The sequence below is a fragment of the Camellia sinensis genome, chromosome 12, assembly GCF_055761805.1.
Source record: "Camellia sinensis isolate YWXY chromosome 12, ASM5576180v1, whole genome shotgun sequence".
Lineage (NCBI taxonomy): Eukaryota > Viridiplantae > Streptophyta > Magnoliopsida > Ericales > Theaceae > Camellia > Camellia sinensis.
The window spans coordinates 52202880-52347058 of NC_138972.1; the positions used below are offsets into that span (position 1 = coordinate 52202880).

At 38.4% G+C, this 144179-nt stretch overlaps 2 protein-coding genes, 1 long non-coding RNA gene and 1 pseudogene across 3 annotated transcripts; 3 read left to right on the top strand and 1 right to left on the bottom strand.

Moving 5' to 3' along the window:
• The first annotated feature begins 2581 nt into the window (after positions 1-2581).
• Positions 2582-16110, top strand: LOC114278744 (uncharacterized). Its single transcript, XR_003635053.2, has 3 exons — positions 2582-3293; positions 5536-6895; positions 15794-16110. It is a non-coding gene; the product is annotated as an uncharacterized LOC114278744 (long non-coding RNA).
• Positions 8119-13989, top strand: LOC145804338 (uncharacterized; annotated as a pseudogene).
• Positions 16111-36891: 20781 nt separating the features above from the next.
• On the bottom strand, positions 36892-88254 carry LOC114278743 (uncharacterized). Its single transcript, XM_082896872.1, has 6 exons — positions 87692-88254; positions 84916-85109; positions 66518-67676; positions 56474-58227; positions 56162-56394; positions 36892-37956 (listed from the first exon to the last, which is right to left on the bottom strand). Exons 1-5 carry the CDS (start codon positions 88252-88254, stop codon positions 56309-56311), a joined length of 3756 nt encoding a protein of 1251 aa, XP_082752998.1. The 3' UTR covers positions 36892-37956; positions 56162-56308.
• Positions 88255-93399: 5145 nt separating this feature from the next.
• On the top strand, positions 93400-94312 carry LOC114286383 (ribosome-inactivating protein PMRIPm-like). The gene is made up of 2 exons (XM_082896873.1): positions 93400-93560; positions 93919-94312. Exons 1-2 carry the CDS (start codon positions 93400-93402, stop codon positions 94310-94312), a joined length of 555 nt encoding a protein of 184 aa, XP_082752999.1.
• The last annotated feature ends 49867 nt before the right edge of the window (positions 94313-144179 follow it).

The window sequence follows — 144179 nt, forward strand, 5'->3', positions numbered from 1 at the left end:
GACAAATTTCAATCAACTTTCCCTCCAACTTTGTAGGTGTTGTTTAAATATAGATTTTTTTGTGATTTTTTTTTTTGTTTATTTTTTTTATCTTTTGTGACCTTTTTTCAACTGTTTGTTAAAAAAAAAAATTATATATTTATATTATACCCGACTAGACAAACAAGAAAAATGAAAAATTTTCAAAAAAAAATTTAAATATAATTCACCCCACCAAAAAACATACCACTAAAAAAATATATAAAAAAAATTATTAACTAAATTAAAAATCCTCAAAATTACATTGAAAAATAATTGACATAGCAAAATTAAAAAATACATTCTCCTGTAATTATTCATTAGGATGCAGGAGAAAATAGTAATTTGGGTTGCTAGCATGTGCGGACCACTTAGCGAAAATCTCATTTTTCTGCATTATGTAATACGCTTTCGTCTGAGGGTCCAAATAAGAAATGTCCACAGTCATTATCTGAAAATCCTAAGTGATTCGTGATTAGATCAAGATTAAAAATATTTCAAATCCCAAAAATCCAAAACACACAATCTAAATCAACAAGCACTTACGAAAGTGATTTAGATTGTTTGTTTTTCAGAATAATTAATAAATCGACACAAACGATTTTTACGTGGAAAAAACCACAATTGGACACCTCCAACTGTGATTAAAAAACCACGGGCGAAACGCCACTAACCAATCCACTACTGAAGTAAAAAGATTACAAAGATATCATACAAATTACCCAACTCAGTCAATCTGTCTTCGAATCTTCTGTAACTCTTTTTCCACGACTTCGTCTCGGAACTGATCAATCCTGAAGTTGATTCCACAACCTCACTTGTCGAATGAACGACCATGTATAAGATCAAACGCCTTTTGAAACTATACGCTTGAATCTTCGGAATCCACCGAAGAGAACTCTCTCTTGAATTTAAAGAAACCAACTCCTTGATGTATGTATTTTAGATCATGAGTGAAGAACTCTTCTCAAGACATCAAGGAAAACTCACAAAAAACTCTCCACAAGAAAACCTCAGAAAAACTCAAAGTAGATCTAAAAAAGTAATCCTAAAGTTTGGAGAAACCAACTACTTATAGAATTCCGGATTCTGAAGCTCGCTCGAGCGAGAAGCTTATCTCGCGTGACTTCCATAAGTACCTTCGCTCGAGCCATAAAGTCTTCGCTCGAGCGAGGAATAAACTCTTTCAGGTTTGTACGCAGATGCAGTTCTTCGCTCGAGCCTCCAATGCTTCGCTCGAGCGCACAATGTCCTCTTTCAGGTTTGCAGCCAGACGCAGTCCTTCGCTCGAGCGAGTCCTTCTTCGCTCGAGCGAGCAACACAAAACAGCACAGAAATTACAACTCGATTACACAAGTTTGTTCGTGGAATTGACAAGACTTAGGGACCTAACATTATCAAACGTTCTTCGTTTTTTATCTCAAGTTCTCTCATCTCCAACAAATGTTCTTCCTTTTAATCTCCAGTTCTTTCATCTCCTGTAATGCTTGAATCATTTTTTCTTCTCTTTCAACTTTTTTCATTTTCTTTTCAACAAGGTGTTAGTTAATGTCTCCAACAAATTATTATATTTGTGGGTTTCAGCTTGAACAACTCCACTTTTCTGAAGCAATTCTTTTGCAAATTTCCTACCCATGGCCTTGCAGAGACACTACCCTCACCGATTGGATTATTACCAACAGTTGGTTTGTTACCAACACTTGGATTGTTATCGTCTTCAAGAGAAATTATTCATAGGGGATTCGAGAGCTGAATTAGGGGGAAACAGTGTACGTGTCATTGACTTCATTGTGTTCATAGGAGCTATATCTCGCCACCTGATATTGTTTTGCAAGATTGACCAGCAATGTTCAAAAGTAAAATGTTTGTTTTCATCTTGATGGTATAAAAATTTTGCTTGAAGCATCTGCATCAATAAAATATTTAATTAATTAATTAATTTTTATATGAGACAAAATAATAAAAAAAAAAACTAACATAATAAATGAAAATGAAATCTTACTATATCAACTTGAGACATCTCACTTGGGTATAGATTTTCAACTTGCGCCAAACACCCACGAAATTTGTTGCAACATTTCATGATTACACACCATCTAGATGAGATAAACACTTGTGTTCTTGAGTGATCATTCTGCAGCGAGTAATAATTTTAAAAAATTCTTCCCCAAAAATGAGTATGAGATTGCAAATTCCCAATAATTGGGTCTTCAGTACTGTGACACCAAACTCTACAAATTGCCACATCTTCTTGAGTAGTAAATGATTTTCCTCTCTTTGTTTGTGATGAACCTTCCATACTGATTGTGTGAAAAAACATACCAAATATATATATATATATATATGTAGATTGAAGACAATGTGTATTCAAATGGAGATTGGTTGTTTAGTTTTATAGGGAGTAAAAATATGACCCTTTTTTTTATCCATTTAATTATAATCGTTAAAAATCAGTTGTTTCAAGCATTTCTCAATTGGAGGAAAAAAAAGAGTCGTTGCTCATTTTTTGTATATTCAATGACAAAAGAGCACCGTTGGATTAGACAATCCAACGGTCAAAATTGATCCTTATCTCTCTATATCTCTCATCTCTCTGTCACTCTATCTCTCATTCATTCTAGAATCACCATCCCCTACTTTGCTCTGTCTCTCTACCCATCTCTAATGCCTCTCCACAACCAGTCTGCATCTCTCTCCTTTGCCCTCACCCTCACCGATTAAAGCTTTCCTCACTCACTCTCTTCCTCTGTGTCTCATCTATCGTTGCTCATCACCATAACTACCACCTTCAACCACAACAACCACCAAACCCTTCCAATCTCCAACCCTCAAACCCTTCCGATCCTTCTCCGATCTCCAACCTTCTTCTCCATCACAACCCCTTATCTCTCTCATTTCTTTCCTATCTCTCAATCTCCATCTTTTTTTATCAAAACCCTCTCTCTCTCTCTCTCTCTCTCTCTCTCTCTCTCTTCATCCTTCTCCCTCGTCTCCTCCCCAGATCCACCATCACTAGCAGCAGATGGATGATACAGAAGAAACCGAAGATCGCAGATCATTATCTCTGTGTGTGTTTGTGTGTGTGTGTGTCACAAACCCTTCTTCGTATATCACAAAGAAGATGAAAACAAAGATGAGAACCAAGACCGCAGATCACAAAGATCACAGATCAGGAGCTTATTCGAGCCCTCTTTGCAGATCGCAGAATTCGAAGCAGAGCTGTCGCCAGAAATCAAAACCCACATCTCAAATCCATCAACCACCAGAAATTCCTGGTATTTATTGTTTAAAATTCATTTGAAGTTGCTTGTTTGCATTGAAATTGTTTGATTATTATTGTTATTGTTGTCTATGATTTCTTTTTTTTTGAAGGGTTTAGTTGTTGAAACAATTTATTTTTAAAAAAAATTATGTTTTAAATAATTTCTTTAAGAAAAAATTTGCTGAATTTGGTTTTGCAAAAAATAACTCTGTTTTTTGGGAAGGATGAAGGAGAGAAGGAAGAAAAAGGTTGATTTTGGGTGAGTTGGCACATTTGGCAACTGCTAAAGCTTGTGCCAAATTTGGCACATGTTTTGGCATTTGCCAAATTTGATAGTTGCTATATGGAACCATTGGAGAGCCCCTTTTCACCCAAAGCTGCTATATTATAATTTTGACAGCTCCAATGGCAAACCATTGGAGATGCTCTAACTTGTCATTTTAGTACATTGATTTTTTTATAAATGAGAAAAATTACAAAGCATACAATAAAAAAAAAATTTGACAAATTACAAATATATTCTTTAAGGTTTGCTGAAAATACCGATTTTCCTTAAAGTTTGAAAAATTGCAAATACCTCCCTTGTCAAAAATTTTTATTTAACAAAATTAACGGAAAAAATAAAAATCCAAACTGCTCTCCTATACAATGATAAAATTTTCTAAATTATTAATTGAAATAAATTTTTGATATGATTAAAATTATTAATTGACTTAATGATTTAGTAATAAAATTGACCATTTGTTATAAAAATTAAAAACTTCAGAGATAGGGAGGTAATTTTCAGAACCATTGAGGACAAATTGTATTTTAAGTAAATTTCAGGAGATATATTTATAATTTACTAAAAAAAATTTATCAGTCATATACTAAAAAAAAAAAGTTCTCCTAAATCAATAGATATGAAAAATATTTTCCATTGAAAAAATAGATTGACATGGCAAGTACATTGACAAATATGGATTGTCATGACAAGTAAATTGACATTATTTGGTAGTTATGGAACACAATTACGTAGTGCCCTAGAAATGTTGTGATTGGTGGAGGAGGATGGCTCATAATTTTGTATTAGGTGATTGGGAACAATAGAGGGCATGGTGTATTGTGATTGGTAAGGAACACAGCCATGTAGTGCCTCAAGAGCACCAAATAATTTTTTTTCCCTCCACACACTTTCAAACTTTTTAGAATTTATTCTTTAAAAGATTTTTTTTAAATCATTATTGTAATGCCCCAAATAATAACAACAACCTACATCATAATATTCCGTAAAATGAATCACTAGCATTATATTTAACATTTCATTGATACTCCTTGATCATACAAAGATGACTTATGTGTGTATATATTCATAAATCATAAATCCTAAATCTGTAGCATATGACATGTGCACATAATTTGAAATAAAAGGAGAATTCCAAGTCAATGCTTGAGTACAACAAAATGAGTTCAAGTCAATCCAATTAAATCCTATGGCTTGTACAAAAATAATTACACAAGAAACAAAAGAAGTTTTTGGCTCCAAGTCCTCTCAAGCTATGTCTTTGGTAAAGGTATATCATTAGCACTTGAAAATTGTTTTGCACATAGGGTAAGCTAAAGCCCAATAGAGATACTTTTAACACAATGTATAAAACTTAACGAAGTCATAAGGTGAATGCATATGCATGCCATTTATCAAACGTTTTACACTTTTATGTCAAAACAATGCAATGCAAGGATTATATATCAATTCATGAAAAATATCCTTTTATATTAGAAAATAGGGCAGTGGATACAAAACATTGAGAATCTCTAGGTACGTGTCTGCCAGTAGGCTATACAAGCACTACCAAAACCATTTTACCAGCACTAACTGGAAGGATCGGCACCTAATCGCGCGAGTTTCTAGACTTTCACCAAGGACACACAAAGCAACATAATAACCATAACTACACATTCTAATCAGATTTACCAAGATATACACATTTTTTCTCAAAACAATGCATTTTCAATGTTTAAGAATAAAACTATACTCAATGCAAGATGTATGAGTAATTAGTTTCAATTCACCTAATTCTCATGTAATTTCTACAATAATCAAAGCTATCATCTACCAATAACCTAAAACAGATATTTCTACTCAACAGATAATTTTTCAACCATAGATATTGATATAGGCCGCAAGATACCACATTGAGGTCGCTTAAGTTACATTTATAGTCTTTGAATTTTGTTTATTTGGCAAAGATGATGTGTTTTGTCCACTTGTACAGATTTGGCAGGCAACATGCAAATTCAGGTGACAAGTGGCACAAAAGCAGATTCTCCTAGCAAGTACTAAAAAATTCTCGACCTGCCCACTCACCGCACGTGCGGCCTACCACTGCTCGAGCAAAAATTGTGGGCGCTCGAGCGGCCTACCTAGGGACACGTGCCCAAAATTTTGAGCTCGTTCTGCTGAGAATAAAAAGAAGAAAAATAGGTTGCTCTAGGGTTCTGAAATTTTCCAAAGGATAGAAGGGGCTAGGGTTTGAATAGAAGGGTTTCAAGCTTCAAGAATATCTCTCATGGTGGTTTCCTCTTCCTCTACCTCTTTCCACTCCTCCATGAGTGGCTAGTTCTTCTATTCCTAGGGTTTTGATGAAACCTTAGCCAAGTAAGTAGGGTTTTCTTTTTGATTTTTGATTATGTAATGGTTTGAACAAGTTGTATGTTATTCAAGAAGTTTTTAAATATATTTTTCATTATTTCTTCAAGTATTCTTGTTTCTGTTATTATTGAATGCTTTCCATGCAATGGTTTTCTTCGTTTTCATATTCAAGGTATGAGACGAGCTGTACTATAAGGGACGAGTTGTTTTACTACCCTAGTTTAGAGTGAACGACTCATGCTACTTAAGATGGTTCGTGCCTATACGTTGAACATGATAATTCTCTTGATCAATGCATCGAACTTGTAGTTGCGGAGTATTATTTGGTTCGAACAGGACATAATCGATTTTCAAATTGAGACCTTATTTATGTAACTAATGGTGACTTCATTACCTTGGGTTTTTTTTCCCAAAAATCAGTAAACTCAATTTTATTTTTAATTGCTAGGTTAAATTCTTAGTTTATTTTAGTTATTATTAGTTTATGAATCATCATCTTTTTGATCAAAATTAAATTAGGAATTTAACAATTAAATTAATTTAATTTCACATTTATCCCTGTGGAACAACACCTGGACTTACCATTGTTCTAAGGAATTTGGTACAGTTTAGTGTTTATTTTTGATGTGTAAAACAACCCATCAAATTTTGGTGCCGTTGTCGGAGACTTCTAGCAAAATTAATTAATTTAAAGTTATATTCTAATTTTAATTTTTAGTTAGGATATTATGTTTTCGTGTTGCTAAGTGTGCAAGGTTTTTGAAAGTGGAGCTATCACCGAAGTGCAAACAGAGCACAATCAAGCTTTAAAAACAACCGCAACACTAAAGTACTTTAGAAAAAAAAAAGAAAAAAAAAAGAAGAAGCAAATACTCGCAAGCAAAGAACCAAGTGTTAAAAATAGAGAGTTCAAGTGGAGATTGGAAACAACGGTCTACACATCAAGCACTCGCAAATGAGTAAAGCGTTTTCATTAAATCATTGTGAGTATTTTCTCCTTTGGTATTTGGCTTTTATAACTTAGTGCACAAGAGTCAGAACTTAGTGTGTTTGTGTGTGTGAGTGATGTATGTATGGGCACTGTTCTTGCGCCCTGAATTGTAGAGTGTGGACATTGAACTAGAAAGGACTCCCAGGAACCTTAGAGTCTCTTCCCGTGTTCTTAGGCTTGATTATCCATATCCATACTCGGAGCCATTAGAGATGGTGACCCGAATTTCCCGAATTGGCCCAATCAAACCCTTAGAGATTACTTCACACCCACTGCATATACATCAACATCATGCATTCAATTACTCGATACCACCGCTGCTCATTGTGAGATTAAGTCTAGCACCATCCAAATGCTCCCATCATTCCATGGACTAGCTCATGATGATCCTTACAAACATCTGCATGAATTTCTGAAAATTTTATGTACAGTAAAGATCTAGAATTTCACCAATGAGGCCTTAATGTTGCGATTGTTTCCGTTTTCACTGAAGGATAAAGCCAAACACTGGTTAAACTCCTTACCTGTTAATTCTATGACAACATGGGACCAATTACAACAGAAGTTTTTGGAGAAGTACTTTCCCATTGGTAAGACCAACCAACTCTGGCGAGCCATCACCAATTTTGCTCAAATTGATGGCGAAGAATTTCATGAAACATGGGAAAGACTTTGTGACCTTCTCCAACAGTGTCCCCACCACCAAGTGCCTGATTGGCAACTTGTTCAAACCTTTTACTATGGCTTAACTGAGCCTCATTGCCAAATGGTGTATTCTTCTTGTGGTGGGACATTCATGTCAAAAAATGATGCCGATGCATGGCAATTATTTGAGAACCTAAGTGATAATTCCCTTCACCATGCCTTCACAGCCCAACAAATACAGTAACCTCTAGTTGGAGCCCCAAAAAAAGGGGGCATTTGTGAGGTAAGGCATAATGTAGTGTAAGCCCCATAAGTAGAGGCATTGTCTCGTAAAATGGACCAATTATTAGTTTCAGGACATGCCCCTACACTACAAGTTTAGACTCAATTTCACGAGGCATGTGTTATTTGTGCGAGCCCTACTCACGACTTGAGTGAGTGCCCTTCGGCATCACAATTTTTGGAGTTAGTCCAAGAGTATATGAATGCGGCTCAAGGTTTCTCCAAACTGGGTAACGACCCATATTCTAACACATATAACCCGGGATGGAGGAACCACTCTAATTTTTCATGGAGACTTCTTCACAAGGCACTTCTTACAACCCTCCACCACCAAGGCAGAAGTTTAATAATTTTTCCAACCAATCTTCTTATCGCCCACTACGACCTTACCAGCAACCACAACCCTTACCTATTCCTCATGGCAACTCAGCTTTTGAGACTCAGGTGTTAGAAGTTCTTTCAGAGCTTAAGGGGTTAGCACCAGTAGTTCACTACCACACTCAATCCATTGCCAAGCTAGAAGCCCAATTAGGGCAAATAGCTAATAACATGAACAAGAGAGAGGAGGGAAAATTATCGAGTCAAACTGTGACCAACCCTAAGGGTCAATATGAGGCAGAGGGGTCGAGTGGGAATGGAAAGCACCATGACCAGGTGTAAGAGGTGATTACTTTGAGAAGTGGAAGGGAGTTAGAGCCTCAGCCAGTTATGTCTGATGCAAATAAGGCTAAGAAGGGTGACCACGGTAGTAAACCCAATTAAAGCAAGTGAGGGAGAAATACATAAAGGGGATGACTTAGTCCCTAGTACTTCAAATGAGTCTAAGGCACCGTTTTCCCAATGCCTTGATACACAGTCCCCTTTTAATAAGAAGGCGGCATCCATGGAAGCGATCATGAAGGTCTTTAAACAGGTTAAAATCAACCTCCCCTTGTTAGAGGCGATTAAACAAGTACCTTCCTATGCAAAATTTTTAAAGGACCTATGTACGCAAAAGCATAAATCTAGGACACACGTGTCCCAAAAGGTCATACGCACGAAGCAAGTAAGCTCCATTTTATTGAGTGACACACATCCCCAAGCTTGAAGACCCCGGTGCCCAAACCATTGCATGCATTATAGAGGATCATTTCATTGATGGGGGCTTGTTAGATTTAGGGGGTAGTGTCAATTTGTTGTCGTACTCTATATATGAGGAATTCAGGCTTGGCGAGTTAAAGCCCACTATTGTCACACTCCAGTTGGCTGACTGGTCCCTCAAAGTGCCACGTGGCATGATTCAGGATGTGCTAGTAAAGGTCGATAGGTTTTATTTTCCTGTTGATTTTGTGGTTATAAATATGGAACTGGTAGCCAGCTGTAGGAAACAAATCCTGATGATCTTAGGTCGACCTTTCTTGGCTACGACTAATGCATGTATTAATTGTCGTACCGGAGTTATGGATGTTTCATTTGGGAATACGCAAGTGAAACTCAATGTTTTCCAAGCATCCCAATAACCCCATGAAAGAGAGAAGTGCTTATTTGTTGATATTGTGGGCTCGATAGTAGAGGAGGTTTTACCCTCCATTCTCATAGAGGACCTTTTAGAGGCTTGTTTAGCTCATTTTAGGTTTGACGATTTTGATATTGACAGGTCAATTGAGGAAGTGAATGCTTTACTTGATTCTTCTTCTACACCGGATTTTCCTCTATGGAAAGCATAGTTTGAGTCCCTTCCTCCTCTTTCTAGAGAGCCTGCCATATCATCCTTAGTCACACCACCTATACTTGAGTTGAAGCTACTCCCGGCCACACTCAAGTATGCCTTTTTAGGGTCTCAGGATACTTTACCAGTCATCATTGCATCTGACTTAACTGCAGGGCAGAAGAGTCAATTAATGAATGTTCTCATGGCACATCAGAGTGCTATAGGGTGGTCGGTGGCTGATTTAAGAGGGATAGATCACTCCATGTGCATGAATCATATACATTTAGAGGAGGATGCCAAACCTTCTCATGAAATGCAACGGAGGCTCAATCCTAACATGAAAGAGGTAGTAAAAAAAGAGGTTTTAAAGTTATTGGATACAGGTATTATATACCCCATCTCCGATGGTAAGTGGGTGAGCCCCACACAAGTGGTGCCCAAGAAATCGATCACCACTGTTGTTGATAATGAGCAAGGAGAGTTAGTCCCCACACGAACCACCACCAGGTGGCGAGTGTGCATTGATTATCATAGGCTCAATTCCATGACTAGGAAGGATCACTTTCCTTTATCTTTTATTGATCAAATCCTAGAGGGATTAGTAGGGCTGAGTTACTATTGTTTCCTTGATGGCTATTCTAGCTACAATTAAGTTCCTATGTATTCTGATGACCAGGAAAAGACCACCTTCACATGTCCTTTTAGCACTTTCGCTTATCGCCGAATGCCTTTTAGGCTTTGCAATGTACCGGCGACCTTTTAACAATGCGTGATGGCTATCTTCTTTGACATAGTGGAGAAATTCTTAGAGGTCTTCATGGATGACTTCTCCGTGTTTGGGTCGTCTTTTGAGGAATGTCTCCAAAACTTAAGTAAAGTCCTTACTCATTGTGTGGAGACAAACCTTGTTTTGAGTTGGGAAAAGAGCCATTTTATGGTTCAAGAGGGTATTGTGTTAGGACATATTCCTTGTGGTATAGAGGTCGATAAGGCCAAGGTCGACTTGATCTCTGGCCTGCCCCCACCTACTTTTGTGCGCCAAGTGTGCTCATTGTTATGGCACGCAGGTTTTTACCGTCGATTTATCAAAGACTTTAGTAAGATCTCACACCCCTTATGCACTCTATTGGCTAAGGATGCTCTGTTTGTCTTTGACAAAGCATGCTTGGTGGCATTCGAAACACTCCAAGTTGCACTTTCTACGGCCCCCATCATGCAATCTCTTGATTGGTCCCTTCCTTTCAAGATTATGTGTGATGCATCTAATCATGCCCTCGGCGTCGTTATAGGCCAAAGGGTGAATAAAGTGCTCCATGTTATAGACTATGCTAGTCGTACTCTTTCTAATGCTCAATTAAATTACACTACCACTGAGAAAAAGTTGCTAGCTGTTGTCTTTGCACTTGAAAAGTTCTGGTCCTACCTTCTAGGGTCTAAGGGTATTGTGTTCACTGATCATGCCACTTTGTGGTACCTATTGTCTAAAAAGGAGACCAAACCTACATTGATTAGGTGGATTCTACTCCTTCAGGAGTTTGACCTAGAAATTAGAGACAAGAAGGGATCTGAGAATGTCGTTGCGGATCATCTATCTTGAATCCTTTTTTAGCACACTAGTGATCCCTTAGCCTTGCACGACTTGTTTTCGGACGAGCAACTTTTTGCGGTGTCACAAGTGAACCCCCCCTCCCCGTGGCGTAGTTTGCTCACATAATGAATTACTTATCAGTTGGGCAAATTCTTAAAACTTGGTCTAAGCAAGATAAAGACCAATTTTTCTCACAAGTGAAGAACTATTTCTGGGAAGACCCAAAATTGTTCAAGTATTGTCCAGATCAAGTGATTCGGCGTTGCGTGCCTGAGAGTGAAACCCATAGCATTCTCACCTTTTGTTACTTTCATGCATGTGGCAGCCATTTCAGTGGGCAGAAAATGGCCGCCAAGGTTTTACAATGTGGGTTCTATTAGCCCTCTATCTTTAAAGATGCCCATAACTTTTGTAGAGCTTGTGTGCATTGTCAATGAATGGGCTCTATGTCACAACGATATATGATGTCGATGACCCCTATTTTGATTGTTTAGATTTTTAATGTTTGGGGCATCGACTTTATGGGTCCCTTTCCACCATCTTTTGGATTTGAATACATTTTGGTAGTCATGGACTATGTATCCAAGTGGGTTGAAGCAGTGGTCACCAGAACGAATGACCACAAAGTTGTGGTTAAATTCCTCCATAAAACCAGTTTCTATCATTTTGGGTTCCCACGTGCCATAATTAGTGACGGTGACAAACATTTTTGCAACCGATTCTCTGAGGCATTGGTGCGCAAATACATGATCACTCACAAAGTTGGCACTCCTTATCACCCCCAGAGTAGTGGTCAAGTAGAGGTTTCTAATAGGGATGTCAAACACATCCTCGAGAAAACTGTGAGGCCCGATAGGGAAGACTGGTCCACTAGGTTGGTGATGCACTTTGGGCCTATCGCACTGCATATAAGACACCCATTGGGATGTCTCCATATAGGATTATATTTGGGAAAGCGTGCCACCTCCCCGTTGAGTTAGAGCACCGAGCTTTGTGGGCTATTAAAAAGTTCAATTTTGATAAGGTAAAAGCCGGAGTTAGAGGAGCTTTACAATGATGCATATGAGAGCTCCAAAATTTACATGGCTACGACTAAGGCATTTCATGATAAACATATATCTCGTAAGTCCTTCGAGCCTCACCAAAAAGTGTGGTTGTTCAATGCCAAATTGCGGTTGTTTCTGGGTAAACTTTGGTCTCGATGGGAGGACCATATGAGGTTATCGAAGTATTTCCGCATAGGGTGGTTAGGTTGATTCAGTATCCAGAATCGAGGCGCCTAAAGCTAACTCGACCTATGGGGCTACCATACGGAGTTCAAGCTGAGGTAGTTTTGAAGCAATCTCTACACCTTTGGGTATTTAAACTAGACTTTAGTCTAAAAAATTCCAAACCTTTGCATTCTAGGCTTTTCCATTCGAACTCTAGTTTTCACTGTCTTAGTTGGTCTCATAGGAACTTACTACAAACACAGTTAGGTAGCTAGACCAAACCGTCAAATGTAGTTCTGGCATGGCGGACACCAAAGGACTTGCGCCTTTAAAGGATTTAAAGTCTCCTAGACTCAAAGTAATTACGATGGAAGATATATTGGGTCCGTCAAGTGGACAACCTCAATCATCCACCCTCTCTCAATATAATCCACAAAATGTTTCAATCTTTGGCCATTGACCTTGAAGGTTGTACCTACTTGTGGGTTTTTAAATCTTAATTTATTTTAGTTATTATTAATTTATGAATCATCATCTTTTTGATCAAAATTAAATTAGGAATTTAACAATTAAATTAGTTTAATTTCACATATGTCATTGTGGATCGATACCTAGACTTACTATTGTTCTAAGGAATTTGGTACAGTTTAGTATTTATTTTTGGTGTGTAAAATGATCCATCAGATTTAATCTCATCATTTTCAAAATGGGAGCGATACTACATATCCAATTCCCCTCTCATCATCAACAGATACATTCTTCTTATTTTTCCAAAACCCAACATCTTTTCCATTTTCTTTCATAAATCAAATATTAATGATTTTTTAACAAAACTTCCTTTACTTTCAAAATCACATTTAAGTAAGGAAATTCCAACATTTCGACACAACCCAACATTTTATACACTTCCACAACCTTTCTCAAGAATTTATTTGAAAAACCCCTATTTTATATTTCAAAATCAAACCTTAGGTTTAACTCAAAATTCTCAAATCACTAAACCTTTTCAAATAGCAAATAATTAAGCTAAGAATCATACCAAAGGTTGAAGAAATCTCTACCGCAACAGTATAAGAGGAAGAAAGCCTTTGACGGAACAAAAAACAAGATGCTCTCCGATTAGAATGAAGCTTTTGACGAGCTCTACCTTTTTATCCAAAGAGTTATGGTGGAGAAATCAATGGGTGAGGGTGTATTTGAGGTTTTAAGCAAGAACTAAAGAGAGAAGGTAAAGAATTAGGGTTTGGAATGTTTTAGAGAGGGAGAGTGAGTGAAAAAGTGATGAAATTTTCCTTTTCTCGATCTGATATACACATAGACCGCTCGAGTGACCTACCCACCACTCCAGCGTCAGATACAATAAGTGACACCGCTCGAGTGCACAATGACCCCCTCTAGAAGTTCAGACCTGTAAAAGACCATTCAAGCGACCAAAACACCGCTCGAGTGAAGAAGTAATGGACTGGACAACAACTCTTTCGAAAAACTAACTCCCAACCTATTTCAAACACAACAATAACTCCCAAATAACTAAACTCAACTAAACAATAACTCCCAAATAACTAAACCCAACTAAAAATAAGAGTAAGAGATTATAAACAACAATTAAAGATATGGAATTCCGGATCTAAAAACATGAAAAGGGTGGGGTCTAAACTAGAACCGTTATAATTATTGTTTGATTTTTACTTTTGAGATGAAATTAAGTTTTGAAAATTCAAATTAAAAAAAATTGTGTTTATTTTTGTCTAATTAATTTCTAATTTTTCAAAAAAAATTCAAAAACCAAAGTCTAAAATTGAACCAAATCAGACCTATTAGCCAAATCAAAATGAAGGGGCGAGCACGTCATTTACAAAAATATTTGGGGAAAATACAGTATAGTGGGATTTTGATAATTTTTTTTTAACAAATACATGGAAAAGTATAGAATTTTAATGATTTGGAACAGGTTGGTTACTAGTTGGTCAAATTGTTGTTGTTCAGAAATTTGCTTCTTCGCTCGAGCGAGGCTTCTTGCACTCGAGCGAGCTTTGTGAGCTCCCAGTATTTTTGCAGGCCTACAGAGATACTGGAAGGGTAGTGTTCTTCGCTCGAGCGAGGCTTCTTGCGCTCGAGCAATGGTATTTGTCTGTAAAACTTCTGGGAGTATGTATTTTGTGCTCGAGTGACGCATCTTATGCTCAAGCGAGGACACTTATTATGTCTGATCGCTCGAGTGACAACTCTTGCGCTCGAGCGAGCCTCGCGTATATCAGTTCGTAGCAACACTTCTTTTCATCACTTTTTGATATCTTTTCACTCACAAACCCTAGACTAGCTCTCTTGCTCTCTCTCTAAAATCTGACTTCTCTCCACAAATACACCTAGATCTAGGGATCTCTCAACCCTACTCTCTTTGATAAAAAGATAGAGCATTCCGCGGACTCCCATTTGATCTGAATAAAGTCGAGTTTGGACATATTTGGAGTTTCTCCACTTCTCTTTTGGGCTTCTACACTTGAGGTAGGGACTCTCTACACCTTACTATGGGTTTTAACTTGTTTATAGGTTATTGTGTGAAGATGATGAGATTTGGGGGCGTTTAGAGCAAACCTATGGTTTGGGTTCAAGCTTGAAAAGAGGGGTTTCTATGTGGCTTTTATATAAATGATTATGGGATTTGGATACGAGGTTATCTTGTGTTAAAATAGTTGATTTTGGCCTTTGGGTTAATATTTGGAAAACAGGAAGCTTTGCCCTAAAATGTCTTAAATAATTATTTTATATAAATAATGAAATTAGTATGGAAAATGTGAATTGGGAGAATGTATAGATGAATGGTGTGGTTGGATTTGTTTAATCACTCACCTATGAAAATTTGACGATTTATCTATTATAAAGATTGTATATTTGTTTAGAAATATTTGTTTTGGGCTATCTGTGGAGGATAGTCATGATTGTTGTAGACATTGCATGTGGATTAAGCGAATTGAAACTAATCCCTTAACCATTATCATTGAATATGATCATGAATGATACATATTGTATATGTATGATATTTGGGAGGAGAAAAGGGATGTACTCCATGTTTTGAGGAGAAGAAAGGGGATGGACTCCATTGAACTAAGTTGGCCTGTGTGTCCAGGGTGAAAGTCCCGAAAACCATTTATATACATGGGTGCCGATTCCCGCGGACAAAATTTTCGTAAAATAGCAAATAGAAGTGAATGTATTTGTATGATGATTTTATCTGTTAGAAACTTGTGAGGTGTAAACTCTATTGATAAGTTAAATACAGTGGATGTATCTATTGAACCAAAATGAATGAATTGAGATGCGAGTTCGGCATAACATGGCTTTGGAAAGAGCTATAAAGATTTCATCATAGGACAATGAACATGTGCATCATACTTATGTTTTGTTAATTCTCATATATTGTGTTAGTATGTTTCTACTGGGCTTTGGCTCACCCTACTTGGGAACCATTTTCAGGTGTTGGGGACATGCCTCCACCAAGGCAATAGCGTGGAGGGACTTTTGAGGAACAGAGCTTCTTTATTTTGTTTTATTCTTTTGTATAGCCACGGGCTTAAATTGTATTGAGCTAGGCTCATATTTGTGTAACCAAGCCACGACTTGGAAAGATGTAAGCCGATAGGGCATATGACTATATGTTTAGTTTCAAACCTCTCAACATTGTAATACATGCTATAGATTCAGGATGAACATTTGTGAATGTATATTACATGCGTTAACTTTTGTAAACGAACTCTAATGAATGAATGCACCTTATTTCTATTATTCTTCCACCTTTGAGTTGGATTTATTGTATTATTTTGGGGGCATTACAACTTTTCTCCAAGTACTTTTGATATTCATGCTTTTTCAGATGCTGACTAGGTTGGTGATCCTTGTGATAGGAAGTCTACTTCTAGTTTTTGCCTTTTTCTGGGTTCAAATTTGGTTTCTTGGACAGCCAAGAAGCAACTCACTGTGGCTCAGTCCTCCACTGAGGCTGAGTACAGGTCCATGGCTTAGGCCAGTGCAGACATTGCTTGGTTTCAGATGCTTCTTTTCGACTTGCACATTTCCTCTTCCTCTGTTCCAGTCTTATGGACTGATAACTTGTATGCATTATCTTTGGCCTCTAACCGTGTCTTCCATGCAAGAACCAAGCATATTGAAATAGATTATCACTTTGTTCGAGAGAAAGTTTCTGCCAAACATGTTTCTTCATACCAAGTGGCTGATGTCTTCACCAAGTCTTTACCAGTTTCTCGGTTTCTTTTTCTTCGATCCAAGCTTCTAGTTGGTCTACCACCTTTCAGCTTGAGGGGGTTTGATAAGGATACTGCTGCACCTGTTATATTTGCAAGGACAAATGCCTTGATTGATAAAAGTCAAGAAAGCAAATACAGAGCAGCTACACTCACAGTTGCAGATAGAGTAGTTGTAGCCAAGTCTACAACGCCAAAGTCATCTCAGGATGCTAAGGCTGTAAAAGCTGCAAGAATAGGCAATTGCAAGAAGATTATTAGAGTTGAGGGTTCATCACAAGTTTGTATGACAGCTGTATGCAATTAAGTCTCTTTGTAACAAATTCAGTTACATGAGTAGATATATTTAGTTTGGTTGTTAGGTACTTCATTCAGTATATATATATTTTAATACTTGTAAAGGAATTGATTGAGATTCATTTTTCTTTTTCAAGAATAATATCAGTAGAAATTCTCTCTCTCTAAAGTTCATCATAATTCTCTCTCTATCTCTCTATCTCTCTCTAAAGTTCATCGTGGTATCAGAGCTTTATAAGCTCTAACGAGCAACAATGGTGACTTAATCTGAAAAGTCTTCTTTATCTTCTAATGTGCTATTGCTAGTCTCAAATCTTAACTCTCTGACTACAGTGAAACTTGAAGCTACAAATTACTCGATCTGGAAAAATCTGATTTAGAATTTCTTTGAAGCTACAGAATTGTTTGGATTTCTTTGATGGTTCTACATCATGCCTGTCTCCAACAATTTCTAAGGAGAATGATCAGTTTGTGTCTAATCCAGAATTTCTGAAATGGAAACTAATTGATTCTTGTCTTTTCAATTGTATTATTGCAACTCTTACACCTTCAATCTTTGCTTCAGTTCTTCACATCAAACGTTGCAAAGACTTGTGGTCTGCATTGGAGAAAAGATCCACCTCTCTATCTCGATCTCATATACATCAACTCAAGAACAAGTTGAGCACAGTTTCAAAGAAAACAAAGTCTATGGAGGTCTATCATTAAGAAATTAGAGATTTGGTTGAACAACTTGCCTAGCCTCTTCACCAGTCTGTGATGAAGATTTAATTCTTTTTGTTCTCAATGGCCTACCTGATGAGTCCAATGCTTTTAAAACAACAATAAGAGCAAAAACAGAGCCTATTTCCATAGATGGCTTGTGTGCCTTGCTTTGTTCAGAAGCCATTCATGTTGAACAAATTCATAAACAAGGATCTTCTATTGAGCTTAATGTGGCTTTTTCTGCTGCTACTGGTTCACATTCTTCTTCTGGCAGATCTACTTTGTCTCCAAACTCTTCTAGCACTTCTTCTAATTGAGGATATTCTTTCAATAACAGAGGAGAAAGATCTCAAGGCTTCTAATCCAAAGGTGGAAGATATTATAATAATCGAGGTAGAATGGGAAGAAGACCTCAGAGTTATGGTTTGATATGTCAGATATGTGGTAAAAGCAATCATTCAGCTTTGGAATGTAGACATCGTATGAATGCTTCATTTTAACCTATTTTTCCATCTTATACCTTGAGCTCTTCTTCTGCAAATCCACAGGTTTTCCTTGCTTATACTTCCTTTCTTCTCTTATGTCTACCTATTCTATGCCTTAATTATCTACATTTGTTGTTGCACCTTGGTATGTGGATTCGGCTGCTACTTCTCATCTTACTCCTGATTTGACCAATTTGCAGTACTATCAGCCTTATCAAGGTCAATATCAGGTTATGATTGGAGATGGCAATACTCTTCCAATTCATAACATAAGCACTTGTATACTAGCTACTCCATCTTTTCGATTTAAGCTTAACAATGTATATCATGTTCCTCAAATTTCTTCTAAATTGTTGTCTATGCATCAACTTACTTCTAATAATGATTGTTTAATAACTTTTGATGATAAATCCTTTGTTATTCAGGACAAACATACTCACAAGGTTCTCTGTAGAGGTCATCATGTCAATGGTCTCTATCAATTTCCTTCCTCTTTTTCTACCATCCCTAAAGCTTTTTTTGGTACTAGTTCTTTTGCCACAATTTGGCACAGACGACTAGGGCATCCTTCTTCTACTAGCATGAATAAAATGATTTCACAATGTAATGTTTCTTTGTCTCACAAAGATTGTATTTCACTTTGTCATCAATGTTATGTATCCGAGAGCCATAAGCTCCCATTTGTACTATCTGCTAATAAATCAATTGCTTCTCTTTTTTAATTCATTCAGATATATGGGGTCTTTTTACTCAATCTGCTTCAGTTTATAAGTTTTATGTTATCTTTGTTGATGATTTTAGCAATTCCACCTGGTTGTATCCTTTGTCTTTCAAGAGTAAGGTCTACTCTAAGTTTTTAGAGTTTAAACCCTATGCTGAGCTTCAATTCTCTATCTCTCTTAAAAGTTTACGAACTAATGGTGGTGGAGAGTATACTAGTGGTCAATTTCAAATTTTTTAAACCACTTCAGATATTGTTCATCAGATGAGTTGTCCTCATACTCCATCTCAGAATGGGGTGGCTGAAAGAAAACATAAACACTTGATTGAGACAGCTATAGCACTTCTTGATTAGTCTTCTATGCCTCTCAAGTTTTGGTTTGAAGCTTTTGCTACTACTACCTATTTGATTAACAAAATGCCTAGTCCTAAGCTAGGTAATCTTAGTCCTTTTGAGCTCTTGTTTCATAAACCTTCAGACTATGCATTTCTTAGAGTATTTGGCTGTAAGTGTTATCCTTGGCTTCGACCTTATACCACCCATAAGTTACAGCCTAGGTCTCAAGAGTGTGTTTTCATTGGTTATCACTCCAGCTATAAAGGATACAAATGTCTAAATTTAGCTACTGGTGCTGTTCATATTTCAAGGCATGTTGTTTTTGATGAAACCTCTTTCTCTTTTACTATGTCTAGTTCTTCCTTACCTCCCATTGTTTCTGCTAAACAAGTTGTTAAATCTTTTTTTTTTTTTTTGGGAACTTCATCTGTGCATCTTTCTTCTCATACCAACAACCCTCCTTCTTTGTCATCTCCTCATCCTTTTTCCTGATATTGTAGCCCCTGCTTCAGTATCTCCACCAACTGATACTGCTGCACATGTTTCATCTTCACTAGCTACAACTGTAGCACCTGTTTTAGTTTCTTCACCTCCAGCTATAAGTCTTTCCATTCCTATCCTTCCTCCTTCTTTGTCTTAACTCTCATCCTATGATAGCTAGAGCTAAAGTTGCCCAGCTTGGTTTTTTTGCTTCCTTTCTCACTTCTGAACCAAAGTCTTACAAAGATGCTCTTCAAAGTTCTCATTGGTTTAAGTCCATGCTTAAGGAATTTCAAGCTCTTCAAGCTCAGCATACATAGTCTCTTGTTCCTTCTCCTCCTCATCAAAATCTTGTGGGTTGTAAATGGGTTTTTCGTATCAAAAAGACTTCCAATGGATCTATTGCCAGATACAAATCTTGACTTGTTGCAAAAGGCTATCTTCAAGAAGCAGGTGTGGATTTTCTTGACACTTTTAGTCCTGTTGCCAAGCAGCCAACCATACGAGTGTTTCTGTGTATTGCTCTTTATTACAATTGTAAAATTCAACAATTGGACATATCCAATGCCTTTTTGCATGGCAAACTTAACAAAGATGTTTATAGGTCTCAACCTCTTAGCTTTGAGAGTTCATAATTTCCTAATTATGTTTGCAAATTAAACAAAGCTCTCTATGGGTTGAAACAAGCTCCAAGAGCTTGGGTCTCTACTTTCTCTAATTTTTTGCTCAAGCTTCGTTTTGTCAATAGTCATTATGATAATGCTTTGTTTTTTCAAGACACTCCTTCCTCTCTTACCTATCTTTTGGTCTATGTAGATGATATTCTTGTGACTGAAAATTCCTCTTCTCATCTTTAAAGTCTGATTTCTCATATGCATTCAGTCTTTTCTCTTAAAGAGCTTGGAAATCTTTCCTATTTTTTAGGTATCTCAGTTTCTTCCACAGCCTCAGGATATTTTTTGTCTCAATCTTGTTATGCTTCCTCTTTTCTTCACAAAGCTGGGATGAGTGATTGCAAACCTGCTTCCTCTCCTATGTCAATTAAACTCTCTTCATTTTCTTCTTCTTTTGAGGCTTTCTCTAATCCTTCTCTTTATCGAAGTCTTGTTGGAGGTCTTCAGTATTTGACAATTACTAGACCAGATCTGGCCTTTGTTGTCAACCATGCTTGTCAACATATGCAGTGTCCATCTCAGAATGATTTTGCTTTGGTTAAGAGACTGTTTCAGTTTGTCAAAGGCACCTTGCATCATGACCTGTCCTTTTCTCCAAGTACTTTTGATATTCATGCTTTTTCAGATGCTGACTGGGTTGGTGATCCTTGTGATAAGAAGTCTACTTCTGGTTTTTGCCTTTTTTTGGGTTCTAATTTGGTTTCTTAGACAACCAAGAAACAACCCACTGTGGCTCAGTCCTCCACTGAGGCTAAGTACAGGTCCATGGCTCAGGCTAATGCAGAGGTTGCTTGGCTTCAGATGCTTCTTTCCAACTTGCATATTTCCTCTTCATCTGTTCCTGTCTTATGGACTGATAACTTGTCTGCATTATCTTTGGCCTCTAACCCTGTTTTCCATGCAAGAACCAAGCATATTGAAATAGATTATCACTTTGTTCGAGAGAAAGTTTTTGCCAAACAACTGCTCATTCGTCATGTTGCTTCTTCAGACCAAGTGGCTGATGTCTTCACCAAGTCTTTACTAGTTTCTTGGTTTCTTTTTCTTCAATCCAAGCTTCCAGTTGGTCTCCCACCTTTTAGCTTAAGGGGGGCTAATAAGGATACTGCTGCACCTGCTATATTTGCATGGAAAAATGCCTCGATTAATGAAAGTCAAGAAAGCAAAGACATAGCAGCTACACTCTCAGCTGCAGATAGAGCAGTTGTGGCCAAGTCTGCAAAGCCAAAGTCATCTTAGGATGCTAAGGCTATAAATGCTACAAAAATAGGCAATTGCAAGAAGAGTATTAGAGCTGAGGGTTCATCATAAGTTTGTATGACAGCTGTATGCAATTAAGTCTCTTTGTAACAAATTTAGTTACATGAGTAGATATAGTTAGTTAGGTTGTTAGGTACTTCATTCAGTATATATATATTTTTTAATACTTGTAAAGGAATTGATTGAGATTCATTTTTCTTTTTCAAGAATAATATCAGTAGAAATTCTCTCTCTCTCTCTCTCTCTAAAGTTCATCAAAATTAATCTCAAGATTATTTGTTAATGTGAGTTTTTTTTTTATTATTATTTTGTAACACAGAATGAGGAGATGAGAGTTGGATAAATCTCATTGGACATGTCAAAATATTTCATAGAAAACTTTCTAGAGTCTCAAAAAATGGGTCCGAGTCTAAAATTCACGGATAAAAAATGGCAACAAATTATCAATTATAGGGGAGTTAGGATTCTCTTAAGTTGACCATTCAATGGTCAACTTAAGAGAACAATTGAGCTTAGTAGGCCTCTTTCAAGGCGACATTAGTGATTTGAATTGTTCAAATTTTAAGACTTGTTAAGTAACATGTCAAAATATTTTGTAGAAAATTAAAATAATTAGACAAGCTATATGTTTGAGTCTTAAAAAAAATGGACAACAAATATAATTTCAAATATACCTTCTTGTTTTTTTTAATATAAATGTGATTCAACCGTAAAGCTACTGAGATCATCTTGATTTTTGCATGAATATTTTACCGAATGAATCTTAAGTGAATGATTCAAAATACCAAATTCAGCCCCAAAATGGGCTCACCAAATTTGAATTGTTCTATTAAGTTAGATAGCCAATTTTAAAGATCCAAACCTTATTAATTTGATACAAAATTGATACAAACACTGAAAAACGTTTTTTGCAAAAAATGTTAGGTGAAAAATGTTTTCTATATAAAACATTTTCTTCATAAAATATTTTCCATGAAAACAAACAAACACAATGCATGCAACCTATATAATTTGGTGAACACTACCAAGTCAAAGCTATTTAGGAGGAAATGGAGGGTGGGCTATTCTGAATTTAAACACTGCCAAGTCAAGCTATATAGCTTTCTTTTCTCCCTCGTTGCATCAAAAAGTAACAAGGCACCTTGTAGACACCCCATTTTTGACCGACCTTAAAACTTGGACGTCATCGGTTGTGCACTCGATGATTGTGATTGCATGTGTTCGTTTTGAGTGCCCAAAGTCCTCGACGGAACGCCCTGTCTTGTCGCCTTTAAACCTTGTCCTTTTCTGTGCCTTGTTTTGGACTAGAGCCTTGGTCTTTCAAGTCTGGAACTTTTGGTGACCTGTCGGCCACCACCATAGGCTGTTGGCCATGGCTCATAGTTGTCGGCCATTGGTGTGGCCGGTCAGCCACCAGTGTCTTTTTCCAGATATTTGTTGACAGCTGTGCCAGCTCTTAGCACATTAAGCTGCATCTCCCTACACGTGTATGGTGGGATGTTTCTAAGCTCAAGGCATGTTTATCTATATATATGGGGGTTCCTCCCCCCATTTTTGAGGGTTAAAATTTTTGGAGCAAAAATATCTCTCTCTCTTGCAATTTTGTTCACACTTGCCTAGTTTCTCAACACTTTTGCATACACATCCTAAACTAAATCTTCTCACCTTTGAGCTGAGGTTCCTTGGGGCCTTCTTGGAGCTCTTGAAGGTGGTTTTAGCTTGGATTTGTGACTAGAATTGGTTTTTGCTTCAAGAGGTATAACACTTGCATTTTAACTTGCTTTGGTATACTTGTTTTCTTGTCTTTTCCCTAATGTTTTTGAGTTGTTTTGGGGCTATAAAAACTCTGTCAAAGTGGGATGAAATTTGTGGTTTGAAGCCATTTTAAGGTAGGGGGTGGTTCACCCTTCTTTGTACCTTGTTTGTAAGGCTTCTTCACTTGTGTTTTCCACTTTCAAAACCAACTTTTTTGGGCCTTTTAACCACTAAATTTCAGAGGTTTTTCAGTGGCAAAAAATTCATTTTAAAGTCCAAATTTGGAGGGGTTAGCCTCCCCTCCTTGTGTCTTGTTTGCATACTCAGTTAGCTTCATATGTTAGCATGTCTTTCTAGCTTAACTTGGCTCATGTCCAGTATGTTTTAGCCTCTGAAATAGCATGCTTTAACTCTGTTTTTGGCTGGTTAAGTCATTTGAGTCTTGTTTTGCATAGTTGTAGTGTAAGTCTATTCACTAGCTTGGTGTTTTAAGGCTTTCAGCTCCATTGGTTTGAGTTAATTGCATGTTTTAGTGCTTTTTCTCACATAATTTCAGCACTATAAACTCTGCAACCTCCCTCTTTGTTCACTCTTTCATTTGCTTTTGAGAGTTGTTTCAAGCTTGGGATCCTTTAAGCTTGAGATTGAGGTCATGCTTAATAGTTTAATCCTCTTTGAGGGTTCATTATCAACAGCATGATCTCTCTCTTGCCTTACATTATCCCTTGGTTGACGCTTCTTTCACCTTAGAAGACACTCACCAATGGACAAATTGATTAAAGAATGATTTGGTAACTAAAATGTGTAAACAAAATTGGCAAGGAAAAGTGACATGATAAGCATTTCTTTGTGTTACATTTCATATGTTCAAATCGGACGTTAATTTGAACACAAGGAAAATGGGACATTTCATACTCAAAAGTGATGAAATGTGCCACTTTTCTAGGTCTCCATTGCCCGTGATCATGTACGATAGGGTGATGGTCATTTTGGTCTTGTTTTTGCATTTATTGAACTTGCACAATTGGTTTCACAAGCCATCATGCAATGAAATTGCTTGATTGATGGTTTATGAACCAAATTTTGTCCCTCCTTTGATTTTCCCATGAAAAGGAGAGGCAAAGTGTGCAAAAAACCCTTGAGAAATACACTATTTTGCTCTGTTTGCTCTCTGTTACAGCAAGGAAGTCCAAACCAGTAGTGGCCGACAGCCACCACCAGTAGCCGACAGGCCACCATTGGTAGCCGACCGGCCCCTTGTCAGCCATCAATGAAATTTGCACAATGTGTTGGTAAGGTGAAACAAAGGTGTTCTGGAAGTTGGCAGCATTTTTAGTGTTCAAATGTGCAAACAGAAGCATCCAGCAGCAAGGCAACGGCTTTTCAAGTGAAAAACCGAGCATGCATGGGCCTCCCTCCCTTCCCGGGATTAGCTAATTAGTTTAATTAGCAATAGATCAAATATGTGTTGTAATTAATTAGTTGTAGCTAATTAAGTGTTGTAATTAATTAGTTAGTTTAACTAGTTATTCAATTTCGTATTATGTTGTAATTGTAATTAGTTAACTAGAATAGTTAATTAATTCGGTTTGTAATAATTAGTTAGCTAGTATAGCTAGTTAATTAGTTTCAAGTTTTGTAATAGTTAGCTTAATTAGCGTAGCTAGTTGGTTAGCTTTATTCATTCGGACTCTCTTTCGTAAAAGCAAAATATAATAATGTGTATGTCTTCCAACCCCATGTCTTTCTCCCTTTTATTTAATCGCTTTTGATGGTTAGATTAGGAACATGTTTTAATTAGCATACCTTATGATTGCATCCATTCATCTTGTCTTGCATGCTCCAAGGCTCAGCGCATCATTCAAACTACATTTCCATTTCAATGCTTTCTTTGAATACGTGCTTAAAAGCGCATACTACTTCATTGATTCGTATGTCATATTAGTAGCTGAGCCTATTAATTGCATTATCGCATGTGTTGCATTAGTCATTTTGTATCGTTAGGAACCATGCATAGTTTTCTAACTCATTTCTTTCCTAGCTTGGAGTACTAGGTGAGTTTTAATGCTTTAGCATACTTGCATGAGTGTGAGTGACTGCCATATCTAGCATGCTTGCCATGAGGCTAACTACTTAAGTGCTAAACTATTTGAATGCCTGTGGATGAAGGCTTGTTGCTTGAATTGGAACGATTCAACAAATGTAAGTTTTAAGCCCACCTTATTGAGTGACAAATCAGTTTTAAGTCCACTATGTTTGGTGGGAAATTCGCAAACTTTAAGCCCACTTGAGGTGGCAAATTCAAACCCTTTTTCGCAAAAAAAACATGAGTTGAATTGTTTCAATTCTTGCAATTTTAGTCTATACTTGTATGTACGCATCATATAGTAATGCTAGTTTAATAACCGGAATAAGATCACATAATGTACATAAAAATCATATCATGATTAGTAGAGGCCGATCTTTGATCGAGCGAGTGGGGGTGCTCAATTCATGACCTTCCCCCTTCATACCTAAGTTCCCGAGCCGAGGCAACTTTGGTGATGACGGACACATGGCCTTTGGCACGAGTCATGGTTTCCTAAATTTTCCTAAAACAAAAATATTTAGATGGCTACTCTGTATCTGGCAAAATAGTCCAATTTTGACATTATTTGATTTAAAATCAATTTTTCAAAAAGATTTGTCGGATTTGGATTCTTTGGTGTTTATCAATTTCACATTGCACTTGTGAGATTAGATTCAGAATCGCGGGAGTCCAAACTATAGGGCTTCTTTTGAGCTTCCGAAAGAGGGAACGAGAAAGTCGAGCGACACACTTATACAAAAGGTTGATCTCCTTGGATATCCATTTTATAACTTACAGCCACAAATAATTGAAATTTGCTATTAATTCAAACGGAAGAACAAAAAAATAAGTAAAATACAATCTACTACAAGATTGCAAGTAATCCACATACTTGGCGATTTTACAACCTTTTCTCTTTTCGGCGATGCTCTTTTATGATCTTCATCTTGAGGTAGGTTTTGGTAGAATTGATAGCAGCCCGGGGCCTTGCTTTCTCCCACAAACCAGTACAGTTATGATGACAAACTTCTAAACCTCATACCAGGCCTCAGTCTTCTTGCTTACACCTACAAACCAGCCACAAAAACATGCCAACACCACAAACCAACAAAATTTTTCTGAACTAGAACTTTTTAGCAAGATATCTCAAGGATAAAGAGCACCCATGGACCTTAAAATTACCTTACCTTATGCAGATTTTGGTATTATATGTGTCACGACCCCAAACCACCCCTAACAAGAATAGGGTAAATACCAGCCAGTAGTCAGGCTACCAAAGGCCTAACCAAACAAAAAATATGATGCTCCTTTTAATTAGGATATAACATGTATGATAGCGGAAGTATACTGATATTTACCCACATACATCCATTCAGAGAGCAAGTGCATAAGTCGATGAAATGATATTTTGATACATTATATTACAAGGCCAACCATGACTCATTTACAAAAAGAGTACAACATAAAAATTAAAGTACAACCAACTTTCAAACTGAATATATACAATGATTCAAAAGCATGTCAAAGCTCTTCCTTCACAATGACTAGAGCACACAAGTCTTCACCATTTATACATATACACCAAGTTTGAACAACATGACCTTCATACCTCACCATCACCTACATACACAGGGAAGAGGGTTAAGCCACAAGCCCAACAAAGCCTACTAAAAGTATAGATATCTAATTTAATATGTCATAGCTAAACAGAAAGCTTACAAGCTTAACATGTATTTGAAACATATTGAATAATAGATCACCCGAATGACACTAAACAAACGAATAACTGGGTTGACTACCGGTTAAACAAACCCACAATCATGTGGCAAAGGAGATATCAAATCATGTAATACTGGCATGCTTATTGTCCCCTAGAAATTGGGACTAGCCTTGGATGGCATCCATATGGTTTGAGGCGTAAACAAATATAGGATATCCATGAATTATGTAACATCTCATAAGAAACAATAAATATCGATACACTACTCAAACATAGCAAAACAAATAGGGCAATTCACTTTGTTAATGAACCCTACCCCCAAAACTAAGTCATCTAGAATAAGTCATAGTCTCAAAATCTTCTTTCAAGTCGTTTTTTAAGTATTAGTTATGTTTTTGGAGTTAAAAATGGGTCTGTGAGGCTAAAACAATGAAACTAGCTAGTCTACAGAGGTCTACCTGAGCGTCCTCTTGGCATATTTCCTTCCGAACTAGGCAAAATTTGTATCTAAATTGAAGCTCTGAAAGTCTATTTTCTAATGGTGGTAGTCTCATATCAAAATTCAAAGTATAACAAGGATATATATGACCAAAATAGTGATAGACTGCTCACCTTTTCCTACTCATTTTAAGCAAAATTCCCATTTCAAGTGTTTTTCTAAAGTCTCCACCCACTAAAAACTTGAATCAAAAGTCCAAGGGTCTACAAACATTCAAATTATGTTTCAAAAGTCACCAAAAGGTGTAGAGAACCTCTAATCTTGCAAAATTAGGGTTTTTCCCAACCAAAAAGGTCCAATTTGAATCAAAAGTGAGGTTTAACCCTAGTTCTTCCCTGGAATCATCTTGAATTCATTTTGTCATGTTAATCACATATTAAAGAGGCATAGTTAGGTGCAGGATAGTGATTATTACCTTCATTTCAACTTAGATGCAAGTCTTTAGCAAATTTCTCTCTCTCTCTCTCTCTCTCTCTCTCTCTATATATATATATATATGAAAGATATCCCTTCAAGTATGAGGCGTCAAGACATAGGGTGAGGTGTGTGCTTCACCCAACTTACTAATCAAAGTATTAGATCTAATTAATCAAGATTAGTGTTAGTTAACCAAGGTTCAATCACTAATCATATTGTCCTAGTCCATTTCAAATCAAAGAAACATATAAGGAATTCAAAACAATATGCATAACATACTAAGTCATGTTTCTCAAAATGAATAGCATGGCATATTCTTAAACATTCCCATGATAGGAAATGGAGTATAACTCTTAAATGCTCAAACAAAAGTATAGTAGATATACACATGTCATGCAAATAGTGACACTTTGGGTGTTACAGTATGATTGGCAATCATAGAAAACCATTTACGAAGCTCCCCAAGAGTTGACCATTCATTTGCAAACATGCAATTTGTCAGGCACATGAGTGGAGTCAAATATAAATATGTGGAGGGGGACCCAAAATGTTCTGGCATCTATCATTCAACATTGTATGTTTGTGCAAGTCTGGGAACACAATGCTTTCCTCACAAAACGATTTCTTATACAAAAATCAAGTTAAATATTATGTTAGAACAACATTGAAGGGAATTGTAATTGAATGTTCTTCCTTTGCTGGAATTGCCATCTTCGTTGCTCTCAGCTTTTGAATTTGTACCTTCCAATAGCCCCTAGTCTAGAAGCCTTAATGTTGTAATGCACGTGACTGCATTCCTAATTCTATCTCTGGTTCCTTCACTGCTTCCCAAAATGACCTGCTTGGGCATCCGATGCGGCGATTAGGCATCCAATGCTTATTTGACTGGGACTAAAAGGAATGCTGACGTGCTACTTTATGGGAACTTTAACTAGGACTTTCACGAGAAGGAGGCATGCACCTACGTTGAGAACTATGAAGTACCGACACTCCAAAATAAGTGTCGTATCTTTGTCGGACACACAGATATGGTGGGGATGCGTATGGGACAGCCACATGGCATGTCCCCTTTATTTAATTAATTTATTTTCAGGGAACATGCCGGAGACACTTCGGAGACACAGTAGGAACATGCAAAGTTATCTTTTTTTCCATTTTCGTTAGTGCTTTTGATGAATGTTGAATTTTTTATTTTTTATTTTACTTTAAATACTTAATAGATCATCCATAAAAAAATATATATAAACTGTAAATGTTAATTTAAAAGTGTTTTGTTTTTAAATATATATTCAATTAGAGCTAATTTTTGTTAATATTGATCGTTTGTGAATGTAATATTAATCTCGAAAGCAAATAAAAATATATGAAAACATATTTTATTGTCGTGTCACAGCCATGTCCGTGTCTCTATTTTTGTGAAATCACGGTGTCCCTATCTACGTCCATATCCGTGTCCATGCTTCTTAGGTTGAGAAGCACATGGATCAACAAGGGAAATTTGATCCTTCTCAGCTCATTACTTCCCCAGGAGCTAGATTACATTCCGTGAATCGAAATGGAAAGCCCACTCATCCGGAAAAATGGCTTTTATATAGAAGCGGGCAGTCCCCGACCCAGTTCTTGTTCTTTTTTGATACACTTGCTTTAAAGATCGAAAAAGCAACTTCTCATTCGAAGCATGAAAGTGGTCAGATCACTTAAACCCGGAAGGGATATTCAAAGTATGAATAATTTTGATGTTAAATGTTGCTACCAACAAAAAAATGATAGATAACGGCAATGTCATAACCTTTAACTTAGAAAAAAAGCAAATGTAGCATGTATATCATATATAAATACTATAAAATTGCATATTGTAGGAAGTACTTGTCTGGGCATCAGAGGGTCACTAGGGAGTGAAAGTACACGTCACGGATAGTGAGGACAAAAGGGATGTTCGGGTTAGTGACAAAACAGGCCAGTAGAGAGAGAGAAAAAAAACATTAGAGCACCATAATACCAAGGACACAATACCAAGCTTAGGACTGATCTCTGCTAGCTTTGGTGCCATAAAGTTCTTGTGATGTAAGGGTACTATCTCCTATTTATAGAAGAGGGATCACATGACCCATAACAAATTCTTGGATATTCTAAAATTTCATTAGGATTTGAGCGTACCAATCTGTTAGAATTTACCTCAATCCACAAACATTAGTATAAGAGGCTAATGGTGCAGCCTTTCTTCCAGTAAGGCTAGCTAAAGGCAATAACGCCTGCGGGAGTGCCATGCCGAGCGACACCCTTGTCTCTAGCCACCAAGCCACAAGATCCCAGAGTCCCATGGCGCTTTTGCTAAAGACCTTAGCATATCATAGTCCTGTCTCCTTGACTCATATATGGAAAGAATGACACAATTTGTCTACCACAGAGGTGAAAGTCACTCAGAATAACCACCAAAGTGACTAAGGACAAGTAAATCACTTGAATTGCTGATTTGACCACCATGGTACTCATGCCTACACAGCATGAACTCCTCTTTTCAAACTTAGGCACATTTCCGCAAGTCCTCCCAAGTATACAACTCAGCAAATGTCCTCAGAGATTGACATGTATAAGTCCATACACACCACCACCCCTACCCCCACCCCCACCCCCACCCCCAACCCCCCATCTTATGGCAGACTAATCTTTTCAAATACGGGAATACTCACATGCTTCAAGTATTTTGAAGCCTCATGTTGCCCCTTGTTTGTGTGTTGTGTTCATGTGATATAGCAACATTTAGGAGATCAGATGATCAATCCCATACTGTGTTATGATGGTGTCAGCATCTTTTGAAAGCCTCAAAAGTCATATGATTGATGTCCTCACTCATCAAAGACAAATGCCTTGATTGTAAGGATGCATCAGCTCCATTATAATTGTAACGCCCCCAAAATACTAGCATAAATACATCCACAAACATGTATAAATAATAGCATAATTCAGATTGAATAGTCCTTTCATTTACTGATGTTAATGATACAAGAGAGTTTGACAGAAGTAAATGCCCTATTGGCTTACACCTTTCCAAGCCTTGACTTGGTTACAACAAAATGAGCTTCGCTCAGTACAGATTTAGCCTTAGGCTATACAAAATAAACAAAACATGAAACTCTTACTCTCAAGGGTCCATCCAATGCTATTGTCTTGGAGAAGGCATGCCTTCATTAACTAAAAATGCTATTTCCAAATAGGGTGAGCCACAACCTAATAGAAATCATCTAACACAGTATATGAAACTTAGCAAAGGTACTAGTACAAGTGCATAAACAATGTTTGTGTCAAAACTTTTCATAATTATACATATACTCATAAAATATTAATTTCAAACCTTAATCCATTCACTTTCAATTCTTATCCCATTCACTTATCTGCCTCCATTCATGAGTCAATTTCGTCATTTCTCAACAACTGAATTGAGATTACAACTCAATTATTTTCAAACCACACAACACATATGCATAAACGCTTCAAACTTCCATTTCATGGATATTTCGTCCGTAGGCAGCCGTTAAATGGGACCCATGTAAACGTAGGCTATACAAGCACTACAATTGCCATTTTACGGATATTTCGTCTACGGGCTAGGCACCCATGTATAATTTTGGGACTTTCACTCAAGACGCTCTGGCCAACTTAATTATAGTGGAGTCCAACCCCTTTCTCCTCCCAAACAAATATCCATACATATGCAATATATTTAAAAAGATAATCAAACATGAAGCACATCCCCTTTCCACTTCCAAACAAACATACATATACAATGTATATAATCATGGTCATATTCAATGACAACCATCAAAAGATTAGTTTCAATTTACCTAATTCACATGCAATTTCTACAACAATCAAAGCTATCCTCCACCGATAGCCCAATACAGTTATCTTTAAACAGATATTCAATCTCAACAGATAGTTTATTCAAGACTTCCAAAAGAATAACTTCATACATAACCAATTTCACCATTTATATCAATACCCTCTCAATTTCACATTTCCAATGCCAATTCCAATTTTTGTACAAAAAGATAGTTTGACCCAATTAGGGCAATTTCCCATTTTCCCCAAATATTAGCCAAGTGCCAAAATCATCAAATTTGACATAGCACAATATCATTTTCAAACCCCATAAACATTAATTTCATCTACACCCATCTACACCCAAAACCCCTCTTTGTATTTTATGTTCCAAACCCTAGGTTTGTTTAAAACATCTCCAAGTCACACCATTATTACACAAACGACAATAACTAAGCTAAATATCATATGAAGGTGTAGAAAGATCTCTATCTCAAAGAGAGATAACGAGTCAAGCAAGGGTGAAATCCCAAGAATGCTGAAACACGCTTATATTCGGTTCAAAACGAAGATCTTAGCGAGCTCTACCTTTTTCTCAAAGGCACTAGGGTTGGAAATCCCAATGGATCTAAATGAAATCCTAGAGAGAGGTGAATTCTAGAGAGAGAGAGGCTCAAGAACAAATTTTTTGGAAAGTTTTAGAGAGAGAAAGAGAGAGAGAGAAGAAAAAATGATTCAAAATGTCATCTTCTCGGACTATTATACGCGCAGTCCGCTCGAGCGTGGGAATCCCCGCTCGAGCGTCAGACACAGACTCCCACTCGAGCGTGAAACTGGGCGCTTGAGCGTCGAATGCACTCTCCCAGCATCTGCAGACCTGCAAAAAAAATGCTGAGAGTTATAGAATCCAGCTCAAGTGCGGGAATGGCCGCTCGAGCAGAGGAGCAAAATTTGTGAAGCCCACTCGAGCGGAGAGGCCAAATCTGGGCAACACAAGTTTTGAAAAAGAAGCAACCAACCTGTTCCAAACGCACAATTACAACCAGATAACCAAAAATAGAGGGGGGGCAAGGGAAACAAGATATGAATAACCTTTCGAACCCATACAACCCGAGTCCAGAATACAACAAGAGATGGGTTAAAGATCGAAATCGCTATCATAATGGTGCCAAAGATTCTCTTTCAAGTACCGATGCCATAGATGCCCATATTTTATAAGGTAACCAATAACCAAAAACGATCAAATACCGCAAATTTCCACTTTGACATATTATCAAACTTTTCACTTCTAACCTTCCACAATCCACAACTGAGTCAAACTATCCTTTTCAAATTTGTAGCCAATCTGAAAAGAGAACACCATATAAGTCAATTTTGAGTTATTTGACTAACCCCTCACACTATGTCAAAAAAACCTATCTTGGGTAATGATGGTTCATTAGTTGTTTTGTTGTCCATTCTCTCCTTTGCCTCTGCTTCTGCTTCTGAACCTCCACTTACAGTTTGGTGCCAAGTTTCCATCACATGCATGCTAGTGAGTTCCATGACTTTCTGGCAGCACTCATCCTTGCCGAAGTAATAAGATTTTGCTATTATGGGGCGACATTTTGGGGGATGTCACAACTTGGAAAAACAGCTTGATTCAGATCTCTTTTTTCAAGTGCTCTAAATTCATTTCATCGACTGCATTCCCACACCTGATACACACAGACCAAATCAAACCATGTGTCCCAGATTCCTCTGATTAATACATACAAAAGAATTTTTCATTTTCGTAATTTATTTGAAGCAATTTGGATTGTGAAAACATAACACTTTGGATATAATTTGTCAAACAGAATTGGTTCTCACACACTTGGTTAGCTAGTGCATCTCTACACACTATTACCGTAGTGTTTTTTGCCAAGATAGCAAGGAGGCTTTGTTGAAGTATGATTTTCATATTAGAAAAAAAAATCCTATGATCTTGGAGCAGTTGAACCATCATCGATAACCTGTAATTCCAATTGATTAACCATCTAGCATTGTACGAGTCGAAAAGATCATTAACTATCAACCAATTGAGGGAATGAATCAGGGAATGAACTAGATTCAGGTGTAACTTCTAGCATCATTTGCGTGATTTACTGCCTCCAAAGTGCATTCTTAAGCCTATGCAAATGCAGGAGCTTAATTTTTGTAGATATACAAGATTGAGCGTAAGTTGAATAATTGATAGCAGCAGAGGTGAGGTGAGACACTGATGACTAGGTATAGACATGGCAAGCATAAGAGATGGCAGAGGCTATTTTCTTTCTTCTGTTGTTTCTCTATTTTTTGCATTAGGGACATTGTGTCATAGCTCTGGGCTTTATGCTGGAGTTTGTTGCTTGTTTCTAGCTATATCTGGCATAGATATTTAAGAAGGCAATGATATTCACCACTCAAGCCATCAAGTGGTTCCAGTGCTAATTCACTATGTGTACAGCCAATGCCATGACAAGCACTCTAATAGCATTTCCACAGGTCTAAAATCATCCATGTTATAATACCAACTCCACTGTAGCGTCCCAGGTCTTAAACCCAACTTGAACCCACTTATGTGGATGCCCTGATACATTTTCGAACTCTTAATGTGATAAATCATGTTTTGTTTATTGTGGTTGAGTCAGTTTTAATTCCTATTTAGCATATAACATTTTTGATAATTGAGTTTCAAGCATAAAGACAAAAAAATAACTACTCTTGAGAAATTGAACTTCGACAGGTGGGACTGCACGTGCAGCCAAAGTGTCCCGCATGTACGGATTGGTGCAGGAAAGATTGGGCTGCTGGGCAGAGTCCCACATGTGCGATGGATTCTTCCCACACGTGCGGTGAGGGGTTCTACACGTGTGGCGGTCAGCTCTGCACATGCGGCCGTGTGGGAAATTATGGGTCTGGACTACATGAAACCGCAAGTGCAGCCATGGGCTCCGCACGTGCGGCCAGGCCTGGAGAACTGTAACGTGGCAGCCTCTCAGCCTTGTATTTTTTAACCCCATTTTAACATATGATGCTTCTTTCTCTCTCCTCACTTCTCTTTTCCTCTCTCTATTTCTCTCCTCTCTCTCTATATTTCCACTCTCCACCATAACTCCCAAACTTCTACCTCACTTTTGAAGCCCTTAGAGTTGGAACCGATCTCCAACTTGAGTAGTAACATTATAGAGCTCAACAAGAGCTACGTTTTCACACAAACCAAAAGTTGATTCAGATAATTTCAAGAATTTGTGTTTCTCCTCTTCTCTTCAAGAGATATGGTTTTCCTTTCATTTGTTTAATATGGGTTTATGGATGTATATGCCGTATTTTGATACGCAAATGTTGAATTATCGGTGGAGGTTTGAGAAATTCCATGATAGAGGATTAGGGTTTGGTGATAGTTGAGTATTTCCCTTTAATTTTCTTATTAAACGTATTTCCATTGTATAAAATTGCATGAGGGTACTTAAAATTGAGAAAGCCCCAATTTTGCGAAAAGTCCTAATTTGTGAAATTATGCAAAATGAGAAATTGGTAGTGTTATGTTGAAATTGGAGATGAATGTGTATAATTTATGAAATTATAGCATTGATAGAGATTATTGTTAGCCATTGGTGGAGAATGGTATTGTTGTAGAAATTAACACAATAAGATGACAAAAACCCATTTTAATGCATAGTCAATTGTTGAATTCATGGAGCTAAAACCCATTGTTGAACGGAAGTGTGTCGAGTACATTTTATCGGAATTGAATAATGACATGAGTTGCATTCAATGTTTTGAAAGCGAATCGAAAAATGGATTGGGTGGACGGGTCATCAGTTCAACTGTCGGGTCAAAATGGTCGAACCACGACGTCATAATTAATAATATATATTAAAAAATACAATTATAAATTATAAATAAATAAATATATATAAGTACTAGAATAAAATAAAAAAAAAATTGTTGCATAGTATTTACTAATAATATTTAATAAAGTCATAAAAATATAAAAACAAAAAAAAAAGTCACTAGTTTTAAAGAAATAAAAAAATATATATATGACATTCCCTCTAAACAAATTGATTGAATACTATATTTAATTTTGGAAGGAAATGAAATTTTCAACTCTCCCTCCAATCAACATGATTCAAATAATTTGATGGAATCTCACATAGAATTTTCATGTTCTCTTTGAATATTCTTTTCCTATAAATAGGAATAGATCTCATAATCTCCTCAAACTTCCAATGAGAGTACTCTTGAAGAATTTTTAGTCAGCTTTGATATATTTATATATATATATATATATATATATACATAGGAAAGAAAGACAAAAAGAAAAGAAGAAAAATAAAAATAAAAATAAAAATTTCGATCGAGGGGTTTAGTAAAAAACGAGGACCAATTCACCGATTTTGTCAGTTGAACCACCAGCTTTCCCAATTCTTGCAGAAAAAGCCATTTTTTGGCCTAGTCCAGTTTTTTGGGTTCATCTGAACTTAAACTAGATCCGGTCACCTGTTCTACCAGCCAGTTCGATCCCGTTTAATAAACATTGGTTGCATTAATGCAATTAAACAATTGAGTTTTAAGTGAATGAAAATGGTGAATCCGGATCATGTATAGATGGAAATGAGAATGAGATAACTTGGCTCGATAGTCCACAGTGAACCGAAAATCCGTGCAGTGGTGCTAAGTTCCTTCCGGTTAAAAAACAGTAAATTTGGTGGCGTTTAGGTGATGCTTATGAACCGAAAACCCGCACAGTAGCTTCTGATAGCTCGTTAAATTAGGTGATGCCTATCAATAACCACTAGCATATACATGCACTTGAAAGGATTCAACTGGTTAATAGTAATGAAATTGGAAAATGCATTTTAAATGGAAATGTTTGGTTTTAGCCAATTGACATAAATCTTTTTATAAAATGAGAAAACCATCCGAGTATGAAAAATCTTAGTCTCATGATCTCGTGATTATTGATTTTAGAAGTACAAAACACTTATGATTAACTATTAAAGAAAATATTAAAAGCAAACACAACATAGATTTTTATATGAAAAAATCACAATTAGAATCCACCAATATGTGATAAAAAACCACGGGCTCTCAACTAGAAGAATAATCCACTATGAAGAAGAGTAATACAAGAAATTTCTTACAAAGACCAATCCAGGCACACAAGTTTGCTCAAGATCTTCAAGTAGGTCCACCTCTATCCTTCATCTTGTGGATATCCGCCTCCGCTATTGAATCCACAACAACAATGTCAAGTCCACAACAAGAACACTCTAGAATCCACCAGAGCTTACAACTCAAGTTCTTGGAATCCACCAAGAACACTTACAAACTGTTTAGATGTCTTTTACAAACTTGATGATTACTAGAAAGACATAAAAATACAAATGAATCATCAAGTAAACATGAGAGATGGATACATGATAACCTCACTACAACACTCTCAGAAAAGTCTCTCAAACTTCAGAATGGGAAGAGGAAAGTCACAAAACAGAACAAGCTCGATATAGATAGAGAAACCAACATTGCGGGCGCAACCTTCTTTGTCGCGGGCGCGACATATGCATTTGCAGCCACGGTCTTCTCTTTGCAGGCTGCAGAGATGAATTTTGAGGCAGATACTAGGAGGTGCTTTGGTCGCGGACAGTTTGCAGGCACGACCTTTGAATATCGCAGGGGCGATAATGTCTTTCGCGTGCACAGAAGACAGATGTTGAGAAGATACTGGGAACATGTTTTGATCTCGGGCGGCATCGCGACTTATTCGCAAGCGCAATGTCTACACATTGCGGGTGCAATGGTCACTGTCGGGGGCGCGATGGTGAATGATGCCTCAGCCATTTCGCAAACTTTTGCCATGATTTCTTACAACTCTTCAGCCTATGTCTTGCCAGTCATACTCACAGCTTGCAGACCTTTTCCAAAACTTTCCATCAAGACTTCTTAGCCCATTCTTTGTCAGTCTATCCAAAGACAAACAGCCACTTTTATCTTTCCAAAGTCAACATTTTTCATCTCCATGCTTTCCATCAAATCTTAAGTTCATGCTATGACAATTATTACATAAACAAACAGCCCCTTTTTGTACTCCACAATCCAGCAAAATCAGAAGGCATCAAATCCACCTACACCAAGTCTGTTAAAATGTTTTCTTCAATATAAATATTCAATAACATGAAAGAAATCTCTTGAATCAATAATTAATGATAAAAAATACCTGTTTTGTAAAGAAAGGGATTGCCAAAATATAAATACACATTAATTCATTTAGGGTAAAAAAACAGAGTATATTATACATATGTAACATCATAATCGTGTGTGAGAGAGAGATTTATGATCTGGACTGGGCCGTGGTAATGACCGGGCAGATTTGGGCCAAACACAGTTGGGCCGTGGTAGCATGGGCCTGCCCACGAGGGCTTTGCTCGGTTAAAACAAGGCATGGTTGAACCGAGCTACTTGGCTTCAGGGTGCAGAGACCGGTCGAGTGATGGTTCGGCCGAGATGTCCGCTGCCTCATTGGGTTCCACGGTTCGTGGGTTAGCCCGGCAAGAAGGCCGACGGCTAACCAGCATGAGCTGTCCCGAGCTCGGCTATGCCGAAATGCAACCGAGCACGGTTGTCATTGAGCTTGGCGAGCGGAGCGCTCTGGCTAGCAACACAGCATGGCCTTTGGCAGCCGAGATGCTACAGCCCGGCTGTCGAGCTCCCAGTAGTGTGGGCTGGCAGCTTGGTTAGGTGATGTTCAGCTAGATTTGCGCTGACAAATGGGATAGCAGCACCACGTGTCGAGAGACTACTGGGAGTAGATTTGGGGCGCAGAAGGTATATAAGCGAGTCTGCGCCCCCCATGCCGAGGCAGATCAACATTTGGTGAGATATACACAAAACACTTAATCCTCTCTCTCTCTCTCTATCCCTGTGTGTGTCTAACTTGATCGTCGGAGGGATATTCCGGCCACACACCGCCGGGTAGCTCACCGTCGTTGTGCTCGCAGGTCGATCGGACAGGCAGGAGCTTGGAAGAAAGGAGTACGGGCTTGTTGGAATATTTGCTCCCCGTACAATTGGTGCCGTCTGTGGGAACTTGACAAACAAAACCTTGTCTTCCAGGCTCATCTGATCGCCATCCATGGCGAACAACGACGAGATTCCGTTGTCTGCCATCGACAGAGTTACCCCGGAGTCAGGCAGACGGAGAGAAGGACATCCCGCCATCCTTCCTATGGCGGACCTGGAGACTTCTCCAGGAGGACATTCAAGAGACACGCGGGATAAGCGCAGAAGAAGCTTTGGTCATTCACGGAGTCCAGACGGTCACCGGCGGCGGAGAGAATCGCATGCCAAATGACTGGAAAACAAGCTAAAGGACCAAGACGCCGTCATCTGGCGAATAGCGGCGGAGATGAAGGATCTTAAGCGGCATGTCAAGGAGAAGGGTGTAGCTGAAGTGGGAGACCACAGTGAGCGCACCCAACCCCGCCGTTCAGGCAGTCAGAGCCAGCGGCGTACTCCGTCCATCTCAATCACCAGAAGTTACAAGGTTGGAGATTCTTACGCGCACGTAGAGAAGTCCAGCGCGCAAGACAGCACCTATCAACCCTCACGTCCGGCGACGACGTCGAGGTATTCTTATTCCGCTCGATCAGAGGATTTGCGGGCAGTCTTGAAGGAACGGGCTCGCCGGCGGGAGGCTCAGAGGGTGCCGGCGTTCCAGCGGCTATCCTATGGGGTTCACGCCAGTGAAGAGGTCGGAATGCCTCCACCCCGCCTCGTTGCGCCTCTCCTTTTAGACACAGACTTGGCGAGGCTGAGCGCCACTCCTTTCTCCCTGGAGATAGAAACAACACCGCTTCCGACGGGCTTCCACCAGCCAAAGTTCACGCTCTACGACGGAAAAACTGATCCATATATGCATGTAAGCCACTTCCGACAAGTCATGGCCGGACATAGGCGAAATGACGCTCTTATGTGCCTTATCTTCCCGTTAAGTTTGGGCGAGCTGGGCTTGAAATGGTTCGAGAGGTTGCCGGAGGAAAGCATCGAAGGGTGGCAGCAGTTGGCGGAAGCCTTTGTGACGCGCTTCAAAACCAACACTAAGACGCCGAAGGAAGTTGACCACCTTCTCAGTGTCAAGATGGAGCCGAGCGACACGCTCAAGGCATACAACTCCAGATACTGGGAAACCTTCAACGAGATCTTGGATTGCTCGGTCAACCTTGCAATCACGTAGTATAAACGTGGTCTCCCGGTCGGACATAGACTGCGAGACTCACTTACTATGGACCAGCCGACATCCATGGGCCAATTAATACAGCGCATCAACGAGCACATTCGAGTAGAAGATGATGCGGCAGCATCTACCGCAAAGGCAGCTCCAGTAGCAACAGACAAGAGGTCGGCTGGCAAGGTACACGCGGTTGGACAGGAGACCAACCGTTCAAATGATCGCGTCGAGGAATCTGACCGAGGTTCAAATCATCGAAACCGGGGTAAGGGTCGACGGAATGACCGAGATGAATACCCCCGCGACGACGTAGCTGATGCAAATAGAAGGTTAAAGGCCAGGACAGGCATTACTACGGTTTTTAAGATTCCAATTTATCGCATACTTAGTGAAATCCGTGACGAGGATTATGTCCGGTTTCCTGCTAAGTTGGGCGACGGACAGAAGGGTTTCAATCCGCGGTACCGTTGCATATTTCACCGGGAGCGCCACCGGACAGAGGACTGTTTGCCTTTGAAGCAACACTCGGAAGAGCTAGTCGCAGCCGGACACCTGGACCTTTACATTGACGGGGGCGTGAAGGCAAATCAAGCCCCTGTTGATCCACGTGCACCGGGTGACTTGGAGGCGCCCCCTCAAGATGTGGTTAATGTCATTCACGGCATAGTAGAACCGGCGCGTGTATGTGAACTCCGAGGTATGATCAAGAAGGCGGAACACATTAGGGAAGTTTTGTTAGTTCAGTCCGCGATCAAAAGGGGCAAGATCGAAGAAAAAGACGTGATCAGTTTCTCCACAAGGGACCTAGAGCGCATTCAGACGCCGTACAATGACGCCTTAGTGGTCACACTCCGCGTCAAAGAATTCGATGTCAAGCGCATCTTAATCGATCAGGGAAGCTCGATCAAGATCATGTATTACGACGCATTCAAACAGCTCAAGCTCCGGGATACAGACTTGGCTCCAGCAACTTCGCCACTAGTTGGTTTCAACTCGCCAACGGAGTGGCCTTTGGGAAAAATTATCCTGCCGGTCAAAGCGGGATCCGTGGTCAAGCAAGTGGAGTTTTGGGTGTTGTAGGTGCCATCTACTTATAACCTGATCCTTGGAAGGGGATGGCTTCACACTATGCAAGCCGTAGCGTCGACCTTTCATCAGGTGATGAGATTCCCCTCGGCTACAGGGACAATTGAGGAGATTTGGGGCGATCAAGTCATGTCGAAGTAATGCTTCGTGGCAGTCAACGGGAGCCGAGCTGCCAAAGGCTTCTTCCAAATGATAAAGGGACCGGAAGACCGAGGAGTCCTTGACGATGTTGGCACAAGGGCCGAGGACAAAGCCGTCGAGGAATTGGTCGAAGTGCGAATTGATACAGAGAGTCCAAACAGGTTCTTCTTGCTCAGCTCCAGCCTTACCGCACAAGAAAAAATCGAGATGGTTGAGTTTTTGATGGCCAATATCGAGGTCTTCGCATGGTCGCCTTATGACATGCCCGGCCTCGATCCGAGTTTTATTTGCCATCACCTAAATGTCTTCCCCGAAGCCAAGCCGATCATTCAGCGAACAAGGAGATCGGCGCTGCATCACGCCGAGGTAGTTGCAGAGGAAGTGAAGAACTTGCTTGAGGCACGAGCTATTCAGGAAGTGCACTACCCTCGGTGGATTTCAAACACCATGGTTGTACCAAAGAAGAATGGGAAGTGGCGAGTTTGTGTCGACTATAAAACGGTCAACCGAGCTTGCCCTAAAGATAGCTTTCCACTGCCTAGAATAGACCAGCTTGTGGACTTGACGACTGGACATAACAGGCTCAGTTTCTTAGATGCCTACCGCGGTTATCATCAGATTGCCATGCATGGCCCCGACCGCGAGATCACCTCATTCACTACACCAAGGGGACTCTTCTGCTACCGAGTCATGCCTTTTGATTTGAAAAATGCCGGGGCAACCTTTCAAAGGATGGTGACCAAGATGTTCGCTCCTCTGCTAGGCCGGACAATGGAGGCTTATATAGATGATATGGTGGTTAAGAGCCAGCATCAAGCAGACCACTTGTCCGACTTGGCCGAGATGTTCGCCATTCTCAAACAACACAAGCTACGCCTGAATGCGTCCAAGTGTGCCTTTGGCGTGGGATCCAAAAAAATTTTAGGCTTCCTAGTCACGAACCGAGGCATCGAGGCAGACCCCACACAAATCAGAGCCGTACAAGAATTAAAGCGGCCTAGCTCGGCTAAGGACGTGCAGCATCTAGCCGGAATGGCCGCCGCGCTTAATCGATTTATAAGCCGGTCATCAGATCGCTGCCGCCCTTTCTTTCAAGCTCTGAAATCAAAGTTCTCATGGGATAAAGAATGTGACCGGGCTTTGGCCGAGCTCAAGGAGTATTTGTCTTCAGCGCCCCTGTTGGTCACACCGAAACCTGGCGAAGAACTCTACCTTTATTTGGCCGTTTCCCAGCACGCAGTCAGGGCGGTTAGGAATGGCAACGGGGCGGGCCGGGGCGGGGGCGGGGCCGGGGCCGGGGATCACCCTCCCCGTCCCCGATCCCCGATTGTGAAAATCTCCCCGGCCCCTGCCCCTGCCCCGATCCCCAACGGGAAACCTACAACCCTCCCCATCCCCGCCCCCTACCGGGGATCGGGTTTTCCCAACCCCGAAAATTCCCCGCCCCCAAATCTGTTTCAACACCCCCATCATCAACAACAACAACAACAGAATCATCATCATCGACAACGTCAACCGAATCATCAATATCAGCATCAACATATCAACAAAAATATCAACAGATTATAAACAAAAAATAAAAAAAAAAATGGACAGATACACAAACAGATTAAAAAATAGACACAAACAGATCTGAGATCTGTGTCACAGAGAGAGAGAGAGAGTGGACGAGAGAAAGAGAGAGATCTGTGTCACAAACAGATCTGAGATCTGCCTCCGACGCCGACGCTTCCCCCTGTACACGATCGGACTGCTCCCCTCTGACGTTGACTGCCTCCGACGCCGACTGTCCCTTCGATCTACTAAAAGAGAGAGAGGGAAGATAGAATAGAGAGAGACGAAGTGGAGAGAGAGAGGTGTCGGGGCCAGAGAGAACGAGAGAGTTAAGAGAGAGAGTAGAGTCAGAAAGGAATTAGAGAGTGAGATCACAGATATATTATATGCATATAATATAAGGGGTTTATTATATGTATACATATAAAGGGTATAAATGTAATTTTATTTCGGGGATACTCGGGGATGGGGCCGGGGCCGGGGCCAGGGCCGGGGTCGGGGCTGGGGCTTGAACACTGATCACCGTTCCTGGCCCGAAACAGATCGGGGATTGATTTTCAAATACCGTCTTCTCTCCGTCGGGGGTATTTTTCGGGGAAAAACCGCATAAATCGGGATCGGGATCGAGGATCCCCGCCGGGTCGGTTTTAAATTGCCATCCCTAAGTGTGGTGCTTGTCCGATCAGAAGGAATCAAGCACCTCCCCATCTTCTACGTCAGCAAAACCTTGCTACTGGCAGAGTCGAGATACTTGCCGCTGGAAAAACTTGCACTGGCATTGATGATGGCCTCTAGGAAGTTGGCGCATTATTTCCATGCTCATACCATCATCGTTTTGACCGAGTTCCCCCTCAAAGCTTTGTTCGAACGGGCGGATTTCTCCGGTCGAATTCTCAAGTGGGCGGTCGAACTGGGACAGTTTGACATCAAATTCCAACCACGCACTGCCATAAAAGCCTAGACATTGGCCGACTTCGTGGCTGAATTCTCACTTGGAACTCATCCGGTATGCCCGGTGGATATTACCGCAGCAGATGAGGAGGTGAACGCAGGCCGGACCGCAATAACACAGCTAGGCGATGACGGTGACGCGAAACTTGCGCGCCCCGCCGAGGAACCTCCGGTTTGTACAGTACCACAGCCCGGCGATGCGATGATGGAGTCAGGTATCACCGACCAACCCGCTCCGTTCGGTACTACATCACCAAGGGAGGAAGAGATGGAACCACTCAGCACAGAACCGGCAACCGGCATAATACTGCCACCCGACGATTCGCCTACGGACTTAGGCATTACGGATCAACTTGCTGAGTCCGATGCCGAATCGCCAAGGGGGGCTGAAGTGGAACCGCTCAGCACAGAACTTGAAGCCGCACAACCGAACAACCGTGATCCCATCAACCTTAAAGCCTCTCAAGACCTCTCAGACTGTTGGAAGCTCTTTGTTGGCGAAATGTGAAAACTTTTTGTTGATGGAGCCTCGAACCGTCACGATGCCGGGCTAGGTATAGTTCTGATTTCGCCAGACGAGCTGACTATCGAACATTCTATCACCCTCCGATTTCCTGCCTCAAACAACGAGACGGAATACGAAGCGCTTTTGGCCGGGCTTAAGAGCGCGCTCCAGATGTACGCATCCGAGCTAATGGTTTACAGTGATTCCCAGCTTGTGGTTAACTAAGTTTCTGGGATTTACGAAGCGAAGGATGACAGAATGATGAAGTACCAGGCTCTGGTCAGAGACCACATCAAGCAATTCTAGGCAATAAGGGTCCAACAGATAGGCCGAGAAGAAAACGGCCAAGCAGATGAATTGGCCGGCCTTGCTTCCATGGTCGATAGCACATCTCCCAACCCTCTCCTGATTGAATTCCTTTCGCGGCCCAGCATTGAGGAAATCGGACAGACAGAAGTACTCTGCGCCGAGCTAGGTCCGTCATGGATAGACCCTATTATCCTCTTTCTCAGAGACCGGACCCTTCCAGCCGAGAAAAAGAAAGCACATAAAGTCCGGGTGAAGTCAGAGCGGTTTTGGCTCTCTCCGTCAGGCGCTTTATACAAAAAATCTTTTATCGGTCCTTGTCTAAAGTGTGTGCACCCGAGCAGCGTGGACGCCTTCCTGTACGAAATTCACGAAGGCATTTGTGGCAGCCACATAGGGGGCAGACCTTTGGCCTACCGAGCTATTTCGCAAGGCTACTGGTGGCCGTGCATGCAAGCCGACGCGCAGAAGTATGTTCGCAAGTGTGAGAAGTGCCAGAAGTTTGCCCACCAAATTCACCAACCGACCAGGAAACTTCTTCCCCTCATCAGCCCTTAGCCCTTTGCGATGTGGGGGCTCGATATAGTGGGGCCACTCCCAACTGCACCAGGCAACCGGAAGTTCTTCATCGCTGCCACAAACTACTTCACCAAATGGGTTGAAGCGAAGCCTTTGGCAACAATCAAGGAGAAAGACATCAAGCGGTTTGTCTGGCAGAATGTGGTAACACGGTTTGGCGTCCCAAAAATTCTGATCTCTGATAACGGCACCCAATTTGACGGTCGCCTATTCAGAGGATTTTGTGAAGACTTGAAGATTGAATTCTACAACTCTACCCCGGCTTACCCCCAGTCTAATGGTCAAGCCGAAGCATCAAACAAGACCATCCTTGATGGGTTGAAGAAGAGACTTGAGAAAGCCAAGGGAAAATGGGCCAAGGAACCCCCCACGTCCTTTGGGCATACCGAACAACCCCACGGCGATCTACCGGGAAAACACCTTTTGCTTTGGCATATGGCATGGAGGCGGTCATACCTTTGGAAGTTGGAATGCCCACCCTCAGAAGTGAAAGTTTTGAGCCCGAACTGAACGCCGAAGCCATTGCCCTGGAATTGGACCTCGTGGAAGAACGCAGGGAAAAGGCTCTCATCCATGTAGCCGCCTACCAACAAGAGCTCTCAAGGAAATACAACAAAACGGTGCACCCCAGACCGTTCAAAGTAGGTGACTGGGTCTTGAGGAAGGTAATGGGCAATACCCTGGTGCCAGGTGAAGGCAAACTAGGGGCAAACTGGAAAGGACCCTACAAGATAATCAGTCTAGGGGGCAAGGGGGCATACCACTTGGAGGCCTTGGAAGGCAGAGGAATACCCCGGCCATGGAATGCGGCCAACCTCAAACTGTACTATTTTTAGCTTTTGTTTTCTTTTTGTGCAAAGGAATTTTTTGCCTTACGATTCAGAATATAATATTCTTTTTGTCAATATATAGAAGTGTCTCATCTTTGCCTTAGCATTCTGATTGTTGCTTTTCAATTTTGAGATTCTCAACCATGATGTTTTACTCATGTTGATTTTGAGATTAAAATCGAGATGATTTACTCCGATTAATTAAGTTGATGATTTGCGCGACTTTTAGATTCTCAACCGAGATGTTAACTCCGGTTGAATGAGTTGATGATTTACGCAACTTTTGGATTCTCAACCGAGATGTTAACTCCGGTTGAATGAGTTGATATTTTGCTCAACTTTTAGATTCTCAACCGAGATGTTAACTCCGGTTGAATGAGTTGATGTTTTGCTCAACTTTTAGATACTCCACCGAGATGTTTTATTCCGGTTAATTGAGTTGATGATTTGCTCAACTTTTAGTTAAAAACCGAGATGTTTTATTCCGATCAAAGGAGTTGACGATTTATTCAACTTCATGACTTCAACCGTGATGTTACCCAAGCTAGTTAGTCTCGCCGAGTTATTTTGTTCGGTTGAAGCTATTTCGCTTAAAGACCGTACAAACACTTGAAGGAAATTGAGTTTTTTCATTGATGAAAAAATAAGTACAAAGGGTGGGCACTTAGCCCGGTTACATGTTTAGGCAAAAGAGAAAGAAAACTAAACTAGGGGAGAAAGATCAGTGAATTCGTCCCCGGTTGGCTCCAGGTCGATTGTTGCTGTTTGGTCTTGGGCGCCGGGCTGCTCTGGGCGGTTCTCTTGTTGAGCATTATCCTCGGCTTCTTTTTCTCCTCCTTCCTTGGCCTCAGCCTGCAATGCACTAAAGATATCGTTGGCGTATGGCACAAGATAAGTCGGCAAGAAGACAGCTAGAGGAGAGTCAAATATGTCGGTCCCAAGTCCTTGGCCGAGCTGTTCACAAGCAGTCTCCCAACCCGCCTTGAAGTAGATATCTTGGGTGGCATAAACCTGCTTTGTGTAGCTCTCCTCGACCTCCTTAAAGCCGGCATTATTGGCGTTCTCCAGTTCCTTCTCCCTTGACTGTTTCAAGGCCTCTAACTCGGCCTTTATTGCATCTCTTTCCTGCTCGGTGGCACCTAGCTGGCCGAGCAATTTGTTGTTGTCTGCATTTGCGATTTGCAGAGAAGACTTGGCCCGCCCGAGCTCAGTTTGGAGGCTTACAACCTGGCTGGCAGAATCATTGGCCTTCTGCTGGAGTCGGTGAATGCGCTCCATGACCTAGTGCTGCTTCTGGATGGCCTACAAGAATAAAGTTTGGTTAGAAAGGAAACCGAACAAACACTTGAGAAATTTTGAGGGAGGATTGAGATTCTTACCCTGGTCATGGATTTAACCGACGACTTCACCAATCGGGTGTCTGGCACATGGTCACTGCCAACCACGTCGCTCGGTAATAGGAGCGCTTTGGTGAGGTCAAAGGCGAGCAGATGCTCTTTGTCGCCTTTGACAGAAGTTGTTGCCGAGATCTCTTTGCCCCGATGTTTGAGCTGCGATTTCCACGCGGGCGTTGGGTTGACCGTGACGGCAGGTTACTCGGTATTGAGCTCCGCAACCAGCTCGGCAAATGGGTCTGCACGAGGCCTTTTCCCAGCGCAGCAGATGTCTTGGCTTGTTTGCCCGGCGACGGGAGATGCCAACGCTACCACGGCCTCGCTGGATTGACCGACAGTAGGAGAGCGGGTTGGTATGCTCGGTATCTCGGTGGAGGTTGCTGTGAGTAGGTTCTTGATACGGCTTTTCTGTGCCATTTCTTCTGCCTCGGTTAAACGGATGAAGGGGATGTCTGGCAATGTGGGATCTGGAGGAGGTGATAGAGCACGGAGAAAGTCTGTGACCTTACTCCGGCGTGGAGCAGAATACCGGTATGTTGGAGTGTAACCGAGGAGCTCGTTACAATCCCGATTGCGGTAACAGAGCACAGTCCTGATGCTGCTTCGTTGGGATTGTAGTAGTTAGCTTGCAAGGCTTGGATCACTGCAAAGGAAAGAAGAAAAGTGTCAAGTACAGAATAGTGAAGATAAGTTGACCGAGCAGTTAGCACGGCTTACATGTCTCGCCGAAGTTCTTGCTAATGAACCAGCCCAGTACGTTGGCTGTTTCATAGTTACCAGACACCTAGAAGAAGTCGTCGTCATGTAAGTCCTTGTTTGGGGTGCCGGTCACTATTTTTTCTTTGCCCGGTCGAATTTTTAAGTAATAGGCGAAGCCGTCGCCCGTGTGCCCAAGGGTGTATTGACGGAGTATCTCGGCAAAACCTAAGTTGGTTCCTAGCCGGTTGTTCAACTCATGGACCCCGTTGATTATTCGGTAAGTGTTGGTTGAGACTTGAGTGGGTGCTAGCCCAGTGCGGCGCAAGAATTTGATCATCAGTGGGTTGACCGGGAAACGGAGGCCTCCTTCAATGATGGATAGCACGGTAAAGGGGCACTGGTCTAATCTGCCCTAAGGGGTTGTCTCAATTTCGCCTAGCTCTAAGTGGACGTCGGCCGGGATGCCATACTCCTCTCGGAATACGGCCAAGGCGGCCGGAGTGTCAACAAGGAAGCGGAATCGCCCCATGTGTAGCTGGCTGGTTTAGCTCAGCTGAATTGGTTTGGCACAGACTGGAGTTTAATGGCTGCTCGGTCTTTGAGAGCCTCGGTAATTGGTCAGTGGTCCCCTTGGACTCTGTAGGAAAAGAATGGCAAGTGTAAGTGGAAGCGCGGTGGCGCAAAACGAGCTTGACTTTAGCCCGGTCATAAAGAGAAACAGACCACCTCGGTCGCGAAGGCAAACCAAGGAGCTCGGTCGCTCAAGCAGACCAGTTGTTAGCCCGGTCGAGCGACCAAGTCCTCTGTCTACCTCGGTTTCTACTACGATTTTGGCAAACTTGTAAATTTCTCGGTCTAATTGTTTTTGGGATCAAAAAGCGACCTGGAGCCCGGTCTGCTCCAGTTCTTGCTGTGTTCATGTGTTCATCACAGGGACTGAAGAACATCGAAGAGAATAGGGGCAAGAGGGTTTTTGGAGGGGTATATATCCTAAAACCTACGGATTTAGTGCCCTAAAATGTGAAATATCAAATGAAATAAGCAAAAAAAGGAGGCTCGAAGGACTTACTAGTTAAGGGCAGGAGCTTGTTCTTCAAACACGAATGCAAGGGAGGGCAGGAACGAAGCTTGCAAGAGGCATAGGAGCTCTGGAACGCAGGAGAGTCAGCAAGATCGAGAGGGAGTTATGGCATGTTTGTAGAGGAGAAAGAGCGCCAAAAGTTTCGAATGTGAAGGGACGTGATGGTTGGTTGCTCGAGGCCAATAGGCGAGAGACATGTGTCCCCAGAAACGGCGGCGTCAGAGTTGAAGAGACAGGAGGGCAAGACGAGGCGTCGATCGAGCAAGTTTTAAAGACAGGCATGTCAACTAGCCCGGTCATCAGCTTGCAAACTGAGTACCGAAGAAGAGTTAACCCGGTCCGAATAAGTAATCCCAGTCACGCTTGCGCGGACGGAATTAAGGGGCAATTGAAAAGGAGATTTATGATCTGGACTGGGCCGTGGTAATGACCAGGCAGATTTGGGCCAAACACAGTTGGGCCGTGGTAGCATGGGCCTGCCCAGGAGGGCTTTGCTCGGTTAAAACAAGGCATGGTTGAACCGAGCTACTTGGCTTCAGGGTGCAAAGATCGGTCGAGTGATGGTTCGGCCGAGATGTTCGCTGCCTCACTGGGTTCCACGGTTCATGGGTTAGCCCGGCAGGAAGGCCGACAGCTAACCAGCATGAGCTGTCCCGAGCTCGGCTATGCCGGAATGCAACCGAGCACGGTCGTCATTGAGCTTGGCGAGCGGAGCGCTCTGGCTAGCAACACAACACGGCCTTTGGCAGCCGAGATGCTGCAGCCCGGCTACCGAGCTCCCAGTAGTGTGGGCTGGCAGCTTGGTTAGGTGATGTTTAGCTAGATTTGCGCTGACAGATGGGATAGCAGCATCATGTGTCGAGAGACTAATGGGAGTAGATTTGGGGCGCAAAAGGTATATAAGCGAGTCTGCGCCCCCCATGCTGAGGCAGATCAACATTTGGTGAGATATACACAAAACACTTAATCCTCTCTCTCTCTCTCTCTCTCTCTATCCCTGTGTGTGTCTAACTTGATTGTCGGAGGGGTATTCCGGCCACGCACTGCCAGGTAGCTCACCATCGTTGTGCTCGCAGGTCGATCGGACAGGCAGGAGCTTGGAAGAAAGGAGTACGGGGTTGCCGGAATATTTGCTCCCCGTACAGTGTGCATGTATAGACACATTAGCTTCTGAAAGATTATCCTACTAGACTATATGTTCACCCTATGTAGGCGCTGATGGCGTGCCCCAATCTTGAGACAAAGCATAGGATATGTGCATGAGCTAGGAGAAAGCTCTATGAAGCACAAATTACTTCAAGAAGGGTGGTGTATCCATATCGTATTCGTATTGAATACCGATACTCTTTGGATACTCGCGAATATGTATCAGATACTTATTAAAAGTATCGGATACTGCAAGTCACATATTACTTCTTTTACGAAATTAGATTTGTAGCATTTCTTGCACAGCATTATAATATAATATAATTGTAAGGACAAATACAAAAATATTTTTCTAACACTTTGTTTTGTTCTTTGATAAGAACATAGTGACTCAAATAATAGAATTTTTCAAATTGATGTATACTTCTTGTTTCGTGCATGCCCCCTTGTAACTACACAGAAAGTAATGATTAACAAGACAATATAACAATAGTAAAATTAAATATTATTAAATAAGTAAACTTGAATACAATATTTTTAACTAGTGCTAAAGGGAAAAGCACAAGGGCAAGTTGTAAATTATTCTATTATTGTAATATAAACATATTATATTTGAATTGATATTAAAATGTAATATTTGCGAGACCTATTCAAAATTACTAGTTTAAGGCCCCGTTTGGGAATTGGCTATTTTAGTTGGCTTTTTGACTTTTTAGGAAAAGACGTGCAGAAAAGTAGAGAGAATGATGTGACAAAGTATAGTAGCTTTTTGACTAAAATCTCAAGTTCCAAACAGGTTAATACCTAATTCTTAAATACTAGTGTTTTGCATTTGAAAATTACAATATGATTCTCAACATTCTTTACCTAATGTGTTCACTACTGATAATTTAAAATATATATATATATATATATATATATTACAAATGTATCCTAACTATACCTATATCCTATCCTATGAAGCACAAACACGTGACACGACACGAACACGCAAACATGCAAATTTTCAAAAAATGAGGGACACGACACACCGGGACACGTTCAATATATATAATTAAATTTATTTATTATATGTCATAAAATTATATAAAAAAAAATTAAAAGGCAGAGAAAATAAATAAACTAACCAAACAAAAAAAGAATTTAAATAAATAATAGAGGGGCATTTACACACAAGTCCTAATTTATAAACTTATACTCCATTAAGTCTTAACTAAGATTTTTTAGACCTTCAAGTTCCATTAAATTTTTAATAGTCGGAATTACCCTTCAAATGATGAGTATTCATCATTTAAGATTATCTATAAAGAAACATGATGATTTGACATTTATGATTTTCAAAACTTTAAAACATCAACTTTCAAATTGAAAAAACTAAAAAAAAAATTATGTGCCAAAAAAAAAAAACTAATTTTTTTTGAAAAAATTGAAAAAACTAAACTATTTTTTTGTGCAAAACTGAAAATTTTGTGTCTATCAAGGAGTATGATGATGGAACATTGATGTGCAAAATTGGAAAAAAAACAAAACAAAACAAAACAAAAACAAAAACTTCAAAAATGAAAAAACTGATAATATTCTCAGTTTTAAAACTGAAAAAAAACTGTTAATATTCTCGGTTTTATTAGATAGTTGAATCAAATCAATAAGTACAAGGGTAAAAACGTTTAACCTCATCCTCTGTTTTTTTTCATCAGTTAGTGAAACAATTATTTGAAACATTACTATGCAAAATTGATAATATTCTTAATTTTAAAAATTGAAAAAAATTGATAATATTCTTACTTTTACTAAATAGGACTTATTGGTTCAAAAAATGTTAAATAGGACCTAAGCTATCATAACATCTGTAAATAGGACTTTTAGGTAATTAACCCAATAATAGAGATAGAGAGAAAACTAAAAATAAAAATAAAATAAAAAGAATATCACGGAGTGAGAAAGAGAGAGTGAATCAGCATATAAAAAGAAAAACAAAAAACAAAACAAAACAAAACACACACACACACACACACACAGAGGTCGAAGAAGAAGATCAAAAGAAGAAGAAACAGAGAGAGTAGATCGAGAGAGAGCGAGAGAGCCATTGAGATACATAGATCGAAAAGCAGAAGAAGATTGAAAGAAGAAGAAGATCAGAAGAAAAAGATCGAAAGAAGAACATGTCTTCGCAAGAGTAGCTAGCAGCCTTATCTCAGCCTCTTCTCCTCTTTTTGTTTGAAATCAAGGTTAGGGCTTGGTTTGATTTCTTCAATTTTTGTTTTTTACAAATTGACCCCCACTTGAAGTTTCAGAAATTTTGCTTTTGACCCCACGGTGTCCGAAATGTGTCCATAACGTGTCCGGCTAAAAAAAAAAAAAGGACACATTTTGCGACGTGTCGGACACGTGTCCACTGCATGTCCATGTCTAACACTAATACGTAGCCCTCGGAGAGGTGTCCATGCTTCATAGGCCGTATCTGCATCGTATCTATATCCATGCTTCATAGAGAAAGCTCTTTTGATTTGTAGGCCTTGGGCCCCTTTTGTGTAGGCCAAGTGCCATTCTTTTTGTAAGGGCTACACCCTTTTTATTTGATATAAGCCTAAGGACATTTTAGTTATATTTATTGTTATTGTTTTTGAATTACATACTATAGATTTACTCAACCTAAATGTTGAATATAAGATGTCCGTAATTGGAGAATTTCATGTATTGAATGACATTGATACACATATATACACAAGAGAGCCTCTTTTTATTACATTTAATAGCGTCTTATCCTTATTATTTATGATTGATCTTCGTAGGTCAGCCCTTGTAAATCCGGGACGTGACATCCACTGAATACCTTTACGATTCAACTGTCAAATGTCAACACTACCTAGATGACTCATCCTCCTCACGAGTCATGCTCCCAGATCACCACCAGAAACACACAATTTGTTGCTCTTTTTTTCCCTTTCCTCCGTAAATTGAGTTAGATTATTTCAATCACAAATCGCAAACATTAGTCTTGGGGGAGCCAACATGTACATGCATGTAAAATTCTCTATACAATGTCTCCTAACTAATATATATAAATATATATATTATTTAGATATTTTTTGATTTTTTCAATGTTTATTATCAAATATCTATAAGATCAATTAAAGTTATAAAATACATTTAAAATTGACTTGTATCTAAAATAATATATTTTTGGGGGGTTTCAATCTATTTCATAGAAGAATTTTCATAAATATAAAACGAATTGCAGAGATTTACCAATTATAATTAACATCAAATTTGAAAACCAATAACATGGTTGTCTAGTGGGTGAAAACCTTGATATATCTTGGTTGAAAGATAATGGGTTGAAGCCCTTAAGGCACTGGACTAACAGGAGTTTTGATGGAACCAATAAATTTCAAGACAATTATTAATAGAAAATTACATGATATGAAGTTGTTAAAGATAGCAATACAGTAAACTAGAGGGATGAGGTATCCCACTTCAGAGAGTAAACTTGAGTCATCCATGTTCTACTACAGGACAAGTCATGGAGATTGTGTAATCATTTATTATGGTAAAAATGTGATAGGACAAATAGTTGTCAAATTGGAATTTGGATCATGAATTGAAATGGCCTCGTAACAAATCAAATCGAATTGAATCATGAATCATAAAGATTCAGTCACTTTTTCTAAATTACTTATAAAAATATATCTACACTTTTGGATGTTAAATATATCATATTAATATGAAATATTTAGACTTAAATCAATGAAAATGTTATTTTGAATGATGGTCAAGTAGTTTAATAGATAAGAAGTTAATAAAGGTTTCTCTTTATAGATATTTCTTATCAACTATTCTTAATAAAGATAGTAAGGATAGTAAATAAAGACAAACTTTCAATTTCTAAAATAACAATATTGATATTTAGACAATAAGCATGCATACTTTTCCAAGTAACAATGACCAAATAATATAATTGTTTAGGATCTTTTATTTTAAAGCATAAAATATTTTAAAAGACATAATTGATCTCACCCATATAATGTTCAACTATATTTAATTTAACAAAATAGCAATAGATAATTCATGATGCAAGTTACTTTAATCTTAAAAAAGTTATATTATGATTTTTTAAGAAAAAAATGAAGAAGGTTAAAAATAAGTTAGGTCTGACTGAATCTGATTGAATCTTATTTAAAACTCCATGATCACTAAAATAACAACAAATCATATATATATACATAGATATAGATTATTTTGGTACTAAACGCTATTAGAAATTGTATTATGTCATTACACTAAAAAGATGGAGAAAAAAAATATTCGAAAATATGTTGGACACGATAGTTTCAAGAATTGTATTAATCGTAAAAAACGAATCGATAGGTTATTCACTTCCAAATAGATTCACTCATAGATTCGTATCATAAGAAGCATGGACACGCGACACGCGACACGACACGGATACGATACGGACACGCTAATTTTCAAAATATATAGGACACGACACGTGGGGGACATGCATAAAATATATAATTTTATATATTTATTATATGTTATATATATGAATATATCATTCAAAAATAATAAAAAATGCAATATGACACTAATTCCTATAAATTTATATGATTTTTGTTTTATTATTGTATCTTAAGTTGTTTTGTTCAATTTATAATTAGTTTCACATGTATGTATGTAATCGATAGACACGTGTTTAAGAGATATACACGTGCGTCCTCCAAATGTCCAAAGAGTTTCTGCATCTTTAAAAAATATTAAAAAATAGGACACGTTTTGAAGAGTGTCGAACACGTGTCAGGGAAGTATCCAAAGAGTGTCGGTGTCCGACAAGGACACGACACAGATACGTCACCTTCTTAGAAGTGTCCATACTTCTTAGTTCGTATCGATTTTGTAAAAATAACAAATCGAATCGTAAATCGAATCACAAATCATAATATTCTAATAACAGACCACTAACAAGACACATAACAAAGAAATCCCATCAACTAAAGCTCTTTAAATGTAAAATTGCTCATTTTCAGATAGATATAACCAAATAACTAGAACGGACTATGAGATGAAGAATAAGCGACTGCCTTTTTGAGATGAAGTCAATGTGACAGCATTGAAAATCAAAGAAGGGTTTCTACAGAAATAAGACATTAAAGTGACTCAGAAATCATGTTTTTCACTAAAAATCAAAGTTCATAAGAATAGCCAAATCCAGTGGAAAAAGACATTTCCTTGTTATAATAATAATAAAATAAAAATATATTTTTTGAAAAAACACAAGAGACAGAAGACGCTATCTCAGAAAAACTGTAGACTAGAGAATTGTTTGATTAGATTTCTACCATCCCAAAGAAATTGACAGGGAACCTAAAGAAGATATTAGAACTTTCTAAAGCAAGGACATTATGAAAGGTTCCAGCAATTGTGACACATCTAGAAGCAAATCACCAAATTCACTAGTGCTCTGAGCCTCTAAATACGCCATTATAAGAAAGAAATGCAACGCAACTGAGGGAATTTCATATATATTCATTTCATTTTGCAGGCTTCGCAAACAAGGAAATATGCTAACTCCATAATTAAGTGAACTTACATCAAAAAGGAAAATTTGAAGAAGACATTATAAGCATTAAGAATCACATATATCAATTTCATAATTTCCATTTTCTATAAATAAACTAAACTATTGCATTCTTTAAAATGATTTTTAGATGGAATCAATTCCAAAACAAGACACACAAGAACTACTGCAATCTGACCGAGCAGTAATAAAACAGGTTCAGTCTTTACTACTACGAAAAAAAAAAAAAAAAAAAAAAAGAGCATTAGCAAATGTGTTACGTACCTCTTGACAGGTCGAGACACTCATATCCTCAATCTAAAAAAATCTCTTGGTGATCAATCCATATGCTAGGCACATGTGCTATCTTCAACCAGTCTTCACCTTCACCCGTTCGGCACCGTTCTTTTAATGACGGACAATTTCTCACCATTAGAAATCCAAGTGACGCTGGCAGGCCCTCCTCAGGAAAAGATGAGAGCTCTGGACAGTGGCTAATTTCAAAATATTTAAGAGATCTGAGAAGTGAAAGAAATGGAAGAGAAATTAGTTTTGGACAGTATTTTATTGTAAGTTGAAGAAGGCATGGAAAGTCACCATTCTCCACTCCTGTCCATTCTTCTAGGTTAAGCATGACATCAAATGTTAGTTTCTCTAACTTTGGAAATGCATTATACCCTTGACTGGTTTCATCCCTGCAAAACAGGCGATTAATATCTCTCACCCTATTCATTTCAACTAATGTAAGTGACTTCAGAGATGGCAGTTCTCCAATAGATGGGAGGAAATAACAACTTGTGCACTTGAAGAGTGTAATACTAGCTATGTTAACAAATGATGGACTACTGATCCAACTTGGCAGCTTTGAGCCCTTGTAGAACAATATCTGCAACTCTTTGAGGCCAGAGTGGGGCCGCAGACATTCTAAGATTTCCTCTTCCTCCTCAGCCTTTTCATCCCAAAGATCACCCCACCGCAACTCCAACTTATTGAGGTACTTCTTATTACTCAAAGCAGCTAATTTAGCCTCCTCCTTATTCAAAACATTTTCAAGTCTCCAAATGCATAATGATCCGCTAAGGTTATTCATATTCTTTAGCTCTCCTATACGACATCCATCCTCCCTACCAACAAGGAATGTACTCAAAGTTTGAAGGTTAGTTAAATTCCCCAATCCCGTGGGCATTGACTTTAACTGACGAGCAATATCAAGATCCAGATGTCGTAGGTTGACTAACTTGCTGATGTTTTTTGGTAATCCAACTAGGTCTAAACAACCTCTGAGTCTCAATGTCTGTAAATTGAGAAGGCAATCCACCACCTCAGGCAACCGTTTGAGGCGTGTCTCCGAAACATCAATGTATCGCAATGACTTCAGGTTGCCAATGGAATTTGGTAATTGAGATAGATGGGTACAACTCAAATCTAAAACCCTTAATAACTCTAGGCCCAAGAAAAGATCATGAGGCACTAGTTTAACAGAAGAACCATAATGGCCAAGCAACAGAAGTGTTCTCAAGTTAGTGCATCTTTTGAGCGCCTCAAAAGTATTCTGATCAATGTAGTTGCATACCAAAGACAAATGCATTGACAGTATGGATAGATCAGCCAAGTGACTATCCTCAACTCTGCAATATTGGGGTGCCAAAGATTCTTTCTCGAGTATTGAAGCCATAGCCTCCCCTACTCTGTAAGTTTCCTGATTGCCAACATGATCAAATCCAGCTGGCACTACATATTCCCACTTGGACATATAATCAAAATACAGACCGCCAAAATCCTCCATTCTTTCATTCTCTTCTGCCTCGATTAACCCTTCCGCAATCCACATTTGAACCAAACTATCCTTTTCAAATTTGTAACCAACTGGAAACAAAGAACAATACAGCATACAACTCTTAAATTGTTTGCACATATCCCACATTGCTTGGTCAGGAAGTTCTACACTGGTAAGTGATGGTTCAACTGGTGGCTGAATGACAAGTTGATCATCTGTCTCTGCCTCTGCCTCTGCCTCTGCCTCTATTACTGTACCTACAGTTTGATGAGGAGTTTCAATTGCATGACTGCCAATAACAGTGGCTTCCATCACCTTCTGCCAGAATTCATTTGGGCTCATGTTCAAAAATTTTGTGCGGGCAAGCCGTTCTTGGGATTGTCTTGGCCTGGAAAACGGACCTAACTCTGACTCAATCTCGTTCAAGTTCCTTGAAGGCATTTTGTCCACCGCATTCCTGACCCAGTCATAGGGAGGCACCTTTCGTGAATTTAAGTTGAGTAATTGCACATCATCATCAAAATTGCTGTTCTGTTTTGATCCAAAAATTGCAAAAAAGAAGGGCAAAATCCATCTGCAAAACATGAGAAAATGATCAATTCTGTGTGCTTGTTAGTGTGTGTGCAAGAGAGACGGGGTAAACTAGGAGCAAAGCTGTACCTCTCAGTCAGAATTTTCAAAAATTTCAGAAAAAGAGGTGAAAGAGATTGCTGTTGAAATGGTTTTGTGCTCCAAAATCCCAGGGAGAGATTTTTTAGTTACAGCTAAATTTCAGCTATACGGAAAGAATTATCGTACGAGTGTGTCCCACTTTTTGGCAGTCCATATACTTATTGTGTTAGTACATGTGTTTTGAGTGAGGTTATCCAGAAACCACAAGGTAATCTGATAATTGTACAGGTTTTCCTGACTGTATGTGGAGTAGGATTTTTGAGGTTTGCCTATGAATAGGAAAAATGTATGAATTCTAGGGTAGAAATTATGTAGAGGGTTGGCTTGTAGAAAGAAGTGGGTCTGTACTAGTTTACTGACCTAGTCAAATATTTTCTCTTGCTCAAGAGACGATGGGCCTGTTTCTAGGAAGCATAGATACGGACATAGACATGAATATAGGACACTAAGATTTCGAAAAAATAAGGATACAAACATGTTGGGAATACAACAATATATATATACATTTTTATTAGGTATGTATACAAATATTACATCCATAAACAAACAAAACTAATGAAAACTAACAATAATTTAACATTAAAAATAAAATAAAATAAAACTAAATTTAAATCAGTCAAAGACTAAATATGTGTTGCGTTCGCCCTGAAATAATTAACATTAACCCATCTCATAAGAGTGCTACAATTGATCAACAGTCTTATCTCTTCTATTAATTTTATTCTTGAGGATTACAAAAGATGACATATGCAATATATATTCACAAATCCTAGATTCTGAATCTATAGCATATGGCATGGATACAAGAGTAAAAAAGAAAATAAACCAAATAAGGAAATGCCCTAATGGCTACAACTTTCTAAGACGATACTTGGTTACAACAAAAATGAGTTTAAACTCAATACAAGTAAAGCCCGAGTCTTAAACAAAAATAATTACATCAAGAAACCAAAAAGGAAGCCTTAAGCTCTAGTCCTCCCAAGCTATGTCTTTGGCGGAGGCATATCATCAGCACCTCAAAGTTTTTTTTCCACAAAGGGTGAGCCAAGGCCTAGTAGATATACTCTAACACAGTATATGAATCTTAGCAAAATCATAAAGTGAGTATATATGCATGCCATTTTCCAAACATTTCTCGTTTTCCATCTCAAAACAATGTAATGCAAACTATTTATCAACTCATGAAAATAATCCTTTTATACAAAAAACAGGGTAATGGATACAAAACACAGCGAATCTCAAGGTACTTGTCTGCCAATAGGCTATACAAGCACTACCAAAGCCATTTTACCGATATTAACCAGAGAGATAGGCACCTAACTGCGTGCTTTTCTGGACTTTCACCAAGGATACATAGGCCAACATCATAACCACAACCACACCCCTAACCAGATTCACCAAGATATTCACCCCTTTTTCTCAAAAACCAATACATTTACAATGTTCAATGTGTAATAATGCTCAATGCACAATGGATGAAAAATTAATTTCAATTCAACCTAATCCTCATGTAATGTCTACAACAATCAAGACTATCTTCCACCGATAGCCTAAAATAGATATTTCTATTCGATAGATAAATTCCAATCAAAAGACACATTTTCATCAATTACAATGGGAGTGATATTACATATCCAACTCCACCATCATCAACATAACCATTATTCCAATTTCACAATATCCAACATCATTTTCCATTTCCCTTTCACAATTCCAAATATCCAAAATTAGGGCTAAAACCCGTTTTCTTTCAAAATCAATTTTAAGAAAAGGTTTCTATCATTTCGACACAACTCATCCATAACCATATTTCCACAACCATTTTCAAGAATCAATTTGAAAAATCCCTCTTTTGATTTCAAACCAAACCCTAGGTTTTACCAAAAATTTCCAAATCAATAACCTTTTTCAAAGAATAAATAACTAAGCTAAAAATCATATAAAAGAGTCAAAGGAATCCCTTCCTCAAAGTAGAAGACACGAAAAAAAGATGGATAGAACTTGACAGAGTCAAAAATGCAAAATGTTTTGATTAAATAAAATCCTCGACGTACTCAACGTTTTTCACCAAAGGACTAAGGTAAAGAAACTCACGAATTGAGAGTATTTGGAGCAAGAAATGAGAACTAGAGAGAGTGGTTGGATCCAGGGTTTTGAAATGTTAAACAGAGAGAGGTGAAAAAGTGATTGAAAATGGCCTTCTCTCGAACTGATATACGCACAGACCTCTAGAGCGACAGACACAATAAGTGACACCGTTCGAGTGACCAAAACCACCACTCGAACGCATAATGACCCCCTCTCAGAAATTCAAACCTGCAAAAGATCGCTCAAGTGCAAGAAGGACCGCTCGAGCGAACATATCAAACTCTCAGTAGTTTTACATACTACAAAAGACTGCTTGAGCGCAGAAATGGTCGCTCAAGCGAACAAGCAAAAATCTGGGCAACAACTCTTTGAAAAACTAACTTTCCAACTTGTTTCAAACGCAACCAACACTCCTAATAGCCAAACTCAACAACAAGAAGTTGAAAATGAACTGAACAATAGTTAAATACATGGGTTATCGGATCCAAAAGCAATAAATGGGTTGGGTCTAAACCAGAATCGTTATACGTTAGGATCCAAGGATCATTAGAAGCCAGTTTCTCAACTTCACAGACTTCACAACTATGGTTAGATTTGAGTTGTGTTGTTGATGGTTTGGCATGAGTTCTATTTTTTTGTAAATTCAACTCTCATGTTTCCAAATATTATAATATGACCCCTGAAATTAGCTTCAAAAAAACAAAACAAAACCTTGCCATGTGCCAAAGCATGTCCCTTAAAAAAAAATTATTAAAATATATGTCCCCACCCTGTCCATCTCCCCACACGTGTCAGACACAACTACGACACCAATTTTGAAGTGTTGGCGATGTAGTAAAAAATTAAATATCTTAAAAATGAAAAATGAGTCTCATGCTTAGGTGTCATTAGCTTTGTCTGTAAACTGTCCAATTAGTTGTAGTTGTTATTGGCCTTATCTATAAATAGATGATCCAAGGGTCATTGTGCTTAGCTTTTTTGGTTAAAGAATAGTACATATATTGATTGGTGTAAGTACTGTAGTTTATCTCCACCCTTATAGGTTTACCCCCAAATTAGGGATTTTCTTCTCTTTCTCTAGATTTGATTTGTGATTTGCATTTATATTATGTCATTTGGTATCAGAGCTCAAGCCTCAAATCCTAACACACTTGCCAATCGCATGATTTGAATCTATTCAAATTTGAGCTTGAAGATTGTCGCATCAACCAGCTTCACCTTGCAAGAAGTATGATACCTAATTCGCAAATAGATTTTGTGTATTTACCTTGAATCTTGAGTTGAAGTTACAAGCATCTCCATATGAGCTTCGAAGTATTGTAAAGCTGCGTGAACAACTGTGTGAATGCCTTAATGATTGAATCACGAATATGTGAGAAGCAATTGTTAACCAAATTCAAAGCTGGCAAACTCCTAAGACTGGATCGAAATTGAGATCCCAAACATTTTGAACCGTAATTGAACAATTTTTGGTGTGAATTTCAATAAGAACTTCAATCTGCAGGCTGAAATGCAAATCGCGATCTCAGATTGAATGTTGGACAAGCATCATGAATGACTTTTGGAGTTCAATTAACTTCCTCATGTGTGTTGAATGCTCCAAAATACTCTGAATCTTTGCTCGATTAGCGCGGGAGGGATTTCTGAAGCCCCTCAGATCTGGTTCGATTGGTTCGCAGCCTTCATATTTGTGTTCGAAAGGCTAGAGTGAAGCCTTCTTTTGGATTAAATTGGTTCGATTCCTTCATATATGCGTTCAAAAGGTTTGATTGAGGCCTTCTTTTGGTCTGAATCTCTCAGATTTGTGTTCGAAGTGGTTTGATTTGTACTGATATGAGTTTGATTGGCTTAAGTTTGGTTCGGATGTGATTTGAATTTGGTTCACATCAGCAGATCTGATCTTGAATTGCTCCAGCAGCGTCCGTATCTGCAATTTTGGTATTTCTTTTGAATGAAATGCAGATCTGGTTCAACATTGCAATGCTAGTGCTATTGCTAGTGCTTGTGTGCGTGTGCGCGCGCGCGCGCGTGAGAGAGAGAGAGAGATGGATAACAGAGGAAGAGGTGTAGATAATTTTGCAAATTTTGGTGATGGTGCTGAGTTGAATCCACCAATTGGAAGGAATGATGCTATTCAAAATCAAAATCAGAATCATAGAATGAGACGAAGCAAATAAGTAAACAAATTGATGCTTTGGAAGGAGTGGTGCAGTGATTGCATTCTCTTGCAAGCAGACAACGATATCTTTCAAAGTTTTATAGAACTTATTCGGAATTGTATGATTGTTGCTCCTCTATCTCTGCAGGAAGTTGTTTTTTGAGTTGAGAAAGGTGCTTGTTGTGATGCTCATTTGAAGATTTGTCAAAGGGAAGGAAAGACGAAGTGCAATGCAGAATTCAACTTCATGATCAGCTTCTCTCAAGTTGTTCTCGTCTATTGGATCCATATTCTTTCTTGTCATTTTGACATATCCCTTGACCTTTTTCTCTGGATAATTTCCTTCACAGCCTATTGTTTTCATCCAAACAAGATGAGTACCTTTTCTGCATAAATATGCAATTCTTCACAGATTGACAAGATTGTACAGGTCAATAGAAATTAGGATTTCTCAGCACAACCAAGGGCGATGAGGTTCAATTAGAGATGATCACGACAGTACGTGACAAGGCATCACACATGTAGATGGTGCGATGAGTTCAGATCGTGCAGGATTGTCATATAGTAACTAAATGGCAACAAAGAGTCAAGGCTTCGTGATTTAACCTTTAATGGATACAACAAATTCAACTTATGGTAGCAAAGGTGATGAATATGTTGACGTGAGAGGGACTAGTGAAAGCTCTCAAGAAGTCTGAAAAGTCAAACAAGATGAACGATGAGTGGGAAGAAATGAGAGAAGTGGCAAATAGTAAAATCCAACTATATGTTAGGGATAAAACTCTTCGGGAGGTCAACAATGAGAGCAATTTGACAAAACTTTGGGCTAAATTGAAGATAAGATACAAGTCCAAGTTGTTAACAAAGTAGCTGTCATTGAAGAAGCAATTGTATGCACTTCAGATGCTAGACGGAGCGAACTTCACATAGCATTTGGAAAAGTTCAATAAGATACCGACAAAATTAGATGCAATTATATGAATATCGATAATGAAGATAAGGCAATTCCTGTTAATTCCCTTACCTCCAGCATATGAGTACCTAAGGACCACACTGATGCATGAGAAAGATACCCTCAGGTCAGATGAGGTGGTTGTTACTCTCTTTATCCCATCAGAGAGAGAGAGAGAGAGGGAGAGAGAGAGGTCATTAGGGGAGTAGATCATAGTTGTATCAGTTGCTTAGGTCAAAGCCAATACGACAAACAAGTAAGAGGGTGAAGAAAAGATTCATTCCAAGTCAAGGGGTCACATTGACGTGCTACTAGGAAGCATGGATATAAACACAAACATGGGACACAATAATTTTAAAAAATCAAGACACAGACACAACAAGGGATACATCAAAAAAAAAAAAAAATTAATTTCTATATATTTAAATATTACAACCATAAGCATCCAAAATTAACAAAAACTAACATTAATTTAACATTTATAAAATAAATAAATAACCACATTCAAATTAGCTAGGGTTGTGTTAGGTTCCAGAGATAGTTAGAAGCCCACCTCTCAACTTCACACTTATGTTGCGTTGTTGATAGTTTGCTGTGAATTCTATTTTTTTTTTAAAAGAAACTAGCCCTCATTTTCTAAATATTATAATATAACCCCCCCCCCCCCCCAAAACAAAAACCCCCTTTTCCCCTCCCCCTTGCCCAGTAATTAGCTTTTAAAAATTAAAATAAGACCCTATTGTGTCCACCATGTCCCCATGCGTCCCCATTGTGTATTAAGAAAATGGACACGCCACATGTCATGTCCCATGTGTCCCTACCTTGTTTGTGTCCCATATGTGTTTGACATGGCTATGACATTTAATTTGAAGTGTCGGTGCTTCATAGACGTGTTCTTTCTGTGATCAATGTCATCTAAAGAGGAATTGTGCAAAGTACAAGGTAGATAAGACTAAAGACCAATCGTAGACACTAATTAGAAAGGGTTACAATTTCTCCAGGTACAGATGATCATTGAACATGTGTAAGGTTAGAGAACACTTTCCTACATATTAGGTAAGTGATGGGTACTGTCAGCATGGCTAACAATACAAAGAGCAAAGTTGTTGGTGTAGGGATAGTACTCCTTTCCATGTTTGATGTGACTCTCTTGACTTTTTCTAAGGTTATACATGTGCCATAACCTGTGAAACACGGATACTCCAAAATGAGCACCGTACGAGTATCGGATACAGATGCACATCTGATACACCAAGATACGTATAGGATACAGCAAAAGAGTATCCAAATTTATTTTTTTTTAATTTTTTGAATTTCAGATATGCATAGATTCGTGCCAGATACGTTTCAGATACTTTTTGGGTACGGCGGGGCAGAAAATGTAATATTCAAAACTTTTTGTGGGTAAAACCATAAAAAATGTAAACTTAAATTGAAAATATTACAAATTAGACATCAGACTCCTTGAAATCCACAGGTATGCGATGAGCCAAAAACAAGAAAAAATCAAACGGTGAGAAGAAAAAATCCTAACCTCAAATCCACAAATCCAAGAAGCATTGAAGCAAAAATCTGGCAAGGAAGAACTCTAGTCGTTCTATCTCTGTCTCGATCGACCATAGAGCAACAGGTTTCTCTCTCTCTAGCTCTCGTTCTCTCTATTTCTCTCACCCCTCTCACACTCTCGTTCTCTCTGCTCTTCTCTTCTCTCGCTCTTGTTCTCTCTATCTCTCTCACTCTTCTCTCTCACTCTCGTTATCTCTATCTCTCTCTCTCTCAGTCTCTTGCTCTCACGTTTCTTTCTTCTCTTTCTTTGCTGATTTTTTTTTTCCTTCCCTTTGTCTCTTAGGCTGCTTTATTTCCTTTTCTTTTCTTTTTAATTTCATTTTTTCCCTTTTATATATTACTCACTGTTATATATATATTTTGCGGGTTTTGGTATTTTTCCTCCTTTTTTTTCCTATCCTTTTTTAATGTCTCCTGTGATGAAAATTTCTCCTAAAGTAGCAGGCATGAAATTTAATTTAATGTTAATATTCCTCCTTTTAGTTTTGAATGTTTTATGAATGTTTGAAGACTCTTAGCCTAATAGGAATCCCTCTCTTTATTAATTTGATTTTGATTTTGATTTTGGCACGTACTCATATTAAGAAGTTCAATATTGGATGTGTTTATGAACTTTTTTTTTACTTTAGGTTTTATTTTCATACATATTACATTAATAAAATTTTAAAAATAATTTTTTTTACAAACGTATCACTGTCGTACCCATATCATACTTTTTTAGATTTTGAAATATTTTTAAATTTTGGAGTATCGTCGTATCCACATCCGTGCTTCCTAGGCCGTAACTTAAAAAAAAATGATTTAACTGGAAATACTGGATTCAAGATGTTGGAGGTTCTCATCTAAAATGTTTGTTATCTACATTGTTTACCTATAATGTAACCCATCGTTGTCCCACATTCTTAGTACAAGGGGCCTATTTAGTGCAACCTATTGTAAAGTAAAAGCTGATAATCAGAAAGCAAAAACCAAAAGCATCTCTCCCCAAAGTTATAGATAATCAGCTTTGTCAGCTTATTTAAACTACTTCTGTTGCCTAAAGTTGTAATGTAAGTAGAAGTTGCAGCAAAAAGTAGGCACAAGCATCCATAATAAAATAAAATAAAAAGGCTATAAACAACTCAGATAAATTACACCAAATAGCCCCAAGGTCCACTACTTTTGCTCTGGTAAACACAATATTGATTCATTGAAACCCGGGGGTAGTAGTTAAGCTGCCACTAAACAGGAAAATGGAAGTCCATAGCTAAAGTAACAGGTTCCCATTGCTTTAATTCCTCTCATTAAAACCCAAAATGTGTCCTAAACCTCATGAGAAAATTACACAATTCAAAGGTAAAATATAAAACATGAATGCGGACAACAATAAATAAATAAATAAATAAAGTAGTAGTAGTAGTAGTAGTAGTAGTACACTGATAAACCTACTTCTTGTTGGTGCTAGCATTCTGTCTAATGAAAGGATGCTGCAACAATTGATGTGCGGTCCATCTCTTCGCTGGATCACTTTGCAAACAGCACGCAATGAAGTCTCGAAACTCCCTCGATGCCGTTGGCGGCGCTTCAGGCGGCTGTCGCAAACATATCGCCGACGCAATGTTGGGGCAATTGTCCTCAAGTTCAACCTCAATTGGGTATCTACCCATATACAATTGAAGAATGCATAACCCAATTCCCCAAATATCCCCTGCATACCCAACATCATCATAGAATCCCCGATTGAGATCAGTGTTGATTCTTTCGGGGCTCATGTAGGCTATTTCTTTTGTGATTCTGGATAACCCGAAATATGCTATTTTGAATCGTCGTCCCAGAAGGTCGACTAATAGATTGGAGGGTCTGATATCGCCATGGGTAATTTTTCTGAGATGGAGATAGGACAATCCAGAGAGGATTTGAAGGGTGAGATGAGAGAGGAAGGGCTCGTGGTTCAATTGGATTCCTTCAAGGGATTGGCCGTGGATGTATTCGAGCAGGAAATGGATGTGGGTACCGTGATCGAACACGGCGTGGCATTTGACCAAGTTGGGATTGTCTAAGGCGCGAGTGATCTCCAAGTCCCGGAGGATGTGAGGGTCGCCTTGGCTGTAGGAGGAGGAGGAGGAGGAGGAGGAGGAAATGGTTTTTAAGGAGTAGAAAGAACCGGTGAGGCGGTGGATGACGCTGTAGAGGCTGTTGTCGTTGTCGTTGTCGTTGTCGATGTCGCCTGTGTCTTTTCCAATTGGGTCGATTCGCTCCAGATCAGAGAAATTCAGCGGCGGCGGCCACGAGTCTGGGTAGGGTTGAGAGGTGTTTACGGGGGTGGTGGTCGTGGTTGTGGTTGTGGTTGTGGTGTTGGTAGGGATGAGGGGAGATGCCGGCGGTGCGGCGGAGCTGGTTGGAGGAGGTTGAGTTTGTTCCATACTTCTCTTGCTTCTGCTGCTGCTTCTGCTTCTGCTTCTGCGTGCTTCTGTGCGGCGGAGCTGGTCGGAGGAGGTTGAGCTGGTTGAAGGGGGTTGACTGGTACAACAAAATGGCTTATCTCGAAATAAAACAAATAGCGATGGGCGGTTTCCTACAGCCGTGAAATGGGAATCATATATTATAACTGAATGAGTATATGTTAATTTATTTAGTGTAATTAGGGGATTATGAATTTAAATAATATATTATAACTGAACAGGTTATAACTCATAATGAGTATATGTTAATTTATTTAGTGTAATTAGGGGATTATGAATTTAAATAATAAAGTAGTATTTAGTTGATAAATTGTAAAATAATTTTTATTAAATAATTATCTTTTTTACCTTTATATAATGTAAAAATAATTTTTTTTCAATTTTAATTTTAAAAAAAATTATTTCATTATTAAAAGTTAATATAATTAATATTACAAAAATCACTATTTTCATTAATAGTATCAATTGTTAATTTTGTTTAATTTATTAATTCATTACAATTAATATGAGAAAATTATTTATAAGTCCTATTAGAGAGACTTATGTTATATATGGTCTTACAAAAAATTTATGTTCCCATAAGTCCTGTGAGAAGTTTGTTGACATATTTACCCTCAATATTAGTTGTTAATATCATAATAATAGTAAAACCATATATAGGAAATTGAATGTTACCATAAATCATATCTGTATAAACGTAACGTAATGTAACACCTACATAAACGTAACGTGACGTCTATGATCTATAGTATCATGCAATTTCTTATATAGGAAATTGCATGTTACCATAAATCATATCCACATAAACGTAACGTAACGTGACAACTATATAAACGTAACGTGACACCTATGATCTATGGTAACATTCAATTTCCTATATAGGAAATTGAATGTTACCATAGATCATATCTACATAAAGGTAACGTAACGTGACACCTACATAAACGTAACGTGACACCTATGATCTATGGTAACATTCAATTTCATATAGGAAATTGAATGTTACCATAAATCATATCTACATAAACGTAACATAATATGACACCTACATAAACGTAACGTGACACCTATAATCTACAACATTCAATTTCTTATTGGAAATTGAATATTACCATAGATCATATTTTATATGAAACGTAACGTGACACCAATATAAACCAACAACATTTTTACATTCAATTTAAAAAAATAAAAACTCATTAAGTTTGCAAAACGTAACGTGATACGTTACGTTACGTTTATGTAAGCGTCACGTTACGTTTATATAGGTGTCACGTCACGTTACGTTTATATAGGTGTCACGTTACGTTACATTTATGTAGGTGTCACGTCACGTCACGTTTATGTAAGTGTCACGTCACATTACGTTTAAATATGATCTTATGGAATACATTCCTATCTAAATATGACTTGCGACTCTATAAGAAATTACACAGGACTTAACCTACCATAAGTGTTTGAAAAATGACTTATAAATAAAGTTTCCCAATTAATATACATGTCATTTCATTTAATAGAAATTATTTCATTTTTTTATTATTTTGTTTTGTTTTCATTAATATCAATTAGAACCAAAACAAAAAATTTAATATTATTATTACAATACCAAAGATTATTTTATTAATAAAAGTTAATATAATTAAGCCAAGTTTGGCTATCATAAATAAGTACACACTTTTTATCTTTTTATCTTTTTTCCATCACATCATCTCTCTACTTTTCTGCACATCTTTTCGTAAAAAGACAAAAAGTGCACTTATTTAGGTCATCCCAAACAACCCCTTAGTATTACAAAAATTATTATTTTCATTAATAGTATCAATTGTTAATTTTGTTTACAAAAATCATTGTTTTCATTTTTTATTATTTTGTTTCGTTTTCATTAATATCAATTAGAACAGTTTTTTTTATATTATTATTACAATACCAAAAATTATTTCATTAATAAAAGTTAATATAATTAGTATTACAAAAATCATTATTTTCATTAACAGTATCAATTGTTAATTTTGTTTAATTTATTAATTCATTACAATTAATATCAATTAATATACATGTCATTTCATTTAACAGATGTTATTTCATTTTTTTATTATTTTGTTTTGTTTTCATTAATATCAATTAAAACAATTATTGCATTTTTTAAAATTTTTTTATTATTATTTATTGATATTAATTGAAATAAATTTATTTAAATTGTGCAATTTATTTTAATTGATTATTTTTGTTTTTAATTTTTGTTTTTAATTGGTAAAGAAATTACCAAGTAAATTTATTTTAGTTTTTATTATTTTGTTTTTAATTATTATTTATTGATATTTAATCGAAATAAATTCATTTAAATTGTGCAATTTATTTTAATTGATTATTTTTGTTTTTAATTGGTAAAGAAATTACCACATAAATTTATTTTTGTTTTTAATTTTTTTTTTTTCTTCTCTTCCTTCCTCATGAACCATCCGTACGCCAGTGGTCTGCAATCCTAGCCACCGCCGCGATCTGAAACGACAGAGAGGGAGTGCCGTCGCTTGTCACCGTTCACCAGCCTAAACAATGCCGGAGATGGTTTATTGGTTTGTGAGAAACAGAGAGAGAGAGAGAGAGAAAGACGACGACAGATCGCGATGCGTAGGGTTTCGAGATCGCGATGCCTTCAGATCGCGATGACGGCGGTGGATCCACTACCTCCTCTAACACCTCTTCTCTCTCTCTCTCTCTCTCTCTAAACTTCGAAAACACTAGGCGGCAGAGGAGGAAGCAAAACAGAAGCGGCGGTGGATTCGCCATCGTTGATCGAGGCTGTCGATTTGGCTCCCATAGACACTAGGTTTCCGTCGCCCTTCGCCACCGCAAGCCTCTCTAGGGCGGTGATTGTCACTCTCATAGATCTGAATCCGAACACACACACACACACAGAGCGCTAGGGTTTCAGAGAGCTAGGGTTGGTCGGAAATCGCCTCTGTTTCACCGGAAATCGCCTCTCAAAGGCATGCGAGAGACAAAATGAGTTGTGTTTAGTTTATATACATGGCACACTAGTAATAACTTAAAATGGTGAGGGGCATTTAAGTCAATTTGCCCCTCAAGCCCCCAGCTGCGCGCTTAAGCTGAATTAAAAAGCACCTCCAGAGCAACTTAAAAAATAATCACTTTTTTTACTTAATTTAAGCTAAAAGTTGATCACTTGAGCTACACCAAACACACAAAAATCACTTAATTTAAGCTAAAAGCTGAAATAAGTTGGATTTAAGCTCTACCAAACACCTCCAATGTTGGATCCACCAAATTTGGTCTCGCCCAAATGGCTTCAATTTGTGTATATCAGCCGATCCTTTCAAAAGATATCGATTAATAAGGGTGGCAGTCTCATTAATAAGGGTAATAATCGTGACTAATAATCGCGGTTGATAAATGTTGACAAAGGTGATAGTTGAAGTTGACAAAGGTGACAATCATAATTAATAAAAGTGATGCCAATTATTCAGCTTATATAATTTGGATGAGTCAAGCAAGTTCAAATTTAGTATATAAATTATTTTTTAAAAAAAATTAATGAAAAAAACTATTGTAATCAGTAATATTTTGACTTAAAAAATTATTTAAAATTATCATCTTGTGATTCAGATTTATTCTACACATAGATTCCATACTATACAAATTCAATCTTAACCACACAACTCCCATTCAAAGTAGGGCTGGGCATAAGGTCATCCGACCCGCCCAAACCGCCCTACCAGATCCGAACCGCACGCATATGGGCGGTTTCGCAAACACATTAGGGTAGGATGCGGTTTGGATTTTATATAAATTTCGGGTTGCGGGCGAGTTGCGGGTTTGAACCGCACCCACCCAACCCGCCCGCATTAATTTTTTTTTTTTCCTTTTTCAAATCTAACCGTCCATCTTTTCACTCACTCACCATCTCACTCACCTATACTATAACAAACAAAACAAAAGAAAAAAAAAAACCTAATAATCTAATCGGCTCCTCCCTCACTCTCTCTCAGTCTCATCTCACTGTCTCTCTTTCTCACTCTCTTCTCGTTTCTGTACACACCGATCACTCTCTTTCCCATCTCATCACACCGATCATTATCGCACAGCCGATCTACTTCATTCACAGGTGAACTCTCTCTCTCAATCTCTGTCTCTCTCTCTCTCGATCGTTGATTTTTTGTGGATGAACAACAGAACTGATTTTTTTCATCTCTGATTTTTTTTTATCTCCGATCTACTTCACAGGTGATCTCGCAAGTGATCTCTGATTTTTTTCATCATCGCACAGACGATTTTTTTCATCGCACAGCCGATCACTCTCTTTCTCATCTCATCGCACAACCGATCTACTTCACAGGTGAACTCTCTCTCTCAATCTCTGTCTCTCTCTCTCCCGATCGTTGATTTTTTGTGGATGAACAACAGAACTGATTTTTTTCATCTCCGATCTACTTCACAGGCTACTTCGCAGGTGATCTCTGATTTTTTTCATCATCACACAGCTGATTTTTTTCATCGAACAGTCGATCTACTTCACAGGTGATCTCTCATCTCTGATTTTTTGTGGACGAACAGATCTGATTTTTTGTGGACCAAAACAGATCTGATTCTTTTTGTGTGTTGTGGGTTTGTTTTCTGCAAGGCTTTGTTTTTTGTCTGAACACCTTTAAATTCCTATTTCAGCAGCAAAGTGGTTGCCTATGTTTTGTTTGTATGTTTTTTAGCTTTATTTCCAGTTATTCCACCTTATAAGTTTCCAGATAAGGTTTATTTGATTTTACTCTTTTTTCTTAATAATTTGTTTTTTTAAGTGAGAAAGGCAATAATAAACATGATGTTTTGATGTTCAATTGCATTTCTAAAATGACTTTTTGATTTTTTAATTTTTTATACTTGAACATTGTATTTGATAGTTTCTGTTTCCACTTCAATTTAATTTTGGTGTTATATTTCCCCATGGTGATATGCTTTTCATATGGCTATGTAGATTGCATCTATTGCCAATTTGTAGCTAGAAATCTGTTTGTTTTATTTAATCAATCAGTAGAAAAATCTGTTTATTTAATGGAGGATAGTATTTTTGTAATCCTCTCTTAGTCTGTCTGTCTGTAAAATTGATTCTGTGATTGTATTTTTGTAATCCAGCTTAAATGGAGGATAGTATTCAATCTCCTGTAATCAATCTTGTACTTCCGGAATCCTCTAATTCTCAAATGAATCCTTTCTTAGTCGAACCCGAACCTGAACTTGAACCTAAGCCTCCTAGACCCCGAAAGAGAAAGACCTGAATTTGTATTATTATTCATTTTCTAATGTAAGTTTTAATAATCTTCTCTTGTTGACTTCTAATTAGGTACTTTGGAGTCAAGCTCATCTTCAACTTCAACCTATAATGTTGATGCTATAATTGATATCTAATATCCATTTACTCATTGGTAATTTTTTCATATACTCAACACATTTTCTTACTATATTGAGATGCAATATATAAACATTTGTTTATTTTTGCATTTCTTACTATCTATAATTGAAGATTAAAGTTTATATTTTTTCAATTTGTTTGTGTAAGGTTCATCAACCAAATGCATGGAATTATAATTGGAATTTGTAAAAGTTGAATTGGATGTGATTCATGATGATGAAGTCTGATATCTTAAAAGTGTTTTAATTTTATTTCATGGGTTTGTATTGAACGAAGTTTAAGTTTGACAACAATTTTTTTTTTTTTTTAATTGCGTTTTGGTTTTGGATGAATGTAACTTAATGAATTTTTATTTTTTTTTTGCATGTTGGATGAATGTAAGTTAATGAAGAATTACTCTTCTTTTTTTGGGTTGGGGGGGGGGGTTAGGAATGATGAATGTTGAATTTTTAATGTAGGATTTTCTTATTTGGATTATGAATGATGAATGTAGGATATGATGAATGCAAGTTAATGATAGAATGTAGATTTTGAATGATTTGTTTAGGTTACGAGTTGAATTTGTTATGTTTTTTATTTTATAAGTTTTTTTATAAGTTTTAGTTTATTAATTATTAATATTGGAGCATTTTAGAAAATATGAGAAAAAAGGTCCAAAATAAAAATTGACAAAATGGGAGAAAAAAAAGGTTTAAAAATAAAAATAATTTTTTGGAAAAAAAGTTCAATCCGCAAACCGTCCGCAACCGCCCGCACACCCGCGAACCCTATCCGCACAAACCGCAAACCGCATTGCGGGCGGTTGCGGGTTGATTTTTCCCGAAACTACATAGATGCGGGCGGGTCCAAACCGAACCGCAAACCGTCCTAAACCGAACCGCGGACACCCCTAATTCAAAGTATATTTGGGATTTGTAAGTGGGGTTCATAGTAGGGGTGTTCACGGGTCGAGCAGTTCGAGTTTAGTAGTAGAACCGCTTGAACCGAGTCTTTTAGGTTGGAGATTATGTCAACCAATGTTAACCGATGCTTTATTTGAAACCGTCCATTTCTTTTATTCGATTGGTAGTCGGATTTAGGTTGAAATCCAACGATAATGATCAAGGATTGTGTGTGGGTGATTTTCCAACCACACTGCCCGCTTAGTAACCAGCTGGAGAGCACTGACAGAATAGATGACACCTCACTGACCTGCAACAGAAATATAAGAATCCCGTGATGGTTTCGACCACCTGGGGGCACTCCGACGATCAAGTCAGTATATCTCTCAAAGATAATCAAGTACTAAACTCACAAGCTTGAGTATCAAAAGCATACCTTAGACCCATGAGGGTGCCTCTCTTTTATAGCCAACACAATCCTAGTCCCAAAAGGAGCCTGGCCCTAATGGACTTAGGATTACTGCTAATCTAGGACTCCCAGTGAGATTAGGATAAACTCCCTAAGAGTCTTATCTTTACCCAAACTGAAGTCTTTTCCCAATCTAGGACTCTTGTCGATATCCAAGTTGAGTTCCCTCTTCATTCTAGGACTCTTGTCCCTTATCCGCTTATCTCGGATTCCGATATCTTCGGAGATAACCTCGGCCTTGCCGAGATCACCTCAGCGTCACGACCAGGACACGTGGCACCTCGGCGTCACCTTGCCACGTGTTGGTACTCAGAAAATATATCCCCACAACTGTCCCCTAGGTTCTATTACCTCGGCATTCTGAGGTGATGGAACCTACACTATTCATTCATCCGTGCCCCTTTGTCCGAGATCAAACTCGTCGACCTCAAAGTTCCCTAGACTGTACTGTCCACTAGTGTCAAGAATCAAGTTTCATGCTTTCCAAGCTGCTTGAAATTGCACCTCCTAGCCGAGGTTCTGGTTCCATTAATTCGTAAACTCCAGGAGCTTTGCAACTGTTCCACTCACACTCTCTGGTGAGTTCCCGATTTCCAGTCATCTATTTGACTCTGACGATTTTCATATCGACGTTCATTTCACTTTGTAGGTTCATAAACTCTTTACTTACTATTAAGCTCAATCTTTCATAACTCTTCTGAATCTGTTTACTTGCCATTTGTTGCCTTCTATTTTCGTCTGTCTTCAAGTTTTGAATTGTTTGAATGCCTGGCACTGTTCTTGTCATATCCGCTTTCTTTTGCTAGTATCGTGTCTGGGTCATTACTTTCTTGTTCTTCACATACTTACTTAGTGCCTGTGCACTTGACTGTATTCTTGAACTTTGTCGTCTTCTTGACTATTTTTCTCTTTTTTTATTTAATCCTCTGGCTTCTTCTCTTTCTAGCTCTTTTGCTTAAATCCGTCATTTGTTCCAAGCTTTCAAGCTTCTGCAACTGTCTTCGTTTCTCTCCTCCGGTGAAGCTTTACGTCATTCTGTCATTGTCGTCAAACTTCGGCGATTCTCATTCCGGCTTCCCTCTTTCTGGTAAGCCATTGTTCCTCCTGGTTTTATTTTGTTGTTGCTTTCCAAGAAGCTTTGCTTAATTGTTAATCACCATTGCTTGTTTTACCCGTTATTTCCAAATTATCTTCTTGAATACACACTGTTCGCACATCTGTGATTTCTACCACTGTTCTTGGCTTGACATACTTGTGTAATCTTTTTGTCTTGATTTCTTGATAGCTTTATCATCATTCTTGATTACGAATTACATTCATGTTTCTGTTTTCTGTGTCTTTTTCCAGATTCTTGCTTTCAATCTTTACTTTCAAACTCCGAGGTGCCAATCGCCGAGAAGAGCCTTGATCAAGCTCTTCAGGAGATCGAGGCTGAGCTCGAGGCCGAAAAGGCTGCTGAGAAATCTTCCCAACTGTCTTCTATATCCTGCCATTGATGCCGAGTAGTTTTGTTTTCAATTCTCTTTCTTCTTCTTCGGCTAAGCCTGAGCCGAGAAGAAAGAAGCGCTCTTCGTCACCCTCCTGGACGAGGATTTTCTTCAGTGTCTCTTCACTCTTTTCGGCTGGCTCCTTGCCGACATCATCTAGGACCTCCATGTCCTCGTCTTCAATCTTTGCCTTCCTTGGTTCCCGAATGTTTGCAGGTAGTTTTCATTGCTGCCATGGAGCAATTCTTTGCCTGCAGTTGGTCTCCTCTGACTTCTTCAATCCCATGTTCTGTAGGAAACCGCAATAGTTAATGCAACGTTGAGGGAACTGCCCCCAATGCATGCAACTATGGCCTTCCCAAGATGATGTTGTAAGGTGAAGGCGTGTCAATCACGACGAATTCTGTTTTGATCTTCTTCTAACTACTCTTGCATGATTCTACACTTAGAATATTTTGTATGCCTTTCATACTTTGCCTCCTTTGTGCAATCTTCTCGGGATTACATACCTCGAGTATTATAGCTACAAAACTTTTACTTTGGCAAGATACTGACCTGCAAACTTTTCATAAATTCTAACAAGTGTGAAACATATACTACTCAATGTTAATTTTGCAAACTTTTTCTCAAGTTTCAACAAGTGTTTAAACGGTGATCTCGGTCTAGCCTACTTGTAAATTACTACAAATTTCAACAAGGATTAACATATACTGTAACAGGGATCAACAAGGATTAACATAACAAGTGTTAAACAATAATCTATTTGTAAATTGCTACGAATTTCAACAAGTGTTTAAACAACATACTTAGCTTTTTCCCCAACCTGTAAATTGCTACAAATTTCAACAGATGGTCATATGTCGGCTTAACGTTATCTTGTAAATTGCTACAAATTTCAACAAGTGTTAAGCATCCTCTTTGGTTTAACCAACCTGTAGATTGCTACAAGTGTTTAGCAATAACCTCGGCTTTGCTTCAACTCATAAATTGCTATGAATTTAAACAAGCGAAGAGAAACAGTAATCTTGGCTTAACTTCAACTTGTAAATTGCTACAAATTTCAACAAGTGAAGATAAGGAACCATCTCAGCTTAACTTCAACTTGTAAATTGCTACAAATTTCAACAAGTGAAGGTAAGGAACCATCTCAGCTTAACTTCAACTTGTAAATTGCTACAAATTTCAACAAGTGAAGATAAGGAACCATCTCAGCTTAACTTTAACTTGTAAATTGCTACAAATTTCAACAAGTGAAGATAAGGAACCATCTCAGCTTAACTTTAACTTGTAAATTGCTACAAATTTCAACAAGTGAAGATAAGGAACCATCTCAGCTTAATTTCAACTAAGCATCATCTTGGCTTAACTTCGGTTAAGCATTGTCTCGGTTTAACTTCGGTTAAACATTATCTGGGCTTAATTTCGGTTAAGCATCATCTCGGCTTAACTTCGGTTAAGCATCGTCTCGGTTTAACTTCAGTTAAACATTATCTGGGCTTAACTTCAGTTAAGCATCATCTCGACTTAACTTCGGTTAAACATTATCTGGGCTTAACTTCGGTTAAGCATTATTTCGGCTTAACTTCGGTTAAGTATCATCTCGGCTTAACTTCGGTTAAGCATCATATTGGTTTAACCAACTTGTAAATTGCTATAAATTTCAACAAGTGGTAAACACATTCTTCTTCTCTCTACCCCCCCAGTGTGAACTTAAAATCCACTTGGGTTCTCATCATACATGTAGCTTCGACCTTGTCGCCGAGGTTTAATTCAAGCCGAGGTTGTCGGCCTTGGTTTCTCTATTGATCTTACTTGGCTCCAACCTGAGTTTGATTTTCGGCCTCGCATCGGCGAGCCGTTTCTCTTTTCTTGTTCCGACGCCTTTGTTCCTGGCATGTCCTCCTCGGCCCTAGCATACTTCTCAATTCTGGCCAACTTTAGTCTGATCTTGTGTGTTTCCTTTTTATCTTCTGGGATCTGAGATCTGCTCATTGTGCTCTTCTCTTCTCGGACTCAGGTGCCGAGATCTTATCTTCTAGAATCTTGGATCTGCTCACTCAGGTTGAGCTTTTCTTTTCTTGGACCTACTCATTTAGGCTGAGATCATGTCTTTCTGGGATTTGGGATCCAGGATTTGCTCACTCAGGTTGAGCTCTTCTATACTTGAATGTTATCTCCTTGGGAGCGCTCATGTCCCCTGTCTTTGCATCCCTTCTAGAAGGGTCTTCGTTCCTCCGCAGGTATCTATCCTTCCATACCCGGAGGTCATCTTCGTTGTAGTATCCACTTCGATCTGTTGTCTTTGGTGCGTCACCTTCCTGGCCGGCGTCTTTCACTCCGTGACTCTGGTCACGAGTTTCTGTGTTGCGATCGTTCCCTTCAATGTCGAGATCGATAGGTCTTCCACTCCCAGTAGGAGCATTGTCTCTAATCTGATCCTTCTGTCCGTCATTGGCCATCTATTCTTCTTTCTTTCCCACAGACAACGCCAAATTGTGTGGGTGATTTTCCGACCACACTGCCCGCTTAGTAACCAGCTGGAGAGCACTGACAGAATAGATGACACCTGACTGACCTGCAATAGAAATATAAGAATCCCGCGGTGGTTTCGACCACCCGGGGGCACTCCGACGATCAAGCCAGTGTATCTTTCAAAGATAATCAAGTACTAAAGTCACAAGCTTGAGTATCAAAAGCATACCGTAGACCCATGGGGGTGCCTCTCTTTTATAGCCAACACAATCCTAGTCCCAAAAGGAGCCTGGCCCTAATGGACTTAGGATTACTGCTAATCTGGGACTCCCAGTGGGATTAGGATAAACTCCCTAAGAGTCTTATCTTTACCCAAACTGAAGTCTTCTCCCAATCTAGGACTCTTGTCCATATCCAAGTTGAGTTCCCTCTTCATTCTAGGACTCTTGTCCCTTATTCGCTTATCTCGGATTCCGATGTCTTCGGAGATAACCTCGGCCTTGCCGAGATCACCTCGGCGTCACGACCAGGACACGTGGCACCTCGGCTGACACGTCGGCGTCACCTTGCCACGTGTTGGTACTCAGAAAATATATCCCCACAGATTGTATAGAAAAAGTAAACCATAGAAACCTCACATGCATATATCAAAATATCAAAAATAAAATGATTCAAACACAACTTAGAATCATAATTCCAAATCTGAGAGTAAAGAATATAGTGGAGAAAATAAAATGGAAGAGAGAGAAGGCACACCAACTATGGCATGATTGCCCATCACTCATCGATATCGCTTAACACTCCTCAAACTGATAAACCTGAAATCTGCAACATCATCAGTAACAAACTCTTCAATCAAGTGACCATTTGTTTCTCTATACATGAGAAAAACCTTTTTTTATTAGTAAGTCATTCCACTTGAAGTGCGCACACAATAACCAAGATATTAGGAGCACTAAAGTCTAATAGCATAAAACAAAATAAACTAAATAAAAGATTTTAAAAAAATAAAATAAAGCACAGCTTCTTAGTTACACCCCAAAAACACAACAGTAACACAAAACAAGTTTTTAGTTCATGATCTCCAAATTAATCTTAATCCAAAAGGTCACTCTTACCTTGATCAAATCAAATGTACCTCATAAAGTGGCAAATCCTTCTTATTGGTTATTCTATTATAGTTTACGACCAAAAGGTTTGTCACTTAACATTGAGGTACAAGTTATCAACCACAAAAAAAATAATTAACTATTAAGGAAAAAGGCAAAATTCAAAAAATTTGTAAGAAAAAAGAAAAGAAAACCACATACATAGTGTCTAACACTAAAATGACTCTAAAATCCAAGTGCACATATAGTGTGAACAAATCAACTTTAGTTGCTACTATCTTATGCAAAAGAAATGACAAAGTTGCAACATTATTGGTCTGCAAAAATGCATGGATATGCATTTTAGAGGAAGGTTGCATCTAATTGCAACAATATAGGTACAAATGTATCAGATAGCATTGGTGGAACAACAATCACAAAACTAGCGAAAGGAAAATGTATAATCTATCAATCTATCCATACTATTATAAAGTGAAGGTTGTTGGTGGTGTTTACACAAAACACCAAAACAAATTCATTATTTTTTGGAGTAGAGTCCTTTCTAAAGATAAATATTAAGAAATAATAAAATAAAACAAGATAAAGGAAACAAATTAAAATAAAACACAAAAATAAACCAAAATAGAGAAATGAAAAAAACAAAAGGAAAAGGTTTTTTTTTTTTTTTGTTTAATCACAATGATTCATTAGTTATTAAATATTTATAATACAACCACAATAATTTCTAATAAAACCATAATAATTCATAAGCAAGGCTTTGGCAATATAACCAAAATTATTTATAATTATCCTTACAAATATAAATACCATAACAAATTCATAATTTTTTTTAGTAGAATGGCTCAATTCTCTTATTATATAGTAAAAAAAAAAGAAGTGGCCATGTGAATGGCACAATTCTCTTATTATAGTAGAAAAAAGAAGTGGCCATTTGAATAATAATGACGGCAGCTCGCCCTCACATGATAATAAGAGTAATGGTAGGATTATCAAAAAAATATCATAAAAATGATTATAAAATATTTTTCACCTTTAGATTACACATACAATAAAATATCGCATTTTAATTAAAGGATGAGAAATTTTCATGATACATTTTATGATATTTTTTTTATGATCTCTAATACTATTCTGGTAATAGTAATGTATATTCTATCCGTCTGTCTACACTATATTATATCTATCTATTATCTATTACTATTATGGGTAAATTACACCCCTATGCCTGAGCTTTCTATTTAATACAAATTTCTCTCTGACATTTAAAAAATTATATTTTCTTTTTTGAAGTTTGTAATTTAATTGATCTTTGAATTGTTGATGTCATACCTTAAAATTTTTTAAATGACCATTTTATCTTTTTCCCTACCATTTCTTCTTAATATTATTATGATTACATTCTACAACTTTTCATCATTAAATTATACCTGAACATATTCTTATTAAATGATGATATACAAACATAAAATTTATATAAAATCTTCAAATACAGTAATATAACTTAATGATGACCTTTAATTTTAAAACAAAACACCTATAAATATGATTTATATTTACAACAATATCATATCACAACATTTTTATGATTTTTTATATAAAATTTTATCTATGAATATAATTTTTTTTTATTTCCACGATTATATCTAAATTAGATCAATTTAATTTAGATATATTTAAAAATATAAAATTTGTACAAACAATTTCAAAAAAAATCATTGAATAAAACAAAATAAGATAGTGTATCGAATTTTTATATATTTTGTTATTTTTTTTATTTAGTGAATTTTAAAAAAAAAATCTCAAAATATTATATTTTTTAAGTATATCTAGATTAGGTGTATTTAAAAAAATACTTAAAATATTAAAAAAATCAGTAAAAATAAAAATAAAAATGAAAAAAAAAACTCAATTTTTTTGTGTGAGTTAAACCAAAGAAGATGATTGTTTATTTCCTTTGAAATGACATGGACAAAATATCTATATTATTTTATTATTTTATATGTATAAAGGTTAAGGGATAAATATGTCATTTTAATCTGACAATGAGGTAAGTGTAATTTTTCAAATGTGAGAGAAAAATCTGTATTAAACAAAAACTTCATAGGGTGTCAGTGTAATTTACCCTACTATTATTAAGTAAAAACCGAATTTGGTATCTAAGTCATCACATCATGCCACGTGGCAGCTTTATCTAACCTAAAATAAAAGGTTATTATTCAAAGGCGTGAGTAAGGTTTAAACTAAAAATCTTGTACTATTATTAAGTGAAGGTCTCAATTAATGTGGTCGAGCCTTTGCTCTCCTCATACCACATACAAGTGTTTTTAATTTTTTTTTTTTTTAAAAAGTTACACAAAGAGGTAGGTAAGGCTTGAATCTATGACTGGATTTAAAGTAGGAAGACTTCTACCACTTAAACTATGTGCACATCATAATATTAATTTCATTATTATTTTCTATTATTCTTACTTATTTGAATTGCATACGAATCATGTGTGTCCAAGCCTTCACGTCATGCCACATGACAGCTTTATCTAGTCTAAAAATTAAAAAAAATTATTATTTAAAGGCATGAACAAAGTTTGAACCTAAAATTAAGAAAACACTCTTACTACTTAGAAAACATATATATTATGATATTAATTTTTTTTATTATTTACTTTTATTCTTACTTATTTGAATTGTATATGAATCACGTGTGTCACCCTGTTAATAATAATAATATGTAATATAATATGAGTGATGCTATTAGCACTCCATGAATTATTTTGGACCCCCCATTTCTTTTGGACCCTCACTTATAAATTTTGAAACCCTTAAAATTTATTTTTTTTCTCCAAATAATACCAAAATTATCCTTGTGAAAACATTTGACCCATTGAATGCACATCCCCCATGCCCCTACACCCCAAAAAATCCCACTTCCAAAAAAACTCTAACAAAGCCCACGAAGAAAAAGAAGAGGCAATGCGATTATTGTCTCTGCTGCCTCATCCACTATTATCACAGTTGGTATTCTCTCTCTCTCTCTCTCTCTCTCTCTCTATATATATATATATACATGCACACACACACATAATTTCTTAGTTTTCTCATAATAATTTCTTTTCTTACAGAAAAAAAATTTATAATAATTGTTTTAGTTTTCTCAGTAAAACATGTCTGAATCTATGAATAATGTTTGGTTACCTATTTTTGAACAAATAATAAATGTTCGGTTACCAGTTCTAGAAAAAATAAACAATGTTCGAGCATATGTTCTCGAATTTCGGTCATATGTTCAGGAGTTCAGTCTCGAAAAAATGACGAACATATTTTATTATTTTTATCATTTTTTTCAAGAAACTTACCCTTTTAAGGGCAATTTCCTCTGAGTTAAGAACAATATCAAAGCTATGAATATCCTCTAAGCTTTTATTGTTGTATTCTTCTCGTGTTATGGAGTTGTGATTGCCAAAAAAACTTCCACTCATTGTCATTGCCGGAGAACTGTAGGTAATCAAATGGTTGCTGCTGTTACTGCCTAGATATTACCGCGAAAAGGTTTTTAAGGTTTTGAAAGTGAGTAGATTTTGAAAGTGAGATTTGGAGAAGATAGATGGGTGGTGATGGAGGTAGGTGCTCTCATAAACTCTAATTCGTGATGTAGTGGGTTTGTAGGTTTAATTGTGTGAGATGGAGTGTCTCAAAATTAATAATGTCCTTTATAATAATTTTATTTGAGATTATTATTGTAATAAAAAAAAATTAAAATTGAGAGGCCCAAAATAATTTATAGAGGGCTGATATAAGCAGTATATAAAATAAGGCAATTGAAGCTTTTTGAACGGATAAATCACTGTTCACTATAGTGGCTTCTATTTTGTTATTTTTGCCAATAATGCCCTCAGTGTTTGAGGTTTGAAAACATTTAAGGTGAGGATGTTTTGGACAATTAACCTATCTAAGTCCTCAAATGTATTATGGGGAGCATCTATTTACACACACACCTCTCTCTATACACATCTTCCACACACAACTCTCCAACATATTTTCTCATTAAGTGTGTGAGAAAAGAGTGTATGGTGTGTGCAAATAGAACCACCCTGTATTATGTGATGTGAAATTTTAAATGTAATTACTTTTTTGCCCTTCTATTTGTTGACATTGAAATCAAAGTTTTGAAATTTTGAAACTCTTTTCTGTAAGCCAACTCTTTCCGTTGCCTAGATGCTATCGGCCATTATTACACTTCATTTCCTTTGAATTAGAAAAATCCATCCATTGAAAAAATTTATACAGGAAAAAAAAAAAAAACTGCAATATTGATGTGGTAATTTTATTATTTAAATAAAAAAAACATTGCCAAGGTATTTTGTTCTAACATGTTAAGTTTATATTGAGCTATATTCATTCTTTATCATATAAATTTTGTATCATTTTTTTATTTGTAAAATCATTACTCTTTGTATTATTAATAATATTAGGTGCATAAAATTAAAATATAAAAAATATATATTATGTTTAGCTAAAATTCGTCTTGAGTATAACATATCATTACTCAATGTCAGTGCTCCTTGTCCAGTACATAGAAAAGCAAGCGTGTTTGAAGGTTCTAAACCTCTGTTAAAAAAAAAAAATGTGTGGTTTTTAACCTAGTTTTATTAGTTTGCATGTTAATTTACATACTCATCCACCTTTTAATTTTATGATTTTTTTTCTCCTATAATTCATTTGAGAAGTGGCTATGTTAATAAATTTTTTCATTTCTTGTTTTTTGGCTAAAATTTGAGGTAAAAAAATCAATATATTTGGAAAATATTTTTTGACTTTTTACTAAAAACACATATAGGAAATAAAAGTTTGGATTTGCTAAAGTAGATGAAAGAAATCAGAGAGTGATATTGAGAGAGTAAGAAAACTCTTGTATTCAATATATCTGAAAGTGCAAGAAGAGACTCCATATATAGCAGTTGTGTTATACAACATCATGATGAAAGCAGAACATAAACTAATATAAAGCAGCCGAAAGCAGCCGAAAGCTAAGGCAATGCTCTGGCATCCTATAGCTATATATATAATATATGATACAACTAATATAATATATGTTAATATAATATATACAGTATATCTGATACATTAATATAATATATTAACAGCCCCCCTCAAACTCAAGGAGAACAAACATCAACCAACTAGAGTTTGGAGACAAGTTTAATGAAGCGGCCAGGAGAATGAGCTTTGGTGAAGATATCAGCAGGTTGATCAACAGAAGAGATCGGATGGAGATGGACAGTACCACGAGTGACGTGTTGACGAATAAAATGGCAGTCAATCTCAATGTGCTTGGTGCGATCATGAAAAACATCATTGTGAGCAATTTGAAGAGCACTGTGATTGTCACAAAAGAGGTCAGTAGCACCAGAGGGGGTAACACCCATGTCAGCAAGGAGCCAACGAAGCCAGAGAAGTTCTTGAGTAGTATCAGCAAGATCACGGTATTCGGCCTTGGTACTGGAACGAGCAGTAAGAGATTGTTTCTTGCTGCGCCAAGAAATAAGAGAATCACCCAGAAAAAAGCAGAACCCAGTAGTAGAGCGCCGGTCAGTAGGATCGCCAGCCCAATCAGCATCTGAGAAAGCACGAAGCTGAAGAGATGAGCGGGCAGAATAATGAAGACCATGAAACAGGGTGCCTTTGAGAGACCGAAGGATACGAAGCAAGGCAGCATAATGAGGGGTATGAGGAGCTGACATAAACTGGCTGACAATATGAACAGCATAGGCAATATCAGGACGAGTAACTGTGAGATAGACAAGACTGCCAACCAGCTGACGATATAGTGTAGCATCAGAGAGAAGAGTGCCATCAAGAGGTGTAAGACGACCCTGAGGTTCCAGGGGAGTAGAGGCAGTCTTGCAATCCGTAAGACCAGCACGTGTGAGAAGATCAGAGGTATACTTAGCCTGAGAGAGAAAAGAACCCGTAGAATCATGGAAGATTTCAAGACCCAAGAAATAACTGAGAGGACCAAGATCTTTCATCTCGAAATGATGGCTAAGAAACTGTTTAAGGCGAAGAATACCATCGATATCATCACCGGTGATAATCATGTCATCTACATAAAGTAAAAGCAGGGTGGTCCCTTGAGCTATTTTTTGGATAAAAAGAGCAGTATCATAAGAGCTGGAGGTGAAACCACATTTCTGAATAGTGGAGCTGAACTTGGCAAACCAAGCACGGGGAGCTTGTTTGAGACCATATAAAGCACACCGAAGTTTGCAGACTTGATGCGGGAGATAAGCAGACCCAGGGGGAGGTTGCATGTAGACCTCCTCGAGAAGAATACCATTAAGAAAAGCATTTTTCACGTCCAGTTGATAAAGATCCCATTGTCGAGCGGTAGCAACAGCAATCAAGCTGCGAACAGAGGTGAGACGAGCAACAGGAGCAAAGGTCTCCTCATAATCAATACCATATTCTTGAGTGAAGCCTTTTGCAACAAGGCGGGCTTTGTAGCGCTCAATAAATCCATCAGAACAAGTCTTGATTTTGTATACCCATTTGCAGCCAATGGCAGTCTTGCCAGGAGGAAGATCAACAATGTCCCAAGTATGAGTTTTGTCTAAAGCCTGCAATTCATCAGTCATAGCTTGCTGCCAAAAAGGATTAGAGCGAGCCTCACGATAGGAGGTCGGTTCATAAGTAGAAAAAACAGTAAAACCAACAATAAAGTCACGAAGACGAGTAGAAGGTTGGGCTACCCGATGTGGTCGAGCAGAGGGAGGAGGAGCCAGAGGAAGAGACTCAGCAGGAGGGGAGGAGCCCGAGGGAGCAAGAGCAGGACCATCAGAGGGAGCAGGTGCATGGGACAAACTGGTAGGCAAGGCGATCTCGAGAGAGGTTGGCAGGGGCGGTGGAGCAAACGTATCAGAAAACTCGAGAGAGGCTGGCAAGGGTGGTGGAGTAAGGTCATCAGAAAATAGATCTATGGAAGGATCAGTAAAAAAAAGAGAGGGTGAGGGAACGGACAAACGGAAGGGAGAGAGAGAGGAAAACATTTTGTGTTCCCAAAAGACCACATGACGAGAGATACGAAGTCGTTGGGAGAGAGGATCCCAACAACGATACCCCTTATGTTCAATACCATACCCCAAGAAGCAACAAAGGCGGAAACGAGGTTCAAGTTTGGTACGTTCATGAGGTTGGAGAAGAACAAAACAGGCAGAGCCAAAGACTCTGAGGTTGGTGTAAGGGGGACGGGTGCCATACAGACGCTCATAAGGAGTGTGATTATGAATGACAGGTGTAGGGATAAAATTGATAGTGTAAGCAGCAGTGAGAGCTGCCTCTCCCCAAAAATGTTCCGGACAAGAGGAAGACAAAAGAAGAGCGCGAGTAGTGTCGAGAATATGCCGATGTTTCCGTTCAGTACGTCCATTTTGTTGAGACGTGCCGGGACAGGATCGATGAGGTTGAGTACCATGACTCTGAAGGAAGGAAAGAAAGTCAAAATCTTTATATTCCATGGCATTGTCAGAACGAAAAGTTTAATAGTTTTAGAAAATTATGTTTGAACCATTGCAGCAAAATTGTAATAAAGTTGTTTGAGTTCAGATCAATTTTTCATAAGAAACAACCATGTAAAACGAGAAAAATCATCTGCAAAAACAACAAACTAGCGGGCACCGCCCATAGTGGGAGTAGGAGAGGGTCCCCAAATATCATAATGGATGAGATCAAATGGTGCAAGAGAAACAGAGTCACTTTTATTAAACGACAAAGCAGGTTGTTTGGCAAGTTGACAGGACACACAATTTAAAACATCAGAACTTACAGGACCTAAATGACCACGAGAAATTAAATATTTTAAACGACTAACAGAAAGATGGCCTAAACGACAGTGCCAAAGCTGAAAAGGAGATAAAGGAGGAGCAGTGGTAGCAGTGGTAGGAGCTGTGATCTGAAAGGAATCCGGAACATGAAGATGGATAAGTTTGTAGAGACGTCCATGCTTACGGCCGATCCCAAGAGTTTGCCCCGTCCGAGGGTCCTGCACCAAACAACCAGTAGGGGAAAAGGTAACAGTTAGACCATGCTCACATAATTGACTAATGGATATAAGATTTAAAGTGAGAGCAGGCATAAGATAGACATGAGATAAAGATAAGTGAGAGGTGGAAACAGAACCTACATGACTTACAGATAGAAGAGACCCATCAGCAGTATGGATAGAAGGAACAGGAGAAGTAGAAGAGAGAGGAGTAAAAATAGTAGGGTCAAAGGTCATGTGATTACAACAAGCGGAGTCAAAGTACCAGGAAGTGTTACCTGCGGTGACAGACAAAGCAGTAGATGGAGGAGTACCGGAATTCTGCCAAAAATGGTGAAACATGGCTTCGACATATGTGTAAGAGAAGACTGGAGTGGAAGGATTTATAGGGACAGAGGCAGGTAAATCCTCTGAGGCAGCAGCAGCAGTGCGGGGAGCGGGCATTGGTTTAGACGGAGTCCCAGAACGGTGAGAGTTGTTACGGGAAAAATGCCCGGGGGAGGGACCATTGCGAGAGGTACGGGCAGGGTTGCGGAAGCAATCGTGCTGGAGATGACCAGGACCAGTCTTGTTGCAAAATCGACAAAGACGAACAGGACAATTAACCAGAAGATGAGTCGACGGAAGACTGCGGTTTTGACAGTAGTTGCAGATAGGTGTCTTCGGTAGGGAAGATGGTGGAGGAGAACTTCGAATCTGGGGAGTAGCAAGAACAGAGTCCACAGGGTGTGGATGGAGAGTACCAAACCTGGTTTCCTCTGACAGTAGTTCAGAAATTGCTTGCTCAAGAGTGGGTAAAGGAGTGCGATGAAGGAGAGATGCGCGGACTGGCTCAAAACGGGGAGTGAGAGCCATGAGAAACTGAACCAAGCGTTGTCGGTCACGGTAAGTAGTAAACAAGGCAGCATCCTTAGTACAATCCCATGGAGGTTCAGAGAGAGCGAGCTGATCCCAAACATAATACATTTGTGAGAGGAAATCATTAATGGTTTGAGTTGTTTCTTGGCGCATAAGGTGAAGATGACTCAGAAGCTGATACTGGTGAGCAAGGCCAGTAGTCTGGTAGCGTTCTTGTAAAAAATCCCAGATGGCTTTGGCTGGAGAGGAAGCAGAGTCAAGTTGGAACCGACCAAACTGAAGGCTGATAGAAGTAATAGAAGTATTACGGAGCCAAGTGATGATCTGATAGTTTTTGCTATCCCAATCCTCCAGACGATCAACATATTTGGCAGCGGAGTCCGTGGTGGCAGCGGATTCTGTGGTGGCTGGGATGGGTTTGCACACATCCCCAGTGATGATGCGCCAAAGTTTCTTTCCTTTGAGGAATCCAGACATAGCTTGTGCCCATAAGACATAGTTAGTCCCGTCAAGAACAACGGAAATAGGGTGGTTAGAGGAGTCCAGGCGATCCATGAGGAAAAAGCAGTACTATCGAAGCCGAATCTGAAAAATCTGAGGTTACCAGTGAATTCAGAGGGTCGAAATCAGTGGGAAATGAGTGAACGGACCAAAAAAAAGATGACCAGAAGGCACTAAATTGGCTTGTCAAAGTTGGTCAACAATTCTGGTCAAAGATGACGTCACAGTCTGGTCAAAGATGACGTCACTGCTGTGTTACAGGCGCGGCGCACGATAGCAGAGGAACACAAGCGGCGCACGGAAGCAGCCAGGGCTGACGTCAGCTGACGTAAAAACACGCGACTCACGTTAGCAGATGAGGCCGCGGCGCACGATAGCACGGGGCAAGTGTGAGGCGCGTAGAGCGCGTCTGAGAGGCGAGGAAGCGCGTGGATGAAACTTTTGGCGGCGCGTGGAGGCGCGTGGAACGTCGGATGATGATGAATTTGGTGGCGTTGGATTCGTCGTGAGGAGACGAAGGTTCTGGTGTGGTCCAATCTGTAATTTAGATAAGGACGAGATATGCAACAATCTGCTCAAAATAAAAATGTGATGCAGCAGAAGAAAAGACTAGGCAATACACCTGTGCTCTGATACCATGAAAGAAATCAGAGAGTGATATTGAGAGAGTAAGAAAACTCTTGTATTCAATATATCTGAAAGTGTAAGAAGAGACTCCATATATAGGAGCTGTGTTATACAACATCATGATGAAAGCAGAACATAAACTAATATAAAGCAGCCGAAAGCAGCCGAAAGCTAAGGCAATGCTCTGGCATCCTATAGCTATATATATAATATATGATACAGCTAATATAATATATGTTAATATAATATATACAGTATATCTGATACATTAATATAATATATTAACAGTAGAAGATCTCAATTTTACAAGTGAAGTTGGTGCATTATGAGATCAATTTATACTCATCTCAGTGATTTGAATTGTTCAACTTATATGACAAGTTAAGAAAAACATGTATACGAAAAATTGAATTGATCAGGCATAACTAATCGAACAAATGGATGGTCTATTTTTAAAAACATGTATTGCCGTATAGATAAAAATGTTTTGATGGTGTAACAATCGATATTTGATCTTAATTTTACGCATTAATAGTTTTTTTTAGTTGATTGAACGAGATGAATGATTTAAATTAGCGAAGTGAGTCAAATTAATCTCATAATGGGTCAATTTCACTGTAAAATTGAGATTTTCAACTTGACCAAATCTGAACTCATATGGTTTTTGGTTAAAATCATTACTTCCCAAATAAGCCTACAAAATTAACCAGTGAAATTAATTACCTGAAGATCTTAAACTTTGATTCAGCACAAGAGAAAAAAAATATAGAAAGATTCAACTATCATTCAGAGTTTTTAATTTTTTTTTTAATAGTAATCTTCATTATCTATGAATTTATCCACAAGATTTAAAATCCTTTCACTCTATCATTAAATATGATTGCTATACTTTTGCTTTTATTAACACATGGATTTAATAACTATATTTTCAAATAATTTTGTAATGTTATCATCTTAATATCATGGGTATATGGTAAATCACGTTCGCACGATGTTGATGTTCGTGCTAGTATAAACAAAAAAGAAGTAAAGCAATCTGACATGAAGAGTTGATCTCGAGTTGGCCTCGAGTTTCTCGTGTTGGCCATCAAATTACATGAATATATTATATATAGTGTATATATATCCTCATAGCAATTAGCAAGCATAGCAAGATGAGACTGGTAGCAGCAATATTATACATTGTTGTTCTGGAAATTTGCAGCCTTGGAATCCAAGGCGACGTCCAGGCCTATCCCTCCATCTCCTTCAATGTGGCGGGTGCAGTCGAGGCCAAATACAGAGACTTCCTAGGGGCACTGCGAGAAGAAAAATGCTAGGTGTGGGGACATAATTTTTGAATGACAACACGTGGCCGAGGTGTCATCGAAGTGCCAGCCGAGGTGCCATGTGTTTTGATCATGACACCGAGGTAATCTCGGCTAGGCCGAGGTTATCTGCGAGAATACCGGAATCCGAGATAAGCGGATAAGGGACAAGAGTCCTAGAACGAGAGAAAACTTCAGTTTGGATAAAGATAAGACTCTTAGAGAATTTATCCTAATCCTATTGAGAATCCAAGATTAGCAGTAATCCTAAGTCCATTAGAGCTAGGCTCCTATTGGGACTAGAATTGTGTTGGCTATAAAAGGGAGGCACTCCCATGAGTCTAAGGTATGTTTTTGATATTATGTCTAGTGAGTTAAGCACTATTGGTTATCTTTGAGAGATATTGAGTGCTGACTTAATCGTCGGAGTACTCTTCTTTCTGTTGCAGGTTGTTCGGGCTTAACCTATTCTGCCGGTGTTCTCCAGTTGAGTACTAAATTGGCAGTGTGGTCGAAAATTGACACACACAATTTGACGCCGTCTGTGGGAACGAAAGGAGAATAGATGGCCAATGATAGACTGAAAGAGAAGGTTGGGACGACACCCCTACTGAGAGTAGGAAACATATTGACCTTGGCGTCGAAGAAGACAACTAAAACAAAGAAACTCATGATAAGAATCACGGAGAAGAGGACGTCGGCCAGAAGGGCGACGTGCCAAAGAAATCATACTGAAATGAGTATTATAACGAGGACGACCTCCAGGTATGGAAAGAAAGATGCTTACGAAGGGACAACGAGATGAAAGGAATGACGAACAAATTGGTGGACCTGCAAACGGTTGTCAATTTCATGATACAGAACAACGTCATGCAGCCATCGTTCCCGTCACAAGATACGCCGATTCCAGCAGCCAAGAAAGATGCCTAGGCAAGGGGGCAGAAGACAACTCCTACGACTCCTCAGCACGATATGACCAAGGAACATTCTCACCGGCCTTCAAGGGAGGTCGGACGAGGAGAATCAAGAAGGGGAGATTCACAAAAGACACATCGCACGAAGGAAGTTGACTCCAAAGAACATCGGCATGTTCAGGGGAAGGACCTCTGTTTCGACGCGACCAATGGAGGGAGGTCCAAAAGGACTCGCAATGACACAGGAAGTAGTGCACCAAAGAGGCTGAAATCTGGAGATAGCCGAGATCCTGGACGAACCAATGAGGATCTGAGGAATTACCTCCAGAGAAAGCGACAAGATGCCGAGGTGACCTCACCTGTCAACCCAAGATAACACTGGATATGAGAAGACAAGAGCTCAGCCCAAGTAAGCCGATCCCGGATTCCAGATCTCGAATCCCAGATCCCAGAAGACAAGATCTCGGCCTAAGATGATTGAGTCCGAGAAGAGAAGAGTTTACCGAGATAATATTTAACACTTGTTGAAACTTGAGAAAAGTTTACAAGTTAAAGTTAAACCGAGATGATGTTTAACACTTGTTGAAACTTGAGAAAAGTTTACAAGTTGAAGTTAAACCGAGATTATGTTTAACACTTGTTAAAACTTGAGAAAAGTTTACAAGTTAAAGTTAAACTGAGATGATGTTTAACACTTGTTGAAACTTGAGAAAAGTTTACAAGTTAAAGTTAAACTGAGATGATGTTTAACACTTGTTGAAACTTGAGAAAAGTTTACAAGTTGAAGTTAAACTGAGATGATGTTTAACACTTGTTGAAACTTGAGAAAATTTTATAAGTTGAAGTTAAACCGAGATTATGTTTAACACTTGTTGAAACTTGAGAAAAGTTTACAAGTTGAAGTTAAACCGAGGTCATGTTTAACACTTCTTGAAATTTTAAAAATTTACAAGTTGAAGTTAAACCGAGATTATGTTGAACACTTGTTGAAACTTGAGAAAAGTTTACAAGTTGAAGTTAAACCGGGGTCATGATTAAAGGAATGAATGATATAGGTTCCATCACCTCAGGATGCCGAGGTAGTAGAACCTAGAGGGCAGTTGTGGGGACATAATTTTTGAATGACAATACGTGGCCGAGGTGTCACCGAAGTGCCAGCCGAGGTGCCACGTATCCTGGTCATGACGCTAAGGTAATCTCGGCTAGGCCGACGTTATCTACGAGAATACCGGAATCCGAGATAAGCAGATAAGGGACAAGAGTTCTAGAATGAGAGAAGACTTCAGTTTGAGTAAAGATGAGACTCTTAAAGAGTTTATCCTAACCCTACTGAGAGTCCAAGATTAGCAGCAATCCTAAGTCTATTAGAGCTAGGCTCCTATTGGGACTAGGATTGTGTTGGCTATAAAAGGGAGGCACCCCCATCGGTCTAAGGTATGCTTTTGATATTATGCCTAGTGAGTTAAGCACTATTGGTTATCTTTGAGAGATATTGAGTACTGACTTGATCGTCGGAGTACCCCCGGGTGGACGAGCCACCGCCGAAAACTTTTCTTTCTGTTGCAGGTCGTTCGAGCTTAACCTATTCTACCGGTGTTCTCCAGTTGAGTGCTAAGTTGGCAGTGTGGTCGAAAATTGACACACACACTAGGGATACTTACAATCTTATTAACACACTCACAAGTTGATGTGGGTCCCATACCAAGTAATGGTTAATCTTATCAAAACTTGAGAGTCTTGTGAGTGTGTTAGTAAGATTGTTAATATCCCTAGCATTGTTGCTATGAGAAATAATGTCACGGGGAATCGAAACAGTAAATAATCTACCAGTGTTGAAGACCCAAGGTAATGTGCTGGATGGGGACCGGTTCATTTTGGTCAATCTCATCAATGGCGACACCGTCACCTTGGGAATAGATGTGGCGAACTTTTATGTGGTGGCTTTTAGTCAATTGTGATAGAAAACCCCACACATACATACATGACCCCTACAATCTTCACTTTCATCCTAATCACTCATAATATGGGGTCCACATAAGTAGACCCCCCCCACACACATCAAATGCCAAAATTAAATTGAGGGTCTTGAAATCCCAAAAAAGGGGTCTCAACATTTCTCTGGCTTTTAGCAGTGCAAATAGCCAATCCTATTTTTTCAAAGACGCTACGTCACTTTAACTCAAAAGTTTATTCGTCGGCACCAAACAAACCAAGTTAAGCTACACGAACTACTATGACAGCCTTGAGAAGTAATCAAAGAAGAGGGACCAATTCCCTCTGGGACCACCTCCCCTAGCTGACGCCATAACAAGGTTGTGGAACGGTCGGAGCATAGCCGAATCGCTCCTTGTGGTCGTTCAGATGGTCTCTGAAGCGGCAAGGTTCAAACGCATTGAGGAACAAGTCCATAAAAGCATAATCGATCAAAAAACTTTTACATCGAAAGGTTTGATAGTGAGCATGGAGAACGAATGGTCGGCTATGTCCAAGCAGGTTCAGCTTTCCGAAGATGGAGAACACTTCATTAAGAGCGTTCAGCTTCAAGATGACAATTACAAGCCCCTCATAGTAAACGACTTTACTACGCTCAGTCGCTATACCATGATAGCGATTCTTTACGACCAAGGCAGCAAGACTACTAGTACTAGTTATAGCAATATTGTTCTAGCCGAGGACTACAACAACGACGAATTGTTCAAACTCTGAAACTGCTGTAACTGCCTAAACCCCACATCTCACCCTTAAATTATTCTGTGAACTGGTTTTAGAGCATAATATAAACAGTTACCCTTCATCTTTCTCCATATATAAGTCTGCTTTGCATTTTGGTTTTGGACTCTTTTTTGCATTTCTTGATCAATGTGGAGGTTAATGTGATCGATTGGCATATGGCTTTCTTCTTCTTCTGTGTTTTTCTTATGTTGCATCTATTTTAGTATATATTAGAGGTCGGACACTTGAGGAAAAAGTTATCAAAATAATATTATGAGAAAGATATATGAAAAAAAATTAGAATTACAGAGTAAGATTAATAATAACTTCAATCAAACTGAAAATATATACCAATATTTTAAAAAGCAGTACAATATTTACAAAATATATACATATATTAAAAAAATGATATATGATGAATCTATAGAAAATCTAATATCAAAAAAATGATATATGATGAATCTATAGAAAATCTAATTTTGGTGGCATGAGGCTGAGAATATAATTGCAAATCCTGCAAGAAAATGACATTGACCAAATTAATATAATTTAATTTATTGTGCAAAGATTAAAATAAAAATTATTTTCATTCAAACGAAAAAAAACTATGAAGACTAACTTTAATTTTTTGTTTATGTAATTGATTGATTGTGTTATGTATGAAGACAATCAATATTAATATCATTAATTTTTTTCAAATGAAAATTAAAAATTAACAACTAAAAACTTACATTTTGACATGGAGTCATGTGATCTAAAATCAAATGCCCGGTTCAATAATCTATTAAAATTGTTTTGATACAATTTTTGATATGTGTGAGTTGGGTTTCACTTGTTTCGAAAGGCGTGAAATTGGATCAGGGGTGTCTCAGTTTCAACTAGTGTATTTTTTGGGCGGAGGGCAAAACCACACTTGTGGGGCCTTGGGGCGTACGTGCGATGAGGTGAGGCAGCCAATGGTTTAAGGTTGCTTTAATTGCACGCGAGAAAGTAGGTGTGAGAAGCAGGCTGCACGTGCAGGGAAAGAGACCACACATGCGGACAAGTACGCGCCACACGTGCGAAAGAAGGCACGCACGTGCAAAAATTGCTGAGTCCAAAAATTTTTCCCTTTTCTTTTCCTTAAGCCGAGTGTATCTCACTTTTTTCTCATCTCTCTCTCTCTCTAAAACACATTTCTCTCCCTTCTCTCTACTTTTCCCTCACCAAACTACATTAAACCCTTGATTTCTCCAAATCCATTAAAGTTTTGACCCTTGTCCCTTCATCAAAGTTAGAGAACTCTTCGAGGGCTATGTTTTGTGTGGTAGAGATCGGGTTTCAATACTGTCAAATTTGGGGGTTTTCTTCTATCTTTTTCTCCAAGGCTTGAGGTAGGGATTTCTTAGAGTTATATATATATTTTTACAAGTCTATGCTTATTGACAGCTTTCTTGTTATTTGAACTTATGATTTTGGGTTGTGTACTCCAAATGAGTTTTAAAGTGGGTCTTCTCTCCAAATAATGAGAGTGTAAGAAATGTAGTCTTGTGTGTGTTGTTTGGGCAAGGCCCTCTCAAAAAAAAAAAAAAAAAAAAAAGGAAAGATCAAGTTTTGGTGAAACCCTAGAAATTTGGGAATTTTGAAAAAATGTTGAGATATTACGAAATTTATGGTTGATAAAGTATTATAGTGTATAAATTGTGGAAGATTGTATGTTTGTATTTAAATAAGGAAATTTTTGGAAACATAAGAAATGTTGAATTTGGATACTTGATATATATATAGTACATAATTGAATTGTCTTGAGGTGGCTAATTTGAAATAGTTGATTAACATGTGGAGGATGCATGTAAATAGAATTATTATTTACCACTTGATGGATTTATTATGAGATTACTGCGTGAAGCGGTATGAAAATTTTGATCATAATGGAAGATTGTGTAGTGAAAATTGAGATTCGAATCATTCGAGTATATTGTTGCATACCACATTGCCATTCCATTTCATTTGTTATCATTGATGTAGAATATCAATTGAAAACTATTGTTTTGAGAAAAGAATTATTTTGAGAATGAAAATTGATTTGTGAAACAAGATCATATCGATTTGTTCTCAGGTAAATATGTTGCTAAGTCTGGATAAGGAGGTGTAGATGGTATTGGTTAAGTTAGTCTGAGTGTCCATGGTGAAATACCGAAAACAAGCGCGGATGAGGCACCACGTGCCTTCCGGTTAGTCACGGATAAAGTGGGGATTTGGTAGTACTTGTTAAGCCTACTTGCAGACACTAACCTAGGGATTACCTGAGTCATATTTATCCCTCTTGTTAATTACATTAAAATTGTTAAAAATGTTAATTTCTCATGATTGCATTGAGCACGAAGGTTTTTCAAAAGATAAAGATATATGTTGTTTTGAAAATGGCATGGCATGCACATTTATCTCGTGAGGTTGTATAAAATGTATATACTTTGTTAAGTTTTTTCTACTAGACTTTGTGCTCACCCCTATGGGATTTTGCACAGGAAAAGATGTGGTAATTCTTGCCGAGTTAGAGGCATGCGATATGTTTTGAGAGCATGAGGATCTTTCTTTTTGTTGAAGTTAGTTTTGCAAGCCAATGGCTTTATGTGTATGGGTTGAAACCATTTCTATGTAACTGGGCTTAAGCCTTGAAAATTATAGCCCTTGGGGGCATTGAATTGCATTTGAACTACTATGCCATATGCTATAGATTCATACACTAGGAATGTTGAATGTATATTTGCATATGGAATACCTTTTGTAAATCTCTTAATGATCAATGAATATAAATGTTGGAGATTGTAGATGATGTTAACCTTGAACACTTGCTCATGTTTATATTTAAAAATGGAAATTGGTGATTATTCATTGTGGGAAATGTAGGGACGTGACAGGCAGCATGACTACTAGAACTAGTTATAGCAATATTGCTGTAGCCGAGAATTACAACAATGACAAATTGTTCAAACTCTGAAACTGTTGTAACTACCTAAACCCCCACATCTCACCCTTAAATTATTCTATGAATTGGTTTTAGAGTATAAAATAAACAGTTACCCTTCATCTTTCTCCACAGATAAGTTTGCTTTGCATTTTTGTTTTGGACTCTTTTTGGTGCCACTTCACCATCATTCAGCCAACAGTTGAAGCCATTGTGATCGACACTTAGCCATAAATAGAGAAGATCGCAAGGGAGAGCAATTTTCACAATTACTATTTGATTATTGGAAGCCTGGTGTTGTAATTTGAAAGAATAGGAGACTGTAAGAGAGGAGAGCGAGTAAAAAGGATTATTGTGAGGAGGTTTGTGACATTTAGAATCTGCAGATGGTTTGCTAAGAAAGAGAGATAAATAAGACCAATAATGTTATATGTATTAATTAGTGTACTAATTAGTATATCAATTGATGATGTGACATAATTTAAAAGGTTTTTGATATTTGTAATGTTATTAATGAATGAGATCAATAATAATATCAAAATTAGTGTTGGTACACTAATTAGTGCATATAGCACCACCAAAATGAGACTGTTGGCTACATATTTTGTAAAAGCCAGTTACAGTTCGACACGTGGCAGAGTAAGGGTAATAAAGGAAGGTTATTCAAGCCTTTAATCCTGATCGTACACGTGGCAATAAATATTGGTCCTCACATGATCTGAGTAACACTAGATCAATAACGGGATGCAAGATGACATATTTTCAACGGTTACTCATATTCAAATTCAAGTACAAGAGGGAAGCTCAACTGCCAGTAATGGCGTAATGGAGCTACTTGTAAGGAAGCATGATCAGCGATCATGGAGGAGCAGTTCGACGGTTCGAAGTGCAGTTCGAAGGTTATCACTGACGAGTATAAATAGCAGGGCAGCCCCCAGAAAAAGAGGACGGACTCAGATCATACAAATCAGTCATTTACTTCATATATTTTCTTTTCCAGTCTTTTACATTTCCAGTCTTTAAATACCTGTTCTTTAAATACCTGCACTTTAAATACCCGCACTGCACTTCGATTCATAGGTGTAGCTTCAAGTAGATTCAAGTAGATTGCTGTTGTAAACCTCTCCGAGGCTGAGTTCGGACCATTGTAAGTGTTCATTTTTATGAAATACTTCAATTGTTCTTCATATTACTGTTATTTCTATTAACTTCTCCTAAGTCAAGCCACCAGTAAAAGTCCTCTTCATTGAGGCTGAAAAGAACTAAAACACAATCGTCTGATAATTGGTTGGCAATCACAATTTCTGTAAGGACTGATTGATCCTTGCTGGCACGCTCATATTCACAAAAATACCCTTCGAAAAGCCAAAAAGCCAACATATATTTTTGGCACACCCGGTGGGACCTAATTAAAAATGGCTAGAAGAAGACGACAAGGAGAAAATGAACGCTTGGAAGAAGGCATGGAAGGAGAGGTAGAAATACCAAATCTAGAGGATAATGTGGTAACACATCCTGTGGAAACTCCTATATTGTCAGAACCTATGGTCGAACAGACCAGTACTTCTGGACAAGAACCATATGTTCATATTATTGGACAAAACCAAGGAATTGGACCGTCCACTGTGCCATTTATTCAACCAACAAATCCATGGGATGGTTTAGTAAATGCCATGGGACAACAATTAATGAACACAATGGAAAGGTGGGCAACATCCTTTTTGGATTGAATGAATAACCACCAACCAACAAACACAAGACACACGGAGGAAGTCGTAAATGTCCCCCAACAAAGATTGGCTAGAGAAAAACAGCCTATGCAAGTTAATGGACAGTATAATAGTCAAACTAGTAATCAGAACTATGAAAGACCATCACCTCAGTCTTGGTATGAACCCATTTCAAGGCCTATAGCAGGCCAAAATGCCTCAGTACTTAATAATGAAGCCACACAAGTTGGTGAATCTGGCCAAATACAAGAAACTGGCATAAGAATGGTTACAAATCCCATGTTCGAAGCCATACCTGGCACAAGGGGGTACACTAATCCCTTATTCGAATTTACACCCGGGGGGTTGGAGGGTTTTCCTACAAATGGCAGAGACACAACACCTGTTCCAGCACCTTTTGCAGGTCCTTTCGCAGGTCATGCTCAAAGGGGTTACCCATACCCTCAACAGCAACCTGCACCGCAAGGACAACCAGCCCCAAATTTACCACCTTATGGAACAAGAGGACCACAAGCACAAGTTTGTCCACCAAATCCTGTGTTTGCCCCTCCAGTAGTGGTTCAGCAGGCACAAAATATGGTCCCTAGAGACCAGATTGCTGATATTGTTAGGGAGATATGTGGACCAATGGCTCGGGGGGTCCAGACTCCTATATACAGAAAACCATACCCAGAATGGGTAGATAGGGTACATGAATACCCAAGGGGATTCAGGATACCAGATTTTACCCTTTTTTATGGGACTGGAAATCAATCAACGATAGAACATATTGCTAGGTTTGCTGCTCAATGCGGTGAATTTACTAACCATGACTATATGAAACTGAGATTATTTCCAAATTCCCTAACGAGGGGAGCATTTGTATGGTACATCAACCTTACACCTGGCTCCATTCAAAATTGGCAACAAATGGAAGAGGCATTTCATGCCCAATTCTTCCAATCAGAGCTAGAAGTATCTATGGCAGATTTGGCTAGATTGAGTCAAAGGCCTGAAGAAAAGGCTACTCTGTTTATTGCCAGATTTAAAAGGGCTCGAAATAAATGTAGAGTCATCCTGCCAAAGCCAGAATTCGTCAGATTGGCCCAAAATGGTTTAGAATTCAGGCTTTGAAAGAAGTTTGATTCAACTGAATTCAGAGATTTGGTCGAACTGACCTATAAGGTGTCTCGATATGAAGCATTATTAGAAGAGCAACAAGATCGAAATAATGCATTATATAGGACATATTATAGAGATCCTAATTATGAAATAGATGCAGCAGAGATTGTAGGCAAAGAACCCGTAATCTGTGAAGCATTAATTCATAAGGATACAACTATAGACCAGCAGTTTAAAAAGAAAGACTTTCACAGAAAATACTCTTTCGATTTAACAAAAGCAGATGACATCTTTGATTATTTGCTCGCGGCTAATTTCCTTAAGTTACCAAAAGGAGTAAAACTACCATCTCCAGATGAACTGAAAGGAAAAGTATACTGTAAATGGCATAATTCTTGGTCTCACTCGACTAAAAACTGCATTGTTTTTCGAGACAGGATCCAAGAACAGATTCGGAAAGGCAGTTTGAAGGTCCCAGCTAAAACAGAAAAAGCCATGGGAATTGACAGTGATCCGTTTCCAGAAGTTGGAGAAGGCACAGCTAATGTGGTTGTACCAAACTTCCAGAATCTATCTCTGCAAGAGTTGGAAGAGGTCAACGTGCAAATGCATACTGCCAACCAGATAACTGCTAAGAAGGAGGCTAGAAACCCACCAGCTATTGGACAAGGTTTCTCACATCAGGAGGAGCAATCTGACGAAGAAACACTAGATGACAACTCCTTGGAAGCAGCGGTGATGCAGAGAATGTGCCCCAGGTGCAGACTCAGTTACAAGTGGTTGAAGGGGCTTCCAACTGATGGGAAGCAATACTACAGGGATGTTCAGAGACGTCCTAAGTCAACCAATGCTTACAACAAAAGGCCGTATCCGGCTAGTGATAGGCAGAGACCACCAATGGTTGAGCCTGTGGTGAACAGAATGCATGACAAAGGCAAGAAGCTCTTGCATGAATCCAGGCCACATAACTATTATAGAATGGAGAGTAGCCATTCTGAAAGAAAACTGGAGAGGGGTTCAGTTCATGGAATCAAAGCCAGAGATTGGCCCCCTAGACCAGTTTCACGCAGGACAGAAAATGGTCACCCTTATCGAAGGTCTGAGTCAGATTCAAAACATGAGGACAAAACCAAGCACTTACCTTCACGGCCAGTTTCGAAGATGGCTTCGAAGGTGGAAAAGGGCAGTTCAGCGTCTGAATCAGCAAGTTCATGGGTACCTGGAGTCCCAGACTGGTTTGTAACGCAAAACAAACCTAGAGAATTGCCTGTTCGAGGAGATGTTGTAAACCAAGGCAGGATGATCAGGCCTCCTATGGTGGCTCCAAATAATTGGGTGCTGCTCAAACACCCAAAGACAAGGGAACCAGATATGGTCCCAGTCATCTCAAGATCACAGAGAAGAAAAATTCAGCGCAGGTACACCCAGTATCAGAAAGATCTGAAGGAAAGTGGAGAAAATTCTTCACCAGTCAAAACGGAAGGAAGGAAGAACCCAAAGTCAGACTATGCTCCAAAGCCAGTTCCACAGAGCAAAGTGGTCTGCAGCCGAGAACAGTTGGCTAAGGTTCATTCTGAACTGAAAACCAGAGAGAAGGCTAGTTTGGTAGGGTTGGAGAAAGCTCTGATGGAGACAGATAGCGAGACCGAAGAAGAGATTAGCATAAGCCAGAAGAAAGAGGTCATGGAGGAAGAGATGTTCGAAGCCTTCATGGCTGAGCAAACGTTTCTGACTGAAGAGCCAGTTGAGAAAGATCCTTCGAAGGGATCAGTTAGCAATGAAATACCAGAATGCATCATGCAGGATGTTTCTGAGGGAGTCAACCAAAGTAACCAAGAGGGGGAACAAGTACAGCCAGCCATCCAGTTTGGCTCGTTTCCCCAGTATCAGTGAACATGGTACACATACTACCACAGGAATTCCAAGCTGGAGATGAAAATCAAGAGGGGCAGGAAGCTGATCCAGTTCAGATCTCTAGTGAAGACTCGCAAGCAAGCATGGTGCAAGATAATTTCGAAATGGTTACCCCGATGGAAGATGAATATGAAAGTGAGGAAGTGGTAAGCATCAATCTATCGTATCCATTTGAGTGCCCCTCAGATTCGATGACGCAGCACGTCAGGCCTTTGTACATCAAGGCTTTCTTTGATGGGATACAGCTGAACCGAGTCCTGATAGACAATGGGGCAGCAGTAAACCTACTCCCGAAATCTTCTTTGAAGAAACTAGGAAAAAAGAATCCCAGGTTGATACCAACCAGCACAACCATTGCTGGTTTTGCTGGAGATAAGCAAATGGCTCAGGGGATTCTACCCATTAATTTAAGTGTGGGAACCAGGGATTGTATGACAGCATTCTTCGTAATCGACAGTAATGCTAAATACAATGCTTTGCTTGGAAGGGATTGGATCCACACTAACAAATGTGTGCCTTCTTCTTTACATGAGAAAATCATGATGGCTTTAGGCAATGGAGAGACAGAGGAAATCGATGCGGATCCTCAACCCTTCATAGCCTATGCAGACTTTGCGGAGGCTAAATTGTATATTGAGGGAGTGACACCTCTCACTATACTGATGAAAGATGACAGCTCAGCCGAAGTGACGGCTGATGAGGAGGTGACACACCTGAAGCACTTAGTCCAAAAAAGTGCTGATGAAGAGGTTGTCCTTAGAGATGACAATGATGCCTGGTTATAGGCAAAGAGAGGAACCACAAGAAGCCAAGTCCTTGGCTTTGATTAAATTTTCAGCATTGGACATAAAAGCAATAGTCCAGAAAGTTCAGGAGCAAGAGAGAGAGGCCATGATAATTGGCTGCAAACAGCAGAAGCAACAGGCTAGAGTCTTGACTCTTGGTAAGTACTGTGCCTTGGACATTGAAACAAAAGTCCAGGAGATACAGGAAGAGGAAGCCTTGTGGACAGATTTTGTCTATGAAGAGGAGGGAAGAGATATTGAATTGAAGAACCTGGGGGCAGAACCAAGCTTGAAGATCACTTCAAAGGTAGAAGAAACCAGAGGGAGTTCTTATGCACAAGACCCTTTAGAAGAAGTAAATCTAGGGGAAGGTTCTGTACAACAGCCCACTTATATAAGTGCTTGTTTGAATGCTCTGGACAGAAACCAGCTATTGGTTGTTCTGAAGAAATACAAAGATTGCTTTGCATGGTCTTATAATGAACTACCAGGATTGGATAGGTCATTAGTGGAACATAGGCTCCCCATGAAGCCTAATTTCAAGCCTTACAAGCAGAAACCAAGGAGGATGAGTCCAGAAGTAATTCAGAAGGTTAAGGAAGAGATCCTTAGACTCCTCAAGGCAGGTTTTATTAGAACAGGCAGGTATGTCGAGTGGCTATCTAATATTGTGCCTGCAGTCAAGAAGAATGGCAAAATGAGGGTATGTATCGATTTCAGAAATTTAAATCTGGCAACTCCCAAAGATGAGTACCCTATGCCTATAGTGGACTTGCTGGTGGACAGTTCAGCAGGTCACCAAGTCTTGTCAATGATGGATGGGCATTCCGGCTATAACCAAATCTGCATTGCAGAGGAAGATATCCACAAGACAGCATTCAGATGTCCTGGGAATATTGGCACCTTTGAATGGGTTAAAATGCCATTTGGTCTAAAGAATGCTGGAGCTACATATCAAAGAGCCATGAACACTATCTTTCATGATCTTATTGGAGGATATTTGGAATGTTATATTGATGACATTGTGGTTAAGTCCCAATCCATAGAGGAGCACCTGTTTCACTTAGAAGTAGCTTTTGAAAGGATGAGGAAGTTCAAGTTAAAGCTCAATCCTCTTAAATGTGCTTTTGGTGTATCATCTGGAAATTTCTTGGGCTATGTTATTCACAAGAAAGGAATACAGATTGATCAGAATAAAGCCAAAGCAATCATTGAAGCCAAACCCCCATCAAGTAAGAAAGAATTACAAAGGTTCCTTGGGCAGGTTAACTTTCTTCGAAGGTTCATTTCTAACACTGCAGGGAAAACTAAAGTATTTTCTTCCTTGTTAAGGCTGAAAGATGAAGAGGAATTTGTGTGGACAGCAGAGCATCAAATTGCTTTCGAAGGTATCAAGGCCTACTTGGCTAACCCTCCAGTGCTGATGCCACCAAAGGGGAACAAGCCCTTGAAGTTGTACATAGCTGCAGCAGAGGATTCATTGGGAGCTTTCTTAGCCCAAGACAATGAAGGAGGCAAAGAGCAAGCTATTTATTACCTTAGTAGGTTTTTAAATTCTTGTGAATGTAAATATTCAGCTGTTGAAAAGCTGTGTCTTGCTTTGTATTTTGCTGCAATAAAATTAAGATATTATCTTTTGCCTACAACTGTCTTGGTAATTGCAACCACAGATTTGGTTAAATATATGTTATCTAGACCAATGTTGAGGGGAAGAATTGGCAAATGGATACTTGCCTTATCAGAATTCCATCTAGAATATGTCCCTCAAAGGGCAGTAAAAGGGCAGGTTTTAGCCAATTTCTTGGCAGATCATCCATCTCAAACAGAGAGCCAGGAGATAATGGAACTTGGTATGGCCAGTGTTGAGCCATGGCAAATGTGGTTCGATGGGTCGAAAGCAAATGGGTTAATTGGAATTGGTATTGTAATCAAGTCTCCACAAGGGACAGAAACTACCCATGGTTTTAGAGTGGATGAAGCTACCTGTTCCAATAACCAGGCTGAATATGAAGCCTTAATTGTGGGACTAGAGATTCTTATTGGATTACAAGTACATGCAGTTGACATATTTGGAGATTCTCAATTGGTGGTTAACCAAGTGAAAGGAATTTTCAAGTGTCAAAGCATAAGTATCCTGCCATATTATGTTGTTGCATTACATTTGCTTTCTCAGTTTCAAATAGCAAATGTAACCCATGTTCCAAGATTCTTGAACAATAGAGCCAATGATGTGGCTCAGAAAGCTTCGAACTTCAAGAGAAGGGATAATACACAAAGGGACATAAGCCAAACAACATATCAGAGATTAATACAACCTTTGAATAAAAGGGATGTGATCTTGGAAGTCAATCATAATGACTTACAAGAACAAGATTGGAGGCATCCAATAATGCAGTACTTGGCTGGTCCATCTTCGAAGGCCAGTAGAAAAGTCAAATTGCAGTCTATGCAATATATGATATATGGTAATGCTCTCTACAAAAGGGAGGGAGATGGCTTATTGTTAGAATGTCTAGGCCCGAAAGAAGCGTTAACAGCCATGGCTGAGGTCCATGAAGGTATCTGTGGTGCTCACCAACCTGGTGTAAAAATGAGGTGGTTGCTTCGAAGGCATTCCTATTATTGGCCAACCATCCTTAAAGACTGCATAGAATATGCAAAGGGGTGTCAGGCATGTCAAAAGCATGGCACAATAAGACACGTGCCCATAACTGACCTACATGCAGTAGTGAAGCCTTGGCCATTCAGAGGGTGGGCCATGGATATGATGGGAAAAATACACCCACCTTCTTCGAAACATCATTGTTTCATTCTAGTGGCTACTGACTACTTCACTAAATGGGTCGAAGCTAAGCCATACAAGGCTGTAGACCAAACAGAGGTTATTGGTTTTATTAAAGATTTGATCCATAGATTTGGCATCCCGCAAACCATAACAGTTGATAATGGAACTGTGTTTGATGGGAAGATGGTGAAGTCTTTTGTGGCAGGGGAAGGTTCTATACAACAGCCCACTTATATAAGTGCTTGTTTGAATGCTCTGGACAGAAACCAGCTATTGGTTGTTCTGAAGAAATACAAAGATTGCTTTGCATGGTCTTATAATGAACTACCAGGATTGGATAGGTCATTAGTGGAACATAGGCTCCCCATGAAGCCTAATTTCAAGCCTTACAAGCAAAAACCAAGGAGGATGAGTCCAGAAGTAATTCAGAAGGTTAAGGAAGAGATCCTTAGACTCCTCAAGGCAGGTTTTATTAGAACAGGCAGGTATGTCGAGTGGCTATCTAATATTGTGCCTGCAGTCAAGAAGAATGGCAAAATGAGGGTATGTATCGATTTCAGAAATTTAAATCTGGCAACTCCCAAAGATGAGTACCCTATGCCTATAGTGGACTTGCTGGTGGACAGTTCAGCAGGTCACCAAGTCTTGTCAATGATGGATGGGCATTCCGGCTATAACCAAATCTGCATTGCAGAGGAAGATATCCACAAGACAGCATTCAGATGTCCTGGGAATATTGGCACCTTTGAATGGGTTAAAATGCCATTTGGTCTAAAGAATGCTGGAGCTACATATCAAAGAGCCATGAACACTATCTTTCATGATCTTATTGGAGGATATTTGGAATGTTATATTGATGACATTGTGGTTAAGTCCCAATCCATAGAGGAGCACCTGTTTCACTTAGAAGCAGCTTTTGAAAGGATGAGGAAGTTCAAGTTAAAGCTCAATCCTCTTAAATGTGCTTTTGGTGTATCATCTGGAAATTTCTTGGGCTATGTTGTTCACAAGAAAGGAATACAGAGTCTTTTACATTTCCAGTCTTTAAATACCTGTTCTTTAAATACTTGCACTTTAAATACCCGCACTGCACTTCCATTCATAGGAGTAGCTTCAAGTAGATTCAAGTAGATTGCTGTTGTAAACCTCTCCGAGGCTGAGTTCGGACCATTGTAAGTGTTCATTTTTATGAAATACTTCAATTGTTCTTCATATTACTGTTATTTCTATTAACTTCTCCTAAGTCAAACCACCAGTAAAAGTCCTCTTCATTGAGGCTGAAAAGAACTAAAACACAATCGTCTGATAATTGGTTGGCAATCACAATTTCTGTAAGGACTGATGGATCCTTGCTGGCACGCTCACATTCACAAAAATACCCTTCGAAAATCCAAAAAGCCAACATATATTTAGTAGTAAGGGAAGTTGATGCAGCCATAGCCTGTTCGAATACTAAGGTATTGGGATGTTCAACGAGTTAATGCAAATGATCACCAAATGGATGACGGTTGTATTTCCAGAATTTGGACTCCATACACGATCTAGAGGCGCGGGAAAACTGTAATCCACTAATATCACCAAGTATTGGGTATATTAGTGCGGGGGGTAATGTTGGCTACATATTTTGTAAAAGCCAGTTACAGTTCGACACGTGGCAGAGTAAGGGTAATAAAGGAAGGTTATTCAAGCCTTTAATCCTGATCGTACACGTGGCAATAAATATTGGTCCTCACATGATCTGAGTAACACTAGATCAATAACGGGATGCAAGATGACATATTTTCAACGGTTACTCATATTCAAATTCAAGTACAAGAGGGAAGCTCAACTGCCAGTAATGGCGTAATGGAGCTACTTGTAAGGAAGCATGATCAGCGATCATGGAGGAGCAGTTCGACGGTTCGAAGTGCAGTTCGAAGGTCATCACTGACGAGTATAAATAGCAGGGCAGCCCCCAGAAAAAGAGGACGGACTCAGATCATACAAATCAGTCATTTACTTCATATATTTTCTTTTCCAGTCTTTTACATTTCCAGTCTTTAAATACCTGTTCTTTAAATACCTGCACTTTAAATACCCGCACTGCACTTCGATTCATAGGAGTAGCTTCAAGTAGATTCAAGTAGATTGCTGTTGTAAACCTCTCCGAGGCTGAGTTCGGACCATTGTAAGTGTTCATTTTTATGAAATACTTCAATTGTTCTTCATATTACTGTTATTTCTATTAACTTCTCCTAAGTCAAGCCACCAGTAAAAGTCCTCTTCATTGAGGCTGAAAAGAACTAAAACACAATCGTCTGATAATTGGTTGGCAATCACAATTTCTGTAAGGACTGATTGATCTTTGCTGGTACGCTCACATTCACAAAAATACCCTTCGAAAAGCCAAAAAGCCAACAGAGACATATACAAACGAAACAATAAATGAAATAGATGATCTTGAAGAGAAAGACCCTAGAGAGAAAAAAATGAGATGGGACATGTTTGTGACAATTGGAATCAAAATAGAAACAACAATGCTAGAGGGCCACAATTTTTGTGGCCACAATGGCTCAAAACAGCCAAAACGACGTTGTTTTGGGTGCAAAACATGCCAAAACGACGTCCTTTTGACAGTTTTGAGCCATTGTGGCCACAAAAATTGTGACCCTTAAATATTTTTCAAATAGAAATAAAGGAGAGATAGAAATAAAGCAATAAATGACAGAGATGAATCTTGAAAAGAGAGAAAATGAAATAGATTTGTAATTTTCGAAATCTGCTTATGGTCTGTTGAGAAAGAGGAGTGATGTTATATGTACTAATTAATATATTAATTAATGTATCAATATTAATTATGATTATTTCACTTATTAATTATATTATAAATATCAAAAAAAATTTAAATTATATTATACTATTAATTAATATATTAATTAATACACTAATAAATACATATAGTACACTAATTAGAGGAATGAGAGAGACATAAATGGAGTAGTAAATGAGAGATATGATAATTTTTTGGTCAGTATTATGGACGTTGTCGGTTAGTGTGAAAGACATAGAATAATAATGACAAGTGTACGTTGCTGTATAGTATGGTGAAACGTGTAAAGCTAATAATATATTTAATTATAATAAAATAAGCAGTCGGATCGATTTTGTACCGTTCTTGAATTAGACTCGGGATTATTTGGAGTGTCTTAAATAAATGTATTTTTTGTCTTTTTGAATTAAAAAATTGAAAAAAAAATATAGAGGTTTGGGTTAATTTTTTGACTTTTTATTAAAAAATGTGTAACAAAAAATTATATAAATAAAGTATATAAGGAAAGAAAAGTGATCGACCGTAGGGCTCTCCTGCGGCTGCCCGGATGTCTCCGCAGAAATAATTGCCTCCTTCGGGACAAATAACTTTTGGATAGTGATGGTCGGTTGGTAGAGCTACTAAGTGTTTCGTTTTGATAATCCGAACCGTTAAATATGTACAACTCGTCGAGTATTATATGCCTGTAAAAAATCACTTTGATCGGATATCGATAGCTATATAATCGGATTAATTTTTTTCAATAGTTAACTATCACACCATCCATTTTGTTTATACAAAACTGATTTGATCATGTAGTTAACGATATCCGATCAATGTGATTTTATATAAACATATATTATTCGATGAGTTTTACGGAATGAACGGTTTAAATTATCAAAAAGGAACCCTTAATGGGGCCTCAAGGGTCCAATATTACCACAAACTTTGTAACTTTACCTATGAAATTTTTTTTTTCCCAATACAAGTGCTTAATGGCCTAGTCGGATGGGCTGTCACGTCCACCGTTCAATTTGTATTATAAATATATAATATAAAATATTTTTTTAATATTTTTTATTTATAAATAGTATCTTTTTTATTTTTTTTATAACTTTTTTACTTTTTATTTATTTATTTTTATTTTTTTTTAGTCGCCAAACTTCAATCACTGACAGTTTAACCAAGAAATAATGGATTCCCAAACCGCTGCAAACCAAAACATAGAGCGAAAGCGTCCATTCTTTGATCGAGTCAGTCGGGTTCATCGATTGATTCGGTTTGATGAACAACCCTAGATCGTAGCATTTTTCAATTGTAATGGGAAATACATTTTATAATTAAAGAAGAAAATGACATAATTTCATACTTATGAGTGATAACTAAATAAAAAATAAATCATAACCAAACACCAATATAATCAAATATCTTATGAGTTATAATTAAAATAATGTCATAATTAAACAATAAAATTGATCATAAGTAAAAAAAAAAAATAACATAACTAAATGTGCATATGTACACCCCTTTCAAGGAGTGTGTATAGTAGAATTTTTCAATTCTAATACATGTCATTTGACGATCCAATTATTTTTATTTTGAATGAATTTAATAAATAGATTTACTTAAAATATAAATTATAAATAGATTTACTTAAGATCACAATTTAAACATTAAGGACTAAATTAAAATATTTTTTTAATGAAAAATAATAATAAATAAAAGACACTCATCATTTTCATATGATTTTATTTTTTTTATTTTTTATTTTTTTGGGGGGCGAAAATAATTTTTAAAAATTAAAAAATATCTCTTTGGTATTTATTTTTGTCAAACAAATTTATATTTTTTTAGAAAAAAAATTCAGAAAACTGATTATAGGAATAATGAGATTTTTCAAAAATTTGGGGGCCAAGTAAAAACTATTTAGATTTTAGAGAGATTGAAGTAAATTTATGTGGCTTTGTTTAAAAAGATTATGTAGATTTTGAATGGCTAAAATGTTAATTTTCTTTATAAAAATGAAACTTGTTTAATGTTTAGGGGCCATGCCCATTGTGTCATCTACTTTTGGTGAATGTTTTGATTTGAAATGAATGGATCACAAACACCAATGTCATTTTGTATCGTTTTATTTAAGAACTCTTCACAAAATGATTTTGTTGGCCTGATCATGTTGTACAAAATTTTTATTTGTATAACATTAATTAATGATTCTACATTCTTATTTTGGTTTTACTGTTTTTTTATGCACGGGGATTTCCATGTCCAAGAAGAAGCCCTTCTGATCATTTTGTTCCATGTATAGTAGTACTCTAATGCAGTCTCAATAGAAAGTAGTATTGGACTTTTTCCATTTGTGTTTGAAGTTTGTAAGCTACATATTCATAATGAACTTCATTTTGGAAATTTTGAATAGGGAATTCCATGATCCTGTAATAAATATAGAAGCAACAGAGATCAAGCAATACTTGTTGAGAAATATAAGCCTTCAGATTATTCAGAAAGGGCAAGGAGGAGGACTAGATAAATCATGCTCATGGTAAGTGAGAGGGTAATTTTTGGAGAAAATTGGACCGAGCTGTAAGATGGACTTTATGGCCCAAAGTATGAAGAACTCAGTAAAAGGCCGTAATAACATTCCGACCCAGAAGAAACATAGTTACTCCGGCCCGGAAGAGGTATAGTTACTTCGGTTAGGAGAGGTGTAATTACTTCGGCCCAAGATGATGTAAAGCTACTCCGGTCTGAAGGTAACTTGATGTTAGTCCGGTTACACAGTTAGTCCGGTTGCGGTGTATTATTGTTAGATCGGTCGGAGCTTGTTATTCAGAAGCTTGGTCTCAGCATACCATGGTTGAACGGGAGAAAACCGAACTAAGGATAGTTCGGCCTACTCTGTGGCTCAGCATAGCCAGTGTTATTTCGGTCACATAGAAGTTCGGCCGTAGTAAAAACCATCCCACTTGGTTTAAGCAGTGGGGGAGGGTGTAAAAGGATAAGCATTATCCTTAGGAATATGAATCTTAGGAGGACTCTGCATGGAGAAATAAAAGTCCTACTAGGATTATGCCACTCGAAACCTATAAAAGCTCACAAGCACCACCTTGGAGGAGGTAATTGAACACAATTCTTTCTGAGAACATAAAACTTTGTCTATTTGTCAAGCTTACTGACTTAGGCATCGGAGAGGTTTCCGGCACACACCCGCCGGCTAGCTCACGTTTGTGTTTTCAGGTGATAAAGCGACGTCGTACGGAGGAGCATGGACTTGGTCAACAGGATTATACGAGGAGAATTATTTCCTCCCCGTACAATTGGCGCCGTCTGTGGGAAGAACAGACAAGAACAAAAACCTCTTGACTAAGCTTCTCCTTTTCTCATTCAATGGCACACATTGAAGACTTGCCGCAGTCCGCCGTCGACGGACTAACTCCAGAGGGGGGCGCAAGGCGTGAAGGATTACCTTCTGTCCCTCCCATGGCGGACTTGGAGCCCCAAAGACATACCTCCAGGAGGGATGCTAGGGGGAGACGGACTCACAGCCCCCGTCAATCCCATTCTCAGAGTCCTGACAGGCAAAGGAGGAGGATTGATCCTCAAGCCCTGGAAGATCGCGTGAAGGAACAAGATGAACTAATTCGGAAGATGGCGGCGGACATGGAAGCATTAAAACGCCAGATGAAGACTAAAGATGTGGCGACAGGAGAGGGGCGCAAGCACAAGACGCCCCCTCGCCACTCAGAGAATCGTAGTAGGAACACTACACCTTCCCAAGGAGAGAGCAGAAGCCTCAGGACAGGCGACACTCATTCCTTATCTTCCAGGACTCGTCACTCCAGGTCTGAGAGGACGAGATCCGAAAGATCATACACTGAAGGAAGCACGTATTGGCCTTCACATTCACACCAAACCAGATCTAGACAAACAGAGCTGCCCAGGTCATCCGACTTACGAACCATGCTCGAAGAAAAAGCACGATGCAAGGAGGATGCCAGGACAAGGGATCCACACCGAGTTTCGGCCTTACGACGGTTGGCTCCTCGGACGCATGGAAGCGTCGAGGTTGGAATGCCAATACCGCGACCGGCCTACGAACCGACGGACAAGGCATTGGCAAGACTACAGACTTCGCCGTTTGTCCCAGCGATCGAAAACGCGCCCCTACCAACAGGCTTCCTTCAGCCGAAATTCAATACATATGAAGGGAAGACGGACTCGTATTCACACCTGAGCCACTTTCGCCAAGTCATGGCTGTGTACAGGCGAAACGAGGCCTTAATGTGCATACTCTTCCCGTCAAGTCTTGGCGACCTAGGCTTGACTTGGTTCGAAAAGCTCCCAGAGGGCAGCATAGCCTCCTGGGCCCAATTGGCAGAAGCGTTCGTAACGAGGTTTCGGACAAATACTAAAACACCGGTGGAGATAGACCAGTTACTCTCCATCGACATGGGTGAAAAAGAGACCCTCAGATCTTACAACAGTCGCTACTGGGAGACATTCAACCAGATTGGAGACTGCCCCACCAATCTAGCCATTGCGCAATATAAAAGAGGCCTACCCGTGGGGAACAGACTAAGGGATTCGATTACCATGACGCCACCCCTCACCATGGAGGCCCTGATGGAAAGAGTGCATCAGCACATCAGGGTAGAAGAGGATGGCGCACGTGCAAAAGCAAAATCTAATACAACCATAGTGCCAGAAAAGAAGACCTCAGCAAAGGTCAATACAGTAGATCGGCAGAATAAAAACGGGCGTGGCAGACGAGATAACGGAGAAGACCCAGACAAAAGATGGTTGAGAATCCGCACTGCCATAACAACGGTGTTCAAAAAACCAATATATCGGATTCTGAGCGAAATAAAAGATGAGCCTTTCGTCAAGTGGCCAGCCAAGCTAGGGGAAGCTCAGAAAGATTACGACGACAGATCACGGTGCACCTTCCACAAAGAAAAGGGGCACCGAACTGAGAATTGCACGCCACTGAGACAGCACTTGGAAGAATTGGTGGCAGCAGGCCACTTGGACAAATACATTGAAGGAGGAGCGCAACCGGCCCCCCAAGATCATAATGACCATCCCAACAGAATGCCAATCGATGCACCACCTCAAGGCATTATCAATGTAATTCATGGAGTTTTTGAACCTGAGCGCGTATGTGAGCTTAGAGGTTCAATCAAGAAGGCTGAACACTTTAGGGAAGTATTAAGTGCCCAACCTGCCATCAAGAAGGGGAAAACAGAGGCAACAAACGTCATGTCTTTTTCAGATAAGGACCTGGATCGAATATACTGTCCTTACAATGATGCTCTGGTTGTCACTCTCCGAGTCAAAGATTTTGACGTCAAGCGGATTCTGATTGACCAGGGTAGTTCATGTGAGATCATGTACTACGACACATTCAAGCAACTGAAGCTGCAAGACAAAGACTCCCCTGATTGGATTCAACTCCATGCCAGAGTGGCCTGTCGGCAAAATAATCCTTCCAGTCAGAGCTGGGAGCGTAACGAAACAAGTGGAGTTCTGGGTATTGAAGGTCCCCTCCACCTACAACATCATCTTGGGCAGAACATGGCTGCATGCCATGCGTTCGGTAGCGTCATCATACCATCAGGTAATGAGGTTCCCTAACGACACCGGTATAATTGAAGAAGTCTATGGCGATCAGATCATGTCAAAACAATGCTTCGCCACAGCGAATGGAAGCCGAGCTGCCAAAGGATACGTTCATTCGGTGGAAGAACCAGAAAGTAATGAACTATTCGCAGACGTCGGCAAAGAGGCTGATCAGAAAGCGGTGGAGGACTTGGTGGAGGTAAAAATAGATGAGAAGAACCCGGATAAGTTCTTCTTACTTGGCTCATCATTGTCCAGTACTGAGAGATTAGAGGTCTTGGAATTCTTGACCTCTAACATCGAAGTGTTTGCCTGGACGCCCTACGACATGCCAGGCATTGATCCAAACTTCATCAGTCACCAACTCAATGTCCATCCATTCGCCAGACCAGTCATCCAACGCACACGCAGATCGGCACTCCACCACGCCGAAATAGTGGCAGAAGAGGTAGGCAACCTGCTGGAGGCAGGAGCAATAAGGGAAGTGCACTACCCAAGATGGATCTCCAACACAGTCGTAGTGCCAAAAAAGAATGGTAAATGGCGTGTCTGCGTCGAATACAAAACAGTCAACAAGGCGTGCCCAAAAGATAGCTTTCCTCTACCAAGGATAGATCAACTGGTGGACCTAACGGCAGGGCATAACCGACTTAGCTTTCTGGATGCATACAGAGGCTACCACCAGATCGCCATGCATGAACCAGACCAGGAGGTCACATCCTTCACAACACCAAGGGGGTTATATTGCTACAAGGTCATGCCCTTTGGCCTAAAGAACGCAGGGGCGACATTCCAAAGGATGGTCACCAAGATGTTCGAACCATTGTTAGGCAGAACAATGGAGGCTTACATCGACGACATGGTGGTCAAAAGCAAGGATGAGAATGACCATCTTAAAGACCTAGACGAGATGTTCCAGATCCTGAAGAAACACAAGTTGCGCCTCAATGCGTCCAAATGCGCATTCGGAGTTGGATCTGGCAAATTCTTGGGCTTCCTGGTGACCAACCGAGGTATAGAAGCAGACCCCTCTCAGATCAAAGAAATCCAGGAGTTGGAGAGACCGAACTCAGTCAAAGAAGTGCAGCATCTCACTGGTATGGCGGCTGCACTCAACCGGTTCATAAGCAGGTCATCAGACAGACTACGACCATTCTTCCAAGCTTTAAAGGCCAAGTTTGAGTGGGATGAAGAATGCGACCGAGCTCTGGAAAGCTTGAAGGAGTACATGTCTTCCCCACCACTACTTGTTACTCCAGTACCTGGTGAAGAACTCTTTTTGTACCTGGCAGTCTCTCAACACGCAGTCAGCGCAGTGTTGGTTCGTGCAGAAGGAATACAACACTTGCCCATATTTTATGTCAGCAAGACATTATTGGGAGCCGAAACAAGGTACTTGCCCCTGGAGAAACTGGCATTAGCATTAATGATGGCATCCAGAAAGTTGGCGCACTACTTTCACGCCCACACCATAGTCGTCCTCACAGCCTTTCCATTAAAAGCTCTGTTCGAAAGGGCGAACTTTAGTGGGCGAATTTTGAAGTGGGCAGTAGAGTTGGGACAATTCGACATCAAGTTCCAACCCAAGACCGCAATAAAAGCCCAATCTTTGGCAGACTTCATCGCAGAGTTTACTCCTGGAAGTCATCATATCTGCCCAGTCGACCTAACTGACACAACCGAACTAGGGACGGAAGTTGACGCCGGAATAGCGCAACCCCTAGTGGAAGGCAGTCAACCAAGCACCAAGGTAGACCATACTAAGGACAACAAGGGAGAGACAAACAAAGGCTCACCAGCAGTTCAAACAGAGGACAAAGGACAGACAGCCAACATGGACCTTGAAGAAAACACCATTCTTGACCTCACGACATCATCTGATCCTTCCACTTGCTGGAAACTGTTCGTTGGAGAGATGTGGAAGCTCTTTGTGGATGGAGCATCCAACCGACATGGTGCAGGGCTTGGCATAGTCCTCATCTCTCCAGACGGCCTGGTCATAGAGCAAGCAATCAACCTTGGCTTCCCAGCATCCAACAATGAAGCGGAGTATGAGGCGCTTCTCGCAGGACTCAAGTCAGCACACTTCATGAAAGCAACCGAACTAATGGTATACAGTGACTCTCTGCTGGTGGTAAACCAAATTTCTGGCGAATACGAAGCAAAGGACGATAGAATGGCCAAGTACCAAGAGTTAGTCAGAACAGAGATCAAGAAGTTTGATGTGGTAAGGATAGAACAAATTGGCAGGGAGGAAAACAGCTGAGTGGACGAGCTAGCAGGCCTTGCCTCAATGGCAGATACATCAATCCCTCATCCATTACTCATCGACTTCTTACCAAGACCAAGCATAGAAGACCCTGAAGCAGAAGAAGTATGTTGCACAGAATTAGGCCCTTCTTGGATGGATCCCATCATCCTATTCCTAAAAGACGGCATCCTACCAGAAGAGAAAAAAGAAGCCAACAGAATAAGGACAAAGTCGCAGCGATTTTGGCTATCTCCATCTTTGGCATTATACAAGAAGTCATTCTCTGGACCTTACCTCAAGTGCGTTCATCCCAGCAAAGTAGAAGCATTCCTGTTCGAAATACACGAAGGGGTGTGTGGAAGTCATCAAGGGGGAAGATCGCTCGCTTATAGGGCTATTTCGCAAGGATATTGGTGGCCATATATGTAAGCAGACTCAGAGAAATATGTGAAGAAGTGTGAAAAATGCCAGAAATTCGCACACCAAATACATCAACCAGCAAGAGAACTCCTACCCTTAACTAGCCCATGGCCTTTCGCAATGTGGGGCTTGGACATAGTAGGACCACTTCCAACAGCACCCGGCGGCAGAAAATTCTTTCTCGCAGCAGCAGACTACTTCACAAAGTGGGTGGAAGCAGAAGCATTGGCGTCAATCAAAGAAAAAGATGTGAAGAAGTTTGTTTGGCAGAATATCATCACTCGGTTTGGCATACCAAAAGCACTAATCTCAGACAATGGTACTTAGTTTGACGGGAGAATCTTCAGAAGCTTTTGTGAAGAGTACAAGATAGAGTTCTACAATTCCACACTGGCATATCCTCAAGCAAATGGGCAAGCTGAAGCATCAAATAAAGTCGTCTTGGATGGACTAAAGAAAAGGCTAGAGAAAGCAAAAGGCAAGTGGGCAGATGAACTCCCTCACGTCTTATGGGCTTACCGCACCACGCCCCGGCGATCAACTGGAGAAACACCATTCTCCTTAGCTTATGGAATGGAAGCGGTGATCCCACTAGAAGTTGGCCTCCCCACAATTCGAAGCGAAAATTTTGATCCAAACTTAAATGGAGAAGCCATAGCCTTAAAACTCGACCTTGCAGAAGAAAGAAGAGAAAGAGCACTAGTCCACATCGCCTCATACCAACGAGAGTTAATCAGAAAATACAGCAAAAAGGTTCATCCAAGACAATTCAAGATTGGGGATTGGGTACTACGCAAAGTAATGGGAAACACCTTGATCCCAGGAGACGGCAAGTTAGGCCCAAATTGGGAAGGTCCTTATAAGGTGGTTGGGTTAGCAGGCAAAAGGGCATACCACCTAGAAGACAAGGATGGCAAGGCAATCCCTAGGCCATGGAATACGGCCAATCTCAAGTTATTTTACTTTTAGCTTTTCTTTTTCAAGCATATGTAATTTTCTCTTCCTTCAATAAAATGAGAAATTCTTTTTAGCACAAGTTGTTCCTCGTAAAAGTTAGCTTTAGTAAAGATTAGGCGCATTGCAAGCATTTTCATTCTCAGTTAGCCGGAAAAACTAACTTAGAGGTTGGCTGGAATAAACCAACACCCTTCCTAAGCTCAGGATAAGGATCCAGGCTGCAGGACATTTGGTCGGAATAACCAAATACTATAAGTTAGCTGGAAAAACTAACTTCGATGGTTGGCTGGAATAAACCAACACTTGTTACTCTTCAGCCGAAGTAAGTGCAAGGCTGAAGAGTGGTTGGCTGGAATAAACCAACACTTGTTACTCTTCAGCCGAATTAAGTTCATGGCTGAAGAGTGGTTGGCGGGAATAAACCAACACTTGTTACTCTTCAGCCGAAGTAAGTTCATGGCTGAAGAGTGGTTGGCGGGAATAAACCAACACTTGTTACTCTTCAGCCGAAGTAAGTTCATAGCTGAAGAGTGGTTGGCTGGAATAAACCAACACTTGTTACTCTTCAGCCGAAGTAAGTTCATGGCTGAAGAGTGGTTGGCTGGAATAAACCAACACTTGTTACTCTTCAGCCGAAGTAAGTTCATAGCTGAAGAGTGGTTGGCTAGAATAAACCAACATCTGTTACTCTTCAGCTGAAGTAAGTGCAAGGCTGAAGAGTGGTTGGCTGAAATAAACCAACACTTGTTACCCTTCAGCCATAGTAAGGGTATGGCTGAAATTGGATTGACTGGATTAAGCACTTTGTACTCCTCAGCCGAAGTGATTATATCGGCTAAGGAGTGGTTGGCTAGTAATCGTAGTTTAACCAGCCAAAACCGAAATAACAGTTGGAGTAACTGAAGGCATTACAAGGTACAGACGTACATATCAAAACCGAAGTTAGAGTTCCAGCAAAATTTCCATTTCATTAAAGGTCAAAATAAGTACAAAGCAAGGACCAAAGCCCGGTTACAAAGACGAAATAAGAAAAATAAAAAAGTACAAAGTCAAGAAAAGAGCTCTTGTATTTCGGCGTCAAAGGCCGCATCACCATCAACTTGAAAACCGGTTTCAAGGGGAAGATCACGCTCGGTCGCCGGGTTGGTTTCGGTTGGAACCACGGTTTCATTTGGCTGTTCGTTAGGTAGGTCATCCACCATGGGCTCCAACCGAAGTGACGGGTCTGCACTTACAACCGGAATGTCTTCGGGAGCAGAGGAGTCATCAGAGTCTGAGTCCTCCAGAAACTCTTGTTGCAAGGCGTCTGCATACTCCGCAAGGGACTTCGGTATAAAGTAAGCTGGAGGGTCGAAGACCTCGGTCTGTTGATCATGACCGAGCTTCTCCACAGCCGCCCTCCAGCCGCACTTAAAGAACAGCTCCTTCGCGGCGTCGCATTGTTTGACATAGGCGTCTTCTGCCTCCTTGTAACCTCGCTTGTACCCCTCATTTTCGGCCGCCTCCACGCTCTTTTTTAGTTCGCTTATTTCAGTGTCTTTTCTCTTCTCAAGCTTCACCAACTCCCGCAGATATTTGTCTTTCATAGCAATGGCCGCTTTCTGCCTCTTCGCTTCAGCCGAGCTAACCAGATCGGCAAGTCGACCGTTCTCTGCTTGAAGCTCGGTCATTTTTCTTTCGGCCTCCTCTAGTTCGGCCACCTTTGCCTCGGCTTCCGCCATTGCTTGCTTTGTGGTTTTGCGGAGTTCTTGGACTTTCTTATAAGTGATGTTGTTCTTCTGCAAGGCCTGACAAAACGAAGACTTCTCTTAAGCCGAAGTAAAAGTTGGAAAGTTCAAACAAGAAAAAATGGACAGAGCTACTTACCAAAATCATGGACTTGGATGCAGACCGAATTGACTTCATTTCGGTGTTCAATTGCTTTAAGTGGTGCTCCATGTCCTTGGGGAGGCACACACTTTTGGCCAGGTTAAAGGCCAATTGGTGATCTTTTTCAGCCACGACCGAGTCAGTAGCTTTGATGTCTCGGTCGTTAAAGGTCAGCGGCGGAGCCCACTTCGGAGATTCGGCTCGGTCAGTTTGCTCCGGTTGGGGGGAAGGTTGAGGACTTTGGGGGATGGATTCAACCTCATCGACAAGTTACTGTTCGGTCGATGTAGATCGGGCGCGCTTGGAAGGGCGAGATGAAGAAGGCCATTGAGAGGGGAGGGCCACAACGGCAGGCTGCGCCTCGATAGTTGGTGGTACTTCGGCTCTGGTTGTTGCGGTCAGAAGGGCCCTGACTCTGCTTTTCTTTGCCATCTCCTCTTCAGCAGTTAATGGGACAAGTCGTATTTCGGGCAAGGTTGGGTCCGGTTCTGGTGCTTCCTCAAGAAGGAAATCGGTTACTCTTGCTTTTCGGCGACCGCTATACCGATAGGTCGGCTCAAAGTTTAGAAGCTTAGCCCAACTCCTTTCTTGACACCGTAGTGCGGCTCGCAAAATTGCAAGGTTGGGATAGCTATATAGGGAACGGAGGTGGGCGAAATCTGCAAAAAAGAGAAGTGTTAGTTCGGTCAATAGACTAAAAACCGAGATAACATACAAGGAAGAAGACCGAAGTTAAATTACCAGGCTCTCCCTTTTTCCAATTTATAGGTCGGCCAGGAATTTGGGCTTGAAAATCCTCAAAGTTCCCAGAGACCCAGAAGAAATCATCGTCATTAAGATCTTTGTCCGGTGTATGTTTAACTATCTTCTCTCGGCGGCAGCGAATCCTAAGGTAATAGACCCACCCAGCATCTTTTGAGCCGATGGAGTATTGATGGAAAATTTCGGCCAGGCCAAGGTTTAGTCCGGTTTGGTGGTTTAGTGCGGCTATTCCCATAATAATGCGGTATGTATTGGTGGACAGTTGGGTGGGGCATAACCTAGTCTGCCTCAGAAATTCGCAGATCAACGGCTGGACAGGAAACCGTAGTCCGGTTTCTATTATGGATTGAAGGGTAAAAGGGACGAAGCCTTCATTTTCCCAAGGAATAACATCTTTTTTGGCCAACGTCAGATGGACGTCATCAGGAATTTGGTAATCTTTCCTAAATTCGGCCATGCCACCAGGGGTCTCAACTAGATACCTATACTTACCCATCTGATGAATAATTTACTTATAATTTATATCGGTGCAAAAATCGTGCTCAGTAGCTCGGTTGAGCGCACGCAGGAGTGCCTGGGTAACCTAAGTCTGCAAAGTAAAAAACAGAGGGGGTTAAAGCACTGATCAATGGACCGTGCTACAATTTAAAAGCAAGGTATAAGAGCCCTACATCGGCCTCAAAAAGCTGGTTCTATCTCGGTTCATCGAAAGGTTTGGTAGCTCGGTTTGGGCAGGTTGCTCGGTAGACCGGTTTAACGTCTAGGGGCAGCTTTCTGAGTTCGGTCTCAAAACTAAGAAAGCTGGTTTAGCCCCAAGGCCTAAATCGGTTGCAGTATGAATAAAGTTACTTCGGTTAAGCCTCTAGGGGCGGCTTTCTGAGTTCGGTTTAGGAACTAAGAAAGCTTGCTTGGCCCCAAAAGCTTAGTTCGGTTGAAAATCGAGGTTCCTAGTTTGGTATATTCAGACTTCGTTCGGTGATCTTATTTCGGCTAAAGTAAATCAGAAGGTTATTTTTTGAAGCTACTGTTGTCTCTACAAGTTCTAGTTCGGCTATTGACTGAAGTGATCTACCAATATTGGACAAACAGTATCCTAGTCCGGTTGCTATGTGATTTTGGATCTAAGACTGGTTTTTCTACATAATAGTTCATACACACATGAAGTTCTACTGGTTTTTTTCATAAAAATACGGAAGCAAAAGCAGCAAATGGAAGAAAGTGTTGGCAAAAAACATACAAAACAAGATATACAGTTGCATAAAACGAATGTAAAAGCAAAAACATAAAGGGAAAGTGGATTTGCTTACCAGAATTGAATAAGAAGGGACTGAAGATGAAGACTGTCACAGTAAAGAAAGAGCACGAACAGCAAGAACACAGAGAGAAAAGATGAAGAAATGACAAAGGTGGAGGGACCTAGCCTCAGGGCGTGTTTTTGTTAGATAGCCCAAAATTTGGGCGGGACTGTTCAAAATTCACGAAGTACGAAAGACGGCGTGACAGCCGTCCTCAGCCTATCAGAATCTGCCACGTGTCATTGGAATGGGAAGCGTTACAGTCGCTGTGATTGAAGAGACGTTTTGACCGAACAGAGTGAAGCCCGACGTAAAATTAGCTCGGCTGGAAAAGCTAAAGGGTTTTTAGCTCGGCTGGAGAGGCTTAATAAACTTCAGCTCGGTTGGTAGACTGGTAATCCCAATCACGCTGTGCAGATGGAATTAAGGGGCAATTGAGAGGGTAATTTTTGGAGAAAATTGGACCGAGCTGTAAGATGGACTTTATGGCCCAAAGTATGAAGAACTCAGTAAAAGGCCGTAATAACATTCCGACCCAGAAGAAACATAGTTACTCCGGCTCGGAAGAGGTATAGTTACTTCGGTTAGGAGAGGTGTAATTACTTCGGCCCAAGATGATGTAAAGCTACTCCGGTCTGAAGGTAACTTGATGTTAGTCCGGTCACACAGTTAGTCCGGTTGCGGTGTATTAGGAGAAAACCGAACTAAGGATATTTCGGCCTACTCTGTGGCTCAGCATAGCCAGTGTTATTTCGGTCACATAGAAGTTCGGCCGTGGTAAAAACCATCCCACTTGGTTTAAGTAGTGGGGGAGGGTGTAAAAGGATAAGCATTATCCTTAGGAATATGAATCTTAGGAGGACTCTGCATGGAGAAATAAAAGTCCTACTAGGATTATGCCATTCGAAACCTATAAAAGCTCACAAGCACCACCTTGGAGGAGGTAATTGAACACAATTCTTTCTGAGAACATAAAACTTTGTCTATTTGTCAAGCTTACTGACTTAGGCATCGGAGAGGTTTCCGGCACACACCCGCCGGCTAGCTCACGTTTGTGTTTTCAGGTGATAAAGCGCCGTCGTACGGAGGAGCGTGGACTTGGTCAACAGGATTATACAAGGAGAATTATTTCCTCCCCGTACAGTAAGCAAAATCAGCCGACTTTGAGCATTCCATATATGGGGAAATCTATTATTACAAGATTTTTACGTAGAATTAATGTCTACAAAATTGTATTCTCATCTTACATAATTTTTAGACGGAATCATTATTAAAATGACGTGGCATTGTCGTTTTTTAAATTTAAGCCACTTTGATTAGCCTTTTGCTTTAAAGTGTTAAAATCAACACTTGCCATGTCATTCTGTATAGTTTTTCTATTTGTATGATTATACATACATCTATATAATGGTGATGCACCACATAGCCACCAATTTAGATAATTGCCTTGGTATAATGGTGACAAGCTTAGCTTTAATTGCAGAAAGAACTTGGTTGTGAAACAGAGAAAGGGATTAATGCAAGTTGATGGAACAACTCCACAAGTTGATGTATCGATCCTTTTTAAACATGTTCAAAGATATCAGCTACTACTAGTTAAAAATCGTAGGCACCACAACATTGGAAAATCCTACGAGGTAATTTAGGCAATAGGACACTGATGCGTACATTTTTGGCTTCCTACTTTATTTTTCCATGGGAAGCACACCTTTCTTCATCGAAGAATTCAAGTTAAAGGAGTACTTTTTTATTTATCTTTTTATTTTTATGTTTTCGTAAATAAAAACAATGAAAAATTGGAAAACAAGTGTTTCAGGGTGAAAAAGTTTGATGTGCTGTCTGTTGGAAAAAATGGTGTTTTATATGGCTTATTTTGGGCCAACTTGAAGGCCAAAATTAAGTGGGCCCCAAACGTCTTTTGGGGTGGGTCTGAAGAGGTGACGTGTTCTTTGCCGCGTGGCATGTCACACGGTGAAGACAGAACGTCAAAACCATTTATGAGTGAATAGAAAGTTGACGTCGTTTTCGGGTTTAACATTAATTTTTTAGACAAAATTCATTTAAATTTTTTCAATAAAAATTATTGTGGAAATTTAATTTTAAATAATTTTTTTTTTGGTTTCCTTAAATGGTTTCCTAAAATTGATTAGACTATTTAAAATAGTTTAATAAAAGCATTCCACCAGTTTTGAAACTGTTACAACCAACGGATCATTTTTTCAAATGATTTGAAAATTTGGTCTTAGCAACGGTCAAACCAACTATTCAACAGTTATCTGTTTGAATAGTGGTTGCACCTGTTCAAGTTATTGTGCACCTTTCCACTTCTATTTGATACCTGTTCGGGTCAAATGTTTGCCTATAAATACAATCAATTTTCAGCAGTCCAGAGAATCCAAAAAAACCAATGCCTTTGCTGTCCAGATTATTCTCTAGTGCATTTATTCTTCATATATTAGTTTTAGATTAAATAATCAGAGAGTTAGAACATAGGTTTAGTTCGCCGAACAATTTATTTTGGAGTGCTACTACAAATTGGTTAAGATCATTGTATCATGGGAGATAGATGCCACTCAACCATAAGCACCATAGCGGGGGGAATCTGTCTTAAGGATAGAATGTCAGACACTCGACTTGGTCTTTGAATTATTTATTCGGTTCTACAAAATAAATACTGTAAGTTTTATTTTATTTTGTTTGAATTGTTTCAAATTATTTTATTTACACAGAAGATTGTTGCAATAAGCTTAAGGCAGAATCGAATTATTCTGTTTACAGAATTTTTCGTTTGTTTCTTTTTCTCTTTCTTCTTTTAAGAAAATTATTTTCTGTGGATTTACAAAATAATATTCTGGTTGAAAAAACAAATAGTGATTATATACTATTTGACAGATAGTAGTAATAAACTGTCTATTTTCTTTGACAACTAGTAATACGATACTGGTGTCATTAACAATTCAGAATATATTTTTGTGAAATTTTGTCAAAAAATTAATTTTGTTTTATAGAAATTATTTTCTGAGTTTTCATTAATTAAAATTGTGTTTTAGTATTTTAATTATTGAAGTGAAACAGAAATTTAATTTTCTGTGTTGAATTAATTTGGTTAAATAAAATTTTATTTTATTTCCAAATTAATTGGAAAATAAAAGTTACATTCTTGTTTCTTTTATCTTTACAGAATTTAATTCTGTGAATTTGGATTAGTTTTCCGTGCGGAATTAATTTGGTTAAATAAAATTTTATTTTATTTTATTTCCAAATTAATTGAAAATAAAAGTTACATTTTGTTTTGTTTCTTTTATTTTAACAGAATTTATTTCTGTAGTTTTGGTTTAATTTGTTTAGATAAAATTTTATTTTATTTTCAAATTAATTGGAAATAAAAGATACAATTCTTGTTTCTTTTATTTTTACAAAATTTAAAATTCTGTGTTTATGGTTTAATTTTCTGTGTAGTGTAAATTCTAATTATAATTTTGTTTTATAAATTAGAATTGATGGCTACTGAAACTAATGCCCAAACAAGTACTACTATGGTGGCTGCAATGGCGCCAACCCCCTCTTTTGTTGTAACAGTACTAGTAAATCACAGTGAAAAGCTAGAGAAGTTCACAGGAACTGACTTCAAAAGATGGCAACAGAAAATGTTGTTCTATCTTATAACTCTGAACCTGGCTCGTTTCCTCCGTGAAGATGCTCCTATCTTGAAAGAGGATGAAACCGACCGGCAAGTGGTTGCTGCGGTTGATGCCTGAAAACATGTCGATTTTCTTTGCCGGAACTACATCTTGAATGGACTTGACAACACATTATACAACGTCTACAGTCCTATCAAGACAGCAAAAGAACTTTGGGAGTCTTTGGAGAAAAAATACAAAAAGGAAGATGCTGGCTCAAAGAAATTTGTGGTTGGCAGATTCCTGGATTTTGTAATGGTTGATTCAAAAACTGTGATTAGCCAAGTTCAAGATTTCCAACTCATTCTGCATGACATTTACGCAGAAGGTATGTCTCTCAGTGAATTCTTCCAAGTTGCAGCCTTAATTAAAAAATTACCAAAAGGCTGGATGGAATTTAAGAACTACCTCAAACACAAGCGTAAAGAAATTTCTATGGAAGAATTAATTGTGCGTTTGAGGATTGAGGAGGACAACCGCAATTTCTGACAAACGGGCTGGTAAGCATCCTATGGAGTCTAAGGCAAATATGGTGGAACATGCTTCAAAAACCAAGAAACGAAAGTTTTCTAGAGAAATTTCATCACAAGGCTCTAAAGGGGGGGAAAATAAAAAATACAAGTTTAATGGCAAATGTTACATCTGTGACAAAGAGGGACATCGGGCCAAAGATTGTCGTAGCAAAGGCAAAAGCAAAAGAAGAACAAGCAAGAAGCCTGCTCAAGCCCATATGATCGAAGTGGACAATATTTCCAATGGAATAGATGATATCAATCTTTCTGCAGTTGTTTCCGAGGCAAATCTTGTCGAAAATCCTAAAGAATGGTGGGTGGACACTGGTGCTACTCGTCATATCTGTGCCGACAAAAATATGTTCACATCTTATTCTACGGTGGACAATGGTGAACAACTTTTTATGGGCAACTCCTCAACTTCCAAAGTTGAAGGACAATGGAAGATTGTTCTCAATATGACATCTGGAAAAGAGCTCACTCTCAACAATGTGCTGCTTGTACCGGACATTCGCAAGAATCTTGTTTCCAGATTTTTGTTGAGTAAGAATGGGTTTAAGCTAGTGTTTGAGAGTGGTAAATTTGTACTTACTAAGAATGGGATATATGTAGGAAAATGTTACATGTCTGATGGCCTTTTCAAGTTAAATATAATGACCGTTGTACCCTCAGTTATTAATAATACTACATCTTCTTCTTACTTGCTTGAGTCTTCAAATTTATGGCATGTGAGACTAGGACATATTAATTATGGATCTTTGCGTAGATTAATTAATATGGAATGTTTACCTAAATTTGACATTGATTCAAATCATAAATGTAAAATTTGCGTTGAAACAAAATTATCCAAAACTCCTTTTCATTCGATTGAAAGAAGTACGGAACCATTTGAATTAATTCATAGTGATATTTGTGATTTTAAATCAATTCAAACTAGAGGTGGGAAAAAATATTTTATCACTTTTATAGATGACTATACTCTATATAGTTATACTTATTTAATTCGAACCAAGGATGGAGCTTTGGAAACTTTCATTCAATATAAGAATGAAGTTGAAAATCAACTTGGTAAGAAAATCAAGAAACTTAGAAGTGATAGAGGTGGTTAATATGAATAACTTTTTGGTGAGTTTTGTAAAGAACATGGAATAATTCATCAAACTACTGCTCCTTACTCACCTTAGCAAAATGGAATTGCTGAAAGGAAAATAGGACTTTAAAAGAAATGATGAATGCCATGTTAATAAGTTCTGGATTACCTCAGAACTTGTAGGGGGAAGCAATACTTTCTACTAATTATATACTTAATAAAGTACCCCAAAAGAAAGTGAATCAAACACCTTATGAATTATGGCATGGAAAAGTACCATCCTATAAATACTTAAAAGTGTGGAGGTGTTTGGCTAAAATGGTTATTCTTAGTCCTAAAAAGACTAAGATAGGTCCTAAGACCATTGATCGCATTTTCATTGGTTATGCCAAGAATAGTAGTGCATATCGGTTTTTGATTCATAAATCAGAACATTCCGAAATGCATGTAAATACTATTATTGAATCTCGGAATGCATCTTTCTTTGAACATATATTTCCAAATAAGACTGGACAAGAGACTAGTAACAATAAAAGATCTCATAATGCTATTACTAGTCAGGATCAAGAACATGATCAATAACAAGAGTTAGATCAAAATGAGGAAGAGGAACCTAGGCGTAGTAAACGTGCTAGAACCTCAAAATCTTTTGGTCCAGATTTTCTAACATATTTGTTAAAAAATGAGCCTTTAATTTTTAAAGAGGTTATGTCCAGTCCTGAAACTCCTTTATGGAAAGAAGCTGTCAACAGTGAAGTTGAATCCATCTTGCAAAATCACACTTGGGAATTAGTGGACTTGCCACCAGGTTGTAAACCTCTTGGGTACAAGTGGATTTTCAAAAGGAAAATGAAAGCAGATGGATCAATTGACAAATACAAGGCAAGACTTGTGGTCAAAGGTTTTAGACAAAAAGAAGGTCTTGATTACTTTGACACATACTCGCCGGTTACTAGAATAACATCCATTAGAATGCTAATTGCCATTGCATCTCTATACAATCTAGAAATTTATCAAATGGATGTTAAAACCGCTTTCTTAAACGGTGAGTTAGCGGAAGAAATTTACATGGAACAACCAGAAGAGTTTTCTGTTCCAGGGAAAGAAAAGAAAGTGTGTAAATTGGTTAAATCATTATATGGTTTAAAACAAGCGCCGAAGCAATGGCATGAGAAATTTGATAAGGCAATGATGTCAAATGGATTTAAAATTAATGAGTGTGACAAATGTGTTTATATTAAAAACACAGACAAAGGTTATGTCATTGTATGTCTTTAAGTAGATGATATGCTCATCATAGGTAATAATAATGACATGATTAAAACTACTAAGAAAATATTGAATAAACATTTTGACATGAAGGGCATGGGCATTACTGATGTAATTACCAAAACATCAGAAGGATATGCTTTGTTACAATCTCATTACATTGAGAAAATACTTGACAAATTCAGTAAAGATGATGATCATCTTGCTAGAACACCTGTAGATGTTAATTTGTATCTTTCTAAGAATGTACAGGAAAGTATTTCTCAATTAGAGTATGCCCAAATTATTGGAAGCTTAATGTACTTGATGAACTGCACTCGCCCAGATATAACTTATGCAGTAAGTAAATTAAGTAGATTTACGAGTAACCCGGGAGTAGAATACTGAAAAACAATTATAAGGGTTATAAGATATCTCCGATTTACTCGTAACATTGGCCTTAATTATACTAGATATCCAGCAGTACTTGAAGGATACTGTGATGCAAATTAGATATCGGATACTAGAGACTCGAAGTCCACCAGTGGGTATGTCTTTACTCTTGGTGGGGCGGCTGTATCTTGAAAATCTTCAAACAGACTTGCATTGCTAGGTCTACTATGGAATCAAAATTCATAGCATTAGACAAAGCTAGAGAAGAAGCAGAATGGCTTCGCCACTTCCTTGAAGATATTTCAATATGGCTTAAACCGGTGCTTGCTATATGCATACATTGTGATAGTTAATCAGCTATAGATAGAGCACAGAGTCATATGTATAACGGTAAGTCACGACACATTCGTCATCGACATAACACTGTGAGACAACTACTCTCTAATGGAATTATTTCCATAGAATATGTTAAGTCTAAAGACAACATAGCGGATCCATTAACCAAAGGGTTAGCAAGAGAGTTAGTTGAGAATTCATTGAGAGGAATGGGACTTAAGCCTAATAAATAAGAGTTACCACAATGGCAACCCAACCTAGTTGACTGGAGATCCCAAGATCTATGTTCAAAGGGACAACCGAGTTGTGAATGACTTAAAAGGATCACTGGGGAGTCCAACTCCTACCCATTTCTATGATGAAATAGTGATGACTGCAGCATTTAAGGTTAAGTAAAATTTTCATGATTCTTATATTTAGGTAAACCTAGTGGAGTATGGCAGGATACTCTTCATAAGAATCACCTATGTGAGTGTGAACTAGGCCGGTTCTATGAGATTTGTGAAGGGCTACAATTCTCTAGAGCACTCAAGAAATACCAGGTTGTTCAGAGCCAAAATGAACACAATAGTGAGAACTAAACTGTGTTTGGGGATATACTGTGTGAGTTCTATTATCTTGGTTTACACAAACGGCTGAACAATTCAAGACATCATGTTCACTTGTTAGCTAGTAAATCCGATAGTGTCTCACAAGGGAAGGTTCAAAGCCAAAAGCTACCTATCCTTTGCAGAATATTTCCAATTTCTGTACTCTCTGCAATTAGATCATGTTGTTGCATTTTCTCTCCGTGAAATTCCATTCATGTGGGGGATTGTTGGAAAAAATGGTGTTTTATATGGCTTATTTTGGGCCAACTTGAAGGCCAAAATTAAGTGGGCCCCAAACGTCTTTTGGGGTGGGTCCAACGAGGTGACGTGTTCCTTGCCGCGTGGCAAGTCACACGGTGAAGACGGAACGTCAAAACCATTTATGAGTGAATGGAAAGTTGACATCGTTTTCGGGTTTAACATTAATTTTTTAGACAAAATTCATTTGAATTTTTTCAATAAAAATTATTGTGGGAATTTAATTTTAAATAAATTTATTTTTGGTTTCCTTAAATGGTTTCCTAAAATTGATTACACTATTTAAAATAGTTTAATAAAAGCATTCCAACAGTTTTGAAACTGTTACAACCAACGGATCCTTTTTTCAAATGATTTGAAAATTTGGTCTTAGCAACGGTTAAGCCAACTATTCAACAGTTATCTGTTTGAATAGTGGTTGCACCTGTTCAAGTTATTGTGCACCTTTCCACTTCTATTTGATACCTGTTCGGGTCAAATGTTTGCCTATAAATACAATCAATTTTCAGCAGTCCAGAGAATCCAAAAAAACCAGTGCCTTTGCTGTCCAGATTATTCTCTAGTGCATTTATTCTTCATATATTAGTTTTAGATTAAATAATCAGAGAGTTAGAACACATGTTTGGTTCGCCGAACAATTTGTTTTGGAGTGCTACTACAAATTGGTTAAGATCATTGTATCCTGAGAAATAGATGCCACTCAACCGTAAGCACCGTAGCGGGGCGAATCTGTCTTAAGGACAGAGTGTCACACACTCGACTTGGTCTTTGAATTATTTATTCGGTTCTACAAAATAAATACTGTAAGTTTTATTTTATTTTGTTTGAATTATTTCAAATTATTTTATTTACACAAAAGATTGTTCCAACACTGTCATATTTCTTCGGGGACAATAATCTATTACACGATAAGATTTCACCTAGATTTTTCTCACCTTGCGTATTTATTGCTCAATCATTTCTGTAGCGTCACCATTATAGAGCGCTTCATGATCGATGCTATCTATATTGAGTAACCTCTTAACTGGCTTGGCTGCAGGAGGTGCTGCAATGTAAATTAAACTACTCACTACCTTTTTCTTCAATTAAATCGATTTAAATCTAATCAAAGATAATTATCATCTCATCTCTGTTGGTTATATGATATGCAGGCACTTGTGTTGTAGGAATCGGGCCTTACTCGGCTACTGCCAAAACTTCCCAAGATCTTTTGGCACTAGTATCCAATATCCTACATCACTTTAGCATTGTGAACATTGTAGGTATAAATTAGTTGTAACACTTGTTCAAAAATAGAACACTGAAAATTTCATATAATAGAAATAAGAGGTGGGGCTCGACAACCCACTGTCTCTCATTTGTCAAACTTTATGTGTTCTATATCTGTACAGGTAGAATTTTTGGGTATAAATTCCACTCCACTCCATGATTTTAGCACATGACCTGACAATTCTTCATAATCGAGTCTTGCCTTGCCATTATTCTGTCTTGATCAGGACTTCAATCAGAGTGTTTAGATATGGTTTTGATCTATTATTCCAAATACTTTATGCAGATGCTACTTCTATTAGGAGAAAACATTACAGGCCTGAGATTCAAAAACTTTGCGCCGGTTAAATTTTTTTTAGGTAAACTACCAATATGTTTTAATAGTTAGACTTAATTTCAATAAAGTCTTATTGAAAACAAGTTCTAATAAAATCATCGTTAAAAATAATATTTTGTAACAATTTTTTTGCATATGTCGCTAAATATTGACAATTAGTGACTTTTTTGTCACAATTTTTATAAATTGTCGCTAAAACTAACAATTAGTGATGTTTTTCTATGATGAATTTTTCAAACTATTGTTGTAAATTAAAAATTAGTGATGTTTTTTTATGATGATTTTTTTAAACTGTCGCTAAATCTTATAATTAATGACATTTTTTGTGACGAAATTTTCAAACTGTCACTGAAAATTGATAATTAGTGACGTTTTTTATAGTGTTTAATAAAAAACGCCATTAATTTTCATAAAACCTATTGGACAATAAATACACCTATTAGAATTCAAAACTTAATATAGTATCCCGATTCCTAAATTTAGATGGTGTGGACCATGTAAATAAACAAACTTTGCGTCCATATAATTAGACCATTGGCAACCAAAGTGCTATCACTAATCCAAGCATGATTATGGTGGGGCTGGGCTAAAGATTTTAAGTAGCTAAATTTTTATGTCTGTTTATTTCAATAATTTTTTTTAAAATTTTTTATTTATGTAAAAACTATGTGTAAATTTTGAAATATGACTTAATAGTCTAGCGGTAAAAGCAAGTTCCTCATGGCACAGTTTGAGGTATCGAATATTGAGCACATCTACAGGGAAGCAAATGCATGTGTGGACCTGCTAGCAAATGAAATTGCATATTTTTATTTCTACTCCTTGTTGTATTGTTAAGCAACTAGTTTACCCCATACTATTGTATGACTCTACTTAATTAATGCATTTTCTTATTCACCAAAAAAAAAAAAAAAAAACGTGAAATAAAAGATTTCAATTCTAGTAAGCATCTTTCAAGCTCAACTAATTCTATGTATTTGGTATTATGATTTTACTGTATATAATGAGGCTAATGTAACCCCTCATTTGGAAGTTTTTTTTTTTTTTTAAAAATAAAAAACGAAAGAGTCAAAAAAATTTAAAAAAATGAAAAATGTAAATTTGGGTTGAGAAAAAAGACAAAAGAATTTATAGAGATGCCAGAGGTCCGCTTGCATGAGTGTTCTAGTTTTGAGAAAAGAGAGCTGCAAAGCAAAGCAAGAGCCAACGGTTCAAATTTGAGAGCAGCATTTGGTCTTTTGTGGGGGCCGATAACAGGGATTTTTGTAGCTATCCCAAACTTGCAACTGAAATCAGTAACTTTGTGTTAGATAATGTCTCGATGGAACCATATAATTAAATGTGGTGTTATTATTTATAAGAAGCCTACAATTTAAGTGATTCAATTTAGTTAATAGGCTTAAGGGTATATGTGTTATGGACCTAATGTGTAGATACTAGTTGTATAATTTCTATTTCTATGAGGGGCAAAAATAGAAATTAAAACATATTGGTTAAAGTTGGTTTTCATTCCTTTTGAACTTCCACAACCTTTCAGTTTTGAAAACCAATAAATAGAAATTAAAACCAATAATGGTTAGAGTTGGTTTTCATTCCTTTTGAACTTCCACAACCTTTCAGTTTTGAAAACCAATTACAACCTTTAAAAGGTTATGGTCCCTATTCCTTCCCAAGTGGAAAACAAGAACACTGCCATTTTTTTTCTAAATCCTCTCAAGGAAAAACATAAGGCACCAAAGGGGAAAGGATTAGAAGGCAATAATATAGTCAATATCAAAGATTTTATTGACAATCAGACGCTTCCGTTTAACCGTTCATCAATGAATTCAGGTATGTCATTTTGTCTTGATTTCTTGATAATACACATGGTAAATGATCCAAAGTGTAAGGTTTATGTTCTGAAATTTATGTTAACAATTGGTATCAGAGCATGCATATCATGTGTCTTATCAGAATTGATATGCTTTATTCATTCTATTTAGTTTCCTGAAATCAGATTCTGAATTTTCTTATGGATGTAAATTCTGTTTTTCCCTGTTTTGTTCTGTGAAAGTGGCAATCTGTTTTCTGGAATTGTAAAATGATTCGGCTGCAGATTATATAACATATACGGGGTCACAAATTTAGAAATCTTTAAATTTAATGTAATTTCATACAACGTCTACTGAAATTTAATTTTCTAACATTCTCAATATAAGTCAATTCAAACAAGATGTTACAAAAGTGATCTCTCTTGTCTAGATTGTTTTATATGGAATGTTTTGAAGTTCATGTCTGTGTATCTCATGCGGGTATTTATCGGTCCAAAGACATGATTAAGACTTGGCAGAATTACACACACATTTTGTGGTGATAAACATGTGCCAATTGTCAAGAAAACCTAAAGTGAATAATAAATTCATCAAAAGATAGATTTGTTATTTGACATAACTTATTGTCAATATTTGATCATTACAACAAGAATACCACTTACAGTTAATATCACTACCCAAAGGCTTGGTATTAATGTTGTGCTAGGTATCTTGAGATGTTGTTATTAAATTAATTTATTTAGAGATTATCTGTTTGGTAACTTAATGTGAAACCCCGGTTGCTAAGGGAGACAAGTTTAGTCTCAACCAATGCCCGAAGAGCAGTTTTGAAATTCAAGAAATGCAGAAGATTTCTTATGCCTCGGCTGTAGGGAGTCTAATGTATGCTCAAGTATATCAAGTTCCTAGTTGTAAAAGAAAGAGTGCAGAGTGGACAGATTTCCATAGAGCACATTGGGACAAACTCCATGATAGCGGATCTACTTACGAAGGGACTACCACCCAAGGTCTTTCATGAGCACACTGCTCAGATGGGTGTTGTTCTATTTGAGAACATTCTGGTTTAGTGGGAGTTTGTATTTATATTACTGCTTTATGTCAGCCTTGAGTTTTATCTATGTAATTAGATTAATTTCTGCAGAAATGAAATATTCAGTTTATTACACTCTGTTACGTATTGTGAAGTATTGATCTCAATAAAGTTAAGTAGGACCAGTTAGAAATAGGCATGTATGGATCACATCACATGTAATTTCCATGCTACGCATCCATGATTGATCTATGTCATTTAGCTGTATTAGTATACGTGACCATTGGTGGGTCGAGTTACGATTGATGTAACGACGACCGCTTTGATCCTATATTAATATAGTTAATGGACAAGATTGTTTGGATACCCTCAAGTTATGATAACAAATTTCTGAGCTCACTAAAGTTAAGCACATTTTCCAGGATACATATGTGGTCCAGTGAGAGATTGTTAGATAATGTCTCAATGGGACCACATAATTAAATGTGGTGTTATCATTTATAAGAAGCCTACAATTTAAGTGATTCAATTTAGTTAATAGGCTTAAGGGTATATGTGTTATGTGTAAACATAAATTTCAGAACATAAACCTTACACTTTGGATCATTTACCATGTGTATTATCAAGAAATCAAGACAAAATGACATACCTGAATCCATTGATGAACGGTTAAACGAAAGCGTGATTATCAATGAACTCTTTGTTATTGATTATGTTATTGCCTTCTAATCCTTTCCCCTTTGGTGCCTTATGTTTCTCCTTGAGAGGATTTAGGAAAAAAATGGCAGTGCTCTTATTTTCCACCTGGGAAGGAATAGGGACCATAACCTTTTAAAGGTTGTAATTGGTTTTCAAAACTGAAAGGTTGTGGAAGTTCAAAAGGAATGAAAACCAACTTTAACCATTATTGGTTTTAATTTCTATTTATTGGTTTTCAAAACTGAAAGGTTGTGGAAGTTCAAAAGGAATGAAAACCAACTTTAACCAATATGTTTTAATTTCTATTTCTGCCCCTCATAGAAATAGAAATTATACAACTAGTATTTACACATTAGGTCTATAACACATATACCCTTAAGCCTATTAACTAAATTGAATCACTTAAATTGTAGGCTTCTTATAAATGATAACACTACATTTAATTATGTGGTCCCATTGAGACATTATCTAACAATATGGACCTAATGTGTAGATACTAGTTGTATAATTTCTATTTCTATGAGGGGCAGAAATAGAAATTAAAACATATTGGTTTTGTTGGTTTTCATTCCTTTTGAACTTCCACAACCTTTCAGTTTTGAAAACCAATAAATAGAAATTAAAACCAATAATGGTTAAAGTTGGTTTTCATACCTTTTGAACTTCCACAACCTTTCAGTTTTGAAAACCAATTACAACTTTTAAAAGGTTATGGTCCCTATTCCTTCCCAGGAGGAAATAAGAACACTGTCATTTTTCTTTCTAAATCCTCTCAAGGAGAAACATAAGGCACCAAAGGGGAAAGGATTAGAAGGCAATAACATAATCAATAACAAAGAGTTCATTGATAATCACGCTTCCATTTAACCGTTCATCAATGGATTCAGGTATGTCATTTTGTCTTGATTTCTTGATAATACACATGGTAAATGATCCAAAGTGTAAGGTTTATGTTCTGAAATTTATGTTGACAATTGGTATCAAAGCATGCATATCATGTGTGTTATCAGAATTGATATGCTTTATTCATTCTATTTAGTTTCCTGGAATCAGATTCTGAATTTTCTTATGGATGTAAATTCTGTTTTTTCCTGTTTTGTTCTGTGAAAATGACAATCTGTTTTCTGGAATTGTAAAATGATTCGGTGGGCAGTTTTTTTTTTCTCTCAAATGGATGAACATCATGTATTTATATATATGTAGATATATCTTGCGATTTGATCGGTTTAATTTTGAACATCATAAAAAAAAAAACTACTTGTTTTTTGGACCCGTCAATTCTATTTATATATGTATATATATAATTGGAATTGCTGCAGATTATATAACATATACGGGGTCACAAATTTAGAAATCTTTAAATTTAATGTAATTTCATACAACGTCTACTGAAATTTAATTTTCTAACATTCTCAACATAAGTCAATTCAAACAAGATGTCACAAAAGTGATCTCTCTTGTCTAGATTGTTTTATATGGAATGTTTTGAAGTTCATGTCTGTGTATCTCATGCGGGTATTTATCGGTCCAAAGACATGATTAAGACTTGGCAGAATTACACACACATTTTGTGGTGATAAACATGTGCCAATTGTCAAGAAAACCTAATGTGAATAATAAATTCATCAAAAGATAGATTTGTTATTTGACATAACTTATTGTCAATGTTTGATCATTACAACAAGAATACCACTTACAGTTAATATCACTACCCAAAGGCTTGGTATTAATGTTGTGCTAGGTATCTTGGCACTGCAAGACCACTTAAGTTATATTGTGACAATAAGTCAAGTTCCTAGTTGTAAAAGAAAGAGTGCAGAGTGGACAGATTTCCATAGAGCACATTGGGACAAACTCCATGATAGCGGATCCACTTACGAAGAGACTACCACCCAAGGTCTTTCATGAGCACACTGCTCAGATGGGTGTTGTTCTATTTGAGAACATTCTGGTTTAGTGGGAGTTTGTATTTATATTACTGCTTTATGTCAGCCTTGAGTTTTATCTATTAGATTAATTCCTGCAGAAATGAAATATTCAGTTTATTACGCTCTGTTACGTATTGTGAAGTATTGATCTCAATAAAGTTAAGTAGGACCAGTTGGAAATAGGCATGTATGGATCACATCACATGTAATTTCCATGCTACGCATCCATGATTAATCTATGTCATTTAGCTGTATTAGTATACGTGACCATTGGTGGGTCGAGTTACGATTGATGTAACGAAGACCGCTTTGATTCTATATTAATATAGTTAATGGACAAGATTGTTTGGATACCCTCAAGTTATGATAACAAATTTCTGAGCTCACTAAAGTACCTTACACTTTGGATCATTTACCATTTGTATTATCAAGAAATCAAGACAAAATGACATACCTGAATCCATTGATGAACGGTTAAACGGAAGCGTGATTATCAATGAACTCTTTGTTATTGATTATGTTATTGCCTTCTAATCCTTTCCCCTTTGGTGCCTTATGTTTCTCCTTGAGAGGATTTAGGAAAAAAATGGCAGTGTTCTTATTTCCACCTGGGAAGGAATAGGGACCATAACCTTTTAAAGGTTGTAATTGGTTTTCAAAACTGAAAGGTTGTGGAAGTTCAAAAGGAATGAAAACCAACTTTAACCATTATTGGTTTTAATTTCTATTTATTGGTTTTCAAAACTGAAAGGTTGCGGAAGTTCAAAAGGAATGAAAACCAACTTTAACCAATATGTTTTAATTTCTATTTCTGCCCCTCATAGAAATAGAAATTATACAACTAGTATCTACACATTAGGTCCATAACACATATACCCTTAAGCCTATTAATTAAATTGAATCACTTAAATTGTAGGCTTCTTATAAATGATAACACCACATTTAATTATGTGGTCCCATTGAGACAGTATCTAACAATCTCCCACTGGACCACATATGTATCCTGAAAAATGTGCTTAACTTTACTGAGCTTAGAAATTTGTTATCATAACTTGAGGGTATCCAAACAATCTTGTCCATTAACTATATTAATATAGGATCAAAGCGGTCTTCGTTACATCAATCGTAACTCGACCTACCAATGGTCACGTATACTAATACAGCTAAATGACATAGATCAATCATGGATGCGTAGCATGGAAATTACATGTGATGTGATCCATACATGCCTATTTCCAACTGGTCCTACTTAACTTTATTGAGATAAATAGTTCACAATACGTAACAGAGCGTAATAAACTGAATATTTCATTTCTGCAGAAATTAATCTAATTACACAGATAAAACTCAAGGCTGATATAAAACAGTAATATAAATACAAACTCCCACTAAACCAGAATGTTCTCAAATAGAACAACACCCATCTGAGCAGTGTGCTCATGAAAGACCTTGGGTGGTAGTCCCTTCGTAAGTGGATCCGCTATCATGGAGTTTGTCCCAATGTACTCTATGAAAATCTGTCCACTCTGCACTCATTCTTTTACAACTAGGAACTTGATATCAATATGCTTTGATGTTGTCGAGCTCCTGTTGTTATTGGAATATAAAACTGCAGACTTATTGTCACAATATAACTTAAGTGGTCTTGCAGTGCCTTCCAAAATACGCAAAATTAATTTAATGACAACATCTCAAGATACCTAGCACAACATTAATACCAAGCCTTTGGGTAGTGATATTAACTGTAAGTGGTATTCTTGTTGTAATGATCAAGCATTGACAATAAGTTATGTCAAATAACAAATCTATCTTTTGATGGATTTATTATTCACATTAGGTTTTCTTGACAATTGGCACATGTTTATCACCACAAAATGTGTGTGTAATTCTGCCAGGTCTTAATCATGTCTTTGGACCGATAAATACCCGCATGAGATACACAGACATGAACTTCAAAACATTCCATATAAAACAATCTAGACAAGAGAGATCACTTTTGTGACATCTTGTTTGAATTGACATATATTGAGAATGTTAGAAAATTAAATTTCTGTAGACGTTGTATGAAATTACATTAAATTTAAAGATGTTTAAATTTGTGACCCCGTATATGTTATATAATCTGCAGCAATTCCAATTATATATATACATATATAAATAGAATTGACGGGTCCAAAAAAAATAGTTTTTTTTTTTATGATGTTCAAAATTAAACCGATCAAATCGCAAGATATATCTATATATATAAATACATGATGTTCATCCATTTGAGAGAAAAAAAAAAAAAACTGCCCACCGAATTATTTTACAATTCCAGAAAACAGATTGCCATTTTCACAGAACAAAACAGGAAAAAACAGAATTTACATCCATAAGAAAATTCAGAATCTGATTCCAGGAAACTAAATAGAATGAATAAAGCATATCAATTCTGATAAGACACATGATATGCATGCTCTGATACCAATTGTTAACATAAATTTCAGAACATAAACCTTACACTTTGGATCATTACCATGTGTATTATCAAGAAATCAAGACAAAATGACATACCTGAATCCATTGATGAACGGTTAAACGGAAGCGTGATTATCAATGAACTCTTTTTTATTGATTATGTTATTGCCTTCTAATCCTTTCCCCTTTGGTGCCTTATGTTTCTCCTTGAGAGGATTTAGAAAGAAAAATGACAGTGTTCTTATTTCCACCTGGGAAGGAATAGGGACCATAACCTTTTAAAGGTTGTAATTGGTTTTCAAAACTGAAAGGTTGTGGAAGTTCAAAAGGAATGAAAACCAACTTTAATCATTATTGGTTTTAATTTCTATTTATTGGTTTATAATTCTACCATTTTTTTCCTAAATGATCCAAAGTGTAAGGTTTATGTTCTGAAATTTATGTTTACAATTTGACCTCTAACCTAATGAAAAAGGGAATCATGAGACATGAAAATAAAAGAAATGATTTTGATTTCTTATTTAAGTGAAGAAAGCAAAAAAAATAAAAATACTAGTTGGCAACAAATTTCATATTTTAAATCTCTCATATATAGATTTTTGCTTTGACATTTCATTAGAGGTAAAAAAAAATGTACTGAATATAGCGAAATGGTCGATTTCAAAGACAAATTTTAAATTTTAAACTGCAAATCAAATTAACTCGTGGTTAGCAGGAAGATCAATGCGGATTAAATCATATTTTGCACAACTTTAATGTTAGGATGAGTAAGAAAGCAAAACGAGTGAAAGAGGGGTATGAGTGAGATTTCTTCTTCTTTATTTATATTTTAAAAGGATAATTTTAGTGTTATAAATATTTTACAGCTTGTTAAAGCATATCTAGAATATATTGTTTTCAATATTTGTTAGGTTTCCATATTTCTATAAGTTTCCTTATTTCCATGGTTTCTTGATTAACACTCCATATACGTCATACATATAGGTCACCTATTGTAATATTTACATATATTATTATTCAACATTATTCAATATACAGAGATTCTATTTTTTCTCTCTTTATACAATTATCTTAATATGGTATTAGAACTATAAGATTTCAATCTGTATTTCTTGTTCACAGCGCGGTGGGCAGCCAGTTGGCAACCTTGCCCTCGTTGCTCGTTGGAGTTTTTTTTTTTAAGATATACCTGTGCTTATTCCAATCTCCAACAACCAATAAACCACTACATCCTCCGCTGGCGTCTAATCCCAGCCTTTCGCTTCTTCATCACTCAAAATTCACTTCTTTTTTTACATGTTTCCACGCTCTCTCTCAGTTCTCTCATTTTCAACCTCAAATAGGTTTCTATTTTAAAACCTATTTGAGTTTGAGGGAGGGTAATATACCTATATCATAGTGAGCATGGTGATTAGGTGTAGACACCCCATTTTTGACCGTCCTCAAGACTTGGGCGTCACCGTTTGAACACTCGGTGATCATCCTTGTTTGTGTTCGTTTTGAGTTCCTGGAGGTCTCGGCTACGCGCCTTGCCTCAGGATCTCTCGACTCGACTGTTTTGTGTTTGGTTTTGCACCAAACACTTGTGTTTTGCCTTGAAGGGGGCAGGGAATGGCTTATTGGCCATCCTCACACATCACCGGCCATGGCTTGGAGCCACCGGCCATTGTTTTGTTGCCACCAGCCAAATATTTGGCCGGCCGACACTTTTTGTGGCCGGCCGATCATCTATTTTGGTCAAATTGCATTTTTTTCCGGCCGACCACTGTTCACCTGCTTTTGCAGATATTTTTGTGCCAGCTGTGATAGCTGGCACCCACCTTTGCTCCCCTCCATAGCTTGCCTTGGAAGCTTTACAAGGTTGAATCCTCTATAAGAGGAGGCCTCTTCTCCCTCTTTTAGGTTAGACAACATTTTTCAGAGCGCTCTAGTTTTAGGGTTTGAGTTGTGTATCTATCCTATATCTATATCTCTCTCTCTCTTGTGTTTTGTGTGTGTTTTGTCTTACTTTTGTGCACAAACACCAACCATTACAGCTTCCTTTAGCTACTAAGGTACTAAGAGGCTGTTCTTGAAGTTTTGGAGCTGGTTTGAGCCAAAGAAGCTGCTGGTCCATCATTCTTGAAGAAGGTCAACAAGGGTAAGAACTTATCCATTTTATTCTCCATTTTTGCATAGCTCTTTAGTCTGCCTTGCAACTGCTTTTAGACTTGGTGTATAACATAAAATTTTTGTTTTTGCCTACTCTAAATAGTTAGTTAAGGGTGTTTTAAGCCTTGAGGTTGTTTGACCCCTCTTAGGGCTTATTTGACCCCTTTTTTTGTGCCATTTTGGTGAGCTCCGGGACCATTGTGTTTGGGCCTCCTCACCACTGAAATCTTGAGGCATTTCAGTGGTAAGGATGGTGCCTTGAGGTCCTAAAAAGGAGAGGGCCACCCCCTCTCCTTGTTGTCCTTGAAAAGGGCCATTTTAGCCTCTTGAGAGAGCATCTTGTTTTAGGGGTGCAACTTGGGCGGGCTCAACTAGAGCAACCCGAGCCTAGCCCGAGTTTTTTTAGGGCTTGGACAAAATATTTTCAAATTTGGTGCTGGCTTGGGCAAAAATTCAGAAGTCCGAATTAAATTTGGACGGGCTTGGACAAAGACGCCAAACAACCCAAGCAACCCGAAGCCCGAACTATACATATATAGATATATAAAAATATTAAATATACATATAAATTATTGGTCATTACATGATATTAAAGTAATTTAATTATTAAATCATATTGAATATATATTATATATACAAATAACATAAAATCTTACTTTTTTTTTTCTTTTTATTTTCACTCATAAGTTGTAAGGACTACTATAGTAGCATATCTCTTACATTATATAAATTATTTGTTTTGATGGTATTAATGATTTTCTATAAAAAATAAAAAATAAATGTAAATAGAGTCAAATTTTAATAATTTAATAATGTAGTTGCAAAAAAAAAAAAAAAACTAAAATTCATTTACAATTCGGACAAATCGGGTAATTCGGGTTTAACTCGGGTCGGGCTTGGGCAGATATCCTCGGGTTACAATTCGGGCTTGGGCGGGCTTGGGTAGGATTCAGCACAATTTGGGCTGGGCTTGGACAACCTCTCAACCCGACCGAACCCGCTCGAGTTGCACCCCTATCTTGTTTAAGTGTATGTTGGCCATGCCTTAACTATTTTTTTGTGCTTATTATGTCATAATATAGCTCTGTTTTTACTTGGTTTAGACACACCATACTTGCTTTGCATATTTGTCTTGTAATGCCATGATTTTCCTTAACATGCTTTATGCTTTGAGCCTTGTTTCTAGCATGTTTTTGGCTTAGCTTTGTGAAGCTTTTATGCTTGTTTTGATGTGCTTGAGGACTGTTTTTGGTCATTTGGGTCATCCATGCTTTGCTTTGTATAGCTACCATGTAATCTCCCTTGTATGCCTTAAGTATCGGACCCTCTAGCACGCTATCCTTGCATTATTTCAGTGGTTTGGAACCACTTACCATGCCATTTCAGTCCACTTAGCATGCTTGTATGCTTGCATTTGATGCCCCTCTAATGTGTTAAAAGGTTGTTGTCTTATGCCCTTTGTTTAGGCCCTTGTGCATGCTTGCATGTTTAGGTCACTTAGATGCCATCTAGGTGTATCCTTAGCTTTGTTTAGGCCTGCCTTGGACCTGTTTTAAGTCCTCTTAGCCTTGTGAGGCTTGGTTAACTTAGCCATGGTTTAAGTCTCTTTGGGCTTGCCTTGAATCTTGGACCATTGTTGCATGTTTAGCATGTCTTATTTACTTGGTTTGGCACCTTTACAACATGATTTTCAGAGCTTTATATGCATGCCATCTGTCTATGTTTGCATCCTCTTAAGTGTGCTTGAGAGTTGTCTCTATATGCCTAAGTGTTGGTCCTTGGGTGCATGCATGTTTGTATGTCATTTTGACTTCATTTTTGAGCATGTTGGCTATTGTTTTGGGCTTAGTATAGAGCTGCCTAGCTAGTGTAAGTCCCTCCTTTGCATGGCCGTTGCATGCTCACCTTGTATGTTGTTGCATATTTGTGTGTGGTTGCATGATTGAAGTTGCATGATTGAATGAAGTCACATGCTTGCTTGCATGCTTGAACACCCACATTGTGTCTTGCATACTTGTCGGTTGCATTGCTTCATGCCTTGCATGCCTTGCATGACTGTTGTATGCCTTGTATGCTTCTTTGCATTTCCATGATTGCATGCTAGCTCACATGCCTAGGTTGCATCACGTTGGCACGCATGCTTAACCTCTTGAATTGATTGTGATGGAGGTTGAGCCCCATTGTTTGTTTATGTGTGTAGACACCCCATTTTTGACCGTCCTCAAGACTTGGACGTCACCGCTTGAACACTCGGTGATCATCCATGTTTTGTGTTCGTCTTGAGTTCCCGGAGGCCTCGGCTACGCGCCTTGCCTCAGGATCTCTCGACTCGACCGTTTTGTGTCTGGTTTTGCACCAAACACTTGTGTTTTTGCTTTGGAGGGCAGGGAATGGCTTTTGGGACATCCCCACACTCCACCGGCCATAACTTGAGGCCACCGGCTGTGTTATGTTGCCATCGTCCAAATGTGATGGCCGGCCGGCCAATTTGACTGCCGGCCGGCCACTTTGATGGCCGGCCGGCCAAATGTGGTCTTCAACAGATATTTCTGCAGACAGCTGGCAGCTGTCATTCCAGGCCATACCCCAGCCCATGCCGGGACGTGGGACTTCTAAGGGGGCTGCAGATTGATATATCTATATCAATCAAGCTCTCTCAAGAGGAGAGATATACAAGAGGAAGAGGAGGATATATACAACAAAAAAAAAGGAGCAAAAATCTCCCTCTCTCTCTACATTTTTCTGCCTCTCTCTCTCTAAGGTTTAGGGCTTGTTTGTGCTCAAAAGTGCATTTTCTTTGCACTTTTGCATACAAACACCTAGTTCTCTCCTCCCTTTATTGAGTTGAG

Bases quoted from the DNA above. Each gene is read 5' to 3' on its own strand.
- LOC114278743 (XM_082896872.1), bottom strand. From the start codon at position 88,254: ATGGCTCTCACTCCCCGTTTTGAGCCAGTCCGCGCATCTCTCCTTCAT. The intron at 58,228-66,517 runs GTAGGTTTATCA...CATGTTTTGCAG, and splicing joins AATGCTAGCACCAACAAGAA to ATGGATTTTGCCCTTCTTTT. The intron at 56,395-56,473 runs GTGACTTTCCAT...TTCACTTCTCAG, and splicing joins ATGGACAGGAGTGGAGAATG to ATCTCTTAAATATTTTGAAA.
- LOC114286383 (XM_082896873.1), top strand. From the start codon at position 93,400: ATGTCACGGGGAATCGAAACAGTAAATAATCTACCAGTGTTGAAGACC. The intron at 93,561-93,918 runs GTGATAGAAAAC...CGCCATAACAAG, and splicing joins GTGGTGGCTTTTAGTCAATT to GTTGTGGAACGGTCGGAGCA.